The sequence below is a fragment of the Aedes aegypti genome, chromosome 2 (assembly GCF_002204515.2).
Source record: "Aedes aegypti strain LVP_AGWG chromosome 2, AaegL5.0 Primary Assembly, whole genome shotgun sequence".
NCBI classification, from domain to species: domain Eukaryota; kingdom Metazoa; phylum Arthropoda; class Insecta; order Diptera; family Culicidae; genus Aedes; species Aedes aegypti.
Window position 1 is genome coordinate 461304033 of NC_035108.1, and position 117323 is coordinate 461421355.

General features: G+C 40.2%; 4 protein-coding genes across 4 annotated transcripts; 3 read left to right on the plus strand and 1 right to left on the minus strand.

The window, feature by feature from the left end:
• The first annotated feature begins 2013 nt into the window (after positions 1 to 2013).
• Positions 2014 to 33247, plus strand: LOC110677205. The gene is made up of 2 exons (XM_021848189.1): positions 2014 to 5635; positions 31615 to 33247. Exons 1-2 carry the CDS (start codon positions 5186 to 5188, stop codon positions 32422 to 32424), a joined length of 1260 nt encoding a protein of 419 aa, XP_021703881.1. The 5' UTR covers positions 2014 to 5185; the 3' UTR covers positions 32425 to 33247.
• Positions 33248 to 40044: 6797 nt separating this feature from the next.
• On the plus strand, positions 40045 to 50376 carry LOC110677206. The gene is made up of 2 exons (XM_021848190.1): positions 40045 to 40184; positions 47825 to 50376. The coding sequence occupies exon 2, from the start codon at positions 47956 to 47958 to the stop codon at positions 48670 to 48672; it is 717 nt and encodes a 238-aa protein (XP_021703882.1). The 5' UTR covers positions 40045 to 40184; positions 47825 to 47955; the 3' UTR covers positions 48673 to 50376.
• A 17999-nt stretch (positions 50377 to 68375) lies between these two features.
• On the minus strand, positions 68376 to 81762 carry LOC5577909 (zinc finger protein 267). Its single transcript, XM_001656631.2, has 2 exons — positions 80755 to 81762; positions 68376 to 72117 (listed from the first exon to the last, which is right to left on the minus strand). Exons 1-2 carry the CDS (start codon positions 81589 to 81591, stop codon positions 71689 to 71691), a joined length of 1266 nt encoding a protein of 421 aa, XP_001656681.2. The 5' UTR covers positions 81592 to 81762; the 3' UTR covers positions 68376 to 71688.
• A 5822-nt stretch (positions 81763 to 87584) lies between these two features.
• On the plus strand, positions 87585 to 88386 carry LOC5577910 (NHP2-like protein 1 homolog). The gene is made up of 2 exons (XM_001656630.2): positions 87585 to 87751; positions 87861 to 88386. The coding sequence occupies exons 1-2, from the start codon at positions 87749 to 87751 to the stop codon at positions 88239 to 88241; spliced, it is 384 nt and encodes a 127-aa protein (XP_001656680.1). The 5' UTR covers positions 87585 to 87748; the 3' UTR covers positions 88242 to 88386.
• Positions 88387 to 117323: the final 28937 nt, after the last annotated feature.

The window sequence follows — 117323 nt, forward strand, 5'->3', positions numbered from 1 at the left end:
AGCATTTCAATTAGTCAAGTCACGCTGCCAACACTGCATGAACGCAATTATAAAACCAAAAATACCAATAATGGCCGCACTTCCGAAGTGCAGAACAGACACCTATGTCTATCCCTTCACCTGTATGACTACAAGAGCCGTACACATCGAACTGGCGTCGAAGTTGGATACAGACGCATTTTTATTGTGCTTCATGAATTTTCAAAACCGAAGAGGTAAAGTATCGCACTTATACAGCGATAACGGACCAAACTTCATAGGAGCAGAACGAGAACTACGCAGTCTGGTAGACCAGATAAATTCCAAAATGGAAACCGGGCAAGCGATCAAATTGGAGCTAGAATGGCATTTCAACCCCCCAAAAGCACCGCATTTCGGAGGCGCATGGGAAAGATTGATAAGGATTGTCAAAAACAGTCTCATGGAACATCACGATAACATCACGCAAGGATCACTCAGCACCAAATGTCGAGATACTGAGAGGCGCGCTAATCCAAGCAGAGTTCTATCTTAATTCACGCCCGTTAACACATATACCGTTATCACACTCTAGATGATGAAGTACTAACCCCGTTCCATATATTAATAGGAAGAGCGGGATCATTATCCGTGCCATCTATGTTCGAGAGTCATAAACTCGAGCGGAAACACTGGCGACTAGCACAATATTACGGAAAGTACTTCTGGGACAGATGGAGAAAAGAATACTTACCAATAATAGCGCAGCGGCCAAAATGGCAAACGAAAACTAAACCGATACAAGTCGACGATATTGTCGTAATAGTCGACGCCGAAGCTAAGTAGAACCAATGGCTCAAGGGACGAGTCATTGAGGTAAAAGAATCAAAGGACAAACAAGTACGATCCTTGAAAATCAAAACCAAACTCGGAATTCACCATCGCGCAGCATCCAGCGTCGCAGTACTCGACGTCTACAGAAAGGGAGACGAACCAAACACAGACGATGAAAACAACAAAATTGGTAAAGTAGAGTCATCGATAACAGTCATCACAACCCGTCAAGAAGACAAAAGCAGCAGCCAACAAGCGCGACGAAGCGGCTACATCACGCAGCGGCAACGAAGCATTGGTAGCAGCAAAAGCCGCAGCCAACAAGCACGACGAAGCGGCGGTGGCAATAACAGCAGCAGCCAACGAGTGCAGCGAAGCAACATCATCAAGCAGCATCGAAGGAGCAGCGGCAACAGTAGCAACAATCGACGAGCGCAGCGAAGCAGCATCATCCAAAGTTACCTCAACCACGGCAGCGGCGCTAGAGCACGAGCTGAACGAAATATAGACGAAGGAGAAAAGCATCTATAAAAACTACGACCCTGCAATATTGACGAGCTTCAATAAACACCTACTGGAAAGAAGACGGAATAAACGAAGAATAAAACCACCAACGTGGCATCTTAACAAGGAAGGCCTAACCGCCACGACAAGGTACGTCACGGTATCATCAATGGATTTGGTAACGAGAGAACTCAAAGAAAACAATAACCCGGCGAAGAAAGCCAGGGTAATCAACGCCAATATGTGGAGCTTAACAACAATAGCGCTATTCCTACTGATTAGCCAAGCAATAGGAAGTGAGCTTAAAGGGCTCATAGCGTACGATTGCACCAGCAACAACGTAAACATAACGAGCTATTCACTGATGGACGTCGCATCGTGTATTCCACCAACTAGGAATCTCACGACTACGGAAGTCCGCATACAAGTCTTACAAAGAAGCCCAAAAACATTCGTCAAGGTCCACCAGTGCAAGGTAATAATAAAACGATCAATCCGACACTGCGGTATGCATTCTAATACGTCAGATTATGAGCATGGGTACGCATACATCGTCAAGGAATTCACCCCGGACGAATGCAGGTTAGCTCAATTGCTCGGATCCGTATCACTATCCGAGAGCAACAAGATTCGCGAACTCCGTCGCAACAACACAACGCGAGGAGAAACACTGATAGTAGGGAGTCTAAGAGATAGCTCTTGTACCGGTCCCTACAGTCCTTATCTTTTATTCAATCATCATTCCATCATCATTTCATCATCAATTTAGTAGTGAAATACGAGCATCCACCTTCAATGTGGTATGCGACCGACCTGGACGTTCCCGTGTCTGGACATTTTCTGCTTACCTTGGCAGAACGAAAATGTCCAGCTTAAGTTCCCAGGAAAACGGCACAATACATTTTGTATGTCGCTCCAGGTGCCTACTCTTTTTCTCATATGGAAATATCAAAAGGATGCGATGTCACACCTGTGGCTTATCGCTATAAATAACGAAATTGTGAATAAAGAGAATTCAATTGCTTTTCATAACTCGTAATCGACTAATTACTAGTTGCTCTTAGTTGGACCGGGTAAGACCGTACTCCGCTAAGATACCAACTTGGTGAGAAAGTTTCCATGCGATTTTATGAAGAGAAATAGCCACTACATGGCGACCGTGACAGCCTAAGTCCAAATCTAAATTGGACTTAGTTAAAATCGTTTAGTGTTAAAAAGTACCTGGCTATAATTTGTGAAGTGTATGTTAAAACAACACGAAAATTAGTGAAAGTGACAATTTGGACCGCAAGAATTCCGTGAATCGAAAAACAGACCAATTTATTGCAAAGATGGGAAACCAAAAATCTTCCCCGAGTGCTAAGAACAGTGGTGATGGTGATAACATCATCATGAACACACAAGAAATACATACGGAAATGCATGACGCACATGAACTAAAGCTGTGGATTATTCTGTGCTTAATCAGTTTACAAGTGTTCTATACTGCATTCAAAGTTATGCAAAAACATATTAGGCGCAAAACAATGAAGATGGCCAAATCAACGACAAATCTTGTTTGAATGTGCAAGTGAATAAGAAAAATTAAAACAATACTGAAGAACACAACCTATTAATGTAAAACGGGCTAGAAAAGTGTACACCATGCGGAAAAGAAGAATTAAGTACAAGCCTCTAAACATCCAGACAGAAGAAACACCAAAAGTCAGTGAATATAGTGAGGTGCAATATTTTTCACCTGATAGCAGATACATTAAAATCAAATCATTGGTAGTGGAAGTGAGAACCACCACGTCTTAAGGGTCATGACGGCCTCAGACTATGCGACGAGTGTGTGTGGAAAAGCGATTGCATTCCAATACGACTTTGTCGGGGTTCGACGGACTTTGTATGGATCGAACGTGCAGCTTAAGGTATCACAGACTGTCTCAAGTAATTGCCCAACGTACCTAGCAGGGTTAGCCGTGAAGAACGACCGAACGATTTTTACGGACGGCATGTTTTGGATGTCTAGTCGTAAACAAGGCAATGAGACTGAGTACACGATTGAGGATTTGGAAACCATGCAAGCCAGAAAGTGCATTTGGCCTAAACAATACACGGCTGACAGATGCAAACTGATTTCCCTTGGCATGTCACCCCAATTCGGCTAATTTCGGGGCCTGTCCCGGGAACACACGTGAAAGTGGATCCGAAATGTGAGGGACGATCATCGGCGAATGTGGTTAGACCAGGCGAGCAAGCAAATTGGTGCTGTAAGAACTGCTCACACCCCATTCATTTCCAGGTTGGACCGGCCCTATACTATCCAATGGAGATTCAGAAAGCTGGATAGCAACCCAAAGGTGTCTAAAATGAAGTTGACCGAGACTCCCCTCACGGATGACCCTGAACCAAGCGTCGAAGAGAGGTTGAGGATGTGGAGGACGGAGGCGCATGCCTCGCAGCCGAGTGGAGCGGTTTTCCGCGGCCTCGCGGTGGAGGTGAGGAAGGGCTACCTCGAGGATCACATCGTGAACTTCCTAGGTTTAATGCTGTGTCTCCAGGTGATTTCAAACGCCCGGCCACGCCAACGGCCATTGGCCTACTGGGTGTTATCCTGGTTGGCTTTTGCTGTTTTTGGATTGCCGTCGGTCTTCTCATGCGTTGGCTTTGGTTCGTGGTTGGTTCTGTTGCACGCTTCAACGTCGTCGATCCGCTTGTCCCAGATGATGATTCCTCTGTGGATGCTACTTCACGTAGGGCGTTGCTCGATGTTCTTCCTAGGGTATCTACTGGAACACAAACTGAGGGCAACTGGGATCGGGTTCAACCCGATCTTGAGCAACATGTTATCAATCTGTGCCATAGGAATCGCATGGACCTTGTCCAGGCAATTGAATCTGTTCTCGTAGTGCTTGGAGATTGTGAACGTGGTTGTTGTCCTCGGGATGGGACCACGGCTGTTCCAAATACTGCCCGAAGTAACCGTCGCGTATTGTGCGACAACTGGACTCAGTGTGACGGCGGTGATGGGAATCGGCTATGCACTTATATTGGTCATGAAAAAATACAAGGCGATCTTCAACGCGAGCGGTTGCAGTGGGACCGGATTACGCAGCTACAGGGGCAACTCAATGATAGCATTGTTGATATCTATGAGTCTGTTCGCTATTTGGGCATCAGAGAAAGCCAATTGCCAGGTGGCAGCAGCCGTGATGTCTGTTGCCCTCGTTGTAACAGTGCTCGTTCTTAACAATCGCAGTCAAGTCCTGAGGGTCTCGTCATTGAGAGAAATCCCGACGGACCCCTAAATTTGCGTGGAAGACATGGGGAAGATGGAATTGAAGTTGATGGGATTCACGACATGGTGTCCATTCCGGAATTTTTGATGCTATGTTCACTGGGGGCCGTGTTGGTGACAATACATTGGATCTTAAGTGTGTCATTCTTCATTGCTCTGTTCACTACTCCTCTAAAGCACTATCTCGTGTTGATGTTGAGATCAATGAGCGGACTAACTTATCGGAGTGGAAACCCATTGGGATCCTGGGAGAACGCGTGTGTCCCTGACGTGCAAAATCGATTTTCCAGCATGCCAGACGGAGTCTACCGAATCAAGTCCAAAGGAGTTGCCATTGATCGTCAACGGGGTGTTTGAGTTGTAAGACGAGGAGTTTTTCACACCCTCTACCATGTAACGCGTGGTGGTCTGGTGTACTGGCGAGGGCAGGCAGTTCAACCACACTCTGGTAGTGTGACTGAAGATGTTATCTCTTATGGTGGACCGTGGAATCTGCCAAAGCCTGAACTTGTCAACGAAATTGACGTCCTGGCTTGTCTACCGGACGGCACTGTGGAATATCATAAATATGAGCCCAGCACCATCACCATAGATGGCACTCCCACAATGTTCGTGACAAAAGATTTTGGCTTCGGATCTTCAGGATCCCCCTTCTATTTGGAGGGCGAGCCGGTCGGACTTTATGGGTATGGCTTTCAATATAATGGAAAATACCATTCCATAGTCACGACCTATGAGCAAGATCCGAGCCAGGTTCATCTTCCAGGCATTGATCTAACGAGCACGGTACAAAGAACATTCATCGATTGGCACCCTGGCAAGGGAAAGACACGGAAATACATTGTTGAAGAGACACTGAAAAACGTGGAGCTCAAGCGGCACACCCTCATTTTGACCCCCACCCGAGTTGTTATGGAGGAAGTAAGAAAGGCCTTCGGTGAAACGGAATTCAAGATAGGAACAAATGTTGCCTACTGCAAGAACAATGCTGTGACGATCGCCTGCCATGCAACGTTTATGGATTTTGTTAAGAGTAGAGGTGTTGGCCAAATTAAGGTCCACACCATCATGATGGACGAATGCCACTTTTTGGACCCGATGTCAATAGCGGCCCGGGGAGTGATGGATTACTTAAATATACCATCCAATGCTGGGATAAATGTTGTCTATCTCTCCGCGACGCCACCCGGACAGGCTCCATCAGTTGGCTCGAATTATACGATTCGGGAGTACGCGGCCCCTAGCACTCGAAAACTCAGTTCTGAGTGGTTTGAGAGCATTGTCCGACAGCATGGAGCTGGAAAGACGATAGCGTTCGTCCCATCCCAGGACCAGTCGGAACGGTTTGCGGACTCATCCGCGGGAGCCGTTTCTCTGCATCGGGACAATTTTGAGGAGAATTATGCGAAGGCCCTTGACCCTGAGACAAAAATCATCTATTCGACGGAAATTTCTGAGATGGGAGCCAATTACAACGTTGACCTCGTGATTGACTTGAGAACAGCTGTGAAACCAGTCATACAAAGTGAGGATGAGGTCATCTTGCGAAAGCAGCCCATCACAACATCATCTATGGTGCAGCGACGAGGGCGAACTGGGCGAAATGCCCCAGGTACATATGTTTATCCAGTTGACGCTGCTACCTAGGAGGATCCATATGACTGGGTTTGTTGGCTGGAAGCACAAATGGTGTTAGACCAGCTAAGCATGCCACTAATGAAGGAAGAGTATGCTTACGGACAACCCCCTGGAGCTTTTCGTCTGATCGGCGAAAGTCGAGATAGGTTCTTCCGGTTCATGGAGCGGCCAAATGTGCCAATATGGTTGGCTTGGAAGTGGGCGAACAGTTTCAACCAGAAGCATGACATGGTATTCAATGAAAGGGACTTGCCTGATGAAGACACCGTGCACACATCAGATGGGCGCATGGTGTATCGGCCAAAATTTCTGGATCAACGGTTCGAAAGGTTGCCATGGAGTGTCCGCGAGCCAACTCTGAAGTTCATCCTCTCAACGCGTAGTGATTTTTGGAGTGCCCTATGGCGGGTGGACTGGGTCCAGCACGCTAAAAACGTGTTGGGATCGTTATATGTCTTACGAGATATAGCAAATGACACTACTCCTGACTTCGAGGTTGACAAAGCCATTGCTGGCTGGATCGCTCTCCTGTCGGGGGCTTCCATCGTCATTGGCTTACTGCTCCTACAGTCCCTCATCTCTCTAATCTTTGGGTGGTTGTTTCGCCGAGAAGAAAAGTCTGAGTACTATAGATCTTCCGTCGGTAATACCAAAACTGTCAGCCAAACCGTTTTTTGGACAATACCTACGATCTTCCATTACTTGAATGTGGCTGTTAGCTTTATAATCTTGCTGATGATATTTTTGTTCATCTTCCAAGAAATTATGGAACGAACCAGCGGTCAGCGAAGCTATGGGGACCTGGATCTATTGAAGTGGGTCATAGTAATCTTTCTCATTCTAGCCGGAATTTTTGCCTGGGAACAACGATCATTTCCCAATATAGCATCTGACATATCAAAGTTCGTCCTACTAGCCGAGTAACCCGGGAGCACGTTTAAGTTCCCCAGATTCTCGTTTGTGTTAGCCAGGCCTGACACCCTAAATGACTTGCAAGTGTACTTCTTGCTCACAGTTATGTGCGTGAAAGCGTTCGCTTGGGGAATGGAGAAGAGCATGTTAAAAGACTATGTTGCCAAACAACCTGAGATGCGACCCTGGGTGGCTGGGTTCCGTCTGGATCATCTGCAGTGGCATGCTATAATGCCAAGTGCTCTTGCGGTGTTCTACACGGGAAACTTCACCAGTATTTTGATTGGAACATTTTTCACCTGTGTTGTGTTCATATTTTTGGCACAAATGTACAAGTGGAATAGATCCGAGAAAGTCGTTGTGGCTCTTGAAGCGCGCGATCAAAAACACTCCCAGGTCACCAACATCATTGATAGGACCCCGCATGACAACACGAAAGGATACGTCTATGGCTTTCCAATGGGGTTTATATTCCTTTGGACCGTCTGTTCCCGAAATGTAGTTGATGCCATCGTTGGGCTTCCAATAGGAGTATACTGCTATTGGATGTTAATAAATCCCAAGTCTCGGTATCACCAGTTTATGGACTTTGGCTCAATTGTAAACTTTGTTGGCATTGGATACCTTACGGACATCCCCCTCCGGGCCTCCCTGTTCGTGTTTCGAATGGTGCTGGGGTTGTTTCCAACACTGGGCGGAATGCGCTCTCTGGAAAAAAACAGCAGCAACAGGTTTGGGGGTGAAGTGGAAGAACATGTTAAATGAAATGTCCCAAGTTCGATTCCAATCCTACAAATCCCGAGGCGTGAACGAAACTCCCCGAGGTGACTATGTGTCTCGTGGGGGATTGAAAATGGACGAAATCATCAGGAAATACGGCTTTCGACCAGCTGGACGTGTCGTTGACCTTGGATGTGGACGAGGAGGACGGTCGCAGAGGGCAGTGATGGAAGAACGAGTTATGCGCGTGACAGGGTACACCCTTGGGGGAGTAGAACGTGAAGAACCCCAAAAGTTCATAACGTATGGTTACAACCTAGTCACCCTAAAGAGTCGGACAAATGTCTTCAAGCTTGAACCAACTCTGTGTGAAACTGTCCTTTGTGACATCGGGGAGAGTGATCCTGATTTCCGGAAGGAAAAAACCAGAACGCTGGTCGTCCTTGATGTTCTCGAGAGGTGGTTGAAGACCAATCCGGAGGCCCAGTTCTGTTTTAAGGTCCTATGCCCATATCCGGTGGAGGTGATGCGGAAGCTTGAAACTCTGCAACATACCTACAGTGGGCGGTTGGTTCGACTGTCCACAAGCAGAAACTCAACAGCTGAAATGTACTATCCTCCCACCACGGTAAATTTAATGCACAATCAATTAGTTGATTGTGCAATCCGACATTTGATATCCGCTAATCATAGTTCGCAAGTCGACAAATGGAAGCGTGAAGACATTGGCTACATTCGGTTCCGTTAAGAGTGCGAAAAAGAAGAAGCAACAAAAGCAGTAAAAAGTTGATGGAATTCGGAGACTGGGACAAGTTTTGAAATTGGTGCTGGTGACTAACCTTGAAGGACATACACTTAACCAAAAACACTTGAACATTTGTTAAAGGTCCTGAATGAACTTGAATACAAAATACAAAACAACACAAAAGATAGCGCATTTATTGAATTATTTTTGAATTTCTTCTCATATACTACTTCTTATTTTCTAGCTTGAGGCCTTAGAACGAGACATCGGAGGTCGAATTATCGGGTATTTTTTCTAAACCAATGAAGAAACAACGGATCTCACGGTGTGAGCTACAACATCAATCCATGTTACGTGAACTGGAGGTGAAACGACAAGCCGCCATAACAAGATGGAAAGCTGGATCCACATGGTATAAACAGTACAACCAAGTACAACCAAGAGAAAAACAACAAGAACCAGTGCAATCAAAAGCAGTAACAACGGACCAATGGGGAATTAGGAGGACACTCGACATCGATTTGATACAACATCTAGCAGTGAAGTTACGATGCAAATTAAAAAAAAAAAAGTAAGTCAAAATAAGTTTTCTTTCAATGTTCTAAATGTTCGATATAGTTATTAAAGTTGAAACACTTACAAAATGCTTGTCAAGCTTAAAGAAATCTAGATATAATAAAATAAGTACAAAAACATTAATTGAAAAGGCTAAATTAGCAGAAACTTTAAAAAATGAGATTGAGAAATATTTGCTTGTAAACGAACACAAAATTCCAGACACTACACGGCATTGGCGCATCGTTTCCTACGGCGCAAGTGGCGAGTTGATTTTTCCTGCTTACGCATCGATGTATAGGACAGCTGTATATGAACCGTGTTGTATACAAACTGTAAGAGGGTGTGGCTACTTTTCAATATATCCAAAATTATTAAACAAGTGGAAAATTAGTAAGTATTAAGCATATTAAAATTAGCATTAGAAAGTAAAGGCGCACCGCCCCATCAACTCAGAAGACGCAAGGAAAAGCCATAAGAACAAAAGAGCGTTAACAATTTTCCTTCCATAGCAAGCACGTAGGACCAAACCGTCATAAGCACGAAGCGCAGACCCTTGCTGAGCCTGACGCATTCGAGTGGTACGCGGACAGGATTCATAACGAAGAGAAAGGGAAAGCATTGATCTAATGGTAAGGCGCAACACGAACTTATGCTCCCCTTTAAAACAAATATGTCCCTGCGTCAACCCACGCAACGAAAGAAACAAAGTAATTAAGTTCGAAATTTATTACCTACGCACTCAGAGACATACTTTACGAGAAAAGACCTAAAACGTTGAAATCTCTTTGCTTCTTTCTCGTGGGAGAAAATTAGTTTTAGGCAATCACGATAATTGTCCCTTTCTAACTTTAAGAATCAATAGGATCTCCGATAGAACTGCATTTGTCACATCTTAGAATAACCCTCCCAGATCGACGAAAGTCGCCTATAAAAACCCTGAACCAACCACGAAATACATGACCTTACGTTTAGACTCGGAACAGGCAACTTGTCTTTCTAGAGAGAAATTCCTGGTAAGTTGAAATCGTTAGAACCGCTTCGAACTCCCAAAAATCGCTGAAGCAGATTAAGCAGGAGCTGAATTTGAACGTTTGCCGGGAGACTATTCGTCAAGTTTTGGTCCAAAGTCCGTACATAAAAAGGGCCAAAAAGGCAAAAGCTCCAAACCTTACTCCATCCCACATCGAGAGACGCTTGAACTTTGCAAAAGCCAACATGAATCGACAGTGGACCATGGTAAGTTGTGAAAAGGGCGTATTATTTTAAAGCAATTTTCAGCGTGATTAAGGAATGTTTATTAAAAAGTATGTTTTCTTTTTTGTTTACTTCCAGATGATCTTCAGTGATGAAAAGAAGTTCAATCTGGATGGTCCCGACGGATTTAATGGATACTGGAGAGATTTGCGGAAAGAAGAACAATATTTCACCACAAGAAATTTTGGTGGCGGTTCATGCATGGTTTGGGCAGGATTCTGTGCATCTGGAAAGCTGGACCTTGCGTTCACGTCGTTCAAAATGAACAGCAAGGACTACATCCAGGTGCTAGAAACGCGTCTTCTACCATTCCTGCGCAGATTTCGACGCAAAAAGTTCACTTTTCAGCAGGACAATGCTGCTATCCACACAAGCAAGGAAACCAAACAGTGGATAAAGGACCACAAAATCGATCTGCTGGACTGGCCAGCGCGCTCCCCAGACCTAAATCCTGTGGAAAACCTCTGGGGAATCCTTGTACGCAGGATTTATGCTGAAGGTAAGCAGTACGCCACTGTTGATGAGCTCAAATCAGCTATTTTGGAGGCATGGGGAAATATTGAGAAGACTGTACTGAAAAACTTGGTTAACAGTATGCCGAACCGAATGTTCCAGGTTATTAACAGGAATGGTAAGGTGACCGATTATTGACACATTAATTTCACTGTTTACATAGCTTTTACTGTGGAATACTATGGAATCCTATACTATCAAACCTCGATTTTCATCCATCTGTCAAATATCATATATCAAAAGATGGCACTCCACACCGAAGCTGATTATGCACGGGTACGCCCCAAGTTGGAGCTCGCTCGTAGCCTTGTTGAGCCCATGAACAACCAAATTAAGTATTTAGTTACAGGCGGATTAACAGAGGCTCAAGCTATTGATGCGGATGGGGACAACAATGAGGACGTCGTTGTTCGAGGAATTGGATCGAACCCCATACAAGAAATGCGCCTTGAGAAAGGAATTCCTCCAACGTATCCTTTACAGTGGTTCTCGGCCAATAAATGGAACAAGCCACCAATTACCCTCCCGAGACCCAGAGCCGGAGCCCACTTAAATGATTACTATCACATACTTGCCAATACTTACCGCAGAGAATCGGTTTCCGTAAACTCATATGTTATGTAGTCTGATGAACGGAGTCTTAAGATTCGATTGGGTCTCATTAGGAGTCTTAATTGGATTCGAAGGCTCCACAATTACTCCCCTAAGTGTCTTCACAGTTCGTCTCACAGAAATCAACACAAATATAGGATCAAGCCAGGACGAAGTCTCCGAGGATATGCTATATGATCTCGCGCTTTTAATTCTCGGAGGTTTTCGAATCCATATGGCTTCGAATCAAACCTATATTGATCGCCTACAAACTGCATTAAAAGCTCAGTTGATGAACCCTGACTTTGCAGATGGTGTCGAAGTGGCGGTGACTAATTTTGCTCAGCTTTATTCTGATCCCGAGTTCGTAAAGTTAACCTGAGGAATAGACATGTTCTTTGCTGTTTTTCCCCAACATAACAGAGCGAAACTCAGATTCGGTACTTTAATCATGGCACACAAAGACTGTACTGGTCTCTCTGCCATAACTGCAGGGTGTGAATTGATGCACCACACCACACGCGTATTCTCCCGGTGGTTGATGACACCGGTTCTGAGATCTGACATGAATCGGATGACAATCCCGGGACAGGAAATCTGTATCCCGTATTCTTATAGCCCCTACCTGTCTGGTCTGGGGATTGTTGACAAAAGTCCGTATTCTGCTGCACTAAATTGCGGACTCCATATGTTCACCCACATGATTGGGTGTGCTGTGCCCATGGCTAGATCGGTTAATGCTATCTATTTCCAGCCGTCTGGCCTCCAATCCATTATTGATAACGCAATACTCTTCATTTACGCCCACTCATGCACTGGATCTCTCCAGATGCAATTCTTTAGAGCGTCGGAGGTTGCAACCGTCAAGAAGGTAGAGGAAGAATTTAGACAATACATGGAGGAGATGAGGAAGAGGTTGCAGGACTTCAAGGAAGAAGAGAACCAAAATCCAAAGTCTGGCGAAGAAGAAGAGGAACCTTCCCGAGCTAGCACTCCGGATTCATCTGTAAGCGGAGGGGGAGGGGGAAATCTAGACGACCTTGACAGTGTATCGGAGTTGGGAGGAGTCGTGGAGGGAGAACCGACCAGTCGAGATGCCCTCGACTGGTACATGTACATCTCCCGTTACTACCATGGGTCCCTCCCCTCAAGAATGAAGGCTGTGGCTTATGATCGTTGGTCAAAGCTGACAGACGTCAGACCGAATACTGTCGGCGAGTTCGTTAAACGAATGAGCAAAAATGTTCAACCTTAAATATGAACCAGCAGAAGCGAAGTCAATTTTAATTCTTACACCATATTTATTTGTAAAAGCGAACAATATATGAAATGGTCCTAAATAAAATGGACAGCAGAAATCAATAAAGTTGCTCTAAAAAATTAGATTTATTCATTAGTCGTAAGTTAATCATTACAAAATACTGTACAACTGAAGTACTCAATAAAACATTCACAACTACTTTGAAGTTCAACAAAATTTGTTTCATTTGTTCTAAAATGTAGGTGGTCTTAAGCTAAATGGACACAGTGTACTCGCCTGGCGAGTGTCGTTCCGACGAATCAGTGCTTAACTGTTAAAGAGACACGGTTCTCTAGTCGAACCTTCCGCCAGCAGGTACTGGGTCACCCAGCCTGTCAGTCCGAAGGGGAAGATTGGGGAAACGCACTCAGTTGGCGTTTACCAGCTATCGGTAAGATCGAGTAAACACCGCGAGATCGTGCTAGAGTCGACGCGCGGACTCCGGTCATAAAGAAAATCCCGCGGGCCGTTTACAGCAGCGTTCAACTAATCTATAACAATATCACAGACTTATTGGTAGCAAATGAAGAACGAATCAGTAACACTCATTTTAATTTTTTAATCAAAACAGCTCGTCATGAATTTGACGAATCTATTATTTTATTGAATACAAAACTAAAGTATTATAAAAAATCATTATCTTGTAAATCTGTGGTGTACGCCGTAATTTTTAACAATTTGCTAAAAAAGTGTATAAACCGTGTGGCAGTGATATCAAACAGGCTACCTCCACGATGGAACGCCAGAAAATTTAGACGCGTATGTTGACTCCGCAAATTTGTTGAAAGACAGCTCAGGTAGCAACAGTTGTACGATTCCTAAAAACTCGGCTCACAGGTAAAGCCAGAGTAGGATTAGCTGAAAATTTAAATACGATCGACGAATTGATCAACGACGTTGAAGCAAGATGCGCGGAGAGAACCACTCCTGAAAACATCATCGCAAAGCTTAAGGCTTCAAAACAAAAAGGTGATATAAATAGCCTTTGTCGATAGTTTGACCAACTCATTAAAAAGTATTTATGTTAGCCAGGGCATACCGGATGGGGTAGCAGGGACGATGTCGACGAAAGTAGGTGTTGATGCTTTGATAAACGGCACCAACAGCTTTGAAACTAAACTGATATTAAAGTCAGCGACTTTCACTAACATAAAAGAAGCTGTGCAAAAAATGCTAGAAAATGCCGGCCCACCACCAAGGAACGTCATTCCAAGATCGGACAAATCGTCCGGAGGCCACTAAGGGGACTCATAAGGATGGAGGGGAGGATAAGGACTCATCGAATATATCACAAACCAAGCTGAGAACCAAGTCGTCTCGGCACAGGAGCACTGAAAAGACAATCAACAACAACCAACGAGTCGCTTTGGAGATCTCAGGGCGCATGGATTCAGAACGATTTTTTTTTTTTTTTGCAGCAGCAAGCAGAGAGCATTCGACAGAAAAGTGATCAAGTATCATGTTCATGCTTCTCATCGTGCCCGGATCAGCTTGGTTTGTGTATGGTGATGTGGGGTGTGGTATTGACACCGACAGAAAGACACTTGTATGTGGAGGAGGTCTGTTCGTCTGGAAGGGCATTGGGCAGTATCCAACTGCCGACCACTCCGTAGAACTAGCCTCGTACGACCTAATCACGAAATACCTCTTTGAGATGTTCAAAGAGACTACCAAAGGGTGTATTGTGTGCGAAGACAAATTGCAGTGCGCAGCAGCCCGAAGTGTGGCCTACCACGCTTTGACGAAACTTGGCCATCCGACTGTCTACCTGAACATTTCCAATTCCTACGATTCAGTATTTGATGAGCTTACGAAAACACGACGCAAGATCACACTTGGAACCGAAAGTGTGGAGATGGCCGTTTACCAGCATACGGGGGAAACCAAAGGCGATTTGGGGAAATTGCCATCCCGGTTTTTCAGTGGAGAGCTTGAGAATGAGAACCACCACGTCTTAAGGGTCATGACGGCCTCAGACTATGGGACGAGTGTGTGTGAAAAAGCGATTGCATTCCAATACGACTTTGTCGGGTTTCGACGGACTTTGTATGGATCGAACGTGCAGCTTAAGGTATCACAGACTGTCTCAAGTAATTGCCCAACGTACCTAGCAGGGTTAGCCGTGAAGAACGACCGAACGATTTTTACGGACGGCATGTTTTGGATGTCTAGTCGTAAACAAGGCAATGAGACTGAGTACACGATTGAGGATTTGGAAACCATGCAAGCCAGAAAGTGCATTTGGCCTAAACAATACACGGCTGACAGATGCAAACTGATTTCACTTGGCATGTCACCCCAATTCGGCTAATTTCGGGGCCTGTCCCGGGAACACACGTGAAAGTGGATCCGAAATGTGAGGGACGATCATCGGCGAATGTGGTTAGACCAGGCGAGCAAGCAAATTGGTGCTGTAAGAACTGCTCACACCCCATTCATTTCCAGGTTGGACCGGCCCTATACTATCCAATGGAGATTCAGAAAGCTGGATAGCAAACCAAAGGTGTCTAAAATGAAGTTGACCGAGACTCCCCTCTCGGATGACCCTGAACCAAGCGTCGAAGAGAGGTTGAGGATGTGGAGGACGGAGGCGCATGCCTCGCAGCCGAGTGGAGCGGTTTTCCGCGGCCTCGGGGTGGAGGTGAGGAAGGGCTACCTCGAGGACCACATCGTGAACTTCCTAGGTTTAATGCTGTGTCTGCAGGTGATTTCAAACGCCCGGCTGTAGCATGTTTATCTTAACGCATTTCAAAAAGATCATAATTTAAGGATCATGACAGCTTACATTGCTCAACTTCTAGGAAAACATTCCCACACGCAAGTTAGCTGTACTTGCATCTTCAAAGCATTTGGTACATGTCATTTTTCAACTAATCGACTAGGTTTCATTTTTCACAACCCATCGATTATCCACATACCACACAACTTGAGCAACTTATTTTGTTCTCATGACGAAGCGCATTCATGCTGAGAAGCTTCATATTTCAATTCCCATAAAGACAATTTCTACTTTTGCCTTTGCACTGATTTGACCCGACAGTGCAACGGCCCAGCGAACACACATGTAAACGTTTACCCATCCGTTTGGTAAACGCCTTCTTTTAAATTTGTATTCTATGATTGGTTAATTGATATTGGTTGTTTCAGCCTTCTCGTAATATAGTGGAGTACTAGATTAAGCTCGAGGTTAGCTGTAAGATTGACTTCAAAATAAAAGACAGAACATAATCAACAACCATAGAGTCAAGTTGACTAATTCCGATATGTCCTTTATGGTATCATACCAGATGGCGACCGGACTGGTTGACACTTTGTGAAATATTCACAGTCAACAAAGTTTTAGTGGAAAAACTGACAAAGTCTTAGTGGAAAATCAGACAAAGTTTTAGTGGAAAAACAGTGATATTATAAGTGATAATGGGCTTTTTCAGTAACGATGAGATTGTTGCCAATGCATCCACGCCCGAGAACACAGTAATTGCATCTACACTCGTAGTGATTGTGGCAGTTTTAATTCTTTTCGTCATAATGAGGATGTACACAAAGTACATGCAAGGAAAAGTGAAAGAAGAAGCGAGGAGAGAAGTACAATTAAGTAACCTCCGCACAGTTTGAAAAGGTTAAAAGGTGATTACGAACAAAACATTCTTGGTTCCAGTACAGTATGTGTGCAAATGAAAATCTAATACCGCCGTACAGTGCACAATTATGTGAGCATTTTGAGAGTTCACGGAAAAAGTTATTTCAGAAAAGTGGAAAAGAATGACTTTACATGGTTCAAGGTGAAATTGCGAGTCGTGTAAATTTGAGATTTTTTGCGGTGGAGCAGTGGTGCAACAATTCAACGTACAGGGATGGTGCCAGTGTCCAGTGATTCTAGGCAGCTTAATAAGAAGATGATGCCTGCTTGCTGCCGCGGAGATTCGTGGTTGCGGAATGCGGACCAGTTCGTACGTAAGATGATTCCGGCTTACCGTCGCTGAGGTTTGTAGTCGCGGACCAGTCGACTAGATGAGGTCAGTGTATCTATTTCTCTACGTGCAATTACATCACTATTACATCACCATCATATACTGATTTAGGAAAAATTATTATGTAACACTTAGCAAGCATCACAAATTTATTGTTATTTTAGTAATTTCATTTATAGTTAATAATTTCCAAAGATTTAATAATCTTGAATTTCAAATGAGTGAATATGAAAAATTAAAACATTTATATAATTATATAAAAAAATCAATTAACACTCCTCTCACAGAGAACACCCTGAGAGAGAAATCAGATTCTTGTAAGGAAATTTATGAAAATTTGCAAATTTATTTTAGTGAAAACTCTGTGGATGAAATTTTAATAAGTAATGCAAAAAAGTGGTATTTAGAAATAAATCAAGTTTTAAAAGCCAAATTAGATAAATTAAACACCAAAAACCAGTTGGACGAAACTTCGATCAGTATGGTGCAACCAGAAGTGGAACGTCAGTTTGACGTTAAACAAGCAACAGCGCTAGTGCAGCCCTATGATGGTAGTGCGGCTGGTTTGGAATCGTTTATCGATTCTGTAAATTTTTTAAAAGAATTGATTCAACCTAACCATACGGCAATGGCCGTAAAATTCCTTAAAACACGTTTAACAGGAAAAGCTCGCTGTGGCTTTCCAGATACGATAGTAACAATTGATGCATTAATTGAGCACATTAAAATAAAGTGTCAAGATACTTTAACACCAGATCTGATTGTTGCAAAATTAAATGCAACAAAACAGAGAGGGCAAATATTAAATTTCTGTGAAGAGATTGAAAATCTCTGTAGCAAACTCGAAAATAGTTACATTTCTCAAAAGGTCCCGGAAAATGTAGCAAAGGCAATGACCACAAAAGCAGGCGTAAATGCTCTCATTAATGGCATTAACGCTAGCGAAACTAAACTAATCCTAAAAGCTGGCAATTTCTCTTCGATTAGAGAAGCCTTGCAAAAAGCACAAGAGAGTGCTACTGATAATACATCATCGCAAGTTTTCAATTTGCGGAATAAACAATTTAACCCAAATGAAAGGAAAATGAATTTCCGAGGTAATGGTTTCAACAGAAACCGAAATTTTGGAAATTGCTATAGAGGAGGTTTTTCTCAAAGACCCCAAAACAATTATTATCATAACTCTTCGCGTGGAAGATACCAACGTGGTGGTTACCATAACGGATACAATAATCGTGGAAGATTTAATGATAATCGTCCACGATATGACAACCCTAATCGAGTATATGTGGCAAATGTGGATCAACCGTACGGTCCACCACAAAACCAGAACCGCGATGCTCCAAACAGAGCTGCTCCCCAACAACAACAACAACAACAAAGTCAAAGAAATTTTTTAGGTCAGTGTTAACCATAAACCTTTCTGCTTCTAATTTTATCAAGATTGGAGTAGAAATGGCAAATTCAGTTTGTACTTTACTTGTAGATTCTGGTGCGGACATTTCTATATTTAAAACTGACAAAATTTTAACAAATCACAATATAAACTACAAAGTTAAAACAAGAATTACAGGCATTACAGAAGGAGAAATTGAAACAATGGCAATAACAGAGACAGTGTTGAATTTTGGAAATGGGATAAGAGTTAATCATTCATTTCATTTAGTTGATGCGAATTTTCCGATTTTAACAGATGGTATTTTAGGAAGAGATTTTTTGTCTCTTTTTAGATGCAATATTGATTACGAATCTTGGCTTTTGAATTTTAATATTGATAATATAGCTGTATCTGTTCCAATCCAAGATACAGTAAATGAGAATTACATAATTCCGCAGAGATGTGAAGTGATTCGGAAGATCAAAGATTTAAAAATCACGGAAGACATGGTTTTATTTTCTAAGGAAATTAAGCCTGGTCTTTTCTGTGGTAATGCAATAATTTCACCAACCTGTCAGTATGTAAAATTTATGAATACTACATCACGACCCATCAATGTTTCAAATGTTGACCTAGAATTTATGTTAGAACCATTAACCCGTTATCAAATATTAAATACTAGAAAAATTAATAAACCCGATGACACACAGAAAAGAAATAATGAAATTTTGAAGGAAGTTGACTTAACAAATGTTCCAGATTATGCAAAAAATGATTTAAAACAATTAATTACAAAATATACAGATATTTTTTCACTACCCGATGAACCAGTAACTACAAACAATTTTTACGAACAGACCATTAATTTGAATGATCCAGTTCCAACTTATATACCAAATTATAAAACTATTCATTCTCAAAGTAATGAAATACAATCCCAAGTTAATAAAATGTTGAAGGATAATATTATTGAACCCTCAGTATCCTCATATAATAGTCCAATACTCTTGGTTCCGAAGAAATCAACAGATGATAAGAAAAAATGGCGTCTTGTCATAGATTTTAGACAACTCAACAAAAAGATTTTAAGTGACAAATTTCCTTTACCAAGAATTGATTCCATATTAGATCAGCTTGGTAGAGCGAAGTATTTTTCAACTTTAGATTTAATGTCGGGATTTCACCAAATCCCATTGGATGAAAATTCGAAAAAATATACAGCTTTTTCGACCCAATCAGGTCATTACCAGTTTACAAGATTGCCGTTTGGACTAAACATTAGCCCAAACAGCTTTCAAAGGATGATGACAATTGCAATGTCTGGGTTGACGCCAGAACTAGCATTTGTTTACATCGATGATATAATTGTTGTAGGTTGTTCAATGCAACACCATTTACACAACTTATCAGTTGTTTTTGAAAGAATTCGAAAATATAATTTAAAATTAAATTTGTCAAAATGCAAATTTTTTAATACAGAAGTAACGTACTTAGGGCACAGAATAACCGATAGAGGTATTTTGCCTGACAGTAGTAAATATGATACCGTAAAGAACTATCCAGTTCCCAAGAACAGTGACGAAGTCAGAAGGTTTGTAGCTTTTTGTAACTACTACCGGAAATTCGTCCCAAATTTTGCAACAATTGCATACCCGTTGAATCAATTGTTGAGAAAAAACATAAAATTTGAATGGTCATCAAAATGTGAAGATGCTTTTAATGCTCTAAAATCATTTTTGATGTCACCAAAACTATTACAATATCCAGATTTTAAGCAAACATTTATATTGACTACCGACGCATCAGATGTAGGATGTGGTGCGGTATTATCACAGAATATTGATGGCAACGATTTACCCATAGCGTTTGCCAGTAAAAGTTTTACGCCTGGAGAAAAGAATAAATCAGTAATTTTGAAGGAATTGACAGCAATACATTGGGCTATCGATTACTTCAAAGCTTATTTGTATGGACGTAAATTTGTAATTCGTACAGATCATCGTCCATTGGTATTTTTATTTAATATGAAAAACCCAACATCCAAACTGACCCGGATGAGATTAGATTTGGAAGATTTCGATTTTACTATTGAATATATTCAAGGTAAAACAAATGTTACTGCCGACGCGTTATCACGTATAGTAACGACGTCAGATGAATTAAAATCTAAAAGTATATTTACTGTTAATACACGAGCCATGACAAAAAGAAAACTGAAAGAGTCTAAACGTAGTCAGGAACTACCTGATGAAAACAAAAGTCAAAACAATGCCGTTAATAATAAGCCTGATCAACTTGTTATTTATACGACAGAGAATCCGACTGAAACTAGAAAACTACCAAAACTTCGAAGTGCAATGGAAAATGAGAATTTAATTTTTACATTACATGAAGCATCACAAAAGAATAAAATAATAATACGAATTACAACACAACTGCGAAGTATAAGACAAACATTAGTGTTTGCACTTTCAGTGTTAGAAAAAGAAATGCAAATGAAGAGAATTACAAAAATCGCGCTATCGAGTCATGACTGTATTTTTGAATGGGTACCCAAAGAAACATTTAAAGAACTAGTTTTGAAATCTATAAAAAATTTGCAGATAATAATATATAATCCACCCAAGTTCATTAGTGATCTTGATGAGATTAAAAGAATACTTGAAAATTACCATCAAACACCGACTGGAGGACATATAGGTCAGCACAGACTATACCTCAAGTTGAGAGAAATTTATAATTGGACAAATATGAAAAGTTCAATAGCACAATTTATAAAGGCCTGTGAATTGTGTAAACTGAACAAGATTACCAAACATACAAAGGAAAAATTAACAATTACAAATACACCGTCTAAACCGTTTGAAGTGGTATCTATTGATACTATAGGACCACTTCCCAAATCAAATAATAATAATAGATATGCTGTAACGATACAGTGTGAATTAACTAAATATGTAGTTTTAGTCCCTATTCCAACAAAAGAAGCAAACGTAATTGCTAAATCTTTAGTTGAAAATTTTATTTTAATATATGGAAAATTCTTAGAGTTAAAATCGGATCAAGGAACTGAATACAAAAATGAAGTCCTTGATCAAATTTGTAAACTATTACAGGTTAAGCAAACTTTTTCTACAGCCTATCATCCTCAAACGATTGGTTCGTTGGAAAGAAATCACAGGTGTTTAAATGAATACCTGCGAAATTTTGTCAACGAACATCAGTCAGATTGGGATGATTGGTTACAATTTTATGCATTTACATATAATACTAGCCCACACACTGATCATGGTTTAACACCATATGAATTGGTTTTTGGAGTTAAAGCAAGAGTACCACACGAAACATACACAGATAGAATTGATCCTGTTTATAATTTTGATCTCTATAGTAAAGAATTAAGATACAAACTTCAAAAGTCACATGAAATAGTTAAACAAAAATTACTTGAACAAAAACAAATACGAAAGGAAATAAATGATCGTTCGATAAACCCATTACAAATCAAGATAGGAGATATAGTTTATTTGCAAAAAGAAAACAGACGTAAATTAGATTCATTTTATTCAGGTCCATATAAAGTAAAATCAATAACAGAACCAAATTGTGAGACCATCAATTTACAAACAAATCAATTATCTTTAGTTCATAAAAATAGGTTAATTAAATCCTAGGAAGTGTTAGTTTTAAAACCGAGCCTAATCTCATAAAAAAATAATGAAAATCAAAAAACAGTAAAAAAATGAGATAGGTCAAAATTCTTAGCGCAAGCTGAGAAGTGAGAAATTCGGATATTTAATTAAGCATTTTTTCTTCTTGTTTTTGAATACATTTACCAATATTCTATCAAAATAATATAATCTAACATTGTAAAGGAGATTGAAACAACATTTTTTTTTTTCATTTATATCACATATGTTGACAAGAATTGAATGTCTTCACTACGTTACGTCATTCACCCAAAGGGGGATGGTGTAGCATGTTTATCTTAACGCATTTCAAAAAGATCATAATTTAAGGATCATGACAGCTTACATTGCTCAACTTCTAGGAAAACATTCCCACACGCAAGTTAGCTGTACTTGCATCTTCAAAGCATTTGGTACATGTCATTTTTCAACTAATCGACTAGGTTTCATTTTTCACAACCCATCGATTATCCACATACCACACAACTTGAGCAACTTATTTTGTTCTCATGACGAAGCGCATTCATGCTGAGAAGCTTCATATTTCAATTCCCATAAAGACAATTTCTACTTTTGCCTTTGCACTGATTTGACCCGACAGTGCAACGGCCCAGCGAACACACATGTAAACGTTTACCCATCCGTTTGGTAAACGCCTTCTTTTAAATTTGTATTCTATGATTGGTTAATTGATATTGGTTGTTTCAGCCTTCTCGTAATATAGTGGAGTACTAGATTAAGCTCGAGGTTAGCTGTAAGATTGACTTCAAAATAAAAGACAGAACATAATCAACAACCATAGAGTCAAGTTGACTAATTCCGATATGTCCTTTATGGTATCATACCAGACGGCCACGCCAACGGCCATTGGCCTACTGGGTGTTATCCTGGTTGGCTTTTGCTGTTTTTGGATTGCCGTCGGTCTTCTCATGCGTTGGCTTTGGTTCGGACTAACTTATCGGAGTGGAAACCCATTGGGATCCTGGGATAACGCGTGTGTCCCTGACGTGCAAAATCGATTTTCCAGCATGCCAGACGGAGTCTACCGAATCAAGTCCAAAGGAGTTGCCATTGATCGTCAACGAGGAGTTTTTCACGCCCTCTACCATGTAACGCGTGGTGGTCTGGTGTACTGGCGAGGGCAGGCAGTTCAACCACACTCTGGTAGTGTGACTGAAGATGTCATCTCTTATGGTGGACCGTGGAATCTGCCAAAGCCTGAACTTGTCAACGAAATTGACGTCCTGGCTTGTCTACCGGACGGCACTGTGGAATATCATAAATATGAGCCCAGCACCATCACCATAGATGGCACTCCCACAATGTTCGTGACAAAAGAAAAAAGCAGTGAAAAGTGAATAATTGCCGGTTGTGACACAAAAAGAAGAAAAGTTAAAAGTGAAATGTCGGATCCCATGAAAGAAGTAAAAGCGCAAGTTGAATACTTCAGGGAGATCGACCGAAAATTCGCGTCTGTAAAAAATACCGAAGACTATAAAAAGTGGATTAAAACTCCACTCGGACCTGGTAAAGTGTCAGAAACCAGAGAATTTAAAGTCGTGCTGTATAAGAACACTCCCAAGCAACAAGACTATTATCAGGTGGTAGAAAAATTATTCCAGTCCAAGATTCCTAAACGCACCAACCGGTGTGAGTAAGCAGTAAATATATAAAAATAAAAAAGATCAGAACACAGTGAATTAAAAAAAACACTCCTCGACACTCAGACCGGCATCAACAGGGCACGAACATCGCTGGGGACAAGACGGAGACCCAATCGCTATGCGAACGAAGTTGGGTTGGCTAATATACGGAAAACTAAGCACTAACAAAGAGAAGCACTTCACAATGGTGAACAAAGAAGAAGACCCACTCCGCAAAATCATGGAGGGATATTTCTCCCTAGAAGATTTTGGAGTAAAAAAGGTCAAGGAACTGCCGCAGTCAGAAAACGATATAAGAGCAAATGAAATCATCAGAAAAACTTTGATGTATAATAATGGCAGATATGAAGTAGGACTACTGTGGAAACAAGATAATCACGAGTTTCCACGTAGCCTTGATGTAGCCTTAAAAAGATTAAACGGGCTCGAAAACAAATTGAAGACAAATCCAGCACTCGAGAAATGGGCCAAGGAAACAATAACAGATTACGTAGCTAAGGGATACGCCAGAAAGTTATCGCCTGTGGAAACGGTTGCGGAGGCTAAACACGTCTATTACCTTCCGCACTTCATCGTCCTAAATAAAAACAAGGATCCGCCAAAGCCAAGATTGGTTTTTGACGCGGCAGCTAAGGTACAAGGGCAATCGCTCAACACGGCGCTTCTATCAGGACCGGACAGTACGACATCAATGTTCGGCATCCTAATCAGATTCAGAGAAGGGAAATACGCCGTGTGCGGGGACATAAAGGAAATGTTCCATCAGGTCAAAATTCGAAAGGAAGACCAGAACGCCCAAAGATTTCTGTGGCGAGATTGTATCCAGAATCGTTATCCGGACATATACGTCATGCAGGTGATGACGTTCGGATCCACCTGTTCACCATCATGCGCTCAAGCAGCAAAAAATCACAATGCAGAGCGCCTAAAGGATGAATTTCCATTAGCCTTGGAACCCATAGTTAACCAACACTACGTAGACGACTATGAAGACAGCTTCAATTCCCTAGAAGCTGCGGTAGAAACCGTTGGTCAGGTGATCAAGGCACATGACAAAGGTGGTTTTTCTATCACCAAATTTTGCTCAAATAGCAAAGAATTACTTGAAACAATTCCACCGGAACGACGCGAACCCGATAGCATGAAGTACTGTGCTATGCACGCATTGATGCAAAGCATACTTCTTCATTAATTAGTCACAGACCCACATGGGCACAAACGAATACCACGGCGAAGCACGCATTAGCAGCTTGTACCGAGGCACTCGAACGGTGCGCATGTTTTGCTGATTCTACTGTTTGAGTCCGTTTATGTTTACATACAAAAGCGGCAATTGCCAAAATATCGTCACCGCCGTCCCAGGCGTCTTTATCTATCCATTAAGTTCAATTAATTGACATTTTCCAAATAAAAGGGACAGAGGTTCCACCACCAGGGCAGTCTTGTTCTGGCCTTCGACTCACTTGTTTCACTGCATTCTAAATGCATACTGAACGTCCCTGTAGCACTCTGGTTCCCAGATACTGCTTATGATCTGAGGTTGGCAACAAGAAAGCAACTCTAAGGGCTAAAAGACCGAAGTCTTTAACCCCCTACTGTTAGTCCCCGGACGGACTTTCAGAGTACCTAGAAAAGGACGACGTTTCAGCGAAGATACTAGGAGTATACTGGAATACGAACAAGGACACTATTGGATACAAAGTTCACCTGAACCGACTACCGATGGAAGTAAATTGCCAGATTAGACGTCCAACGAAACGGGAAGTACTCTCTTTCGTAATGAGCGTTGGGTCTCATCTCCAACGTCACAATACACGGTAGGATACTATTGCAGGACTTACACAAGGAGACAGCAGATTGGGACAACCCAATATCCGAAAAATCTCAAGGAAAATGGAAGGATTGGCTTGAACAAATCAAGGCTACGGAGAGCATCAGAATACCGAGATGGCTTTTGAAGAACACAGGATCACACGTGGAATTACACACCTTCGTCGACGCCTCAGAAAAGGCATTCGCAGCAGTTATCTACTGTCGTACCCAGACAGGAGGAGAACCAAGCGTCACATTGATCGCTGCAAAGTCGAGAGTAGCACCAATCAAGGCACTATCGATTCCAAGATTAGAGCTGCAAGCTGCACTACTAGGAGTACGACTAACAGACACGATAAAAAACGAGACTCGTCTTAAGATAACACAAAATATATTCTGGTCCGACTCGAAAACAGTCCTCGCGTGGATAAATTCGGAACACAGAAGATATAAACCTTTCGTCGCCCACCGGGTTGGTGAAATACTTGACTCAACTACCATGAACCAATGGAGATGGGTACCGACCGCTCAAAATCCCGCGGACGAAGGTACCAAGCCAACAACAAAACAGCCAATATGGGTGTCAGGACCAGAGTTCCTGCGTAAGAAACCCGACCAATGGCCTGAAACCGACACAACGGAAACGACGGAGGAAATACGATACGTCGGAATACACGGAGAAGGGGAAGAAGAAGATAACTATATACAAGAAGAAAAATTCTCCAGTTGGTGGAAACTATTATTCCGGATCTGTATGATGTTGAAAATTATACAGTTCGGAACCAATCGTGCCAAGTTCAATAAGGCACTAACAATGGTGGATAAACTAAAGGCAGAAAATATACTCTACAGAAAGGCCCAGTGCGACATCTATCCAGACGAAGTAAAAGATTTAAAAAATAACAAGTCATTAACAACAATCGGACCGCTCTGTAAACTAACACCGATAATGGACGAGAATGGAGTAATACGCTCCCGCACTAGGCTGGAATACGCGAAGAACATCCCAATATCAGCAAGAATCCCGATTATATTACCAAAGGGACACCACATTACAAACCTGATAATAAGATGGTACCACGAGATGTTCAATCACCAATGTGGCATCTCTGCATCTTCATTCACCCATTCTGCTATCAATATATCAACACATGAATCCTCCAGGGCAAGCACTCTTTGCTTTGCCAAGAATACGAAACCTACTTTCTAGCAAAACAATAAATTACAGAACACACTTGACATTCTTCTGCTTCGACCCACATCTGGTAAAAGTAGAACAATGCTGAATGTGTCTTTTCACCCTTACTCAATTTACAAACATTACCATTACGTCTATGTCTCTTCCGCACCATGTGCGTAACAGACGACGCAACGTTTAATGTTTATGACCAATTGAAATCCGAAGCGGCGAGTTGTTAAAACATCGCCTAGTACATGTTTTCAAAACCTTTTCCTTCGTTCCATGGAAGCTCCAAACTTCTCTGACAAATTCTAGATATAAGCAAACTTCTATGTATAGGTGAAGCAAACTAAACTATGTAACTTTATAAAAACCATTTGAAATGAAATATACGACAGATTCTTACATCAGACACCGTTGAGACTAGTGCCTTCTCCGAAAGTACACACGCCACACCACGCTTAGTATTTGACGCAGCGGCAAAGAACAAGGGAATTTCTCTAAATTCTACACTGTTATCTGGTCCCGATGCTACTACTTCGTCGTTTGGTGTAACCACCAGATTCAGGGAAGGAGCATTTGCTACAGCGGGCGAAACTACGACAGAGGAACGACAAAATAGAAAAGCTTAATCCTAAACCACAAGGGCCAATACAAAAGATAAACAATAAACCAATAACTACCAACCTGCAAACTGAACCTCAAGAGACTAAAAGGGTATTACCCACAAGGAAGCAGATAACGGAGGCAATGAAAGTAAAACGCAAAGATATAAGCAAATTGCCCAAGGTTAAAGACGTGTGTATAGTCAATCACCATAGAGAAGAGTTCTATCACGAGAAGCTAATACATCTTCCTACAACATCGACGGCTAAAAAAGGAGGAAAATTCACAGAAGCAGATTTGGCAAGAACACTAACTAAGCGAAAAATTGACAATCCTGAAACAGAAGTTCCATATACTAACTCGGATAACTATCTGGATAAGGAGAAGGTGAGTTTTAATTCTTGGGGAAAGCGTCGTAAGATCGACATAGACAAGGTAAAGGAATTGCGAGATCAGTGGGAATCAAAACATAAAAAACCAACCCGACCAGTCAACGGTTATTAGAAAACACCATTAACGAACCTCGCAATGATACTACCAAACGACTTCCTAGGATCTCGATGCCAGTAGCCGGAACTCTCAAGGCCTTAATGATGCTGTTTTGTATTGGAACAGTATTTGGATCATTAGACGAGTCACAACCATCCGGTCTGATTGCGTACGACTGGGCAAACCCGGATATCAACATGACGAGCTACTCTTTGCTTGACGTGAATTCGTGAGTCCCTAATGCAAAAAACTTATCTACTGAAGAGTTGCCTATACAGGTACTTCAGAGAAATGCCAAAAGTACTACTATGGTTTATCAATGTAAAGTAATCATCAAGCGAATAGTCAAACACAGTGGTATGCATTCGCATACTTCAGATTATGAGAGACGATACGCTTATATTGTCAAGGAATTCACACCAGAGGAGTGTTATAGGATTCATCAGCTAGGAACACTACCTTTGACCTTCAATGCGGGAATAAGTGAATTGAAGCGTAACTTCACTACCGCGCTGTGCAGCTTCTTATGAAGCAATGAGAATAAAAGAAGACAATCACCTGTGGGGTCTAAGTTCTCTTCTGGACAACGTTGCACCCATTTACTCGGACATTTTTAACTTTGAAGCATAAACCCCGAACGCATTTGTAGTACTAGCTACTATACGAATACATCTCTAGGCGCTGTCGCATAGAAAAACCCCCTTTCGCACTAAAACCGCAAAAACATCAGCATTTTCAACGATGCAACCTTTCGAACTCCAGAGTTCAAACTTGGACCTCCTCGAGATCCACCACCAGTTGGTCTCCGACCAACACCCCTCCGCGCGTACTGACTTAGCTCAGCACGGGCTTTACGTCCCTCCTGAATTCCTGTCCCGCACATTCTGCCAGGCTTACTGTCTGGATTATCAACCCGACCCGAATTCCAAATTGGTTACCGCCGCAAAATCTGCTATCTCATCGATCCCAGGTTTGTGTTACGTGACCTCCCTAAACACCGACTTGTCCCAAACCATCGACATTGTTTCCAAACTCGGCCTTTTCCCCCACAATGACTCGACCAAAAACTTTTATATGCAAGGTAAACTCACCAACTACGGTTCTCATTTTCATATGGAACGAAACCACGCCCCTATTTCCGGTGACGGCCGTGTTGGTTGGAAGTTTTCTTTATTCTCCTTCATTCGCGGTACAATAATCGGTACCGTGTGCTATTTCACCGGCGCCATCGTTGGTTCTCAGCCCGAGTTTCGAGCTGCATATGAAGCTCAGGTCGACGTAGCAAAGACTCTCGATGTCTCCCCGACTAATTACCTTCAGTCTCTTGCTTTGGATGAACTAATTAGTGTAGTAATACAACACCACAATCTCACCCGCTTCATATTTCTACAATGTACATACTCATAAATTAAACACTTCCTCTATTTGACACAGCAACAACCTAAAATCTGACCACCCATATTTGACCTACTGAGAAAGTCTCAGCAGGCCAAGTTTACACAAACTGTATTTTGCCTTCCTTATTATGATACCTTCAAATTGTTACCATATGTGCACAACAAGCACTGTCCGCATTTACGACATCTGTTTATCAAATATACCAAGCGTTGTGCTCACTCCTCGTTCAACCATTCTTTACCACATTAGGTTACCACTTAAGCCTTCTCCGAAATAAAGATTCATTCGTTAACCATCACTCAGTTAGTTAAGTCAAGTTTAATATCCGAAGTCCGGTAACCTATTACAGGACTCATCGAATATATCACAAACCAAGCTGAGAACCAAGTCGTCTCGGCACAGGAGCACTGAAAAGACAATCAACAACAACCAACGAGTCGCTTTGGAGTTCTCAGGGCGCATGGATTCAAAACGATTTTGTTTTTTTGCAGCAGCAAGCAGAGCAAGCAGATAAAATGACTGAAGTCAAAACAGAAATACACGTGACACATGGTGTAATAACCTACCATGGTTATGACACATGTACCATCAAAGCCAATGGCATAGAAATTAAAAGTACATCCGGTGTGATCCCAGGGTGGCATTATGGCCTTATAGATTATGAGTGCGACAAGGTTAGGGGGCAATTGGTCAGTACACTGACATGCCGCAAGTGTGGAATATATTGCACTGACAATGACATGATAGAAGGCTGTCATAGGAATGCTTGTTGGACTCATCGTGGGTGCATTGACTGCAATAATTTGAACAAAGTGACTGGGGCCTCTTATGTCAGCGTAACAACTAGGGTGACCAATGTAAGTGAATCAAAGTGAATCAAAAGTTTAGGTTCAACAAGTGAAACGCATAAACTGTGTTAAAAAGTGTTTGAACAATAAAAAATCTTGGGTTACCTTGTCAGTCTAGGAATTACGAAGATTTATGTGAGCAGTACCCTCACTTGGAGGGATTGCCATTACAAAGTTTTGATAAAATCAGACCAACAATTATGCTTGGACTAAACACAGTTATCTGCTTATAGGTCACGAACATCGTTGGGGAAATCAAGATGAGCCGATAGCGATGCGAACCAAATTAGGTTGGTTGATATACGGAGGGTTGACAACCAACGACGAGAAAAACTATACAATGATGAACCACGAAGACGATACACTTCGTAACATGTTAAATGGATATTTTTCCATTGAGGATTTTGGAGTCAAGAACGTAAAGGAGCTCCCCAAGTCCGAGGACGAAAAAAGGGCCAATGAGATTATTTAAAGGATCTTACGATACAAAGACGGAAGATATGAGATCGGGTTATTATGGAAGCAAGATAATCACGAGTTTCCGTTTAGCAGCGACGTTGCTTTAAAAAGACTCGTAGGATTGGAAAACAAACTGCGACAAGATCCAGGCCTCGAAAAATGGGCAAAGGATACAATAAGAGATTGCGTGGCTAAAGGATATGCTAGAAAATTAGAACCAGTTGAAATGATAAACAAGGTAAAGCACGAGTATTTTTTACCTCACTTCATAATTATCAACAAAAATAAACAACCACCCAAACCGAGGTTGGTCTTTGACGCAGCATCCAAAATACACGGGCATTCGTTCAACTGTGCGTTATTATCTGGACCGGACAGCACAACATCGTTATTCGGAATCCTTATTAGGTTTCGTGAAGGGAAATATGCGATTTGCGGGGACATCAAGGAAATGTTCCCTCAGGTCCGAATCCGAAATGAAGACCAAAACGCTCAAAGATTTTTATGGCGAGACTGCGAGCAACATCGATTCCCAGATATGTATGTTATGCAAGTGATGACTTTTGGATCTACGTGCTCCCCGTCATGCGCTCAAACAGTAAAACAGCTCATAATGATGCGCGTTTGAAAGATAAATACCCATTAGCATTAACACCGATAATTAATCAACATTACGTCGACGATTATGAGGACAGCTTCAATTCGTTAGAAGACGCTATTCAAACCGTTGATCAGGTTATTGAGGCGCACGATGAAGGAGGCTTTTTTATCACCAAATTCTGCTCAAATGATAAACGTCTTCTAGAAACAATACCAACGAAAAGAAGAGATACAGAATCAATGAAGTATCTCGAAAATAAGGAAGACGTGTCTGAAAAAATTCTTGGTGTCTATTGGAACACTAATAAAGATAGCATTGGATTTCAAGTAAAACTTGAGAGATTACCTCGAGAGGTTTACTGTAAAATAAGACGCCCAACGAAAAGAGAAGTCCTTTCATTCGTAATGAGTGTGTTTGACCCACTGGGTCTAATATCTAACATCACGATTCATGGGAAAATACTTATACAAGACCTTCATAAGGAGACATCAGAGTGGGACAAGGAAATATCAGAAAAACAACAGCCAGCATGGGAAAACTGGCTAGAACAAGTAGAAGCATCAAAGTACGTCAGAATTCCAAGATGGCTACTTGAAAATACAGGAAACCAAGTGGAACTGCATACTTTTGTCGATGCTTCAGAAAAAGCATTCGCTGCAGTTGTTTACTGTAGAAGCAATACCGGAGGAACACCAACTAACAAATTAAGGTCCACACCATCATGATGGACGAATGCCACTTTTTGGACCCGATGTCAATAGCGGCCCGGGGAGTGATGGATTACTTAAATATACCATCCAATGCTGGGATAAATGTTGTCTATCTCTCCGCGACGCCACCCGGACAGGCTCCATCAGTTGGCTCGAATTATACGATTCGGGAGTACGCGGCCCCTAGCACTCGAAAACTCAGTTCTGAGTGGTTTGAGAGCATTGTCCGACAGCATGGAGCTGGAAAGACGATAGCGTTCGTCCCATCCCAGGACCAGTCGGAACGGTTTGCGGACTCATCCGCGGGAGCCGTTTCTCTGCATCGGGACAATTTTGAAGAGAATTATGCGAAGGCCCTTGACCCTGAGACAAAAATCATCTATTCGACGGAAATTTCTGAGATGGGAGCCAATTACAACGTTGACCTCGTGATTGACTTGAGAACAGCTGTGAAACCAGTCATACAAAGTGAGGATGAGGTCATCTTGCGAAAGCAGCCCATCACAACATCATCTATGGTGCAGCGACGAGGGCGAACTGGGCAAAATGCCCCAGGTACATATGTTTATCCAGTTGACGCTGCTACCAAGGAGGATCCATATGACTGGGTTTGTTGGCTGGAAGCACAAATGGTGTTAGACCAGCTAAGCAGGATGTGGAGGACGGAGGCGCATGCCTCGCAGCCGAGTGGAGCGGTTTTCCGCGGCCTCGCGGTGGAGGTGAGGAAGGGCTACCTCGAGGATCACATCGTGAACTTCCTAGGTTTAATGCTGTGTCTCCAGGTGATTTCAAACGCCCGGCCACGCTAACGGCCATTGGCCTACTGGGTGTTATCCTGGTTGGCTTTTGCTGTTTTTGGATTGCCGTCGGTCTTCTCATGCGTTGGCTTTGGTTCGGACTAACTTTTCGGAGTGGAAACCCATTGGGATCCTGGGAGAACGCGTGTGTCCCTGACGTGCAAAATCGATTTTCCAGCATGCCAGACGGAGTCTACCGAATCAAGTCCAAAGGAGTTGCCATTGATCGTCAACGGGGTGTTGGGGTTGTAAGACGAGGAGTTTTTCACACCCTCTACCATGTAACGCGTGGTGGTCTTGTGTACTGGCGAGGGCAGGCAGTTCAACCACACTCTGGTAGTGTGACTGAAGATGTCATCTCTTATGGTGGACCGTGGAATCTGCCAAAGCCTGAACTTGTCAACGAAATTGACGTCCTGGCTTGTCTACCGGACGGCACTGTGGAATATCATAAATATGAGCCCAGCACCATCACCATAGATGGCACTCCCACAATGTTCGTGACAAAAGATTTTGGCTTCGGATCTTCAGGATCTCCCTTCTATTTGGAGGGCGAGCCGGTCGGACTTTATGGGTATGGCTTTCAATATAATGGAAAATACCATTCCATAGTCACGACCTATGAGCAAGATCCGAACCAGGTTCATCTTCCAGGCATTGATCTAACGAGCACGGCACAAAGAACATTCATCGATTGGCACCCTGGCAAGGGAAAGACACGGAAATACATTGTTGAAGAGACACTGAAAAACGTGGAGCTCAAGCGGCGCACCCTTATTTTGACCCCCACCCGAGTTGTTATGGAGGAAGTAAGAAAGGCCTTCGGTGAAACGGAATTCAAGATAGGAACAAATGTTGCCTACTGCAAGAACAATGCTGTGACGATCGCCTGCCATGCAACGTTTATGGATTTTGTTAAGAGTAGAGGTGTTGGCCAAATTAAGGTCCACACCATCATGATGGACGAATGCCACTTTTTGGACCCGATGTCAATAGCGGCCCGGGGAGTGATGGATTACTTAAATATACCATCCAATGCTGGGATAAATGTTGTCTATCTCTCCGCGACGCCACCCGGACAGGCTCCATCAGTTGGCTCGAATTATACGATTCGGGAGTACGCGGCCCCGTGGAGCGGTTTTCCGCGGCCTCGCGGTGGAGGTGAGGAAGGGCTACCTCGAGGATCACATCGTGAACTTCCTAGGTTTAATGCTGTGTCTGCAGGTGATTTCAAACGCCCGGCTGTGCTATACACGCATCGACCCAAAACATCCTTCCAGCAGCTATCAGCCAAGCAATAAATACAACACAGAATGTTTTGTCACAAATTGACTAGGTCAGGTCAGCATGGGTGCGATGGCCAACATGCGTAAGCAATTTGCATCAAGGCACTCGAGTGCGCTACATGTTATGCTGACTGCATGTTTACTCGTTGGTGGTCGTCCGTTTGGACGATGCGCTAGGCTCATATTTCAACCCAAATTGTTATTACCAAATATTGTCACCGCCGACGCAGGCATCTTTGCCATTAGCATAAGATTGTATGATTGTATTATTTGTGTTAATGTATTACAGAAAGCCACTAAATAAAAGGAGCTGATGTTCCAATGAAAGAACAGTCTTGTTCTGACTCTGAATCTATGCGTTTCAATGCACCTCTGGTGTATACCGAAACATCCCTCTAGCAACCTGGTAATCAGGTACTGCTAACTATTTAGGAATAGACTAAGATCAGTAACATATCGATGTGCAATACATAGTCCACGGACGGGCTATGAAACGGCCACGCCAACGGCCATTGGCCTACTGGGTGTTATCCTGGTTGGCTTTTGCTGTTTTTGGATTGCCGTCGGTCTTCTCATGCGTTGGCTTTGGTTCGGACTAACTTATCGGAGTGGAAACCCATTGGGATCCTGGGAGAACACGTGTGTCCCTGACGTGCAAGAACAATGCTGTGACGATCGCCTGCCATGCAACGTTTATGGATTTTGTTAAGAGTAGAGGTGTTGGCCAAATTAAGGTCCACACCATCATGATGGACGAATGCCACTTTTTGGACCCGATGTCAATAGCGGCCCGGGGAGTGATGGATTACTTAAATTTACCATTGTCGTGGGTTGAGAACCACTGATCACCGAAACCCACAATCATAAACAAACTCAAAGGCCATCCGCCTGAAACCGACCAATGCACTCGAAAAGTGCAAGATATTGAAATTACAACCATATGCGACAAACGCACCTCAAGTGCCAGAATTATTTCCATTCCTTTTTCCCACCTCCGCGTGAGCCCTACACGGACGGGCAAACGAAATCGAAAGGTTTCAAATTGCATCGCCCTGGCCGGACCACCGAGATACGAATTGCCGAAATAGCAAGATGCACATTTTTGGGCACGGACCACCTAGGCATACAAAATGCCACATTTGCAAAGATGAATAATTTTTAAGTATGGACTCCAGTTGTCTCATTCTCAGCAATAGAAAATAGATTAAGCAGTTAAACATTGTAAGCTTTTGTAACAATATATAAACCCAGAAACGACGAAATAATAAACAGATTCTTACGAACCAGAAACTGGGAAAGGAGTCTCGACTTTTATTGAGTCCTTACTGGTGATAGCTCTCGAGCTCACCATAGTTTGGATACTCTACAAAGAAAAGACCTTCTCCAATATTTCTAAATACCGTAGGATACCACATGGCGACCGTGACAGGTTATCTTTTATCTTTTATAAGACCCTGTAATCCTACGATTCTTCCGCGCGCATCCAAGTATCTATGTCGGTTACCCGTCGGTCGCGCGCATCGAAGTTAAATTAACTGTGTGTCTCAAGTGAAAAGTGATATACACCGTGGAAAAATGGGATGGTTCTCTAGTGACGAAATCACAATAGTGCTGTGTGTCCTCCGCAAGAAAATTATCACCTAACACAGGCAATCGCACTCGCTGTGTTAGCAGGTATTGCCGTTGGGTACATTGTAACGAAAATAGTGGTAAAAGCTCATAAAAATCACACCATAAGAGTAGCGGAAAGAGCAGTTCGCGTTGCTAACGTGTAAAGTGACAATAAAGTTAACAGTGAACACGGGACAAATCCAAAATGAAAGTTTAAGATGGCAGCAAAAGAAAATATTACAATAACATTGAACAGATTAAGAAAATCAATCGCAGTAAAAGTGCCAATAATAGTGAACACAAACTCAAGTTGCTTAAAAGGACTTGTTCAGGCACTAGAACACGAAAAATTAATAACAGTGCTTAAAGTGTACAAAGACTCATGTGTAGTGAAAGTAACAACCGGAATAACCACAATAGAAGTACTACCGCATTTCCAACAAACGAAGAAAAGCCAACTCGCAGTTTGGCGGCAAAAATTTCTACCACGTGGAAAAGGACATTTAATCATCTCAACCAATAAAGGGATGATGTCGGACTGCACTGCAGAACAAAAACAATTAGGTGGTCAAATAGTAGGATTCGTCTACTAAGAAAATACACAAAAATGTTGTTCTCTTCTCTCAAAAAAAAAAAAAAAAAACAAAAACATGTTCAAAAACAAGAAGATTAAGTTCAAGCCATTTGAAGGGAAAACGGTGAATACGCAGTATGAACGATACGACGTTGAACAATATTTCTGCGTAAGAGGTAATTTAGGCGACAAAACAAAAGTGACCCGTTACGAAGAAAAAGAAACAAGAAAAAAAGACGAGTGCATACCGTATTGTTTACAGTTCCGCTCGTTTAAAGCACATGAACGATACCACAGTGAAATAAACAAAAAATTAGACAAAGAAAAAACAAACAAACAATAAGTGCAGTGTCGAAAGCAGAATAATGAGGCCGATATTACAATTTTTGGCTACGAATGTGTACGAGATCAACGCGTTGACAGGTGACGTATTTCACTACGTCAGTTTGACTTACGATGACTTTGAAGCTGACGAGTTAATGAGATCACTACAGCAAGTGCAGCCCCAACCCCAGCAACAGGACGAACACCCATCAACGCCAAGTGCGCCTTCAATGTAACAGATACCAGATGAGCAGCATTTAGTAAGTAATAAGAAATATATCATCAAAAATAGCCCACAGCCCACATGTCATACCTAGAAAAGGTTATTGAAGAAAAAAATCATGAACTATTGATTTTGAAAACAAACTTCGATAAAAACCCTTATCGAAATTACCGTAGAATAACTCTATTGAACAAATTGGTTCAAGCTAAAACTATTTACAATAAAATAATTGAATTAATTACAACAAACGAATTTAAATTAACCGAAAGCAAACTAAACATAAATATTAAACTAAGTCGAAATTTATATTACGAAATCAATCAACTAATTGCCTCAAAACTAAAAAACATCAAAGACAATTTCAAATTTCGTTCAGTGGTGAAAGGTGTGATATTTTGTCTAAGAATAAAAAATTTAACTATACAAAAACAAGCAATGGCTAGTATAATTGAAATTATAAAAGTGGTAACTTCACTTGTACCTATTTATGATGGAAAAGGTGAAAAGCTGGAAAATATTATAGCAGCTTTAGAGGCATGTAAACCTCTAATAAACGATGCCAATCGACAAGCAGCTATTCAAACAATTTTATCTAGATTAGAAAATAAAGCACGTGCAGCAGTAACTGATAATCCTGCTAGCATTGATATAATCATAAACAAATTGAAGGAAAAGTGCACTGTTAAAGTAGCACCAGACACTATATTAGCTAAAATTAACGCAACAAGGCAAAATGGAAATTTTGACAATTTTGCCACTACCATAGAAAAATTAACCATCGATTTAGAAAAAGCTTATCTAGGAGACGAAGTTCCCCTTGATACAGCTACCAAACTTGCAAATAATGCCGGAATAAGAGGTTTAACTAACGGAATAAAAAATGAGTAAACAAAACTGTTGTTGAAAGCCGGACAATTTACCACAATTTCCAAAGCAATTGAAAAAGCCTCAGAACTCGAAGCAGAAAACAATTTGAACAGATCCCCTAGTATCCTACATTACAGTTCCAATCCAGGACCAGGATCAAGAAACCACCAACAAAACAGGCAAAATAACCAAAGGCCAAAGCAACAATCAACCCAAAACTGGTCAAACCAAAACTGGTCACACCAACGATCAACGCAAAACTGGACAAACCAACGACCAATGCAAAACTGGTCCAATAACCAACGACAAAATTGGTCAAATCAACAGCCAAGATTTACCAATAACTACCAGAGGCATAATAACCAAAACTACAGACCAAACAATAATGGATACAACGGTAATAACAGAAATCGTGGACCCAATGTTTATTTTTTGACCCCGGAAAACCAACTGGTCCCCCAGCAGGTACCAGTTGGGGGACAACAACAAAATACCCAAACTCAAAATATCCAACAGCAACAACAGCCACAACAACAACCTCACTTCCAAGTAGCATCAGCAAACATGCATCAACAAAGATAAAAGGAATTTTTAATATCTCTACTGCCCTGTCAAATTTTGTGATTCTGAAAACAGAATCCACGCACTCTGAATGTACTTTCCTAGTAGATTCAGGAGCTGAAATATCAGTCCTAAAGCCCACAAAATTGAAACAGGCAACAAATATCAACAATTCGCATACATGTTCTATAACAGGCATTCAGCCCAACCCCATTGACACACTCGGATCAATCAATTTATCTTTACATCTACCGTATGAAGTTTCAGCAACACACACATTCCATATTATAGCCGAAACTCTTACAATACCCACAACCCCGGATTACGCAGCTACAGGGGCAACTCAATGATAGCATTGTTGATATCTATGAGTCTGTTCGCTATTTGGGCATCAGAGAAAGCCAATTGCCAGGTGGCAGCAGCCGTGATGTCTGTTGCCCTCGTTGTAACAGTGCTCGTTCTTAACAATCGCAGTCAAGAGCTCCACCTGGAGTATGTCGCTCAAGGAAAGACTCCTGAGGGTCTCGTCATTGAGAGAAATCCCGACGGACCCCTAAACTTGCGTGGAAGACATGGGGAAGATGGAATTGAAGTTGATGGGGTTCACGACATGGTGTCCATTCCGGAATTTTTGATGCTATGTTCACTGGGGGCCGTGTTGGTGACAATACATTGGATCTTAAGTGTGTCATTCTTCATTGCTCTGTTCACTACTCCTCTAAAGCACTATCTCGTGTTGATGTTGAGATCAATGAGCGGACTTACTTATCGGAGTGGAAACCCATTGGGATCCTGGGAGAACGCGTGTGTCCCTGACGTGCAAAATCGATTTTCCAGCATGCCAGACGGAGTCTACCGAATCAAGTCCAAAGGAGTTGCCATTGATCGTCAACGGGGTGTTGGGGTTGTAAGACGAGGAGTTTTTCACACCCTCTACCATGTAACGCGTGGTGGTCTTGTGTACTGGCGAGGGCAGGCAGTTCAACCACACTCTGGTAGTGTGACTGAAGATGTCATCTCTTATGGTGGACCGTGGAATCTGCCAAAGCCTGAACTTGTCAACGAAATTGACGTCCTGGCTTGTCTACCGGACGGCACTGTGGAATATCATAAATATGAGCCCAGCACCATCACCATAGATGGCACTCCCACAATGTTCGTGACAAAAGATTTTGGCTTCGGATCTTCAGGATCTCCCTTCTATTTGGAGGGCGAGCCGGTCGGACTTTATGGGTACGGCTTTCAATATAATGGAAAATACCATTCCATAGTCACGACCTATGAGCAAGATCCGAACCAGGTTCATCTTCCAGGCATTGATCTAACGAGCACGGTACAAAGAACATTCATCGATTGGCACCCTGGCAAGGGAAAGACACGGAAATACATTGTTGAAGAGACACTGAAAAACGTGGAGCTCAAGCGGCGCACCCTTATTTTGACCCCCACCCGAGTTGTTATGGAGGAAGTAAGAAAGGCCTTCGGTGAAACGGAATTCAAGATAGGAACAAATGTTGCCTACTGCAAGAACAATGCTGTGACGATCGCCTGCCATGCAACGTGTGTTGGCCAAATTAAGGTCCACACCATCATGATGGATGAATGCCACTTTTTGGACCCGATGTCAATAGCGGCCCGGGGAGTGATGGATTACTTAAATTTACCATCCAATGCTGGGATAAATGTTGTCTATCTCTCCGCGACGCCACCCGGACAGGCTCCATCAGTTGGCTCGAATTATACGATTCGGGAGTACGCGGCCCCTAGCACTCCAAAACTCAGTTCTGAGTGGTTTGAGAGCATTGTCCGACAGCATGGAGCTGGAAAGACGATAGCGTTCGTCCCATCCCAGGACCAGTCGAAACGGTTTGCGGACTCATCCGCGGGAGCCGTTTCTCTGCATCGGAACAATTTTGAGGAGAATTATGCGAAGGCCCTTGACCCTGAGACAAAAATCATCTATTCGACGGAAATTTCTGAGATGGGAGCCAATTACAACGTTGACCTCGTGATTGACTTGAGAACAGCTGTGAAACCAGTCATACAAAGTGAGGATGAGGTCATCTTGCGAAAGCAGCCCATCACAACATCATCTATGGTGCAGCGACGAGGGCGAACTGGGCGAAATGCCCCAGGTACATATGTATATCCAGTTGACGCTGCTACCAAGGAGGATCCATATGACTGGGTTTGTTGGCTGGAAGCACAAATGGTGTTAGACCGGCTAAGCAGGATGTGAAGGACGGAGGCGCATGCCTCGCAGCCGAGTGGAGCGGTTTTCCGCGGCCTCGGGGTGGAGGTGAGGAAGGGCTACCTCGAGGACCACATCGTGAACAGTGCTGGTGAGCCTGGTACAAACAAACAAAAAGAGGTGCTGCAAACTGTATCCAAATTTAGATACGAACAGCCGAAACGTTTAGCTGCTAAATATCAAGCAGCATTAGCAAAGATTTAAACAATCTTAAACTAAAATAATTATCGGTTCCCTTTTGAACACCAATATCCGAGAAAATAAGAACAAAATAAATACATCGACATTCAACAAGTCGACAGAATAAAAGACTCCGGTCTTCACTTCTCGGGAAGAATTAAGACTCCGGTCTACTTCAAGGGGAAGAATAAAAAAAAAAAAAATCAAGGTCTTCACGTCTGGGAGAGAAATAAGTACATCGAAGTAGTAAACAAGATCTCGGTCTTTTCTCTCAGATCAACAAAAAAAAATATATACAACAAAAAAATAACACAGAGGGTCAAAAGAACCTTACGGAACAAATTAAATTCGGTGTCAAAAGAGCCTTACGAATAACCGAGGGTCAAAAGAGCCTTACGGAACAAATTAAATTCGGGGTCAAAAGAGCCTTACGAATAACCGAGGGTCAAAAGAGCCTTACGGAACAAATTAAATTCGGGGTCAAAAAAGCCTTACGAATAACCGAAGGCCAAAGTTCGCCTTACGGAGACAAAGCTTAAAAGCTAACAAATAACAAAAATAAAAGGGTGACCACCACAAGACGACTCAAGTCGCAGTCATGATACGAAATAAGAAATTCGTCGTCAATGACAATGGGCATTGCCGATTGTGCACCAGCCCAGATGGAGATGACAGCATGGTCGCATGTGATCAATGTGACCACTGGTTCCATCAACAATGTACTGGTTTAAAAAATCTACCAAAACCTACTGAGAGATGGTTATGTATTCAATGCAGTGAATACGAAGACGTCATGACTGCCATGACAAGCAAAATGAATCAAATGAAAATGGAACTAGATGAGAGAGCCAAGGCCCATAGAAGGTCTGAGGTTCATTCTAGTTCCTTGGAGCTCGAACTTGAAAAATATAAGGAAGAGCTCCTCAAGGCTAAGAAGGAGGAAGATTCTAAGCAAGATGTGCTTAAAGGGCTTGCAGATGTGCTACAACGCTCAAAATCAAGATCGGATGAATCCTTAGATGACAATAGGGTCTCAGAAGGAAAAGTACTATCAGTACTGATGAGAAGGCAACTCCAATCGTTGCCAACCTTCTCTGGCATTGCCAGAGAATGGCCAATTTATAAGCGACGCTTCCTAGAAACAACTGAATCGGGGGAATACTCTGATTCAGAGAATCTAATTCGCTTGCAGCAATCCCTAAGCGGAGCTGCAGCAAGCAGTGTACAAGCTTTAATGCTTGATCCTTCTAACGTCCAACAGATCTTGGACAGACTAGAACGCCATATTGGGCTGTTCCAAAAGATATATAAAGAACTGAGGGATGACATCGATCGTGTCAAGCTTAGTGGTTTACATACCATAATTGACATGTCCGATGCCCTTGAGAATTTGGTTTCTCATTTGGAAGCAATGAAAAAACCAGAATATCTAAGAGATCCACGAATGACGGAAGATATCGTCTCAAAACTTCCGTATGAAATGCAAATTAAGTGGTTGGAAACAACTAGTTCCAACAATCCCGGGGTGAGGACGCTAAGAGATTTGCTCAACTTCATAAAACCACGAGCAGACGTCCTAAGGGAAATTGGTCGTGCTCTCCCGGAAAGACGAAATCGCGTAAATCTTCACCAAGAAGCAGTAAAGCGATGCTTCGTATGCGATAGAGGGCATCAAATAAAATATTGCTCTAAATTTAGAGGAATGGCTGCTTTAGAAAGATTAAGATTAGTACATGCTAACGGAAGATGCCAAATATGTCTACGGAAGCATGAAGACAGGTGCCGTAACTATGCAAGTTGCGGAATTAATGGATGCAGCGGGAAGCATCACCCTATGTTGCATCTAAAAGGATCGCCTGGATACTACAGCAGACAATCAAGAAATTCTGATTCAGCAAAGAAAAAAGACCAGACCGAAATTGCTCAAACAAATTTACATTATCAGGTTCCGTCACAGGTATTTTATCAAATCATTCCTGTGACTATTAGAAACGGACCGTATCAGATAAAAACCTATGCATTTTTGGATCCCGGATCTTCCTTGACGTTGATTGACAGCTATATTGCTGACCAACTTAAGTTGGAAGGAATACCGGCTCCACTTAAAATAAAATGGACTCAAAACTTCTCAAAGGAAGAAAAACACAGTACCAGAGTTCAATTTGAGCTTCAGGGTACAAGTGGGGAGAAATTTTGTGTAACGGACGTAAGGACAGTAGACAATCTACAATTACCCGTCCAAACATTAGATTACCAAGAAATGAGTAGAGATTATCATCATTTGAGACGGCTACCTATTAAAAGCTTCAAAAGAGCTCAGCCGAAACTACTCATTGGCTTGAACCAAAGCCACTTGTTGTTGCCGATCGATAGAAAATACGACGGCCCAAATAAGCCAATTGCTATTGAGACGCCACTGGGATGGCTGATCTTTGGGAATATCAGTGGAGATATCCATGAAGATCATATAATGATAATCCAAGAAGAAGGAGAAGACGAAGAAAATTTGCGTAAAATGATGCAAAATTATTGTTCAGTCGAAGATTTTGGGGTAAAGATACCAGAAGTCCTACCAGAATCTAAAGAAATAACGCGTGCTAAGGAAATTATAGACAAAACCCTTAAGTACGATGGTAATCGTTATGAAGTAGGCTTGCTCTGGAGGGAAGATAATACAGTACTTCCCTACAGCTACACGCAGGCATTTAAGCGTCTGATGAATGAAGAAACTCGGTTCAAGAATAAGGAAGATGTAAAGGTGTGGATGAATGCCACTATTAAAGAATACTTGGACAAGGGATACATTCGTAAACTATCACAGGAGGAATTAGAAGCGTGGGAAAAAGAAATATACTATTTGCCACACTTCATTGTGTACAATAAAAATAAGGTTCCTCCTAAGCCTCGTCTGGTATTTGACGCAGCGGCCAAAAATAAAGGAGTTTCTTTGAATTCGGTTTTACTAGCCGGGCCAGATGCTACAACATCATCCTTTGGAGTAACCACTCGGTTCAGAGAAGGAAAATATGCTACGGCTGGGGACATTAAGGAAATGTTTTGTCAAATTAAAATAAACACCGAAGATCAAAAGAAACAATGCTTCTTATTCAGGGATTTCGATATGACCCGAAAACCTGACGTATATACCATGCAGGTAATGACATTCGGGGCAACATGCTCACCTGCATGTGCTCAGATTGTCAAGAACCATAACGCCGAGCAGTTTAAAGAAATAAAGCCTAAAGCAGCCAAGGCGATTAAAACCCAACATTACGTAGATGATTATATTGATAGTATAGGAACAATAAAGGATGTAACAGAAATCCATCAACAGGCAGGTTTTAACATTAGGAATTTTGTTTCCAATGATAAGAACATCCTAGCCGCACTGCCTCAAGAAAGAGTGCAGCAAAATCCACTAAAACAATTAGAGGATAAAGATACGTTAAATGAAAAGGTCCTAGGAGTATATTGGAACACGGCTTCAGACAGCATAGGTTTCGAACTGCGTTTCAATAGATTACCCGAAGCCGTAACCAAAGGCGTAAGGCCACCAACTATGAGAGAGGTATTATCATTCGTAATGAGTATTTACGACCCAATGGGATTAATATCTCACCTTACCATTCATGGAAAAATATTAATGCAAAAATTGCATACCGAAATGACAGATTGGGATGAGGAATTATCCTCTCAATCTCAACAACAATGGAACCGATGGCTTACGAATATAGCTCAAGCTAAGGATATAAGAATACCTCGGTGGATATTATGTAATCAAGCAAAAACGTTTGAACTACATGTATTCGTAGATGCATCTGAGTATGCATTTGCTACAACCATATATACCAGAGGCGTAGGAGCGTACGGACAAACCGTGAGCGTAAAATTGGTAACAGCAAAGGCTAAAGTAGCTCCCGTACGAAAATTATCTATCCCACGCTTAGAATTGCAGGCAGCGGTTCTAGGTGCTAGATTAGCACAAACAATCCAAGAAGAAGAATTACGCATAGTTCCAAGCAGAACTACTTACTGGTCAGATTCACAAACAGTCCTATCATGGATTCACTCCGACCATAGAAAATATAAGCAATTCGTGTGGGCGAAATACTAGATGTAACAAAAATAGACCAGTGGCGTTATGTACCCACTGGGCAAAACCCAGCTGATGAAGGAACAAAGGAAGTAAAGGGGAAATCAAAATGGTTAACAGGACCATCCTTTCTGTGGAATGAAGAAAAGGAATGGCCCAAATCAAAATATAACTCGAACACTCTGGAAGAAATAAAGGATGTAATGTTGGTACATGACTATGATCATAAGTCATTCGATTACATAAACGAATGGCGCTACTCCAATTGGAATAAATTGGTAAAAAATATCACATATATAAAGAAATTTACCGATTGGATAAAGAACAAGCAAAGTTTTGATCGAATCATTGCCTATCATGATAGAATGATGGCCGAATACGCAATAATACGAAAGGCTCAATGGGAATCATATAAAAGTGAGATGAATGATCTCACGAAAAATTGTGATCTGACGATTTCAAGTAATATTGCTACCTTGATACCAATGTTAGATGAGTATGGAGTAATGAGAGCGAGAAGTTGCGATTGGCGTGATATTTACATGCATGTCCACTAAGGCAACCCATGTTGAATTAGCCGAAAGACTGGATACGGACGCTTTCCTCGTATGTCTGAAGAATTTCCAGAATCGTAGAGGAAAGGTTCAGCATCTTTACAGTGACAACGGTACGAACTTCATTGGGGCCGAAAAAGAAATGAAGGCCGCCATAAATGAAATAGACAAGAAGTTCGGCGGGAGCATTGCAGCGGCAATGGAAATAAATTGGACGTTTAATCCACCCGCAGCTCCACATTTTGGAGGGGCCTGGGAAAGATTAATCCAATCAATAAAGAAATGCTTAAAAGCAATGCCAGAGTGTACTCAAATGCGTAAGCCTACCATAGAAGAATTAAGATCTGCTCTCATCCAAGCAGAATTCATATTAAATTCTAGGCCGTTGACGCACATTTCATTAGACAACGAGGACGAGGAACCTCTAACCCCTTTTCATTTTCTGATAGGAAGGGCCGGCGAATATGCGCCTCCCTATTCTATTCCCACCGGATGTCTGACTAAAAAACAATATGAGAGAATAAACCTATACTCTCAACATTTTTGGAAAAGGTGGCAAAAGGAGTATTTGCCAACCTTGTTGAAACGGAACAAGTGGACGAAGAAAGTTGAGCCACTAAAGGAAGGAGACGTTGTATTAATAACTGATAAGGAAACACATCCTGGAAAGTGGCTCAAAGGAAGAATAGTTGAGGTAAGACGGGCAGCCGATGGACAAGTTCGATCCGCCCAAGTCAAAACTATTCAGGGAATTTATTCTAGACCAGCTACAAAGATAGCGGTCTTAGACGTCATGAGAAAAGAAGACGATAGGAAGGAAGAACCCAATGCTTCCATTAATCATGTGAAGGAAATATCTACCAAGGAACATGGCCAAATTAACAAGCCAAAGCCTAAGCTACAACCTCCAAAAACGAACGACAAAACTCAACTTCCAATACAAGCCAAGAGGATCAAACATCCTAAAATAAAAGACATATGCATCGTGAATCATCATCGCGAAGTATATGCCCACCAGGAGATGGAATTGCCGACTTCTTCGAAGGCAACTAGGAAAAGAAAGCTTACTGAATTAGAATGGGCTAAAAATTTACAACAAAATAAAATACTTAATCCAGAAAAGATAATGAAAACCACAGAACCGGAACCATCCCAAGGAAGCGCGAAATCAAACTTCGATTCCTGGGGAAAGCGGCGTAAACTTGATGTTGACAAGATAAAAGAAATGCGCGACCGTTGGAATGACAAAGCAAGTGAGGAAAAGAGCAGCCAGCGATTACAGAAAAGCGAATCTCAAACAAGGAAAATTAGATTTTCATCAGGAGGAGCCCTTAAGGCATTAATGATGTTATTTTGCATAGGGACCTGTGGTGCACAGTCAAAAGACGTGCCCATCTTCAGTTAAGTTAATTCGGTGGTCATAAAAATATATGCTGACGCGAACGATGAACCAACATCTAGGTTCCACGCATTTGCGGGGAGCTCGATTAACAGTTCGATCGATCGCGATAGGCAACGATCGAACCACAATTATTTTGTCACGCTGACCTCAGCATATGTGCTCCAGAACCCTTCACCCATTACTTCTAGGCAAAACCATTAATGTAGCACATACCGGTGCAACACTTTTAGGCCTATTTAAGGAATCCAGATTCATTGAATACAGCAGTTCAATTTGGGTCTTCGAACCAAGCAAGTCTTTTAATCAATGATTAAATATCACCTTCTTCGGTCTAGTAGACTAGCCTCGTACGACCTAATCAGATGACCTAATAGATGTTCAAAGAGACTACAAAAGAGTGTATTGTGAGCGAAGACAAGTTGCAGTGCGCAGCAGCCCGAAGTGTGGCCTACCACGCTTTGACGAAACTTGGCCATCCGACTGTCTACCTGAACATGTCCAATTCCTACGATTCAGTCTTTGATGAGCTTCCGAAAACACGACGCAAGATCACACTTGGAACCGAAAGTGTGGAGATGGCCGTTTACCAGCATACGGGGGAAACCAAAGGCGATTTGGGGAAATTGCCATCCCGGTTTTTCAGTGGAGAGCTTGAGAATGAGAACCACCACGTCTTAAGGGTCATGACGGCCTCAGACTATGTGACGAGTGTGTGTGGAAAAGCGATTGCATTCCAATACGACTTTGTCGGGTTTCGACGGACTTTGTATGGATCGAACGTGCAGCTTAAGGTATCACAGACTGTCTCAAGTAATTGCCCAACGTACCTAGCAGGGTTAGCCGTGAAGAACGACCGAACGATTTTTACGGACGGCGTGTTTTGGATGTCTAGTCGTAAACAAGGCAATGAGACTGAGTACACGATTGAGGATTTGGAAACCATGCAAGCCGAAAGTGCATTTGGCCTAAACAATACACGGCTGACAGTTTGGATGACCCAACTGACCAACGGTTATTCATGCCTCCGGCGTGGGGCGGCCCCATCTCGCGGGCGAATCACATCCCGGGTTACAAGATGCAAACTGATTTCCCTTGGCATGTCACCCCAATTCGGCTAATTTCGGGGCCTGTCCCGGGAACACACGTGAAAGTGGATCCGAAATGTGAGGGACGATCATCGGCGAATGTGGTTAGACCAGGCGAGCAAGCAAATTGGTGCTGTAAGAACTGCTCACACCCCATTCATTTTCAGGTTGGACCGGCCCTATACTATCCAATGGAGATTCAGAAAGCTGGAAAGATCACTGATAGCAACCCAAAGGTGTCTAAAATGAAGTTGACCGAGACTCCCCTCTCGGATGACCCTGAACCAAGCGTCGAAGAGAGGTTGAGGATGTGGAGGATGGAGGCGCATGCCTCGCAGCCGAGTGGAGCGGTTTTCCGCGGCCTCGGGGTGGAGGTGAGGAAGGGCTACCTCGAGGACCACATCGTGAACTTCCTAGGTTTAATGCTGTGTCTGCAGGTGATTTCAAACGCCCGGCCACGCCAACGGCCATTGGCCTACTGGGTGTTATCCTGGTTGGCTTTTGCTGTTTTTGGATTGCCGTCGGTCTTCTCATGCGTTGGCTTTGGTTCGTGGTTGGTTCTGTTGCACGCTTCAACGTCGTCGATCCGCTTGTCCCAGATGATGATTCCTCTGCGGATGCTACTTCACGTAGGGCATTGCTCGATGTTCTTCCTAGGGTATCTACTGGAACACAAACTGAGGGCAATTGGGATCGGACTCAACCCGATCTTGAGCAACATGCTATCAATCTGTGCCATAGGAATCGCATGGACCTTGTCCAGCAAATGAATCTGTTCTCGTGGTGCTTGGAGATTGTGAACGTGGTTGTTGTCCTCGGGATGGGACCACGGCTGTTCCAAATACTGCCCAAAGTAACCGTCGCGTATTGTGCGACAACTGGGCTCAGTGTGACGGCGGTGATGGGAATCGGCTACGCAAGTCGACTATTCGGCCTTGCAGGTGGACGCTACGGTCCCGATGGACGGCTAAGGTCCCACAGATGGACGCAGGGGTCCGGATGGACGGCAGAGGTCCGGCGCATGGACGGCTACGGTCCGGCGGTTAGACGCTGGGTCCCACAGGTGGACGGTGTGGTCCGGTTGGACGGCTATGGTCTGGGAATGGACGTGAGGGTCCCACAAATGGACGCAGGGGTCCGGATGGACGGCAGAGGTCCGGCGCATGGACGGCAATGGTCCGGCGGGTGGACGCTGGGTCCTACAGGTGGACGTCGAGGTCCGACTGGGCGACACTTCGGCCCGGGTTGAGTTGTCCGTTGCTGTTCCAGCCCGTCACTCGTCGATCGTTCCTCCGGGGTGTCCGTTATCCTGGTCACGGCACCAATGTTTCGTCCAGGGTTGACCAGGCCCTACGTTGTGAATTACTTTGGTCCCGGAGGGGCAGACGAATAACGACAATTTCTTCTATTACGATGATTTAGTTAGAAATCATACGAAACTTCGCAGATTTCAGACATTCTTAACTTACATCAGGATGACTAGAGTAGTAGATGAACAATTTCTCCGTGAGATCAGCCTAACTGATCCTATTAGAGAGGATAATTTCACCGACTATGAATTCAGTGAAGTTATTTACTGCAAGGGTGCGACATCCTTTCTTCTTAATATCGGCACACACACAGATACAAAGCAAAGAGCTGTGTCAAGCTACGACCATCAATCTCTGTGTGAGGCCTTGGGTAAGGTGTGCTTGTTCAAAGGGGATAAAGCGGTCCCGAAGGGTAAACCTGCAGTTGCAGTAAGTATCCTAAGACCTCAGCGGGTGAGAGAGCTAACTCAAGTCCTAGCGGCTCTCCCCAAGATCAAACTTTTTGATAAGGATGGCGGAGTCAACATTTCGGTATTGTTGGCTCTTCTCCGTTGGATCCCAGGGATGGAGGGGATCCATTTGGCATACGTCACTGCAAGGGATGACGGGGTTGATCTTGTCGACGGCAACTTGGTCTTTGAAACCATGGCTGCAGAGTACGATGACTTCGATGGCAGGCGCCCTACCAGAGAGTATGCAATACACACCTCTGCTACAATGATATGCACAGCTTATGCGGTCTTGCTAATGGTAATCAAGACAATCAATGCTAATGCTGCCAACCAACTTGACATCTTCATTGATAGGAGAATAAAGGCCCTTTGCCATACCCTTGGTCTGTCTGCCAAATCTATCGATTGGGAAAACAAGATCAAACCGCTGCTGGATGAGGAGGAACTCCGAAAGCTTAATGAAGAGCTAGGCTTTTTCCCGAGATTGAAAAAGACGCTGTTTGTTCCGGTTATTGATATGCATACCCCGGAACTGCAGCACATGAACCTTATATTTCAAGAAACGTCGATGACAATTTTTTCTCTTATCGCCGAATTCTGGCTCACAACCGATATCACCAGACTTCATGTTTCACCTCTTGTCTTGGTAGAACTGCCCAAGTGGCAAAAGGCAATGCACCAACTTGTATCACTTTACGGGACATCATGGAGATTCTACAAGTTGATTGATCCTCGCGGAACTTTAACAGCGCAAAGTAATTTTCGTACTCTTGGGTGCGCGGCGCTCTCCTGGAAGCGTCTGAATACGTTACAGTCCGGCCAGTCGTCTCTTGCCCAACTTCAGGGTGTCAAAATAAACCCTGAATTTGAAAAACTTGCATCGATAAAGCTCAAACCCGAGTTTGTAGGAACGGATGCTAAGTCGTATCTTGAGATTGTCAGGGGCCTCCTAGAGGATCAATCTCCATACGTGAATATGAATTGGAGCCGTATTGTCAAAGCCATCTCTGAGGGAGAGTGGGTTGAGGGAAAATACTTTTAAGAGCCCTAGAAGGCCCAAGATATCCAGATCTGTCTGTTTCATCTAAAAAACATCCTTTTTATAATCAATCATATATAATCCTATTCTGTATTCCTATTCTACCTCTATCTATCTTTTATTCCAGCGGGGCTTTCCTAATAAAAAAAAAACAATGTTTCGGCCAGGACGTCTTTCCCTACGTTGTGTCTTTTAACTTTGGACGGGCAACGAATGAAACGAACGAATGACTCTACACGCTACTGATTTATTGCCACCGAGAGGCAGCGTGCCTACTCGGTGGGGGAAACGAATACAAACTACAATCTTACAGGCTAAATGGGTGCGCCTTATATAGGCGCACAGTACGTTCGGATGCAATATACTATTGAATCATTTATTTGGCGCGCACGCTGCCTTCAATAGATTGGCGCCCATATGGATTGGCGCCAACTAGTGAAGCTGCACGCTGTACGGTAGTAAAATCTTCCACTATTGTGAATGGCACAATAGGTAGCGTTGTCCCTCTCTGCATACGCTTCAATTGAGCGGCAACTAGCAATGCCGCGTCTGAGATGAGCGCGAACACCATCCTTTCTGTGGAATGAAGAAAAGGAATGGCCCAAATCAAAATTTAACTCGAACACTCTGGAAGAAATAAAAGATGTAATGTTGGGACATGACTATGATCATAAGTCATTCGATTACATAAACGAATGGCGCTACTCCAATTGGAATTAATTGGTTAAAAGTATCACATATATAAAGAAATTTACCGATTGGATAAAGAACAAGCAAAGTTTTGATCGAATCATTGCCTATCATGATAGAATGATGGCCGAATACGCAATAATACGAAAGGCTCAATGGGAATCATATACAGTGGCCGAAATTCCTATAAGCGCAAACGCATTTTTCAACATTTGCGACTAGTTATTACATAAAACATTGACGATCTGTTACTAAAATGATATTTACTATATTTCCACTTGGTTGTATGAAAGACAGTCAAAATTAATAATTTTTCGATTTTGTGAAATAAAAATATCATTTTTTGGCCAGGAAATTCCTATAAGCGCACAGTGTCCAAGCTAACGCCATTTGTGTTTGCTTCACTCACACTACAAAAACTTGTCATTTTCTTTTGCTGCCGATGTAAACGGATACGTGCGGAAAGTTTTGCGATTCGTGCACAGTGTTGTTTGTTGACAGTTTTCAAGATGCCGAAAGGAAAGTTCTTGGACGAAACGGAGCGAAGATTAATCCTTGAATTGAAGGATGTTGGCCAAAGTAACCGTGCAATCGCCAAGAGGATCGGTAGAGGAGAGACGGTCGTGCGAAATTTCCTGAAGAAAGGTGAGAATTACGGCATCCGGAAGAAAAACAAGGGCAACTCCAAGATCACCAACCGTGAGAGGAACCGAATTATCCAGCTTGGTGAAGCCGGGGAGCTGGATTCATCCGGTATTAAGAAGGAATTGGGTCTTTCCATCACAACAAGGCGAGTATCTCAAATACTACGTGGATCTGGACACATGGTGTACACGAAAAAGGCCAAAAAACCCAACCTTACTCCGAGGCATGTTCAGGCAAGACTAGATTTTGCCAGAAACCATATGTCTTGGAAGCGGGAATGGAACAACGTGATTTTTTCCGACGAGAAGAAGTTTAATCTTGATGGTCCTGACTGCTGCGCGTATTATTGGCACGATCTTCGGAAGGATCCGCAAGTGAAGCTGAGCAGAAATTTCGGTGGAGGAAGTTTGATGGTCTGGGCTGCATTTTCACGTAGAGGTAAAACCCCGATTGCAACAATTACTACCAGAATGAAGTCCGAAAACTATGTTGAGCTTCTGGACAGTGTTTTGATCCCATTTACGGAGGATGTGATGGAAAACGAATTTGTTTTTCAACAAGATAACGCTGCGATCCATGTCAGCAAGGCCTCCAAACAATGGTTTTTGGAGCGGGACATCCCAGTTATGGATTGGCCAGCGCGGAGTCCGGACCTAAACCCAATCGAAAATCTTTGGGGAATCCTCGCAAGACGGGTTTACAGTGGAGGACGGCAGTTCGGATCAGTTCGAGAGCTGGAAGCAGCTGTTAGAGAGGAGTGGCGTAAAATTCCTTTGACAATGCTGCAGAACCTCGTCGATTCAATGCCGAAACGAATTTATGAAACAATTCTGAAAAATGGTAAACAAACCAAGTACTAAAGTTGTTGTGTTCTTGTGATATGATTTTTTATGATCTGAAAATAAAGGTGCGCTTATAAGAATTTCCATACTCAAATCCCGTTTTTTCCTCTTCATTCCAAACTGTTTGAAAGAAAAGTCTTAGTAGTTGGTAGAAATATCATATTATCCGAATACCTAAAAGCAGAGATGATTTATTGAAGTATTGGACTTTCATACTACATGTGCCGGTGAAAAATGGTCATGCGCTTATAGGAATTTCGGGCACTGTAAAAGTGAGATGAATGATCTCACGAAAAATTGTGATCTGACGATTTCAAGTAATATTGCTACCTTGATACCAATGTTAGATGAGTATGGAGTAATGAGAGCGAGAAGTCGATTGCAAAACGCAATTGCTATACCGCGCTCGGCTCGAATGCCTATAATATTACCCAATAAACACTACATATCAAAATTGATAGTGTCGCATGACTTGAGAACCCCTGGTAAACACAAATCATTAACCTCCCACTTCGAAACCAAATAGCACCGAAAATGCTAAAGAATGCAATTGCAACCATATGTGACAATTGCCGCACAAAACAAATGCGTGTAAAAGTGATGTGCGAAAATTAAGTGAAACGCATCAAAAGTAGTTCATTTTTCTCTAATGAGATAAAACAAAATCGGAAAACGGGACACTACGTCGACCAGTTGAAAAATAATTCAAATCCGTCAAAAATTCTCGTTCAACATGGGCTGGTTTGGCTCAGACGAGATAGAGAACAATTTTAACACAAGTGCTCATGATACTTTACAAACTGTCGCGCTATCAGTGATAGCGCTAGTGGTACTGATTTATGGCATTTTGCGGATTGTTAATAACCACCAAAAACGCCAAGCGGAGCGCGTAGCCAATTTGGCAGTGCGTTTGAATAAAGTGTGATAAATAATTAAGAGAAGAACAGTGTACCTGTGAAATAAAGAACAGTTGAACAGTTAAAAATGGGGGGAAAATTACAAGAACAGTTAGACATAATAAAAGCACGAGTGCTAGTAAAACGGAAGACCAGGATTGAGCCTGAGGAAGAAAAGTGCAACCTAAATTGTGTATTCATGTCTTTCAAACTACATGAAATATACCATTCGATCAACAAAAACAAGGACATATAAAGACAGCAAGTGACATGGCAGCAAAAAGTGCAATCTTAATAACGTTGAAACGGCTTGAGCAAGCCAGAAAAACGAACATTCCGATTATCGTGGAAACAAAGCAAAGTAGTGTAAAACAACTTATAAAGACACTACTTGAAAAAAAGAAGGTTAAACAAATTAAGATATACAAAAACTCATGCCTTCTGAAAGTACTAAACGAAGTGAAAAAATAGAGGGACTTTACGAGACTATTCCAGTAAAGAAAGTTGATATACCAGAGTGGAGTGCCAAGTTACTCAAAGGCAAAGAAGGAAATTTATTATTAACAACTACAAAAGGAGTGATAACGCACCAAGATGCGTGGAAACACAGAATAGGAGGAGAGATTCTTGGTTTTGTCCAATAAAAAATAAAATCCCGAGGCGTGAACGAAACTCCCCGAGGTGACTATGTGTCTCGTGGGGGATTGAAAATGGACGAAATCATCAGGAAATACGGCTTTCGACCAGCTGGACGCGTCGTTGACTTTGGATGTGGACGAGGAGGATGGTCGCAGAGGGCAGTGATGGAAGAACGAGTTATGCGCGTGGCAGGGTACACCCTTGGGGGAGTAGAACGTGAAGAACCCCAAAAGTATTACCGAGTGTAGTGGCCCCGCAGTGCAGGGTACATCCAAAAGAGTCAAATAACCAAAACATTGGCATCGATGGGTGTATAGCCAAAATTCATATTATTATCAGCATTCTGTCTTTCTCTTTTTAACACATTGAACTATAGACAAGCATATGTTAACCATTGCAACTTTGTAAGCTATATAACCCGAACATTTGAGAAATACAGCCAGTCTTTTGTCAAACAGAGAACCGGACTCTCGAAGTGATTTGCGACTGTTACCAGTCGCAAATACCATTTATCGAAGAAATATCCCTAGGACGATTCTAAGTGCAAACAGACTCTAGAAAACCGTCAAATGATTCTCAGTTTGATCCCGCGCGCATGACATGCACCGCGTTCCTGCGTATTGAACTATAACAAAACAACGAGAGCAGACCTCGCACCTACCCCAGGCCGAGCAATATAGTGACTTCTAAATAAGACATCAAATAATCGTAATACACACATGGTAAGAAATTATATGGAACATAATCTTTACACTCATTTATCTTGTTGTAAATGAGTGTAATGAGTGTACGACCAAGAATAATAAAATTAAGTGAAATCAAACCGTATAAAAAAAATACGGTAATAATATTTAAATACAATGTAACCATTTAACAATTGCCTTTTAGCAAGTAAGCTCAAGAATAACAACCTTTATAATAATTAAACAACATGCATAGACAATTATAACGTCGCGGAAACAATATTGTAAAATTAAGGATTTTACGAAGGGCGGTGTTAATTCGCGACGATTAATTTGCGAACCAATGACAGAGAGAAGAAACGAAAATATACAACTAGCCAATAAGCACGTAATTTACGACCCACAAACAGAAGAAGGCAACTCATACCATGCGAAGGGATATACTAGAACCTTACCGATCCCTTCCCCTATAGCACTCTATACAGACAGAGCCATCACTCAGCACGAAAAACAGATGGTAACATTATGTAGCATATCAAATTACCCAATAACATTTTTAGTTAAACTTCTTAGAGTTTCCCACAGGCTAGAAATCTATAGCAACATATCAGAATTCCCAAAACCTCTATCATTCGCACATACTTGAATGTTAAGAGTTACTCACAACCAAAATACTTGGTATGCATAACCAGCGTTCCAATGAACGTTGCCAAGTGCAATCCACTTCAAGCAAATTAATTGCTAACCTTTCTATTTCCAAACCAAAGACGATGACCCATGTCATCGACACCTATCCAAAATCCAAATGCATTCCCATACCATTGATAAATGCGAGACGTAATTCGATCTCACTAATTGTGCTAGGCCAAACCCAATTGTGCAATGCAAACCAATAATGTAAATGCACGTTTTTGTTTGTAGAGTCTCAAGGTTGGAGACTTTTCGGCATGTAAATTAAGATATAAAAACAACCGGGAAATAAAGCAAAGCAGAGTATGACTTTAACCTTCAATCTGGACTCACTCTTTTGCGATCCCTAGTGGACACCGAGAAAGAAAGTCCTTATGCGATCCCAAAAGGGACACCGCTCCAAAACTCTAGTTCCGCACTAAGGTGAATGCGTCGCGAGTATTATATGGCTGACCGCGCAGGTGTTTAACCGTGAAAAATTTGCAATTTGCCCTAGTGAAAGTAGTTTGTGCTTGTGATGGGCAAAGAACAATCAAAATCTGCCTCCACGTCGGGAGACGCCCATATTAATATATTGAACCAGATCGAAGAAAATAATGAACGTCACAACGACCACGAACTGAAGTTATGGGTACTGTTAGCCCTTAACTTCGCTCAAATAGTGTACAAAATGTTCAGTTGGTACCAGAAAAGAGTTTCTAGAAAAGTCTTTAGAAAATGATGTGCCCAATCCATGGAAAACATCGACAAAGCATAGTGTGAAAATGGCCATACAAAATGCCATAGTGAACTTATTAAATGAACTTGAAAGTGTAGTAGGATACCAAACGATAGTGATAATCAACGCAGAAAGACCAACGATAAAGAAATTAATAAAATTGCTACACGACGAAAAGGCAATTGAAATACTGTCCAGCAGAAACAATAAGCAGTATGTGAAAGTGAACAGTGACATAATAAAAATTAGCTCAACACCAGAATTCAAAAACGTTAACAATGAACACTTAGTGTTTGTGCTGGCAAAGCTTATTCCAACTGTAAACGGAACTGTCATCCTTACAACAACTGATGGCCTAATAACACATCGCCAGGCCTTAGAACGAGACATCGGAGGCCGAATTATCGGGTATTTTTTCTAAACCAATGAAGAAACAACGGATCTTACGGTGTGAGCTACAACATCAATCCATGTTACGTGAGCTGGAGGTGAAACGACAAGCCGCCATAACAAGATGGAAAGCTGGATCCACATGGTATAAACAGTACAACCAAGTACAACCAAGAGAAAAACAACAAGAACCAGTGCAATCAAAAGCAGTAACAACGGACCAATGGGGAATTAGGAGGACACTCGACATCGATTTGATACAACATCTAGCAGTGAAGTTACGACGCAAATTTAAAAAAAAACGTAAGTCAAAATAAGTTTTCTTTCAATGTTCTAAATGTTCGATATAGATATTAAAGTTGAAACACTTACAAAATGCTTGTCAAGCTTAAAGAAATCTAGATATAATAAAATAAGTACAAAAACATTATTTGAAAAGGTAAATTAGCAGAAACTTTTAAAAATGAGATTGAGAAATATTTGCTTGTAAACGAACACAAACTTCCAGACACTACACTAATATTTTTATCGAAGGTTGCGAGGAATACCAACCTTGAAATCCAAACCTTAATAAAATTAAAACTTAAAGAAAATTCAGACGAAAAAGTAACCATGGCAAACCCAGAGCCAGTACCAGAGTTTGACTTTAAAAGAGCAACAGCTCTTGTCCAAACGTATGATGGTTCACCTAGTGGCCTAAACACATTTTAAGACTCTGTTTCTCTACTGGAAGAATTAACACCACCAGGAAATTTAGCTACAACTATAAAGTTTTTAAAAACACGTCTCAGTGGTAAAGCACGTTCCGCTCTACCATTGTCGCTTTGCTGATTGAAATAATAATCTCGCGGTTTTAAAATTATTTGTAATAATCATAGTTATCATTAGGGTTTTCATTAAGCATTACAAAACAAGCCTCAGTCGCCACCTATGTTTAATTTTTGTCTCGCCAATGCGATAGACTAAGAGTTATCTCTGTTCAAATAAATATGCTAGATGTAAGAACGGAAACATGTCATAAAATTTCTGCTCAATGTTTAGTCTGGTTAACCAAAGCGCATGAAGCGATAAGCGCTGCGAAGTAAGGCAATTAATGAATTTAGACGACAGGATGTTATTCTAAGATGCAGAAACAGGCCTTGCAAGAATCTGGAAATGTTTAGATAAAAATTTGTGACCTGTCTTAGATTTGTGTGCGTCCTTTCTCTCTTTCTTTAACGAGACGGGGAGGTGTCAGGATGAAGGATGCAAAGGAAAATAGAATAGTTATGATAATTAGGCGTGGTTAAGATAAGGAAACAATCTAGCATAGATTTTCTAGAAAAAAGGACATGTGGGAGAAGAAAATGTTCTGACTCATTTTCCCTTTTGATAGGAATTAGGTTTTTTGCCCTATTGGAATAATTATGTATCGAATAGAAGTCTAGTTTCGTTGGTATTGTAACGAACTCGAATTGTATTAGTTTCAGATAGTATTTAAGGCAAGTTGTTTTCAATACAAGGTTCAGTTCATGATCACTACTGAAAAAGGTACGAGTTCCAAGGAACTTTTTTACTACCTTTGAAATATCCGAACTCCAAAACAAGTGGTCGACTCTCTCCGGTAGGAAATCCCTACTTTTTACGAGAGATACAAATCCGCTCCCTGTTTGGGAGAATAGTCAAAGAGTTTTTACGGATCTAGGAAACTAGATCTCGTTCTGCGACTTAGAGGAATTCCTTCGCTTCCTCTGGATTTGGACCGTCCCCCACATTTTGGTGGCTCCAGAGAGGACTTGGAGTTTTGTTTCGGAAAATTTGATTGAATAGGTGTGCTGACGCCTTACAATAAGTCAGCAAAGAAGACATTCTCACAAGGGATTAGTGCAAACCCAGAGAGGACGTGAACGAGGAACGCCGATTGGGCCATTGGAGCCAGAAAAGGAGTCAAGCCAGTGAAGCTGCTCCCATTGGGTCATAAGTGCCACCAGGAGTAGTCCGCATAGGAGATCCAAAAGACTACTCTTAGCTCACCATTTCTCGATCATGACCACCTTGGATGACGAGATAAATCATATGGTTGAGTACTTTAACGAAATTGACAAACAATTCGAGAAAACCAAAAAAACGATAAAATATCAAAACTGGGCTAAATCCGACTTGCCCATTGGAGTAATTCATTCGTCGAAAGCCTTCTCCATGAACCTTTGGGTCAGAACACCCAAGGAACGGACCATCAATCAAAGCGTCACAAAGATTGTTCCCTTCAAAGCAACTAGAAGGATAGGACCAATCAGGCGTCAATAATCGAAAGAAATTCAAATCCGTCGACTATCCGCCCTTCCGAGAGGGCCTAGTTCGGGACGGTTCTGCTGAGATTTGTGATCGTCTTGGGCTCCCGCCTCAGAGTAGGCCGGCCAGACGGTGCGTGTATCATCCCAAGGGATAGCAGATAAGAACAAATTCAGAGTAAGAAGTTTATATACTTTATCTTATTTTTAAACTAAAGAAATGAAGAAATCATATTTTATTAAGAACAGAGTTGGTCACTGTCGACTTTGTGACAAACCGGACAATGAAGACTTATTTATGGTCAGGGTTGCGATGGATCTTCTTCGTGAACAATGATCGACGCATCTTCGCGATCCAACATTCGCCAAAATTCATTTTTCATTTTTGCGTCACGAAGAGCATCGCAAAAAGCGAACGGATGCAACGTCGAAGAAGCAAAATGAACACACCGATAAGTGGTTCGCGAAGCCTCTCCCCTCGTAGGATTCATTTATCCACGTGCTGTTCATTCTCGTGATTTATTGCAAGGTTGCTTCTTCTCGTAAAGTCAAGCAAACACTCCACGCTAAGCCAGCTCCACGCAGCGCATGTGTTAAAACTACACAGAATGAGGCAACCAATGCAGAACTGGCTGACTGAGTGAAAATTCTGAGTAGGTCGCACTAATTCTGTGAGTTGCCGACTTTTCGCCTTCGGCTGTCCGAGATCGATGGAAAGGGAACTGTCAATGGTATCCCGCGTGGCAGCAAACAGTTGGCCGTTGGTAAGATGGGGAGTTTTCTGAGATGTTTTCTAGCGAAAAGCCGGAAGGTGGTCGCAAATGCGAAAGTTTTTTCCCCATTTGCTTCCGCTTCGGCTATTCAAATGAAAAAATCTCTGAAAATCTTTAAAATTGGAATGTTTTTTTTTAATGTTTTCAGAAGCAAAACAAAAATGGAAACGAATTCCGCATTCCAAGCGTTCCTCCTCTGTGCGCAATTCACTCATTGAGTTTTGTTTACCACCGTTTGCACAAAACTGTGTACAGCCCCTTTGCACAGAATCTGTGCTGCACGAAAAGAGGTCAATTTTGTGCGCTCGGCACTCATTTTTGAGCGGAGCAAGTTTAGCGTGATTGTTGCAAGCCCACATGAAGATGATCGAAATGAATATTTTTCTGTTCTTCGCGAAGAGCAGGCGGCGTGGATCGTACCGTTCACATTACCAAGCGATGGAAAATCACCCGATGATAGCGTCGGGAGAAACAGCGATCCGAAAATGAAACACGAACGAATGAAGCGCCCGAACGGTTGTTTGTGTTTATTCGCAGATTCTGTTTTGATGCCTACGAAAATTCATCGTGCCTCGCGTTTCCGATCGTTGTTCAGCAACATTGTTTATGGTAGCCTGTGATGAATGCGATCGCTGGTTCCACGGAACCTGTGTTGGGCTTCCACAGGCTCCACAAAAAACTGAACGTTGGGTCTGTGTGAAATGTTCGGACATGGAAACCTTAATAAAAGGCCTCACTTTGAAGGCGGACATTAATGTAGCACAGAGTTCAAAGTCTATCGATAGTGATCCATATAAGCACTTAAATAAATCTCTATGTAGACCTTCTCTGATGGAGCTTCCTTATTTTGACGGATCACACAAGGTGTGGCCAAGATTTAAAATGACATTTGATCAAACAACTACTGCAGGTGGTTTCGGTGATTCTCAATTGAATCGTCTGCAGAAATATTCAAAAGGAGACGCTTCAAAAGCCGTGAGCTCTCTTATGTTAGATCCCAATAATATCAAGGTGATAATGGAACGCCTTGAAAATAGATTTGGGAGAGCCGAGATGGTATATGCAGGGCTCTTAAAAGATATATTTCAAATTAAAACCCCTCGATACGACAACCCTCATACAATAGTCGATTTTATTGGAGCAATTGGGAATTTAGTTACTAATATGAAGAGTTTGAATAAGCCGGAGTATCTAAATGACCAAAGATTACTTCGAGACTTAACTTCAAAATTACCAGGAAATTTAAAGGGAAGATGGTTAGAGTATCTAGAAGATCAGAAGTCTTTGGCAACACTTCAAGCTCCATACACATCACCAACTATTTCGGAATTTTATGATTGGCTTGTGCCACATGAAAATTTAGCTACGGTTTTAATATCGGAACGCGAACCTAGAGCCGAAAAGACAAAACAAATTAATTTTCACGATAAAAAAGTTTTGTCAACCAAATGCTTAATTTGTAAATCAGCTCACAAACTTACAGATTGTTTTAAGTTTAAGCAGTTTGATGTTGTTAAGCGACGTGAAATAGCCTCAAAGGAGAAATTGTGTTTTGCATGTTGCAATTCAGTTACATATATGGCATTAAATTGTAAATATGCGAAATCTTGTAAAATTAATGGATGTGGTAGAAAACATCATCCGTTATTACATTTGGATCAAGATTTTTCTAAAGGTGGGAAGGAAGAAACAGTTAATTGTCATCTTAGACCGAAGAACAAAATATTTTATGAAATAGTTCCTGTCATTTTGAAACACCAGGACAAAGAAATACGAACTTTTGCCTTTTTGGATTCAGGATCTTCTGCTAGTTTGATTCAGCAAGATTTAATAAATAAACTAGGAGTTGTAGGCGTCAAGAGTCCTATGACATTAGCTTGGACAAATAGCAAAACCATTCAAGAGAAAGGAAGTCATGAAGTTAAAATACAAATTAGTGGTTTGAATACCAAAACTTACACCTTGAATAATCTTAACACAGTTGATAAATTATCCTTGCCTATTCAATCGTTAAATAAAGAAGAAATTATGATTCGATATCTATACCTCAATGACATTGATATTCAGGGATATTCTAACGCTCAACCAAGGTTGTTGATTGGACAACCACATACTTTCCTTATGATTGGTTCAGAAGGAAGGTCAAGAGGTTTCAACGAACCAATCGCTAGAAGAACTAAATTAGGGTGGGTCGTACATGGTCAACTAAACAAACATCCTAGATCCAACAAGGTTAATCATATTTTTATGATTAACGATTTTGAATCTAAAAACAACGAGGCGGCTATGAGGGAGATGATGTCAAAGTATTTCACCACTGAAGGATTCGGAGTGAAAATTCCAGGGGAACAATTGATATCTAAGCAAGATGAACGAGCAATTGAGATCATGAAGAATACTACTAAACCTATTGGGAAGGGCTATGAAATCGGATTACTATGGAAAAATGAAATCACCTCATTTCCTGATAGCTTCCAATCAGCTTTATTAAGATTACTGATTCAGGAGAAAAAAAAGAAATCCAACCCAGATTTACGAACATGGTACAACTCGAAGATCGATGAATATCTTCAGAAAGGTTACGCCAGAAAATTAAGTCCCCATGAGTATATGACAACTACAAAGAAAACATTTTACTTACCCCATTGTGCTGTTGTAAACCCGAACAAACAAGAGAGAAAACACCGGCTGGTCTTTGATGCAGCTGCTAAAGTTCAAGGTGTATCTTTAAATTCCAAACTTTTCACGGGTCCTGATTCTACCGAGTCGTTATTAGGAATTTTAATAAGATTCAGAGAGAATAGATTTGCTATCACGGGAGACATTCAAGAAATGTTTAGCCGAATTTCGATTCGAAAAGAGGACCAAGAGTCTCAGAGATTTTTGTTCAGACATGAGTCCAATGCAAGACTCGATGTTTATATCATGAATGTTATGACTTTCGGAGCTACATGTTCTCCAGCATGCGCACAATATGTAAAAAACTTAAATGCTTCGAAATTTGCGGATCAGAATTCAGTGGCAGTGAGAGCAATCATAAGAAATCATTATGTGGATAATTATCTAGACAGTTTTGAACATTCAGATGAAGCAGTCAAAACCATTACAGACGTTATTGATATTCACGAATATGGTAATTTCCGTATCAGAGATTTTGTGTCTAACTCGGTTGAAGTGATGAAAAAACTTCCAGAGAATCGTCTATCCCATTCAGAATTTGTCTGGCTTGGAAATCCCGAAGAAGCGTATGAAAAAATTCTTGGCTTAAATTGGGATTTCAAAAACGACGTCATTAAAATAAATATAAAATTACCTAATATCAACGAAGAAACACCTACCAAAAGGAAGGTACTTTCGATGGCAATGAGTGTTTATGATCCGTTGGGACTTATTTGTAACATTACAATAGAGTCTCGGATCATCATGCAAGGGTTATGGAAAACTGGGATCACATGGGATGATCCAATTCCTGAGGATATAAACCGAAAATGGATGAATTGGTTGCAACGCTTAAGCACGTTGAAAGACCTCGAATTTAAACGATGTTACTCGACGGGCCATAAGATAGTAAGAAGAGATTTACACGTCTTCTGTGACGCTTCAGAGTTAGCCTTTGCCTGTGTAACATGTGCATCACACATGTTAGTTATCCTTTCAGTTCTTCCAAAAAAGGACCACACCAGTGGTACCCATTTCTGAGAAATATTTGTTCCTATGCCATCGAACTGCCTATGCCATGAAATGCAAACGAGTGCATAAGCATGGTCGATGACTTCCAACAGTGCCCAATAAAATACTCATATTTCACGCAATGCAAACTCGGCGCAACGTCGTCAAGCGACTTGTTGCTAAGAGCCTTCTCCGTATGTTCTCTTGCTCACTCTCTCCGCCCAAAATTTAGTATCGATCACTGATTGGTGATCGAGTAAATAATGAAATGAAATAACTGATTCCCACTACCTCCTTAGGCTAAGCAGGGTAACTTGAATATTCTCAATAAACATTCTTGATCAACGATCAGTCCGGGTAGCACGTATTCCTTACCATGAACTGATGACATCCGTAATCAAGTGTTAATAATTCAACTTAGAAAACATAGAACTCAAAGCAGTTCTATACCTGTGTCATTTATTTGGTAACTACACATGTTCACGGAGTAGATGTGTCATTAGTAGCTGCAAAATCTAGAGTTGCTCCAACTAAACCTTTATCTATTCCACGTTTAGAATTACAAGCTGCTGTTCTGGGGTCTAGGCTAGCACAGACCGTGACAGAACAATTAAGATTATCAATAAACGAAACAATCTTTTGGTCTGACTCAACTACTGTTTTAAGTTGGATTAATTCTGAAGCCAGGAAATATAAACCTTTCATTCAACATAGAATAGGAGAAATTCTTGAAACCACACTACAGAACGACAGTGGCGTTATGTGGACTCAAAAAATAATCCAGCTGATGAAGGAACAAAAATAATCCTAACAATTCCATTTGGATTACTGGCCCAACTTTTCTCAAAGAGTCAGCATCAAGTTACCCGGCAAGAAAAATCAAGGGTAACACGACTGAGGAAACAAAGCCAATTTTCCTAATTCAACACCCGAATAAACCGATCAAGACTTTGTTTAACATCAACTGGTGTTCCGATTGGAGTCGTTTGAAAAGAGCTGTATGTATTGGGATTAAATATATCTATAGATTGGTTGAAGTCTAGATCCAAAGGATCGACCTTCAATAATGCAATAACATCCAAGGACATGGATATGGCAGAAAAATATTTAATCAAACAAGCCCAAAAGGAAGCATTCTCTGAAGAAATATTCAATTTAAGTAATGGACTTCCATTGGATAAGGAAAGTCGTATTCTTAAATATACGCCAGTAATTCCTAACAAAAGTTACCTCCAACTGTCAGTATTGTAAAAATAAAAAGGCTGAACCGCAAATACCAAAAATGGCAGATTTGCCGCAATGTCGAATGCAACCATATTATAAACCATTCACTTTCACAGGTGTGGATTATTTTGGACCCTATTTTGTATCAATAGGACGTCAATCCCACAAACGATGGGGAGTGCTCTTTACATACATGACTACCAGGGCTATATATTTGGAATTGGCTAATGATTTAAGTGCAGACTCATTTATGATCTGTCTAAATAGCTTACTATGTAGAAGAGGAAGAGTTTCAGAATTGTATAGCGATAATGGGACGAATTTTGTAGGAGCTCATAATGAGATGAAAACCATTCAATATCGCTTAGCCAATAAAGGCATTCAATGGCATTTTATTCCTCCACTTTGGGGGCTCCTGGGAAAGATTGGTAAAGGAAGTAAAGAGCTTATTACCTAATAACACCATGCCAGAGCATGTTTTGCGTGGACTTTTAACCGGAACAGAAAAGTTAGTAAACAGTCGCCCCCTGACGAATATTTATTTAGAAAATGATGACGATGAACCTCTAACACCTAATCATTTCCTAATGGGATGTTCAGCAACGTCGGAACCCTCATTAGACGACGTCACAATATCAGAAGCCACTAGACAACAGTGGAAAAAGATCCAACATTACGCAAAATCGCTGTGGGATCGATGGGTAAAAGAATATCTACCTACTCTCGGAAAACGATCAAAATGGATTTCAGATATTCCACCTATTCAACTAGGAGATATAGTGATGATAATGGATGAGGATCGTAAAGGAAAATGGAAAAAAGGTGTGGTAAAAGAAGTTCACACTGCTTCAGATGGTCGAGTAAGATCGGCTGTTGTGAAGACTATTGATGAGGAAACAAAAAGACCTGTTTGCAAGTTAACGGTTTTAGATGTAAAACCCCCGGTATATGATTCTAATATAAATAAAACATATAAACCGACCCAATTTGTCGGTCATGTACATTCGGAGAAGAACAAATCTTGTGGACGCAAGCTGAAGAAAATAAATCCAGAATGGGGAAAACGAAAATTTGTTGATATCGACAAAGTGCAGGAGTTGAGCTCGAAAATTAATGCGCCTAAACGCCAAAAATTTAGAGCTTATACGTGGACACAACTGTCCATAATACTGTATTATTTTCTAATGATTTCTGGCCAAGTGTTCTGTTTCGACAATCGGGGATTAATTGCCTTTGATTGCGGAAATCCCGAAATAAATATGACCAGTTATTCGTTGATGGATGTAGCATCGTGTGTACCACCAACAAATAACCTCACGACTAAAGAAGTGCAAATCCAAGTACTTCAAAAGAGTATCAAAAGTGAAACTAAAGCGTACCAATGCAAAGTTATAATTAAAAGAAGTATTAAACACTGCGGGATGCATTCACATACTTCTGATTATGAAAGAGGATATGAATACATCGTAAAAGATTTTACTTCCGAAGAATGCCGTCAGTCACAAGCCATGGGAATTGTGAAACTAACGCATGACCACCAGTTAAGAGAAATTAAGCGAAACGCAACAACACGAGCAGAAGCTCTCATTGTTGGAGCAGTGTGGGGAAGCAATTGTAAGGGTGGAACATACAGAACACCTATTTACACATGGGTTGATGCATTGGTTTATTATGAATATGAAATCACCCTGCATGATTATATTGTAACGGTGGATTCTGAAAATGATGCCATATATCTCAAGAATGGTCTAACATGTAGGTATTCTCAAGGGAGATGTTTAGATTCGGAAGATGGCTATATTACTTGGGATATTAATTACAACATGAAATGTGAAGAATCAGATTTTGAAATTATTTACGAAGGAACCGTTAATAAGACAAACAATGAAATTCCAGGAGAAAATAATAAATTTTTAAACGCTGTTTACAGTACGGTCTCGAATACGCATCTATTTTCTATCAGAGCAAAAGAACAAACTAAAGTATGTGGACATATAGGATTTTCTACTGACCATCCTCGAATCATAATTGTTGAGATAGGAACTATCAACTCTCCGTTTAGAAGAAAAGCACTATCAGGCAAAAACTTCGACTTATTCACATATTTTAATTCAAAAATAACGCTGGTCGAAAACTATATAGGACAGAGTATGACGGAGCTATATAATACCGTAATGACGGAGATGTGTAAGGTGGATAAAACATTGATGGAAACGAAGTTAACGTTGGCAAGACTTAACCCAACCGAATTTGTTACCAGTATTATAAAACGGTCTGGATTTACAGCGGTCGTGGCAGGTGAAGTCCTAAATATTCTGGAATGTATACCCCTCTATGTAACACCAAGAGCAGAGGATTTATGTTATCAAGAAATAACTGTTTCTTATAACAACCGATCAATGTTCATAGCACCAGTAATATGAGTTACTGGAACCGAGGAACACAAATTGATTGTACTCCTCTTCTCCCGGCGAAGTTTCAGATAGGGGGTAGATGGTACACGGCTGACGGTCGAATCAGAGAAACTGTTGCTCCTCTGAAACTTACAACCGATATCCTAACAACATGGTCATATACTCCTCTTCCGAATTTGATGAACAGTGGGGTGTATGACGCAGAAAGTGTAGAAAAAATGAGAAGCATGATTTATGAGCAAGGCGATAAAAGAATAGCTTCTAATTTGCTTCATAAGATCTTGATTGGACAAAAGCCTGATTTTCAAGGATTCCGTTTTGAAGCATTAATATCTGACCGGATGATTGAAACTGTTTTCGAAAAATACTGGTCCAAGTTACTCTCGTGGTCAACTTGGTTAGGAAATATAACGTCTACATTTATTGGTATATATATGATTGGAAGACTGGTAAAATTCGCTATTGATACGATTATGCATGGACGTATATTGTACGAAATATATGGATTGGGTTGGCAATTGCTAGCATCATTTTGGGACTCATTCACAAATTTTCTGTCTCATAGAAATGTAATGAAAAGAACACAAAATAATACAGAAGTTGAAGAAATTGCGATCGCTGACGATACAACCGGCTCGATCTACCCAAACATTTCGCATAAGTTCAACGATGAGTAAATCATGGGGAAGATTTACGGGCTCCGGGATGTCGCTTCGCTGATTGAAATAATAATCTCGCGGTTCAAAAATTATTTGTAATAATCATAGTTATCATTAGGGTTTCCATTAAGCATTACAAAACAAGCCTCAGTCGCCACCAATGTTTAATTTTTGTCTCGCCAATGCGATAGACTAGGATTTATCTCTGTTCAAATAAATATGCTAGATGTAAGAACCGAAACATATCATGAAATTTCTGCTCAATGTTTAGTCTGGTTAACCAAAGCGCATGAAGCGATAAGCGCTGCGAAGTAAGGCAATTAAGGTGCAAGAAAAAATGGCTCAAAAGTCAGAACTGAAAAAGCAGTTTTCTCCTTTTAAAACAATAAATTAATGAAAATAAGAACACACAGCCTTTTTATTTGGCAAATAAAAGGGCTGTGTGTTTTTAGTTTCTTCTATTTGTCTATTTAAAAAGAGAAAACTGCTTTTTTCAGTTTTGACTTTTGCACCATTTTTACTTGGGCCTTAATGAATTTAGACCCTTAGCGACAGGATGTTATTCTAAGATGCAGAAACAGGCCTTGCAAGAATCTGGAAATGTTTAGATAAGAATTTGTGACCTGTCTTAGATTTGTGTGCGTCCTTTCTCTCTTTCTTTCTTTAACGAGACGGGGAGATGTCAGGATGAAGGATGCAAAGGAAAATAGAATAGTTATGATAATTAGGCGTGGTTAAGATAAGGAAACAATCTAGCATAGATTTTCTAGAAAAAAGAACATGTGGGAGAAGAAAATGTTCTGACTCATTCTCCCTTTTGATAGGAATTAGGTTTTTTGCCCTATTGGAATAATTATGTATCGAATAGAAGTCTAGTTTCGTTGGTATTGTAACGAACTCGAATTGTATTAGTTTCAGATAGTATTTAAGGCAAGTTGTTTTCAATACAAGTTTCAGTTCATGATCACTACTGAAAAAGGTACGAGTTCCAAGGAACTTTTTTACTACCTTTGAAATATCCGAACTCCAAAACAAGTGGTCGACTCTCTCCGGTAGGAAATCCCTACTTTTTACGAGAGATACAAATCCGCTCCCTGTTTGGGAGAATAGTCAAAGAGTTTTTACGGATCTAGGAAACTAGATCTCGTTCTGCGACTTAGAGGAATTCCTTCGCTTCCTTTGGATTTGGACCGTCCCCCACAAAAATAGACCAAGAAATAAGAAAAATCCCAGATTCGAAAGGGACATAGCACATAAGAGTAAAACATAGAAAAATATTAACCCATGTAGGGACAAATAAGTCTCAGCCTTTTTCCTAGCAGAATTAAGACACAATTTGTAAATCCCAGGACTCGAAAAGGATATGGAAAATTCCATTTGAAACAACTTTGTAACTCAATATTACACTTCACAAATGAAACATGTAGGATTAAGATACATACTGTACAAACTGCAAATAAAGACTAAGTTCAAAAATCATTCCAGAGTGTTCTCACTAATCCGAAACCGGATAAGGAATTTTTGAAAACAGTCTCCCTAACCGGAGAACAAAGTAGCTTCTGATTAAAAAAAAAGTCCAAAGCCAAGGCGAACAAAATCCCCCTGTTGTGGAGAATTATTGGTGCTGTGAAACTGGCAACACTGACTTGAGAGGGTAGATAATTTAATTGTTTGTTGTTTGGAAAGAGGAAAGAAGTCAGTTGAAAGGTGGATGCTTTGCAGACTCGTGAATTGTACACTAGAATGTAAGTAATTTTAAGATTGAATGAAATGATTGTAAATATTAATAAACGCTTTAACAGCATTGAAGCTGCTCAACAAATGACTGCTGTCAATAGGTAATCATTCGCGGCAAAGTAATATCCCCATCCCAACAATCTTCAATGATTCTAATCACCTATGGATTAGTTAACAATGGAGCCTGTTGTGGTGGATTTTTCTGTGAAACTGGCAACACTGAACAATAATGTGCAGATCGTGGAGGTGAAGAATTTTCAGTAAGTGGTGTCTGTCGGTGGGAGTTAAAACTTTTGTAAAATACGGATATGCACATGTAAAATACGGATATGCACACTAAAATCATTGAAGTTTGTTGGGGGAGACACCTTTGTTCGGACGAAACACCTACTGATAGCAGCAAAAGCGCAAAACAAGGGCGAGAATGATCAACACGATTGGATCAGTGTATGGAATTTACCTACCTACAAACATATTGAGATCAGAGGAAATCACCGGGCTAGGCAATCACAGTTTGGAAGGTACATCAGCAGAGAAACAAACGCAGTGTCGAAAAAACAAAGGTTATTTGCGATAACGGTGTTTGAAGTTATATTATATAATATTATATGAGCAATTCGGACGGAGAAAGAACAATGAACGGCAGTTCGACAGTGCTGACTGCGGGTCGCCAGTATTGTGTTGTTTCCAGATTATCGCCATTCCATGTGAATACAGCAATCACTGTTCAGACCGGTTACCAGTTTCACGGGAGGGAGACTGTTGTGGAGAATTATTGGTGCTGTGAAACTGGCAACACTGACTTGAGAGGGTAGATAATTTAATTGTTTGTTGTTTGGAAAGAGGAAAGAAGTCAGTTGGAAGGTGGATGCTTTGCAGACTCGTGAATTGTACACTAGAATGTAAGTAATTTTAAGATTGAATGAAATGATTGTAAATATTAATAAACGCTTTAACAGCATTGAAGCTGCTCAACAAATGACTGCTGTCAATAGGTAATCATTCGCGGCAAAGTAATATCCCCATCCCAACACCCCCTAACCGGAGACCAAAAGTAGCCACTGGCGGCGACAGATAAATTGCATTATGTGCGATAAATCTCTATCATTCAGACCCTTCAGATAGTATATCGTAATTATTTCAGTCAAACCAAACTGTTGTTATCTGTTCATTTTTTGTAATTTGTTCTTCACTAGTTTTTTTTTACACCGTGTGACAATTTGTTGATGGAATTCAGCGAAAAATTTGAAAGCTAAACTGAAAAGCTGATGAAATTTTTTTTTTCTATTAATGCTCAATAAAAGTGCTACAAAACGGGTCTACCCCGTATGGCATAATGCCATTTGGCATAATGCCGTTTGGCATACAGTCGTTTGGCATAAAGTCGTTTGGCATAACAGTTGTTTGGCATAATAGTCGTTTGGCATAATGGTCATTTGGCATAATTTGAAAAGGAAGATTCTACAGTGGTACAGTAATATCCGGGACCATAAGATGCCTCATAAAATATCATGTTCCTTCTTTTTTCAAACAACATGACATAACTTAGGTGTTGGACACATTTTTGTTGAACATGCGCTGTAATATCCAGGACATAATGACCCCGGAAGTCATGTATGTTGCAATTTCAAAAAAGGCTTTATTGAATATCGGTTTCCTTGAAAAATGAAGATTTGAAGTATGTCCTATCAATAACTGACTACGGAATGTACCATCGCGAGCAGTTTATCCACACCCTCTCCCTTGATGGAAGGAATTTGATCAAATTCAATGTTTTTCACAATTATGCCAAACGGCTATTATGCCAAATGACGATTATGCCAAACGACCATTATGCCAAATGGCATTATGTCAAACGGGGTAGACCCCTACAAAACGATGTGCTTTATTACGTGTACGTTTTTTCTTCTCCTGGAGAATTCACTAATTTTATTAGACCAAATTCTAAGTGGAGCAGAAGTTGGTGGAATTGAAGGAAAACGAATGCGCGTTCTCATCACATCATGATTGAATTATTTTCGTATGGCACATTGATTAACGTTAATTTAATACAATTCCAGTTTACTACCAGTAGATTAGAATTAGAATAACTATCATACATGGGTTTGATGTTCATATTTAGAAGGCAAATATAACATAAAAAACAAAACAGAATAGCACAGCTCGTTATTACTACCCAGTTCAATTTCGTAACTACTTACTTACATAAAGTTTAATATTCGGACAGCTGGGTATATCGACTGGCAGTTTTGTAGTTTTGTTTTAACAACAAGCGATCATCTAAGATGCTATGATTTACAATCAGAAATTCCACTAACAGTGGATAAGAGTAAGCGCAATGCAATCAACATTCAATCCACGGGACTTTGGTGTATTGTGTACACCTTCTCCTAAATTGCTGTGTTTCTCTACTAAAACTAAAAAAAATCAGCTCTTTTAAAGAGCCTTTCCCTAAGCTTACAATACTCTTGATATCGGATTTAAATTAAACTAACAACGGCTAAAAATGACTCACCCCCTGATTTCTAAACTGGCATCTCGTGTCTCTGCTGCAGATGTTCCAACAATTGACGCGGTCGACCAAACGTGGCCCCGCAGGCATCGCACCGCAACGCTGCCCTTCGGATCCGGCTGTGTCCGTACGAATGCAGAAACAGTTTCGTCCTGGAAATAAACCTCCGGTTGCACTCGACACACTGAAACGGCCGGCTGTTGCTGTGGGTTCGCAGGTGCACGTTGTAAGCCGGACGGAAACGAAAGCGCCTCGAACAGATTTCACACTGGAACCGCCCTTCGATGGTTGCTACTTCTTCCCGGGGAGGAATCCGATATGGTGGTGAGCCTCGACGAGTCGCCGGTTTCCACTCACCGTTACGCAATCCACCTTGTCGGATTGATTCCACCCTGCCAGCGACCTCCAGAGCACTGTCACTCGTCTCCATTATATCACTGTCCTGAAACACAATCCAAGATCGATTTGTAATTTATTCATTCATTCAACGTAAGCCTGTTAGTTAAAAACTTTTGATCGGGTCACGTAATCAGGTAATTCAAATCTACAAAAATCTGAAGTTACAGTGTACTGGTGAATGGCGCAATATGCTGGAATGGACTACTCATAGAAATCAAACAAGAACGAAGATTGAATGCCTTCAAGAAAGCAATAATTAGGCTAGAATAACTCTTGACTTTTCATTTAATCTTTTTCGTAGTTTCTAAATGATTTAGTGATTCGTAAATGTTTGTTGTTTCAAAAGTAGATTTTCTTCAAATATATTTGATTTTCCTTGTCCTGATAAAAAGTGTACACCAGGGCTGGTAGCAAAAGTGGGCACCGAAAAAAGTTATTTTAGTGACCAGATTTGAGAAATAAGTGACTAAAAAGTGCATTTCGATTTTCGAAAAAGTGACTAAAAGTGACTTGAAAATCAAGTCATAATCAATTTTACTTCAATTCTAGTATACTGTTTTACGATCAATATCAAATATGATAGGGAATATTCCTTATGATCTTCTGCAGGTAGTATGTCTAGTTGAGTACCATATTTGGACATTTTTATTGTGCATCCAAAATTACAAGATATTGCCTACATTTGTTTTAAACTTCATTGTTAATATTTTCGTACATTATCCTTTTTTAGCAAATTTTCAATCTTTTCAAAATGTTGTGTCTTATATTACCAAAGTATGTTATTTTGTAAATTTTAATAAGAATTTGGAACATTTGTAAAATTGAATTTTTTGTCATTTCACATTTCCATTTAAACTCCAGCTCTTCTACCTCGTAAAATCAATATTTTTATGCATTAATCAATATTTCAAATAAAATATGATGACAGAAAATCGAATTTTAACGGGTCTGTTATGTGATTTTTACGAACTTTTTATGTAATTCTTCTAAGAATCGTTTAGATACCTTAATGAATTCAATATGTTTTCTTTTTTATACAAAATTATATCCAAATTGTATCAAGATTTGTTACAAATAACAAATTTTGTTCAATTTTTGTTAGAAGCACTTTGAGGTGATGAAGGAAATTATAACACAATTAAAACAAAATCAGTTATAATAACAAAAACTATTTCAAATTTGCTTCATTTTAAAACTGAATTATTCCACAATTTGTTAAAAAATATAGGAAAGAAAATAACAAATTTTGTTATAATTCAGTAATGGAATATAACAAAATTAGTTATATTTTTGTTTGATTTAAAACATCATGTGTAATATTTTTGCTTAAATTATAACAGATTTTGTATCAATTTTGTTCAGTGTGGAAGGAATTGTGTTATATTTTGTTGTTATTTCAACTACTAACCCGCCAAAATTATAACATATTTTGTTCGAAAAAATGCGCTAACTGAGTAACAAAATCTGTTACAACCCTTTCCACTAGTCGGGTTGTCTTCAGGGAAATGTCAAGAAATAAATTAATATTTATTTGTGAAAATTTTTGAAAAATCCGCGAAGAATTTCTAAAAAAATCTTGTTCTAAAAACTTGTGTGAGTAACAATGATGAATACCTACGATGATCTCTGAAAGATCTCTTGGATTCTTGAAGAATTTATTTCTTGATAAATTGTTATGATAATAAAAAATGCTGGAGAAATTTCTAGATGAATCCCAGATGCCATCAATCGAGGAATTCTTGGGAAAAGATTTTATCCAATAATAACTTAAACTTGCTTAACTAGCTTGAGCAATTCCGCAAAGTAATTGTGGATGAATTTTTGAGAGAATCCTTATAAAAATGCCTAGATTAAATATAAAAAGACGTAGGAATTATTGTAGGGTTTCTTGTAAAAAAGTCGATTTTTTTCGAAAACTCTGCAATAAACCTTTGGGGAAGAACTTTTCTAAGACCTGCGGGAAGAATACTAGGATTAACGCTTGGAGAAATCTGCGAAAGAATCAGTGGAAAGACATCTGGAGGAAATACTGAGATTTTTTCTTCAGAGTAATCTCTGTGCAAATTACTGGAGGTAGTAGCGTAGTAATGCTCTAAAATGTTTAGTACCAAATTCAGAAGAAATTCCTCTAAGCTTCTATTTAAAAACTGGTGGCGTTCTTGGTGGAGTTCTTGAAATTATTCCAGAAGGAATCTCTGGATAAATAGTTACGTAATAGTCTCTGAAGGTTTCTCTGGAGCCTCTAGAATGTTGCACCAGAATTCACTGCAAGCAGATTAACTATCTCTTTCCGACGACTTCAATCGACAGTTTCTTTATAAAAAAGCGTTTTTATAAAAAGTAATTCAATAAACAACATGAAACATTTTCAAAGAGTCTACTTTTTCAAAACCAGCTTAAATTTTATTGCTTGTTTTGCAACAGTAATTTGATTGGTTACCAATAGTTTTACAATTCAAAAAGTTAGTTGACTTTGGAAAGTATAGAATCATAATCTAATAGCATTCCTCTGGTTCGGTTTGCTTCAAGTTCGTCAAAAATTAATGGAGCTCTGGAGCTACCATGGGAAAGACAAGGTTAAGGCAAAAAAGTGGCTGTAGATACCATATTGATTATAATATCTTTGGAGACCTTAACTAAAAATAAACACTTTTTAGAGATATGCATTGAACTATTATCCAAGCCTTACAAAAGATCTGCTTTCCTGGAATATACTATTTTTCGTACCTGTTGTAAGCTTTAATCTTTTCCTATAAAATTATTTATTTCATATGGAACTGGGAATCGTACTTGCCTTTTCCATTTTTGCAATTCTAAGTCCTACTTCCTTATTTAAACAAGTCTTATTCGAAATAATCAAAATAACTAATAATTAATTGACTGAATATCTCAAGTAGTGTTGTAATAGCGGCGCAGCCGAAAGTTTTTTTAATTGAAAAAAATTTGTTTACAAAAAGGACATATTCTGCCATAATTCCAGGTTGAATAAAATTCCCTGATAATTCCAGGTTTTACCAGGTAGTAGACACCCTGCTAACTTAAAACTTAGCTTAAATTACAAAGGCCGATTCATAATTTTCTCCCGAAAATTTAGCTCAAAATAGTGGAAAAAAGTGACTTTAGTTGAAATGGATCACCCCGAAAGTCAATACCCCGAATGGTCAAGTACCCCGAAAACCAATACCCCGAAATCCATTACCCCGAATAGTCCGTTACCCCGAATACCATTTCCCCGAATGGACCATAACTCCGAATTTTCTTGCCCCGAAAAATTCAAAATGAAGATGCGACAAATACATATTTTTTTTAAATAATTGGTTGAGGTTAAGCACGTCTTCTCTTGTTCGTTGGAGGTCATTGTCTATCAAATTGTCGCTAATGTATATGACAAAAGGAATCTAAAGATTCGGAAGTAAAAAAAAAAACTCCTCCTCTATCCAGCTTTTTACGCTAGCTATAAAACTGCAGGGGGTGATTTGATTTTGGCACTTATTGTCTACAGATTTTATGGTTTGATCTTAGTAGGCAGTGATCTCAGATTGTTTATTGAAATGTCAAAAATTTTCACTGTATTTATTATCGGCCACCATTTCTACCAGCTGGCAATTTATTAAAAACTTATCAGTAAATAATTCTTATTTTATCGTTTTAGGCACCGTAGGACCAAAAATCTATAAATGGGAAAATTTGCTACACCAAACCAATAGAAATAGAAACAAAATTGAAAGAAATAAGATCGGCTGTTCTGAATTTTCGATTACGACCAGAAAAGGCGGGCCGCCAAAATTTTGTAATCCATGCAAATTGTCTGTACCGAGATGTTCAAGGAGTTTTTCTTGTCCTTGTCTACGCCACTAATGTCCAGCGTAATTAATACATCACGCATTATGCTTAAACATTCAAAACATTCAAACATAAGTGGCTTTGTCCAACATTTTTTTGGGTGACATATTTTGGGATAGGTCATAGTTGATTTTCTCGTTCCTCCAAATTTTTAGGTTAGTTTACTGGCACACGTAGTGTTCGGTCACACCGCAACGACATCTCCCATTCACTGTATGCTAGGCGCATTCAGCTTCCGTAGCAGCGCGGCAGTGTATTTAATTTCGCTGCTTTCTCCCCCAGCTAGCAGCAAGCAGCCCAAATGCTTCGAAGCTCTCTCTGGTATAGATCTATAGAGAAATCATTTCCAAATTAATTTTAACTTCACAACACTGTTGGTAATGCTAATTTTTCTCTCCAACAACCATCCGAACCATTAACTCTGCCACTTATGTTTTTCAACCTGAAATAATCAAAGCATTATTTATAGATATCCATTTTCTAAAATCAGAACTGCAAATTTTTGACATTTCTTTATTGTCAACAGAAAAATTTCAACTTTAAAAAAGCTTGCTTAGATCCAACCATAAAAATTATAGTGTTGCCAAGATATGTCAGAAAGGGGTAATTCAAAGTTTATAGTAAGCCAGCGACCCATAACGCGGGTAGATCACCTTTTCGTGGTGCGTTATGGGGTAAAGATCTACCAGTGAACCCTAGTCCTGACTGCTTCAAACGAAGAGAACAGGATGTTATAGTAATCAAAGGAACACTTTTAGTCCTTGTTACATTTTAAACCTTGTTGAAAGTGACAAGTCTCGGTTTTCCCAGTTGCCGAGAATGATCTTGAGACAAGGAAAAAAAAATGTGTCGAATTCAACAATTTGTTTTCTAATCTTTTATTTATTTTGTTCTCTAGTTTGAAGAAGTAAGGACTAGGATTCTGATGCATGGACAATATCGGTGTAATTTCTTGGCTTTATCGAGGGATCCGATTTTGCCTGATAAAGGGGCGCGCCTGTGGAGAGTGCATGCACCACACTCTTCGAAGGGTAGGAACCTTTCAGTTAGAATCCTTTCCTGTGATCAAGTTAGGAATTACAACTGTAAGAAAACCGAATGCTTTATCACTTCTCGATAGTGACAAAGTAAAACGACATGCACTACACAAAGGACACGGGATATACTACAATAGATCAAATATTGGTCGCAGTGGTTTATGTTCCGAACAGAAAAAAAAAAGCCAGCGTAAAAAGCAGGATATGACGAAGTGTTCCCTACTTCAAAATATACTTTACTCAATGATATTAAATAACGGTGCTAGCCTGGAAGCCACTAATGGAATACAATTTACAACTTGATTTTTATTTGAATTCGTGTTCTTGTTATCAATGGTTTATTCTTCTTTTAATCAACAGCTATTCTTTAAAGCTCAAAATCTCACTCACAGGCATGCACTTAATTTTGTGAGGATAGCTGTGTTCACAGATTCATTGGGACATTTTTCGAACTGCTAATAACGCTGATACGGATTTCGTTTTCGCATGTTAATGTTAGAGACCTTTTTTTATCTTTATTAAGGAGACTTTCAGCCAGTGGCTGGTTCGTCTCCGCGTTAGAGACCTCTACCGCCCTATTTCAAAAGCGTTTTATTTTTTGATGGTAATGCATAATTGATGTTCAACATATTCTGGAATGGCACTAGAATATTATACTGACAACAATTTAAAAAATGCATCGGTAAAGAACAGCCGATGATAAAAGAAGAAAAAATCATTGATGGAAACGTTAAATATTATGATGCCGATAATCACTTTACAAGTGCAACTTTTGAAAGAATAGCCGATAATTAAAAGAAGAACGATTCCCTTGATGGAAGTTGTAATACCTACAAGATTTAATACAGACAAGTAATGCAGGAGCTTATTTTCAAGGTCGCCCGCCTGAAGTCACTGTCAACTTTGATTTTTGCTCAAGACAATTGTGTCAGTCGATTTTTTTTTGCAGCTATCGCTCAAACTTTAACTCATACAGTACAACTCAAAGAAGGGAAAATCATTGGTTAAAACGTTCACACTGGCATTATACAACCTCGAAAGAACAGCCGATTATTGAAAGAATAAAAAAATATTGATAGAAATGTTAGTAGTTGTGATAGTTATGTATATAGCTGAGTAGGCCATGCTGTACAAAAATGATGATTATCATTCAATCTGTCAAGTGCACAAGTACCACATTGGCGACGAGCAAGAACCCAAGAACAGCGGATAAACCAGTCGGAAGTTGGATCAGAATAGATTTCAAGGCATCTATAAAGGGTAACTATAAACGTCTGATTTTCCGAAAGATAGAATCTCATCGGATCAGACTCGAGGGAAAAAGAAAAGTCTCGCCTCAATTGAGGGAGATGCCTTAGCGGTGGATGAAAATCCACCCGGAGAAGGCAAGAAAGTCTCGCCTCAAAGGAGGGAGACGCCTTAACGGTGGATGAAAATCCATCCGGAGGAGGCAAGAATGTTTCGCCTCAATGAAGGGAAACGCCTTAACGGAGGATGAAAATCCTACCGGAGAAGGCAAGCATATCTCGCCTCAATGGAGGGAAATGCCTAAAGAGCGGATGAAAATCCATCAGGAAAAGGCAAAAATGGACTCAAGGAACGTAGAAGAAAATTTGAAAATTTGACCGCACCATCAAAGAGGTAGAAAAGGATACGGATGTCAAAACCGAATATAAATTCGGGTTTCTATGGTAAATAAATTTCCCATTGAAGGAAAAAGATGAGTAAAGGAGCAAGTGAAAAATTCATGAAAAAGAGACCTACGTGCTCAATAAAAATTGCAAATATTCATCTTAACGTGCATAAAAGAGAGCGACCACAGGATTGATCTGAATGATTATACGCAGGAACGACGTTGAAAATCGCTGAAAAAATAATTAATGTTCTACAAGACCATCTCTCATTATAGAAAAGGAGATGTGGTAGTTATGTATATAGCTGAGTAGGCCATGCTGTACAAAAATGATGATTATCATTCAATCTGTCAAGTGCACAAGTACCACAGTAGTTATTACGCCGACAATTATTTTAACACTGCCAGGAAAACCTCGCTTGTCGTACCGTTTTGACTCGAAATCCGGACACCTAAGGACGACAGTAACTTGAAAGTAAGATTTCTCTTACAAATTCATGAATGAACGTAAAATAATTTGATGAGGCTTAAAGCTTGTCATTTCCAATTGATGATTTGTTATATGAAATAGAAATTTATAGCATAAAAATTGGAAAAATAAGTAAAATTTATACTTATCTCTTGCTTCGAAATCCGGACACTGATTTAAGTTGGCTTCAAATTCCGGACACTTTTGCTTCGAATTTCCGGACACTTCAATCTTCATACATTTTACGTTAATATCTATGTAATGAAATCTAGAACTAACTAAACCTTAAAAATTAAGATATTCTCTTAGTGCAAACTATAAAAACGCTTCAAATCCACGATACTAAAGAAACTAGCAAGCAAATCTTTACCCATCCACAAGCACTACGGCTCATTCCAGTTGCCATTTATTTTTTAAGTCGACACTCAGACACAACATTAATTCTTATTTTCAGATAAACAAGTATATTAGAGATTAATAATAGTCGATTGAACCTCTGTAGCCATACGATTTGCTAAGGTTTAACGCCAAAAGGATTGATTTTTCTTCCGATTTGTGGGAGGTGTCTATTGGTAGTCGGACAAGTCCATCACACAACAACACAACATCATTAAAATAATAATCTTGCTCTCAAAAGTTCTAATAAACACCGGAATCGGTTAAACAGTTCAAACCGGAGGTTATAACACTGTGGAATATATAAAATAAAAGCACTACCGGGAGAGGATCACATCGAATTAAGCTTAACTTCTACAAATGTCCGGCTTTTGAATCAACAATTTTGCATGCCTCAAAATCCGGACACAGAGGTTTATGCAATTAAATAGTTAGTTCTGCACATATTTCCATCACTACAAATCTTCGTAAGCACCAATCAACACAAAGCTATATATTAGATGCATCAAAAATAGCTCCGACACACTTCACCCATTTAAAACACAAATATCGCCTCAGCTGTTATTCTTAGCATGGGGCCTTGTAGCAAACAAAATTTGCACTGCAGGTGACAAGCAATTCAATTTTATTTATTAATTTTATCAATTCCCAGGCTACTTTGATGCAGTTAACATTTAAATGAGCTCATCAAACGTAACTATCGATCTACATAAAAAAGTTTTGGTAAAACACGCATTAAATCTACTAAAATCTAATAATTCCTCAAGAGTGTCCGGATTTCGAAGCGTCCGGCAATTCGAAGCAAAACGGTACATAGAACGAGAAAGATGGAATTTTTGGCTCAAATTCGCGAGCGTCTTTGAAGAATTTTCTTAATGTGCATCACTGACTTTCGGGGAAGTGTCGCATTCGGGGAACTGGTTTTCGGAGTAATGTGTCATTCGGGGTAACGTTGCATTCGGGGTAATGGATTTCGGGGTACTGGTTTTCGGGGAGATAGTTTTCGGGGTAATGGTATTCGGGGAAGTGTTATAGGACCCACTGATAGGATACCGTGATCAATAAAATTACAATTACAATTACAATTACACCAGAAAAATTTGTTCACGGTTTGTTGTGTAGAACATTTTCGAAGGACTCATACAAAAAACGTGACAGAGGGGGGTCAAAAAAGTCTAAATTTAGCGTCACATAATTTGTGTACAATCCCATACAGAAAGCACCAATTAATTGAATCTGCGTCGCAAGCCGAGATCGACAGTCAAAACTCGTTTACAATTTAGTTTTAGCACGTTCACTCACCTCCGTTTCGGCTCGATAGAAGCTCTCGTCCAGCACCAGCGTGCTTTCTTCGATGCTCGGCGAGTCGATGTCAATCTGTGGCTCGATGGCCTCAAAGTTCAGGAACCGTTCGTGTTCCAACCGATGCTGCTGGAGCGTTTCCACCGTGTAGAACAACCGCTCGCACAGTTCGCATTTCCCGACCGGATCCTTCCGGACCTTGTACTTCACGACCGTGTAGGTTTTCTCGCACTTGGTCCGATCGAACGTGATGTCGAAGTTGTCCTCCCGTTCCTCAACGGTGCAATCCAATTGGATCGTTCCTTCCTCCTCCTCATCATCATCGCCATTTTGTTCATCGCTTTCGTCAAAATCTTCCCCGACGAACCAAGCGTTCTGTTTTACGATCATTTCCGACTCGTCCAACGATTGCTCCTGCTGCAGATCGATTTCGTTCCGGGACGATCCACCGGAAGACGTGTCCGCCGTAATTCCGCCGTGGGACTTTTCGTGCAGTTCCAAAAAGTCGGCATTCGTGAAACAAACGTCACAATCGAAGCATTTGTACAGGCAGGGTTTCTTGAGGCGCAGTTTTACGTTGTAAGTCCGGATCAGCTTGGTTCGGTCGACCTTTTCGCTGCTACTCACACTGGTTATCTTGCTCAGGACATCGGCCAGTTTTGTGTCCCCTCCGTGATCTACTTGTTCCTCTGTAGCTCCGCCATTGTAATTTTCCTTCCACTTCTTCTTCTTCTGTTGTTGTTGCTTCCGATTACGATACTGTCGGACGGGATTCACCATCGGTTCCAGGTTCTTCAATGCATCGTCCAGCGAGCGGAACTCGGTGCCGGAATCCATTTTTCCGTAAAATTATTTATCGTCCTACTATTTTTGGACGAAAATTTCACTTCAAAACCGCAGCAGCCTACTTACACAAAGCGCAACTGCGTTTCGTCTTGATTTTTATAAAAAAAAAAATTATTATGAAATGGAAATAAGGCTATCGCACCCTTCTCTTTCTAGCAACAAGATCAAATGGGATTTTTTGTTTGTTGTCTTCATACGGAAACGGTTTCCGTACACGCTCGTTCAGATCTACTCAAAAGTGAGTAGATTTCGACTCACTTCGGAACAAAGTGGAACTGCTCAAAAGTGAGTAAAGCCATGGTTACTCACTTTAGAGTAACACTGTCAAATGTCAAAATTAGAGTAACACTTACTCACTTCGTTTTATCCACAATTTGCGAAAGTGAGTAGATGTCACTCACTTTAGAAATAACATTTTGGAAATAAATTTATTATTTTTATTTATAAATAGAATCAGAAAAAAAAATCGAAAGACATAACATTTATTTTATTATCTCATACATAAATAGTACATTATATAACAAGTAAATAATAAAATTGTGATGTTTGTGTCCAATTTTTTCGCTTCTCTGGAATGGATCCCCGGAGGGGGATCCTGGGGGATTAATTTACGATGATGTCACGCGGCAACTTCCAGCGGGAAGAAAACCTAAAGGTTCGCAGTAAACTGTGGGCCGTGTTTACCAGAAATTAACGATTTTGCTGCGCATTAAAGCACTCAATGTTCTTCCGGTAAACATTCATTCGCTGGATGTTGATCCGGATGTTAGACCGAGCCAGTAGCATTTCCGGAAAGACTGTAAAGAATTGCTATTAGTTCAATAAAAAAATGTATGACGGTAAAACTTACTGTGTATAAACTTGTCTCTTGCGGTTGTTCGGGCAAAACCAGGACTTGGTTACTTTCAAAAACTCCGATCTCGCTTCACTTGATAGCGGATTAATAACAACAGTAACAATGTATCAACTATTGCACAACTTGCATGATTCGTTTTAGGTAATTATACAGGTTTTAAGCACTTGTTTTACTACTAATACATTTTCTTACAACGATATTTACTCCTAATCTTGGAAGCTGAAATTTTCACAAGTGTTTGACAGTTACAAAGTGAGTCAAATATGTTAGTGTTTACTCAAAAGTGAGTAAGGTCGTTTTCTTTCATAATTGAGTAACAAGTTACTCACTTTGATAAAATAAAGTTACTCACTTTTGACAGCTAGTATGAAAGTTCAAAAGTGAGTCAAAGTTACTCTCTTTTGAGTAGATTTGAACGAGCGTGTATGAAAACAATCCATAAGCGTGCGTATGCTGGAAAGAGAAAGGCGATTAAACGTCAGATTGCCTTATTCTGTTTGTCAGCAGGGTTGCCAGCCACACCGACGGGAGCGCGCGGGGTGAGCTCAGTTCGACCTACACGCTAAGATCAGTCTACCCAAATATGAGTAAAGTTTACCCATAATCGCCAAAAAGTGCACACACTCATTTTATGGGTAAAGTGATTTTACTCATAAATAGGTTAACGGCTGATACACAGACAAACAGACGTCACACTCTCATCGCTGTCCACCGACCAACTTTTTAACGATCGGTTCAAATATTGGGTAGGTGGTCATTTGACCACCCGCAGCGCTCGCGTTGTTTTTGTTCGTGTTTGACGTTTACACACTACCGCCACCTGTTGGTCCATCGGCCAACTACAGTGTTTTTAGCATTGGGCGTACATGATTTCGCGACTATGATTTTGATCGTGATTTGTTCTAAGTGTTACGTCTGTTTCTCTGTGGCTGATACCTCATAACGCTGAAGGGGGTGGGTGTCGTCGTGATGTTACAGCTTATACAAAATTTGTGAAATATTAATACAAAAAGCGTTATAAGGGGGTGGGTGTGTGTTGAAAATTACCATTTTCAGCGTTATGAAATATGTGAACAAACCCTAAATAGGTACATTGTTTGCAAGAAAAATCATAGAAAAAAAACCCAAATATGAGTAATTGTTTTCTCTTTTCAACAAAATGTCAGCTATAGCATATTTGCTTAATTTATCAAAAAAAAAAAAAAAAAAACAACTGCATTATGAACTATTGTTATAGCTTTATTGAAATAGCATAATTTAAACAATAGAAACCGACATAATTATGTAGAATTGCGATGTTGCTGGTAAAATGGTTGGCTCATGTTGGGTCACTGGTTCCGGCGAGTGCACCGGCTTCGAAAACTTTCGGTCGCAGTATTGAGATGGTAGCCGCGCAAAATTATTTTTGGCCTGAATAATGTCTGAAAAAATATACTTTACACAATGGACACTTATATACGATTCTGGTTTACTTACTTTCAGTAAAAAATAAATATTCCGTCACCTCATTCCAAGTATGAGCCTCTGCGCGTGCCATAAATTCTTTTGTTCTCTTGACTTTTACTGTGCGCCGTGTGTTGGTGATGTCTCGCTCTCTCTCACGGGCAACTTGAAAACAGGACGCACAGTAAAAGTCAAACGTTTTATAGCATGCATACACGCTAAGAAAATAGAATTGGGTCCTAAAATTTTTAATGAAATCTTGTTTTTATTCAATAACACGAAAGAGCATTTTACTGCAACTACTTTAGCAATATTTCCCGCTCAAATAACGGCTATATCTTGTTTAAACTTTAATTTAAAAATTGGGTCCATAAATGAACCTTGACACTTAAGATCATGTTTGACGTTCGCTTAGTCGACCAAAACACCACAAGGGTTTTAGTTTTACCACTGGGGTTGTTCCTATCTGACATTTCGGAAGGGACACGGAAAACAAAATACACCCAAAATTTGAGTTTAAGCCAAGGAGTGTGACAAAATCTAAAAAAATGTTTTTTGGACTCAAACCAACGGAAAACATTAGAAAATTGAGTAAACATGTGTTATTGGCCTAAACTTAAGCGTTTGGCACTAAAATTTGGACAGGGCTTTAGGACCCTATACTAGTTGGCTTAAATATCATACTAAAATCATATTCGATCTATTCACTCATTGTGATGCATATCGGCGTAATAAGCTTTGCTAGTATAAACGGTTTTTATTTCGGTCAATGTATTTTTGGATATTAAGCAACCAATCTATAAAGCTCTATTATCCTATAAACTGTTTATAAATAGCCATTTTAGTTCGGTCGATGTAAACAAAAATAATCGGAAGCTGTTTCTTATATTATTATCAACACATTTATTAGTTTTATAAGGAACTGGTCTATATTGCTACTATTTACAGCTGCTTTTTCAAATTTATTTTGCTTCCCGACATTGACTGATCCGGTCTCCTGCGCAATGCCACTTCGATTTCGCAAAATCCATTATGCTCGGTAAATTCAGTTCCAGAATAGTGTCCCGAATTTTTTCCGATTTCTTCACGATTATCGCGATGGATTTCAACAATCAAAACAAAATCAACTGAAAAGGTTTCATATCACGTTTACTGAATGGTTTAAATATTATAGCCAGCCAACTTACCTTCCAACAGATTTTTCGGCTGTAATTTGTACAGTTTTACGACACGCTGGAACTTCGGAAGATTTCCTTTATTTGAGGTTGGTTTGTTATTTTGTCTCCAAGAGTTTTCACATGCTGCTGAACAGGATGAAACCATACTCGAGGTATTTAGGCACCTTTTCGTGAATATTATGATTTTTTTAATGAACGCGACGCGACTTGCTTGAATAGCATGAATTAAGTAACCGAACAGAACGAGATTGACTTTGCAAAAGTCCAAAGAGTAGCATGGGTGACTACATATGCATGGTAAAATATATAAAAGAAAAATGCATGACAAGATATAATAATCCAGAGAATATTTTTTAAGTATCGCAACGATTAAATGAGGAAAATGTTTGAAAAATAATAATATGCATGCTAACTAGTATAATCGCTTTTCTCCGTGTAGGCTCATACTGCTCCAATACTCCAAGCAGACGGGCACAGCTTGCTGACATATTTTTTATTTTTCACCCATATTAGACTTACCCATATTTGAGTAAAAAAGTTCACCAAAAGTTTACTCTTTAACGAGTAAAAGCGGCTTCTGTCACATAATGGCTATTTTTTTACCCTTTTTGTGAATCTCGCTTGCGGAATAAAAAGGGTAAAAATTTACCCATTTTTAGAAGGGTAATGCAAATTTTCGTAATCTCAATGCCATACAAATACTGTTTTTATTACAAACAATGAACATTATATTACAAATTTAATAAATTAAAACATACAGGGCCCATTCACAAATTTCATAACGCTAGAGGGGGTGGGTGGGTGTCCTAGCGATGTTACGGCTCATACAAAAACTCAATAACATTCATACAAAAAGCGTTACAAGGGGGTGGGTGGGTGTCCAAAATGGCCAATTTCAGCGTTATGAAATAAATGAATGAACCCACATATGTTTTGTTCACATATAAGCTCCTCCATTCTGCCAGTTTCTGGAATTTCGCTACAGCCGGCTGGAACCAAGGCCAGAAGAACTGGAAAATCTGAAATGTCTGTGTGGTTTGAGATCAATAAAATTTTAACATTGCTATATAGGTCAATAACTTACCCCTTTTTCAACGCTGTATTTACAAAATAGAAAATTGAACTTAAAGATTGAAAATTATACTCAATCTTCGGTACTGCGCACAACACATCGATGGGATGTTCGCTTTAACTATTTATTCACCCATAAATGAGTTTTCAAATACCCATTTTTAATCTGCAATAGCCAAAACATAATGGGTGTTTATTTACCCGTTTTTCATTTCTCAATTCACCCATTTTATGACAGAAATCAATACAGAGTCAGAATTAGGGCGAATGTGAACACTAATAGATTGTCAGTAAAATCGGTTTGAAGTTCAGCGGATATAATTTCAATTCTATATTATGTTTCCGATCGATTTAATCGCATGATGCATTTTTGTATGATCCATTACAATATTACTTTTGCAATAAACCATTTGATTTATTTTCATATTATGAACAACATGTTAAAATAAATAAAAAAGCATCATGCGCCATTCATCAAAATTGAGGATTGTTGCGCCCCTCGGTTTTTCGTCTCCTTCAGTTTGACAGCAGCGATTGCGCCTTTCTACCTCATCCTTCTGGGTTGACTATCATCAGCTTCGCCGTTTTGCTACGCTCTTTCACACGAACCTTCTTCACTATCGACCTTCTGCACACTCAGTTTTAAATGCGCCCTGCTGCCACACTCAATCGCAAATGCGCCCGGTTACCGCAGGGGGGAAAGTGGGCGAAATTGACAACGTTATTTTCAAGAAACAGTTGTGCAGTATATGATTGTAGTTTATCAAATAAACTGTAAGGTGAATAAAACTCAATTTGTTTACATTTGTCAGTTAGGCCGTTGTTCTGGTACTGTATAGAAATGTGTGCTATTTGAAAATGGGTAAATTTGCACCCATTTAAGAGTATTCGCAAACCACCGTGTAGCGTGTATGCACGCTAATTTGATACTACAGGCCTTTTCGCAAGGCGTTTTAAATCTACACGGGAAAACAACATCTGTGGTAAAATTGTATGGACCGATGCACGAGTTCACTAATTTGACGTTTGAGCGGTGCCAAATTCATTCGTTACCATGGCCACATAAATAACATGGCACCGCTCATACGTCAAATAGTGAACTCGTGCATTGATCCATAGCTGATGCATATGCGTTTACGCTGAAATCCTGATCGATTGGTCACTAGCGGGTGGTAATCAATCGATTGAGTTTTTAACTCAAACGCACTTCAAAAAATGCACACGTATTGTACTTTTCAGCTGCGGGCTATTAATAAAACGGTCTGATTTGTTTGAACCGAAATGATCCGAACAGTTGTTCTCAGTGTAGAAATTCGTAAGGGTGCTTCCGTGTTTGAAATATTTCAATTCCCATACCCATCCAGGGCAGTGTTCACTTCCTTTTATAGTTCGACCTGTGCGTCGAACACCAATATTCTCGTTTGACAGACAGCCAGTGGGTAACAGTGCAAGACGACGCGCCCCACGAGGTAAACACACATTGCTCGGAAGGCGGCCAATGAAGCTACATGCCGAGGCTTTGAATTGAAAAAAGTTTGCTCTGAAAAATCTTCCTAATTTCCCACTCTCATCAAGTAACGTTTGCATTGTTCTCATCAAAATGGTAAGTCGTTTTAAATGATTGTGAGGATTAAACATGGTACGGTCTCCTAAAAACTTTTCGTTCTCTATACGTAAACATAACCTCGCTAAAACACACGTTTCCATTCTAGACTGAGGAAGTGAACCCGAAGGCCTATCCGCTAGCGGACCAGGCGCTGACCTCGAAAATCATGACCCTGATCCAGCAAGCGGTCAACTACAAGCAGCTGCGCCGCGGTGCCAACGAGGCCACCAAAACGCTGAACCGAGGCCTGTCGGAATTCATCGTGATGGCAGCCGATGCGGAACCGCTGGAAATCATCCTCCATCTGCCGCTATTGTGCGAGGACAAAAACGTCCCTTATGTCTTTGTCCGCTCGAAGCAAGCCCTGGGACGGGCCTGCGGGGTATCCCGGCCAATTGTGGCCTGTTCCGTCACGATCAACGAGGGCTCCCAGCTCAAATCGCAAATCGTCACCATCCAACAGGAGATTGAACGCTTACTGGTTTAGGTTTCTGCTCATCATAGACTAAAAAAGTGTACAAATTTATCATTAGAGCATTTTCAACGGAACGCGAAAATGGTGGTAAATAGGATACCTACCGCTAAGAGATTTTTATTTTCAAAAATCTAATAAACGAATCTTGAAACCAAAATGGCAGATTTTTCGTTGGGTTTGGGTTTACAAATCACACATCCTTGTTTCGTATACAGTGACTCAAATTTATATTCGTACAGGGTACTGTTGGTAAATAATGATGCATATATCGAATTTAGTTTACATTATTGATGAATCTCATAGGAGGTGTCTCCTATTGTTCAACAACTATGAACTGTTTCCATGTTTTATTTTTGTTTTTATTAGAGTACATTTAGAAAAAAATATAAGGGACATAATCATATCTCAAACAAACTTATTAAAAATATCACTGTTTAAATGATTTTTGCTGTAAAATCCAATAAGTCTAAGCTTGCCAGATGGTATATCCTTTGGGAGGAAATGTTCTCTTTTTTCATACGACAACAATCTTATTTTGTTGTGGTCTTTTGTTATAAAAAAATTCAATATTTTCACAAGTTATAATAATAAAAAAATTTGGGTAAATATTTTTACATTTTTAATTTTTAATAACTTATCCTACCCAATTTATGAAAGTGAATATTGTGTTGGCGAGTTTGTCGCTAGTTTTGAACCTCTAATGAAGATATTTGTGCGGGAAATCTCGGGTATCCTGGCCGGCTAATGCCCCTACTCACAATCACCAATTTAAAGGCACTCAGCAGAAAAAAAATGAAAATAGAGCTATCGATGAAAAAGTTCATTTCAAGCTCGGCGTCGAAATCTTTTACAGTGCAATACCACCAAATAAAACCGATAGAAAACGCCATTGCATATGCATTTGGTTGAGTTCAGATGTATGACACAAAAAGTTGGTTTCATACATCTGTGTACAACCAAAAGCATAAGCAAAGGCGTTTTTAGTCTCAGATGATCTTTGTTAAGGCGAATGGCGAATGGCCTCTAAGGGTTCATTCAAATATTACGTAACGCAAAATTTGCTAATTTAAGACCCCCTCCCTCCCCCACGTAACAGCTTTTGTATGGGAAATTTTAAATTTTTGTATGGACCGTAACACTATGGAAGACCCCCTCCCTCCCCTGTTGCGTTACGTAATATTTGAACAATCCCTAATCAAATTTGTATGCGTCCGGCGAATAGAGGTACCGTAAAACGGGGTAACTTTGATAGTTTTTTCGAAGAAAACTTGAATTTTTATGCATGTTGTTTCAAATAATTTTAATTCATATTTTTAAAACAAGTACTGGTATCCTAACTAGCGATTCCAGTTGATAGATTTCCAATAGATTTATTCTTAATGGATATATAATTTTTCATATAATCGAAAGTCGGTTCTCTGTTTTGGGGTAACTTTGATAATGGAGCATCACTCGAACAAAATTGAATGAATTACAGAACATTTGTAAGGCGTTGCATATCTTTAGGCGTTTAACGCTATATGGAAATTTCTGACTTAGATTACAAAAATGGTCCCAGTTTGTAAAAATAGTACCGTAATCCGGGGTAACATTGATCATTTTTTTGAATATCTATTAAATATTTCGTTTAAAAATGCAAATGTTGCTAATTTTATATTTTTAAAACAAGTACTGCCACCCATAGCTCGTGAATATATACTGTATTTTGTTTTTGAAAGATTGAAGGATGTTTTAAAAAATGTTTTAAGTGATTTTTTGATTTAGTTGATATGGGGTAACATTGATCACTTATATAAACAAAATTCGGTAATTTTAAAAATGTCGTTACCTACTTAAATCGAGACCTCTGAAGCCGAATATGAAGACCAAATGCGTACAAGTATTTTACTCTTTGAGTTATTTTAAAATTAAAAACACCTCGAACCACGGAATACGCCTAAAGGTAGGCAATTTCCTAAGGAAATTCCACATTCTTAACAGTAATTCGTCAATGTTGCCTAATTGAGCATACTTATAAAAGTTTTGACAACGGAATCGTTTTCGGCGATGTAGTTTTTAGTAAGCACCGCATTTTCCTTGCTCATATCGTTTACATAACTTATGTGAGACATGAATCTTCGGTAGTGTCATCCTTAACCATTGAAATCATTGTTTCGAAAAGTTGACAAATTTACGCATAAGGTAAACTCAATTTTCGTAAAAATCTTCACTTTTATTAGTTTATGAATATAAGAAAGAGAAGCACCATTCGTGATTTGAATATGTGCCATCAATAAATGATGATACGATTTTTTTACGACATTAGTCATTCCGATCAATGTTACCCCGCTGATCAATGATACCCCGGATTACGGTATTCGCTAAGAGTTTTGAGACCGAATTCGAGTTCTACTATAACTAGGCTATCAAGTATAAGTGACGAATTCATTATGACTTCATCAAATAGTGATCGTAGAACAGATTGTTTGAGAGCATTTCAAAATTGCTAAAATCTTATAAATTTTCCATATTTGCATATAAATCCTCAAATGTACTTGATTCCAAAGGAAATAGCTTTAACATGAAGTGTATTCGTTTTGCTTAACAGATTAACAGGAACTTTGTTATTTCGTTTAGTATGTTGAGAGTCTCGCATTATCAAAGTTACCCGCATTATCAAAGTTACCTCGTTTTACGGCACCGTAATTTCGGCTGAAATTGATCACTTTTCAAGGTTTTTCTTGTCTGATTTCTATAATGTTGACAATGTCAAACAACTGAATACAGGAAAACAAGTATGAAGGTGAGCCTCATTGACTCAAGTACCGAAATTTTCTAACAAATGTAATTTTAGTGCTAAAAAATATGTCTAAAATTAAAAATCGGGAGATCTCATTTCGGGGTGAAATTGATCACTTATCAATGCCATTATTGTTAGTTTTCAAAACAACTTTACATAATAAATTTGAGCTCCCTGAATCCGAATATGCTTGCCAAATTCTTAACAATACAATATTTATAGAAATAATGAATGTTTAAATTTCAAGAATAACGCAGAAAACGCCTAAATGTATGCAATTTTCTAAGGAATTTCTTGATATATTACAGAAATTCAATTATTTCAACCAAATCAACGAATTGGTACGAGTTTTGATTATAAAATCTAGTTTGGGGATATAGGGTTTCAATGCTAGTAATGGACCCCTTAGTAGCTGAAATTCATTCTGGACGCTTTTCCGCAATGATATCTCAGACGCATATACGTTTTGTGGAGTCTAACAACAAATTCAATGTCTTTACTTCATAGTATGTCTATGAAACATACAAAATCATCCGATTTTTCCAGCGAAATATGCATTTGAAAAACTGTTGTCCAAATGCCTATTATAGGATTGTTTACAAATTTGACGTTGCGTATTATGGACCCTCCATTTGATTCCCATGTAATCCGGCTCGCTGCCGACGAGCCTATTATGGACCCACCTGAAAATGCGTATTATGGACCCTCGTGTGTGGTTTCATTTACTAAACTGTTCAAATATCTGTATTTATGCGTCTCAAACCAAATATGTTGCCTGAAACTGCTGACTAACAATGTAATCGAAGTTCCCCCGGTGGATTTTCATAGGAATAAAGTGGCTTTGAGTGTTAATTTTATGTTTTTCTTTAGGGGGTCCATAATACGCAAAGGGTCCATAACCGGCATCGACTTCCTATCTTTAGTATCCTCACAAACTTTCAGGATTATACCATGTCCAAATCCTTGTATAGAACTAGAAGTTTATTGATGTTTGTCAACACTGCACCGTACAAGATTTTTAAATTTTACATTATTTTCATATAAATAAACATTTTTGAACGCAAAAAACTTCACAACACACAATTTGGACATACTTACGACAAACAACGTTCATTCACTGCAGGTTACATTGATATTTGTGCTCCATTAGGAAGAAATAAAATCGAGTGACACAGTGATCAATTTCACCCTACTGATCAATTTCACCCGAATTTACGGTAATAAACTATAGAGGAAGAATGTCGCTGGCGTCACTGTCGGAACATCTCTTGCTGGCGGAGATAGGCGGGGCTATAAATGTCAACGCGGAAATGTATGCAGTTTGACAGTTATGTACCCGACATGTTTCTGAGCGAGAACAAAAAGAACACCAGCGACATTCGTCCTCTATAGTTTTCTATCGCTATGGACCAATGCACGCGTTCACTAATTTGACGTTTGAGCGGTGCCAAATTCACTCGTTACCATGGCCACATAAATAATACGGCACCGTGCTATTTACGTGACCATAGGCCAGGAGAAGTGGATGAACTTGTCATTCATTTTGCTGTCAATTCTCATACAAAATCTACTTTTTCTCTGACATAAATTCACTCTAGGTGAACCACTTCCCTGGCCTATTGCAACAAGTGAATTCGGCACCGCTCAAACGTCTAATTAGTGAACTCGTGCATTGGTCCATGGACTAATGCACGAGCTCACTAATTTGACGTTTGAGCGGTGCCGAATTCACTAGATTCCAAGGTCACGTAAATAACACGGCACCGCTCAAACGTCAACGGGTGAGGTGCATTGGCTTATTTCAAAGTAATGAAAATCAGTTAAGCCTCAAGCACAATGTGAGCGACAGCGCGGTACAACGGCAAAACGACATGCCCATCTTGAGCTACACTCTACTTGTCAAGTCAATGTTGAAAAGGATTTAGTCAACACTGGATTGATAAGTACAGAGTAGATCAAGATGGGCATGCCGTTTTGCCGTCTCGCGTTGCCGTTCACATTGTGTTTGGGGCCTTAGTTTCGCCACAGCTGGAAAGGTATCAGCTAGAGCTGCCAGACGATTTGATAGAAAATCTGTATCCATCAGGTTAAAAAATCTGTGTCCCATACAAAAAAATCTGTGTCCATACAAAAAATGTTGAAAGAAAATCTGTGTTCCATACAAATTGAATCTGTGTCAGAATAAAAAAATCTGTGTTATACAGATAAATCTGTATATGTGGCAGCCCTGGTATCAGCATACTTTCTGCATGTAAGCTTATATACTGACAGTTTTTCAAAACTGAAAACTCGGTTGAAGGTCATGCTCACAAATCTACTTACTTCTAACATGCAAGGAATAGTGTAGGTGCTAAGATGAACACCTCTCACGCAGGAGACCACATATCAAGTTTGTCGACTCGCCCTTTGTTTTCATTTTTGCAAATGCTGAGTAAACATTGCAAAAAATTGTAAACTCAATAAAAATCACTTTTAGTCAACTAAAATATAGTTAAATTTTGACGTTTGACGTTTGTAAATTCAATCAAAAATATAGTTGTCAAGAACTATATGGTATAGTTATGTTTAACAATATACTGTCAATTTAACTATATTTTTAGTTATCTCCAAATCAATCTTAAAATATAGTTAAATTGACTGGAAAAATGATTACGAACACTATATTTTGTTCTCCGTGTACCAATAGGGTCCTAAAGCCATGTCCCAATTTTTATGCCAAACGCTTAAGTTTAGACCAAGAACATATTGTTCAGACTAACTGCCATTTCAAAAAGTAGCATACTTTCTTTTATTTTTGCATATTTCTACATTGAAGTGTATTTTTGAGTTTTCTTCGCAACCTTGACGCGCTATGAACACGCAACTCGCGACGCTAATAAAAAACTGTTATTGTAATAGAGGTAATAAACTATAGAGGAAGAATGTCGCTGGCGTCGCTGTCGGAACATCTCTTGCTGGCGGAGATAGGCGGGGCTATAAATGTCAACGCGGAAATGTATGCAGTTTGACAGTTATGTACCCGACATGTTCCTGAGCGAGAACAAAGGGAACACCGGCGACATTGGTTCTCTATAGTTTTCTATCTCTATTCTAATTTTCGTTAATATATACAGTCCATTTCTCGAATTCCAGTCCGAAACCGTACACATATATTTACTCAATTATTTAATGTTTTCTGGTAGTTTAAGTCCAAAAAACAGCTATAGTACCTGTGGTAGATCTGCATATCAATGAGCAGGCCGTGCTTTTGGGTGCCACGGGTGCCACTCATTATTACTGAAGCTGTCAAGGAGTACAGATGGGAAAACATCACATTGGCGACGAAGATGGGATCCACGTAATTCCGGAAAAGACGAAGACTTCAAGAATAAGAACGTCCGTTGCTGTAGAAGATGCTTGAAGAGTTCTGTCTCCGACATCAATAATTTCGTTTCAAAATAATGTAAGTTTAATGATATGAAACTCGTTACAAAACGAGTTGCCAAAGCGATAGATTCGATCTGTCGGGTCTGGCACAGAATGCTCGCCTTAGAAGGGCGCAGCCGAAGCGACAGTCTGGCAGAAACTGAAATGCTCGCCTTAGGGTGCGGCCAGGGTAGACGCGAATTGCGAAGCGAAGCGAAAATTGCCTGGGAAGGAATAACAATTACTAATAATGAAATGTCAAACTCCAAAGGATTTTCGTGTCGCTTCGCGTGACGCGTCTACCCTGGCCGACACCTTAGAAGGGAGCTGCCTAGCATCAGATTCGTTCTGTTTGGGTCCGGCTGGAAAACTAATAAAAGCTCGCCTTAAAAGGGAGCTGCCACAGCGACATTTACGAACTGTCGAGTTCGGCTGAAAAGTGAACGAGATGCTCGGCTTAGAAGGGAGCTGTTGTAGCAACAGATTCGATTGATTTAAGTCAGTCCAAAAGAAAAAAAAAAGAAGAAAGCTCGCTTATAAGGGAGCTTTCGTAGCTACGGATGCGATCCGTTGGGTTCGGTCAAAATTGAAAAGCTGGTCTAAGAATAGCACACAGTGCAACAATATTGTGTCAAAAATATAATGTCTGATCATCTCTGCTTAAAAAGAGCACAACTTCTGTTAAAGAAAAGAAGATGTGTAAGATCTGCATATCAATGAGCAGGCCGTGCTTTTGGGTGCCACTCATTATTTCTGAAGCTGTCAAGGAGTACAAATGGGAAAACATCACAGTACCAATTATGACAATAGTGGGAACAACAAGAGATTTTTCTGATAGTTTCACTAGAATATGACGGCTACTATTCACATGAATGATAAACCTATTTGTTTTTGATGATAAATAAGCCTTGATAAGAGCATTCGTGCAATAAGCTTCGAAAAATGAACATTTGAAAATTTTTCCTCACACATATGTCACCTTCTTAGCAGTTTGCTAAAGGACACTTGTCACGAAATTTAAGGTGAAGATGAATTGAAGCCAGAGTTCAAATTCTCAAGAGCACGGATCTAGTGAACCAAATATCCTTTCAATCTGAAAACTTAATCGATTGGTCACCTGCTGGTGGTGACCAATCGATTAGGTTTTCAGCTCAAACGGGTGTTTGGTTCTCCAGATCCGTGCTCTTGAAAATTTGAATTTCGGCTTCCATTCATCTTCACCTTAAGCTTTCATCCGGTAAAACTGCTTCAACCGATAAGTCTATACACTTGATTGCGACTCTTAAGGCCCAAACGCAATGATAGCGGAACGGCAACGGAATGCGGAACCGGTTCGCCAGCATGAATCACACCATCTCGACTGAGCTGACAACGAATGAAATTGGATTAACACTGAGTGGACAAGCTTGTTGTAGTTCATGCTGGCGAACCGGTTCCGCATTCCGTTGCCGTTCCGCTATCATTGCGTTTGGGCCTTTATCCTTATAGATTTGTTGAGAAAACAACAAATAGTGGCCTTCTATAAATTACGACACACTCTCTGGGAATGATACACGGAAACGTAACATCCATACATAATTTACGAAGCCTCCATACAAGAAGTGTGATATATCCAGGTTAGGGATTGAAAATGGCTATATTTTGTGTGACGTAATTTATGGATGACCCTTATGATTCTTCTGAGGTTTCTGGTTTCCTTAAGAAATTTAGGATTCAGTTACCCGTGGCATTAGCGGCTACCATTAATTGAATTGTTTAAAACATATCTGTATTGCGATTTTTTTTACCACTTAGATTTTGATGATCTGAATTTCGTCTTTCTCAGATTTCGCTGCCCCTTTTCGATCACCGTCGCCCATGCAGTTATTCTGATGTTCATGACAGTTTATTCCGGCCGGCTCAGTGTTTACCATTTTATCTGTATTCTCGACTCACCAGCTGGTTTGCTTTACACAACAAAACCAGCTGGTCTTCTGATGTATACAGTCATCGTCATTATGCTCACGCTCCAGCTGGTCTTGCTATCGTGTCAAAACTAGGGTTACCATATTTGCTCTCAACGTAAAGAGTACATATTTACAACTCTGTAAAAGAGTATGTAGTATAAGGATGTAAATTAAAGAGTTTAATAAAACATTATCTTAAAAGATATAAAATAATCTTGTAAAAAAAAATCAATAGTTTCCGATAGCTTATATCTACCAGTGTAATCATGATCATCGGAGCAAACCATTTTCGTTACGTACAAGCACAAGTGAGACGAACCCGAATAGGCATTCACTAAGAACCAAGAAAGAAGAACGAGTGCGAAGCGAATGGACGGACGAACGCGGGAAACGTTCTTCGAATCACGACCGATGCTGAATGGACTGCTGCTCAGGGATGCCAAGTCAATTTTTCAAAAATCTGGAAGATTTTGAAAATTTGTCTGGATCGCTTATGTCGTACATGGAGAACCTTACAAATTATTTACAGAACCTTATAAATTCATTTCAAATTTTATCTGGATCTTCCAGATTTTTGTAAAATGGGGCCTCTAAAATCTGGAATATTCCAGACAAATCTGGAAGGTTGGCAACGCTGCTGCTGCTAGCGGAAGAAAAGAGAGAGAAAATCGTCAGTATGATGCTCGCGGTGGCAAAAAGGTCTGCCGATGTGAAAGTTAGTTTGTTAACGATTTTCAACGCGGACGGATTGTAATCGATTGAAGTGTTTTGAAAATATATGCCTGTTGTATGAAAAAATGAATTAAGATAGATTTAATTTTGAAAGAATACGACATGGCGCAGTCGGTAGGATGAGGTGAATGAGGTGAAAATGTGAGAGAACAGGACGCTATGAAAAAAGGTAAAAAGTATGGGGGAGGAGCACAAATTTCGACTAATCACTAGTTTTCGACCCATCTATATGGGTAGATTTTGTATGGAAACTGAATTTTAGCACAGAATTCTTGTGGGTCAAAAATTAGTGCTTTCTTTTCAGTGTCTGATTTGAAATAGTTTCCAAGATTCACAGCTGATATAATTGAATGTTAACAAGACAATGGATCATTGAATGTAGTTTTTGCCAGTGCTCACCGCATCAAAACAAAGGCGCCACTGTATATGGGAATTACCATTGTGACAGCATTGCTGTTCTGTCAAACACACAAGGCTACGGTGGCGCTATCTATGCTTTCCATAGCGGCCGTTTTGGTTATTTTAATGATCCATTGATGACATTTCCTACAAATAAAAGTGTTCCACTTTAATCAATAACTGATTTCTTTTGATTAATTGTTGATTTATGGAAGGAAACAGAATACAAATTGGCATGTATTTCTCATGTGACCTTTTTTTGCCACCATCCGCTGGGCGTGACTGCAGAAAATCAAATTTGTATGCAATTTAAACTTATATATTGATGACAAAGTTATTATTTTACGTCACTAGTAAGGACAGAATATTGCAAAATCGGCAGCGCTTCATTTTATTTAAAATGCTTGTTGTTAGTCATGGAAGAAATTACATTGACAATATACATAATGAAATATTTTTTTGTAGTTTCGAAACAAATTATTGGTATTGAATCTGACATACTATGAAAACTGCTAGTATTGCAGATTCGTGGATTCCTGCAAGTTGCTTAAAAATAAAGAAAAAATAATAAAATAAGCAGAGCGAGTGGGCTACTGCTAGCATTGCAGATGCGTGGGTTCTTGCATGTTAATTGGAAAAAGGAAAATAATAAAATAAGCAGAGCGAGTGAGCTACTGCTAGCATTGCAGATGCGTGGATTCCTGCATGTTGATTAAAAAAAAGGAAAATAATAAAATAAACAGAGCGAGTGGGCTACTGCTAGCATTGCAGATGCGTGGATTCCTGCATGTTGATTAAAAAAAAAGGAAAATAATAAAATAAACAGAGCGAGTGGGCTACTGCTAGCATTGCAGATGCGTGGATTCCTGCAAGTTGCTTAAAAATAAAGGAAAAATTATAAAATAAGCAGAGCGAGTGGGCTACTGTTAGCAATGCAGATGCGTGGATTCCTGCAAATTATAAAAAAAAAAAAATAGTAAAACGAGCAGAGCCAATGGGCTTTTGGAAATTACAAACCTAGATTATTTTTTTCTTATTTTGTTGCTCAGTTAAGCCTGGCATCGAAAGATATTTTTTTTTCATGGCTTGAAGGACTGTTTTGGAGCCTGAACAGCTTTATTCGAGATAATTATTAGAATCTATTGCTTATTTAAAAGTAGCTTATGTCCAAATTTATAGACTCGAAACTTAATGTTTCTTGATTTGTTGTTTCTCAGATTAGTGTGGAGCCTGGTAAGCTCAATCCAAAAGAGGTGAATAAAATATGCAAATGATCCTTATTGAGAGATAGAATTTGTATTGTATAAAAATGTTTTAAATTTTCTGGTTTTGTTGCCTCACGGATTATTTTGGAACCTAGACAGTTCCATTTGAGATAAGTTATGAATATCAGCTATTATTGTTTATTCAGGAATAGAATATGACAAAATTAATGGATTAGGAAATTAATCAAAGGTTTTCATGCTTTGATGTTTGGCGGATTATTCTAGAGACTGCTAAGCTTCATCCAAGATAAATGAAGCAAATCAATGAGTATTGCATATTGAGTGGTAAAATATTTAAATTCTTACTATATAAGAATTAAGAATGCTGGAGGAAATTTTCTTGGTTTTGTTGCTCGACGATTTTGGAGCCTGGATAGCTCTATCCGAGATATACAATCAAAATGTTCGATTATTATTATTTCAGAGAATATGACAATATAGATAGATTATAAAGTAAATTAAAATGTTCATGGTTGTGTTATGGATTATTGTGGATCCTGGTAGGCTCCACTTAAGAGACGTGAAAAAAATCAATTAGTGTTGATTAGCGGAAGATTTAACATGTAAATTTCTATTGTTTAGGTATGTTGTTCGATCAAAATCAGAAATGATAGCATATTTTGAAATTATTTTGAAGCCTGGACAGCTCCATTCGAGATAAGCAATCATAATCTACGAATATTGTTTCATAGGTAGAAAATGTTAATATTGATAAGAAAAGATAGTCACTTATAATCCAAGATAAGGGATCAAAATCGTTTATTATTGCAGATTTTAAAGTTAATTTGGAGCGTGGACAGCTTCATCCGAGATAAGCATTCAAAATCTGCGATAATTTATGTTTCTTTAAGGTGGAATATCGATTAGATAATAACATTGATTGAAAGTTCTATAGTTTCGTTATGGATTATTGCAATTCATGGTTAGTTCCATCCAACAAAAGTGAAGATAATCAGTTAGCATTGATTGAATATGAGAATTTCTAACGTCTAAGAATGCTGTTCGAAATTTCTGGTTTTGTTGTTTGACGGATGATTTTGTAGCATGGACAGCTCCGTCTGAGGGAAGTAATCAAAATTACCGATAATTGTTTATTGAGAAAAAAAATACAAAATTGATAAATTATAAAGTTTATTGAGGTTTCCTTGTTTTGTTGTTTGACAGATTATTCGGGAGCCTGGTGAGCTTTATTCAAAAGAAGTGAAGAAAACCTATGTGTTGCTTATTGAGTGATAGAAAGAACATGTAAATATCTATTGTTTAAGAATGTCGTTTGAAATTTTCTGGTTTTATTGCTTAATAGATTATTTTGGAGCCTGGTCAGCTATATCCGAGATGAGTCTTCAACCATCGATTATTGTTTATTGAGAAGTAAAATATGACAAAGTTGATAGATTAGATTAGTTCATTGAGGTTTTCTTGTTTTGTTGTTTGACATATTATTTTAGAACCTGGTAAACTCAATCAAAAAAAAAAAAATGAAGAAATCCTATGTATGTTGCTTATTAAGTGATAGATACTGTTCATTCCTATTGTAAAAGAATGTTGTTTGAAATTTTCTGGTTTTGTTGGTTGACGGTTTATTTTGAACCCAGGACAGGTCCTTCCGAGATAAGTTGCCAAATTCAGCGATTATTGTTTGTTAAGAGCTAAAATATGTAAATATGGATAGAATAGAAACAATAAAGTTATCTTGTTATGTTGTCTGACGAATTATTCTACAGTCTGATAAAATCTATTCAAAAGAAGTGAAGAAAATAAGTAAATGTTACTTATTCAGATATGGAGCATATGAATTTCAATTTCAAAGAGTATTGACTGAATTTCCTGTTTTGTTTGACGAATTATTAGGCTCTACAGCTAATAATTCAAGATAAGCGACCAAAATCAGTGATTTTTATTTATTAAGAGGTTGAATATGTCGATATTGATAGATAAAAAAAGTGCAGCTTTCTTGTTATGTTGTTTGGTGGATTATTCTGTAGCCTGGTAAGCTCCACCCAATAGATATGAAGAAAATGAGCAAATGTTGCTCAAGGCGTAATAGAACATGTAATCTATTGATTCTTTCAGTATGTACAGCTTCATTCAAAATAAGGGATCAGAATTCGCGATTGTTGTATATTTTGGTGCGTGGAATATTCAAAATTGTTAGATTAGAAAGTTAATTAAAGCTATTTTGTTTTTTTTATGTAGAGCCTGGTAAGCTCCATTTATAAGAAGTGAGAAAATTAGTGAGTGTTTATAATTTGAAGATTGAAAATTTAGATGTCTGGTATAAGAATGTTGAATGAAAATTTTCTGGTATTGTTGCTTGACGGATTCTTGTGGAGCCCATAAAGCTTAATCCAAGATAAGTTATAAAAATCAATAATCTTTTTTCAAATCTTATCTTAGGTAGCTAAAAATGTCGATATTAGGAACTGTGTACTTTTAAAACAATTGTTGCTTGACGGATTATTCTAGAGCATGGTAAGAGAAGAATAGATTAAATACAGCAATTTATAATAACGTGGATAACACAAAAGTTCGTTCAACTTTTTGGAACAATGTTGGCTGTCACACAAGGTTTTTTCACCAGAAAAAAATGTCTTTGATTTAAGACTCGTTAAACGTTTTGAGAAAGCTTGACTGATTTAATAGTTCACTTTTGCATTTTCGAAAAATACTGTGTTATACTGTTGAACTCTTTCATTCCCACACTGTTCAAAGCTTGTATTTCCAAAACACCGTTTTAATAAAAAGTGCTCGAAAAAAATTGTCTAAAATATTCAAAATCAGTTACTTGATTATTTATCAATAGTTTTATCGTTCGGTCACTTATTACTGTATTAAATAAAATGAATGATCGTATAAGTACTTTCAATTCATTGTTAAGCTAATCGTAGAAAATTCGATCCAGCCAGTATTTGTCGTAAATTGGTGGATCACCTGTGTTATCATGGGAAAGATGTTAGCCTCCCAAGTAACATAATTTGCTGTATACCAGTTTATTCAAGTAAATGAACATCCGAATTCAGTACTATTGCAGTATTCAGTACACTTAATTCCACTAGAGTTGGTATCCTCTAGTGCAGTGCTTCCCAAACTTTTTCAACTTTCGCCCCCTTGAGACCAACATTTATCTGGAATCGCCCCCCTGATATGTGATTTTAATATTTTATGCTGTACGTCAAAAAATGTCTTTGACTCGCATATCCACAGAATCATGATACAATAACTATTATGTACATTTAAAAATATATTCTCAAAAATAAATATCCCAAAATTATTAGATAATTTACTAGATTGCAATTTATAATAGCAATTTTAACAATATTTTGCGTGCAGTACAGGCTACTGAATCAGTTTTTGATACTAGTTCAGTCCAGTTTAAACTATTTGAATGCCTAGGCGCCAACTTGTGACGTAGATGGTGATTACATACTGATTTGTCTTTCATTTCTAAAATTACTGCAATAATTTTCAGAAATTGTAAATTTTGAATGTTTGACGTTTCTGAGAACGATTTTTTTTCATTCAACCAAAAAACATTGAACAAATAATGAAAATCCAGAATTTTTTTCAACTCATATGTCAATGCAATATATAAAAGGGTATTTTTTTCTAACACGAAAAATTTATCTCTCAAATGATTTGTTCCATGATAAATTATAAGGAATAGTGCAACAGAATCTTCTTTTGTTCTGTAAAATAGCTGAATGCCAATGAAAGAAATATTAGCTTCCCAACCTCAAAGTTCCCATATAAAATATTAGGCATTTGCAGGAAGTTCTAAAAATTCTCAGATATATGTTTTGTACATCCAAAATATGTTGTGCTTTAAATGTTATCTGTGAACTTGTGAAAATCTCAAATACCGATCATTTTTAAAACTCACTTGATATAAAAAACCTGAATGCATGTGTTTGACCTTTAACCTTCCAGTCGTCGCGCGGTTTGCCACCGTCAGAACGAACGCGCTGCTGTTGTGAACGAAAAGCGAATATTTTTATTCAACAGTGTTGTAAAAAATACAACAGCGCGACGACTGAAGTGTTAAAATGACCCTGATTGTTGATATATCGATCCAACGTAAAATATTTCTGGAATTAGTTAAGTTTGGAATTGATTAACCTTCAGATGTGTTTCCTAAAAAGAAAATGAGTAACTATTTTCAAATGCTCCCGTGTTAGCCTTATCGCCCCCTTTCTGATTTTATCGCCCCCCAAATTCTATTTTTCAAATTTTCGCCTCCTTGAGCCCGAAAATCGCCCCCTGGGGGGCGAATTCGCTCACTTTGGGAATCACTGCTCTAGTGGAATTAAATGGAATAGTAATAAATTCGGTTTTGCATGTTATTCCACTAATCAGCTCGAAGATTTTTTTATCAGTTTATTGAGCTGAAACATGCTTGGGAGTGATTTGTTTAACTCGTATTTAACAAAAATGTTTCAACATGTTATTTGATTTGTTCAGCAATCCTCCGTAATATTTGGAAAAGAGTACAGTTGAGCCCATTTGGCAAAAAAGAATAGTACACAAAATTTTAAGGCAAAAGGAGTACATGTACTCTAAAAAAAGTACGTCTGGTAACCCTAGAACCAGCTGGTAGTGACTGAAATCAAGGATGAAAGGTAGATGGAGTTTGAAAATGTACCATCAGTACATTATTGGCAGCTTCTCAATTTCGTCATGAAAGTCTAATCATTCGTGAAAATTACAATATTGATTGAGCTGTATATATGAATGAAACATAATGAGCACAGAGAAACAGACGTAACACTTAGAACAAATCGCGATCAAAATCATAGTCGCGAAAACATGTACGCCCAATGCTAAAAACACTGTAGGTGGCCGATGAACCAACAGGTGGTGGTAGTGTGTAAACGTCAAACACGAACAAATACGACGCGAGCGCTGCGGGTGGTCGATTGACCACCTACCATATATTCGAATCGATCGTTAAAAAGTTGGTCGATGGATAGCAGTGAGAGTGTGACGTCTGTTTGTCTGTGTAATGAGTGTGCTTGTGAGCTGCGCGGGACGCTGGAAACTGAGATTTTGTAGGAGTGTTGAAACAGCACCAAAATGGAATCAATGATGATGATGATAATGAATGACTAGAGTTGTATGCGTGAGTCTGTTCTGCACAACCTACCGATTCTCGCGAACGAGATGTGGTGCCAAGAGCTTAGTGACATTTGAACACACGTAGACTAGCATACGCTCTTCATACACAGTTTGTTTTTGTTTTTCTCAAAGAAACTTGCACACGCTTCCCAGACTCATCAAAATGCATATGGAAATATTACCCAATTTGAAAAAATTACACCCGGATTCTGGGTGTTTTTCGAGACAGAGTGCATATTGTTTTCCTCTAAGCTTCACAACTACATCTACACTAGGGCACCCATACCATTGGGCGTGATAACCACTATGGACCGATGCACGAGTTCACTATTTTGACGTTTGACCGGTGCTGAATTCACTCGTTCCTATGGTAACATAAATAACACAGCACTGCTAAAACGTCAAAGAATGAACGCGTGCATTGGTCCATGTAATGAATTTGACTCTTCCGCTATTCTTATGTAGGGCAAATAGTGACGTCACTATTTGCGCTGCATGAGAACAGCTGGAGAATAAAAGAGAGAACTAGTGGCACGTATCAATGATCTGCGGCACCTGAGTAAAATCCATCACATTGCGTTGCGTGGAGGGTGGAGATGAGGAAAAAGGTCTTCAGTCTAGATTGGAATTTTGCGACCATTGCACTATGGACCAGGAATCAGTTTTACGCGGAAAGATGCATTTTGAGCTTTAAAATGAAACATTAGACAAAAACGGTCTTCTACAAAGTTGTTTGTATTAGTTGAGCCCTTTGTTTGATGTTATTGAAAATTAGGGCGGACCACATTTTCATAGAAATTGTGTAACTAACTTTCTTATTTGTATAAATTATATTATACATTGTTCAGCAAAGTTGTAGACCATTCAATTTCAAGCAACTTCGCCAAAAAAGTTTTTTTGTATCTCTTAAATTGACCGATTTAGAGCTTTTTTCCTACGGTAACATTGGGTGTTCCGAACAAAACTGGTTTTCTGGCTCTAGAGTTTTCAATTCAGGTTTCTCATCAAAGTAGTATATGAAACACTTTTAGAGCTTTTAAAAATGCGTAATTTGGTGAGTGAAGAAACTCGCTATCTCCTTCCGTTTAGGAGTTATTGTTGTTTTTCTCTCAAAAACATGCCTACTTTGATTGTGAATTTCTGTGATTGGGGCAAATATAAAAAATATCTTTTGACGGCGTTCAAAAGACAAAATAAAATTGTATATTATATCAAAAAATTACAGATGTGTTATTTTTGTAACTCTAATAAAACGTCTTGAAAGTCAAATATTTTTTATCACAAAAACTTTAATAACTTTTGTACTAAAATAGATATCAACAATCTTTTTGCATGAAAATTTGCGTTTTGTTAAGTTCTAAAAGTCGTTCATAGACGACTTTGACGAGAAAATAATATTAAAAACAACTAGAGTTAGAAACTTATTTTTGTTGGACCACCCTGCGATGATTAGGAAAAAATGTTCTAGATTGGTCAAATTTTGTGCTACAGAAAAACTTTTTTTGGCAAAGTTGATCAAAATTTCAAGTTCTACCGCTTTGTCTAAGAGCATATACCAGTATTTTTGCAAATAAAAAAGTTGATTATATGATATGTGTGATATTATGGACCACCCTAGTTTCAAATGACACAGTATGAAAGCTTACATTTTTAGAAACAATTTTGTAGAAGATCATTTTTGTCTAAAATTTCATTTTCATGCTCAAAAAGCAAAATAATAAAGAAATACATACTATGAAAATCTTCAAAATAGTTTTAGAGCCCTATCTTTCTTATTTCAGATTTCTCGTCAAAGCGATCTATGAACGACTTTTAGAACTTAACAAAACGCAAATTTGACGGACTAAGCAGGATCCGTGGAGCAGTGAAATATGCGTTCGTGGGAAATATTCGGTAACGCGGAAATCACACGCGAAACAAGAGTTAAATGCGGAAGTACAAAAGAAACTTTATTAATACAATTTCGGTTTACAAAGTAGTGAACACGTCTTCACGCGGTAACTTTCAGTTCAGAATGGTTTTCTATTCTACACATCTACCGGATGGGTAGGTTGGCAGCAGTGGAGAGTTAACGAGGGGTTACCCGATGCGAAGCTAGGTGCATTGCCTCTCCACACTCCTCCTCAAGGCACAGTAGCTTCGGATTCACTGCTGTAGGCCAAGTGCTTCACAGAACTGCATGTGCTTGGTCGGACCTAACGGTTTGGTCATCACGTCTGCTGTCATAGTTTCAGTCGGACAATACACGAGTTCGACGATCTTCTCAGTACACAGTTGCTGAACAACCTTCTGCCTAGTATCGATGTGTTTCGATTTACGGCTCGCCCTTTCACACTTGACGAAGGACAAGCAGCCCTGATTGTCCTCTCGAATCACCGTCGGCTGCGTTTGCGGTTGGCCAAGATCGCTGAGCAATTTCCTTAACCAGACGGCCTCTTGACAGGCCTCGCTCAAGGCCACGTACTCGGCCTCCATGGACGAGAGAGTGACACTTCCTTGTTTGCGGCTTGCCCACGAAATTGCCGAACCACCGAAGAAAAAGACCATTCCAGAAGTCGATTTCCGGTCTTTTGGGTCACCGGCCCAATCTGCGTCGGAGTACCCGTTCAGTTGCTGATCTGGATCACCACCAATCACTAGATAATAACCGCTGGTCTGCTTCAGATAACGGAGCGTACGTTTTGCGGCGGTCCAGTCGCGCTGAGTTGGTTTGCAAAACTGCCTGCCAAGAATGGTAGCGGCGTTAGCGATGTCTGGACGAGCTACAACAGCTAGGTACAACATGCCTCCTACTAGACTCCGATACTGGGTTGCGTCTTCCAAAGCTTCACTGGTTTCCACGGATTTCAGGTAGCCTAAGTCCATTGGGGATCTCGCACCTTTAGCATCCTTCATTCCGTGACTGTCGATTAGCTTTTCAATGTACTGTTGCAAACGAATCTTGAATACTCCTTTCTTCCGTTTTACCTCCAATCCTAGGAAGTGGCATACGGGTCCCAGCGACGTTAACTCAAACTCCGTTTTCAAGCTGTCGAATATCTTTGCGATTTCCTTCTCCGACGCTGACGCTAGCAGTAAGTCATCGACGTAAACCAATAGGTACGCCTCGCAGTCGCCTCCACGGACATAAAGACAGGGATCAGCCATAGACGCCTTAAACCCAAGCTTCGATAGGACCTCGTTTAGCCGCCGGTTCCAGCACCTCGCTGATTGCCGGAGGCCATAGATGCTTTTTCTCAGCTTGCAGACTAACAGCTCTTGACCTTTCTTCGCGAATCCTGGAGGTTGTCTCATAAAGATTTCCTCGTCGAGTGAACCGTGCAGATAGGCGGCTTTAACGTCGAAATGGTGGACATGGAAACTCCTGTTAGCAGCCACAGCGAGGAACGCACGCAGTGATACATGGCTTGACACTGGCGCGTACACGTCACTGAAGTCAACTCCTTCACGCTGGGTATAGCCCTGGGCTACTACTCTGGCCTTATGTTTCACCGGTTCTCCTCTCTCATTGCACTTTAATTTGAAGACCCATTTGGATCCCACAATCTTCTTTCCTGCTGGCATGGTGACAAGCTCCCAAGTCCCATTACGCTTGTGGGCATTCAGCTCCCCCTCCATGGCGCTGCGCCATTGTGGATCCTTCATGGCTTCTCCGTAGTTGCTTGGTTCCTCGAATGCACAGGACGCCTGTTCAATCACACTTCCCAACACGTAGTCTTCAAAACGCTGCGGTTGTACACCACGGGTTGAACGACTTGAACGCCGAACGACTTCCTGATCACCATCTACAGATTCAGCATCTTCGTAGAGAGAATCATCTTTCAGCGGATCACGGTCTTTCGTAGATTCGCCCTGCGGAACGGATTCTCGCTCATCCAGTACTGGATCCTTTCGACGAGATTCGGAGTTCGGGTGTGCGTTCAGCGGGATCTCAACGGACGACGATCCGTTGCCCAACTCCATGAAGCGCGCATCTCTGCTGACGATTACTGTGTCCGTGTCACGGTCCAGGAACCGGTACCCCTTGTGCTCTATGGAGTACCCGACGAACACCAGCTTCCATGCTTTACTGTCCATCTTCGCACGTTTCACCGCCGGAACGTGCACATACGCCTCACTGCCAAAAACTCGCAGGTGTGACAGATCCGGCTTCCGTCCCCACCACAATTCGTAAGGCGTCTTTCCAATCGATCTGGACAGCAGCCGATTCTGGAGATAGGTGGCTGTCAACACTGCTTCTCCCCAGTAGCGCTTCTCTAATCCGGCGTCGATCAGCATACAGGTGGCCATCTCGGTGATCGTTCTATTCTTCCGCTCAGCCACGCCGTTTTGCTGAGGAGAATAGGGAGTGGTGAACTGCGGTTTTATTCCCTCTTCGCGGTAAAACTTCCGCAGCTCCTTGTTATCGAATTCTCCTCCTCCATCCGAGCGCACTACGGCGGGCTTGCGGCCGAAGATATTCTCTGCCCAACGAACGTAGTCCTTCAAGTTGTCTGCAGCCTCAGACTTGTGCTTGAGTAGGTACGTCACGGTGAAGCGACTGTAGTCGTCGATAACGTGCATAACGTAGCGGTTGCCGCTCGGTGTCTCATTCTTCATGGGACCGCAGAGATCCGTATGCACGATGTCCAGAACACGTTTCGATTTCCGCTCGACGACCTCCGGGAACGGCGCTCTTACCGACTTCTCCTCTAAACAAGTTTCGCAAATAATTTTCAATCCACAGTCGCTTACCTTTATTCCGTCGACCATACTTTCCTTCAGCATACGCTCGGTGGCGGCCCAATCGCGGTGGCCCAACCGGCGATGCCACTGATCGAGAGAACTGGATGCTGACTTTCGGTTGCCTTCATTGCTGCACCAGCTATGCGTAGGTGGTACAATCCTCCGCTGCGGGATCCAGTCACGACAGTATCGCCGTTCGTGTCGACGATCTTGCAATCTTCTTTTCCGAAACACACACTCATGTTCTTTTGCGCTAGCTTGCTAACCGAAACGAGGCTAGTCGCAAGACCCGGTACGAATTTCACGTCGCACATATCGATCCGAACGATATTCTCGCACTCATCGTACCCGTAAAGCACTCCGCGGCCTTCACCGAGTATTTGCGTCTTCTGTCCGTCGGCCATCGTAATCCAGCCGCCCGCGAACTCGTTCAGTTCCGAGAAAAACGCTCTGTCACTCGTCATATGGGCACATGCCCCACTATCGATGAGCCACGCACGGGCATCACCGCCAATCGTAAACGCGACGTGCTTCACTTCACTGTTAGCCGTTTTGGCCTTACCGGCTTCTTCCTTTCTACCTTTCGATTCACTACTGTCACTGTTCTTCAAGGACTCCTTGTACTTCCTGCAGTTTCGCCGGAGGTGCCCCGGCATCTTGCAGAAGTGACACTTGCGCGTTTCTTTCTTCACATCTGTGCGCATCGCTTTTTCATGTTTCGCACCACTCGCGCCCGCATCACGTTCACAACGGCGACCGTACTCATCAGCCAGCTTTGCTTTCACCACTTCCAAGTTGATTTCATCGTCCGGCCGACTGTCGAGGGCCGACACCAAACTGTCAAACGATCGCGGGAGGCTCCGCAGGAGCATACACACTTTCGTGTCTTTATCGAGCGTCATTCCCGCGGCCTCCAACCTGTCGAACAAATCATCCACTTCCAGCAAATGCTGGTCAAGATTTCCGCCCTCAGGCAAATTAATCGCGCACAATTTCTTGAGGAGTGACACTCGTACCGATCGCGACGTTTTCTCGTGGTAGCTGCGAAGGGCTAGAAACACATCGCGCGCGTGTAAACTCTTCTTTACCAGAGGCAACTGGCTGTCCTCTAGCAGGAGCACAATCGTCGCCTTCGCCTTTCGGTCGTCGTTCTCCCAGTCTTCATCGCGATCATCTTCGTCCGGTAAATCATCCGAAACGACACTCCACAAATTCTCGCGGCACAACAACATTTCGAGGCGAATTTTCCATGTTTGCCAATTTGTTCCGGAAAGCTTCGGAACGACAAATCTCGCGTCAGACATTTCGACAACACACGCGAATCACTTTTCCGATAAGTGAGAACGTGAACGAAAAAAAAAAACAACAAACTTTTTGAGGTTAGTTTGCTCGGGCAAACACTTTCTCACTTGTCATCGAGCACCGCGTGCTCGGCTCGTCACTAGGGAACAACGAAAAAAATGGAACACAGTTTTCCCTCTTCGAGCGGCTCTTCTTCTTCTGTTCTTTCCTCCTCCTGGAGGAGCAATCACTCGCACTGTTCTCTTCTATTTCGCCTTCCTTTCCGTCGCCCTCACACGGGGCGGAATACCAACGGAACTTTCCGACCGGAAGAACTACACTCGCGAACCGATCTTTTCGCCACAGCACCTGGGCACAAAACCTGACGGACTAAGCAGGATCCGTGGAGCAGTGAAATATGCGTTCGTGGGAATTTATTCGGTAACGCGGAAATCACACGCGAAACAAGAGTTAAATGTGTTGAAAGTGTATGTATGTTACAATCGAGCGCCCCTCGTATCAAGACAACTTCTATGTTAATTAGTACACCATGGTTATGTGTGTTGTCGATTATTGTATTGTTTATGCTTATGTTGGTAATAAATCAGTCGTTTGTGTACAGTGGAATCGCTCGGTCGTTGTTACTTTTGATCCGTAAGCCTCGGTGTTCCTCTCTCGATCCGCTGTTTATTGTGTCCACTGGTAGTTGCTATCAACAGGTTATGGGCCCAGGTATGGACGAGAGAGTGAAAGTCGCCGCGTTCGACGGTTCCGGCTTCCACAATTGGAAGTTCCGGATGGAAACTGTGCTCGACACTTGTGATCTACTCGATTGTGTCGAACGAGAGATTGTCGAGATAGAAGAATTGCGCGATGTGGCTACGGACTCCGCGGTTGAAAAATTGGAGAAGAAAAAGCAAATGGTTGCACGGAAAGCCGCGGAGAAAAGGTGCAAAGCGATTGTTATTTCGGCCATTGCCGACAACCAATTGGAGTTGGTGAAAGATTGTGCGACTCCAAAGCAGATATGGGACACACTGAAAGCAGTGTTTGAACGACGTGGTGTTGCCGGGCAACTGTTTATAAGAAAACAGCTCCTAACGTTAAAATATGAAGAGGGAGTCGGTGACGGTTTGTCGGAGCATTTGCTCAAATTTGATCGCTTAATTCGCGAACTAAAAGAAAGTGGTGCAGCAGTGGAGGATTCTGATGCGATCTGCCATTTGCTCTTAACGTTGCCATCATCGTTTGACCCAGTGGTAACTGCAATTGAAACGCTCCCCACCGGTGTGACAATGGCATTTGTGAAAAAGCGTTTATTGGATGTGGAAATGAAGAACCGGAATCTGTTGACCTCTGACGTTGAAACCCATGGAGTTGCCATGACAAGTAGGCATGTCTGGCATAAGATTAAGTGCTTCAGGTGTGGGAAACTTGGTCACAAACAAGTTAACTGCCGTGTTCGTTTGGTTCCCAAACAGAGTGACAAAGAAAATGTTAAATACTGTGAACGTAAGACTGACGGAGTACTTGAAGAAGATGGTGCTCCGGATAGGACAAACATTTGCTTTGTGGCATCAGAAGAAGAAAAAGAAGAAGTTGTGAAGATGCAATGGTTTCTTGATTCCGGAGCAACAGACCATATGCTGAAAGATTCCGGTTTGTTCAGTGCAATGCGGAGATTGGAACGGCCGGTGGAAGTAATAGTGGCGAATGGTGAGAAGCTGGTAGCAGAATATTGTGGTGATGTTGTCCTGTATTCGGTTGTTGACGGGAAGAGGAAGAAATGCGAAGCGAGGGATGTTTTGTATCTCCCTGGACTCAGCTGCAATCTGTTTTCTGTAAATCGGGTAGTGAGATCCGGTTTGCAGGTAAGATTTGTCGGTGACCGAGCCGAAGTGACGAAGAACGGAAGTGTTATGGCCGTTGGACGCTTCACAGGGAAGCTTTATGGCTTGGATATGCTTTGCAAGCGTAGCATGAGCAACGTAGGAGCAGCTGTAGGAACCACGACCAACCGAAAATGGTGAATTAGAAGTTTATTTTGTTTACGATAAACTTTTGTTTTGATGAGTGTTAATTTGTCGTTTTGTGCTATGCGTGATCGAAGTGTTTTTAAGAGATGTAATTGATTGTTTTTTTGAACATTTGATGTGCCGATGAGATGTATGAGAACCGGCGAACTGAACAATAGTTAATTTGATTTAAGAATGATGATCAAAGCAGCGATACTTTGAACAGAACTTGGAACAACAAGTTTTCGAATACGATTCGGACTGTGATATGTGATACGATGGTTGTCGACTTGAAAGGGAGTGTTGAAAGTGTATGTATGTTACAATCGAGCGCCCCTCGTATCAAGACAACTTCTATGTTAATTAGTACACCATGGTTATGTGTGTTGTCGATTATTGTATTGTTTATGCTTATGTTGGTAATAAATCAGTCGTTTGTGTACAGTGGAATCGCTCGGTCGTTGTTACTTTTGATCCGTAAGCCTCGGTGTTCCTCTCTCGATCCGCTGTTTATTGTGTCCACTGGTAGTTGCTATCAACAAAATGCGGAAGTACAAAAGAAACTTTATTAATACGATTTCGGTTTACAAAGTAGTGAACACGTTCACGCGGTAACTTTCAGTTCAGAATGGTTTTCTATTCTACACATCTACCGGATGGGTAGGTTGGCAGCAGTGGAGAGTTAACGAGGGGTTACCCGATGCGAAGCTAGGTGCATTGCCTCTCCACAAAATTTTCATGCAAAAATATTGTTGGTATCTATTTTAGTACGACAGTTATTAAAGTTTTTCTGCTTAAAATCGTTTGTTTTTCAATGCATTTTATTAGAGTTACAAAAATAACACATCTGTCATTTTTTGATATAATATACAATTTTATTTTGTCTTTTAAATGCCGTCAAAATATATTTTTTATGTTTGCCCCAATCAGAGATATTCACAATCAAAGTAGGCATGTTTTTGAGAGAAAAACAACAATAACTTCTAAACGGAAGGAGATAGCGAGTTTCTTCACTCACCAAATTACGCATTTTTAAAAGCTCTAAAAGTGTTTCATAGACTACTTTGATGAGAAATTCGAATTGAAAACTCTAGAGCCAGAAAACCAGTTTTGTTCGGACCACCCTATGTCACTGCAGGAAAAAAGCTCTAAATCGGTCAATTTAAGAGATACAAAAAAACTTTTTTGGCAAAGTTGCCTCAAATTGAATGGTCTATGACTTTGCTGAAGCATGTATAATATAATTTCTACAAATAAGAAAGTTAGTTACACAATTTCTATGAAAATGTGGTCCACCCTAATTTTCAATAACACCAAACAAAGGGCTCAACTAATACAAACAACTTTGTAGAAGACCGTTTTTGTCTAATGTTTTATTCTTAAGCTCAAAATGCATCTTTCCGCGTAAAACTGATTCCTGGACCACTGTGCATTGGACCTTTGCTAATTTAGCGCGAGATGGATTGAGAAGTCCGTAAGCGAAAAGTTTAGATTCTGCATAAAAGTACAAAAAATAGCTCCGTTTACTACAATATCGATTGCAAGCAATAATGCGAACTGATCCTTGTTATTGTATGAACAGTGCAGAAGAGAGGGGTGCAAATGGGGTAGAATGAGCTGAGCACCCCTTGAAAACAGCATAAACTCTTGAAATTTCTTCTGAAATTACATGCAACTCCAAAGCTGACATTTAAATGAAACAATAGGCATGTTTATAGTGAGTATTCTAAACTCAAAGAAAAATGAATAAATTATATTCTTCAAAAAAAAAAAAACGCTCATACTGCCCAGAATGGCTCTTACAAATTTCATCACTTTAGTGTTGATGTTTGGCTGTTACAATGGTTTTTGTAATTTAATCTTTTTGTACAGAATTTTTTAAATACTCATAACTTTCCAGTTTAATAATTTATAATAAAATAATTTCATTATTAGATTCAATGAGATGAATTCACAACCTAAAATAGGGTGCTCATATTATGGATCCGACAGAAATAAGGACACACATTTTTTTAAATATATTTTTTCTCAATCTCCAAGCGTCGCGACTAATATTTGAATAGTGCGCTGTGTTCATAAACATCGTAAGAATACAGCGCCACACATGTCATTATGACAGTTATGTCGGGAACGAGTCACACGTCGCGTGTCCCACACACGCGTTCCGATTTGGTGGGAGCGCGACAATATAAGCACATCGATAGAAATCGACACGAAATATGTTAAATTTTGAAATATTATTCAATCATTCGTGAACTTTATAAGACAACGGCAACCGTACGAATCTAGTGTATTGATCTAAAATTTGTATGAAATCAAATAAAGATCGGAGAATTCCATAATATTTTCTGCATTTCTATCGACTTTTTCTTAAGGTGGCTAACTTGCCCCACTTTCCCCTTTACAAAATACAAACGTAACAATGTCACCGTATTGTCAAGACTATAACAAATGTTTATCTTTATTTCATGTGATAGTCAAAAAATTATAAAAACGTAGACTTAAAGCCTTACGGCTCATACAAAACTTTCCTCTTTTTTATACAAAAAGTGTTATGGAGAGTGGTAATGAGTTGAAAATGTTCAATTTCAGCATTACGTAATAAATTGATGCTGCCTTATACAAAATTAATTTTAAATTGATTGTTCCGCGAGTGGGTGGAATTAGGCATTGTTTTGCGCGGAATATAAAGAAGCGTTTAATTAGGCAATTTCAACGAGAACTGTTTCCAAAAATCAAGATTGTCAATTGTGTATACAGGTGTATACAGTCTATTTTACATTTTTTCGCATAATCTAAAACAGATTTGTTAGCGATCCACCCATAAAGCTTTTTTGTTGATGCATTACTAATTTTAATTCATCATATGAAATGTTTTATTCCTTAACTGCGATGAATTACGGCACTCTACGGTACTCCATCTAGATCACTACTAGTGGTAGATTCTTAGAAAATCGAATGTCATACAGATTTTCTTACAAAAACTTAAAGTTGTTCTATTGCAGGTAGATCAACTCACACATTCATAACACAGACATACAGTAAAACTCAGTAATGTAACGGTCAAAATAGAAGCCGTCTCATCGTATTATTTTGCTTATTTCACTAAATAAATTAAAAAATATGCATTTTCCTCAAGCTTTTGGAGTATTTTAAGGGACAAAATTAGAGATATATGCCGTTATATAACGTATTCAAAATAAGTAATGCATTATTCGGGGTAAATTGTTTGTTTGTTTGTTTTAATAATTATTAAAGACCCTTTAATCGTTCACGATTATTTGGGTCTAAATTCAAATTCATTACAACATAACATAATAACTAGAGTTTCTTAAACATACGTTTATCCTTTTCAATACTTTTCTCCATCCAAATAATCCATTCTTCCACGCTACTTGGTTCTACATCGTTCGAATCATAGCTTATATCGACATCTATTCGTCATCAAACGTCAACATCCCACCGCAAAATCGCTAGTGTTTGGAGGGGATTTTAACCTCCAAATTGCCAAATAACCTCCAAATCATCACCTCCAGGTTAGTTCTAATACCCTCCGTTATATGAAATATGGTGGCGCGTCGATGGTCGCAAGTTTATCGTTAAACAGTCAATTGCCTGCTTTAAGTTTGAGTGCTCAACCTCGTGAACGACTTTCTCGTTGCGATCGTGCTTCTCTTTCGGTGGCGATTCTATTGTTGTTATATTCGTCGGTGTGTGTGTGTGAGTGACTGTCGATCAGAAACTCGCGAATTTTCTGCTCTCGGGAATAAGTGATTTACTAGGTGCTTTCTAAGCCAATCGGCTGTTAAAAGTGTAGAATAGTGTTAATCGTGGAAATACTCACTATTATTCCATGATATTATAAGCGAATTCATCAAGAATACGCCGAAATATCCCGATAATGATTTTCATTCCTCGTGGGCCGTGACGGAGATATGTCTTTGTGCGATAAAAAGCCTGATAGCCATTTGTATGCCGCAGTGAGCTCCCGTTGTACGGCAGTGTGCAGATACACAGTTGTGTTATCAGTGTCTTCGGTTACTACAACCAGCTCTTAGACGTGTGTGCCATACAAATCAGTCTCTGATAAGTTCGGGGGGAAATTCGAGCAGTTAACAGTGAACGTTAAACATATTTGAACGCTGTGCATTATGGAAACCAGTGAAGATAATTTTGATGATGGGCTTCAAAGTGATTCGCTTGTTGATGTGCATACCCCATCTCCATCGATTCTGAATTCTCCGCTCAAAGAGCTAGAGGATAGTATGTCCGATAATGATGAGGACAGTGTGAACGTCACCATACGACCATTGAAACCACCACCACTGGTGGTACCAAAAGATGATAAAAAGATCAGTGAAAAGGGGGGAGAAACAAATGATGGAGATCGTAAAGTGCAAGGGAAACGTCGAGGTTTGTGTGGTTCGGCGCGTAGACGGCGTCACAAGATGATAAAAGGGGTATGGACTATGCTGAAGCAAGGGAGCGGGCTAAGGCCCCCTTTGTAAGTACTCCGAAAAGGCAGAGGAATGATCTGGACCGCACCATCAGCAGCGATGAAAAGCCGGCCCAAAAAAAGATTCGGGACGTCAGGCCCCCACAAGCAGGTAACATGGGCAACAGGGTTGATAAAGCCCAATCCCAGGAGGTAAGTTCGAATATCGCCTCCAAATTGAATGCGATGACATCGGCCGATCGGAATGTGGGTACGCGATGCTCTTCCAGCGCCATCGTATGGTGAAATTGCCAGTAGGGTAAGGGTAGGGATCATGCCTAAGAAATATCCTGCTGTAGAGCTTTCTAACAACCAACAACAAGTTGTTCAAGAAGCTCTTTTGCTGGAGGTTATACACATCAAAGACGGGAACAGTTCAAACCAAAATTTGCTTGCTGTAGGTTCCGGCCTGGGTTTTTAGTGCTCACATGCTAGGATAAACACACTGCAGATTGGGTTAAGAACAAGGTCCCGTCTTTGAGCCTTTGGGAAGAAGCTGACCTGGTGGTTGTGGACGAAGATAAAATCCCGACGAGCTAGTCTCTTTCTTCGCAATTAGTGCAAAGTATAGCAATGATATGATACTTTCACTCATTGAGAGTCAGAATGACAATCTCTACACTGACACGTGGAGGATTCTTCGGCGCCACGTCAAAGGTGATCATGTAGAGCTTGTGCTATCTGTTGATGACTCTTCTTTGCGTAAGCTTGGTGAAAGGCAGTTTGTACTTAACTACAGATACGGGCAGACTCTCATGAAAAAGAAACGCCCTGTGAAAATAGTTTCTTCTGATCAAAAACCTAAGAATGTCCCAGAAGATATTGTCATGGATTCTATTCAAGTCCAACAAAACTTAGCAATTCCAGGGACAAGTGGGCTTGGAAGAGGGCTTCTAAAACCCTCTCCGGGAAAAACGACTGAACAGGTCAACTCTCATCA

Excerpts from the sequence above, each read along its gene's own strand:
- LOC110677205 (XM_021848189.1), top strand. The coding sequence starts at position 5,186 with ATGTTCGTGACAAAAGATTTTGGCTTCGGATCTTCAGGATCCCCCTTC. Across the intron at positions 5,636-31,614 it reads GAGGTGTTGGCCAAATTAAG|GTCCACACCATCATGATGGA; the intron begins GTCCACACCATC and ends TAACAAATTAAG.
- LOC110677206 (XM_021848190.1), top strand. The coding sequence starts at position 47,956 with ATGCGTTGGCTTTGGTTCGTGGTTGGTTCTGTTGCACGCTTCAACGTC.
- LOC5577909 (XM_001656631.2), bottom strand. The coding sequence starts at position 81,591 with ATGGATTCCGGCACCGAGTTCCGCTCGCTGGACGATGCATTGAAGAAC. Across the intron at positions 72,118-80,754 it reads TCTATCGAGCCGAAACGGAG|GACAGTGATATAATGGAGAC; the intron begins GTGAGTGAACGT and ends ATTGTGTTTCAG.